Source organism: Gordionus sp. m RMFG-2023, chromosome 1 (genome assembly GCF_954871325.1).
Source record: "Gordionus sp. m RMFG-2023 chromosome 1, tfGorSpeb1-WG-v2, whole genome shotgun sequence".
In the NCBI taxonomy this organism is placed as follows: Eukaryota; Metazoa; Nematomorpha; class Gordioida; order Chordodea; family Parachordodidae; genus Gordionus; species Gordionus sp. m RMFG-2023.
This window is the reverse complement of record NC_088775.1, coordinates 72,204,847-72,325,077: the sequence shown is the minus strand read 5'-3', so window position 1 is coordinate 72,325,077 and position 120,231 is coordinate 72,204,847. Positions and strand designations below refer to the sequence as shown.

The following is a 120,231-nucleotide window of genomic DNA, read 5'->3' as shown; positions in this document are numbered from 1 at the left end:
AATACAGAAAAAAAAAATTATGAGAGGTTTAGGTAGTTCGATTTAATTTTTAGTAATTTTTTTATAGATTTTTTGTTTTTATTTAGCCTTAGGAATTGCTTCAAATTTAAGTTTAGATCCATTATGTCCTTCAAGGCTCTGTAGAACCATAATGTCTTATATTTGCAATATGTTTTCCCATTAAAGGAGTATAACCAATTAATGGCATCAATAACAAGGCTATTGTTGCTATGATTTCTTAAAATATGGGCAAAGAAAGTAAGACGTTTCTTTTTTAAAGACACGTGAACCTGGGTATGGTTAGACTTCTTCCAAAGATTTTCATTTGAGATAATATTAGGGTAGAAGATTCCATTAATTATTCTAAGGCATTTATTTACAAACGTTTGTAATTTCCTAGTTTCGGTCTTGGTAATCTCCCATGTATCACCGCCATAAAAGAGAATCGGGATGATGGTTGAGTTGAAAATACAGAGTCTTGTGAAAACGGATATCTCTCTAGCTTTCCACAGTTTAAAAAATTTATAAAAAGCCGCCCTAGCATTTTGTAAACGAATTTTTAGTTCTTCTTTACAACTACCTTTATTGTCAATGGTTACACCTAGATATTTAAAAGATTCTACCACCTTAACCAACTTTCCCCCAACCACCAAATTATTCAGAAGAGGCGCCTGAGACGAGGGCATTATCACTGTTTTATCAAAGTTAATATCCAAGCCAACCTTAAGACTAAAGGAGTTTAATATAGCGATCAAATTTTGGGTTTCTTCCAAACTTTTTGTTATCAAAACTATGTCGTCAGCATAAGATATCATCCTATTTTCCAAGAAAAAAGACTGACTGTAACTTAATTCTAAGAGATTCGCAGTAGCCAGCGTATCTACTATGATTTTATTCATAAGTATATTAAACAAAAGCGGGGAAAGAACACATCCTTGTTTTACCCCTTTTTTTGTCCTAAAAGATGGAGAAACTTTATTATTGATTTTTAAGGAGGCAAAAAGACTACTATAATGTGTTTTAAGGATCCTTATAATATTAGAGTCAATGCCACATTCGGTTAAAATCTTCCAAAGCGCATCATGGTTAACATTATCAAAAGCACGTTTAAAGTCGATAAAAATAAAGTAAAAAGGTAATTTATACTTCTGACATTTCTGCATTATAATCTTTAAAGCTAATATTGGTTCGTTTATATTTCTACCTGGACGGTAAGCACAAATGTATTTAGACAAAAGGTTTGGTGTAGAGGAAAGAATGCGATTTAAAAGAACCATAAAAACTTTTGATGCAATAGACGTGAGAGCGATGGCTCTATAATCCTTGAATTTAGATGGATTTGGAATTTTCGGGAAGTTGCAAAAGATAGTCTTATTCCAATCCGCTGGCATCATCCCAGTCAACCATATCTTGTTAAACAAAGGCAGTAAGAACCGAGAGATCGTTAAAGGAGCTGCTTTCAGATGTTCTCCTGTAATGTTATCTGTACCCGGAGATTTATTATTCCTAAGCTTCTTAATAGCGGCCACAATTTCAGCCAATGAAAAGTTTGCGACCAATTGTCCAACACTTTGACTAGTGGATGGGATTAAGGTAGGCCTCTTAGAATCAAAGACTCCCATATAGTGGTCAAGCCATAACGCTATCTGTTCGTCGGGGTCAGTAATTAACTTCCAGTCTTATAGTTGGAAGTGTCTTGAACACTTTGGCTTTACAAAAATAATTTAGTTTCTTGTAGGCGTCGAAAGTTCTATTTTCCCTCATATCCCTGTCTATCTCAAAAGCCATTTTAGCAATAAAGATCCTTCTATCTCTCCTTAGAAGTCTATGAATTGAGGTCCATAAGTGACCATCGCGCTCACCTCGTAACTTGAGTTGAGCTATCATGCGAATGGTGTCATCGGATAGCCATTCCTGTCTTGGTGGAGAAATGTTGATGTTAGTGAGATGATTGCAGGCATCAAACAAGTTGTTTTTGAAAGATGCCCAACATTCTTCGACAGATTGAGACTCCGACGAGGATAAGAAAGTTGCCTCCCTATCATTTAAGAATAGATCGAGCTGTAGTTTGACTGCAGGGCGTTGCAGGTGTGTTGCATTTCTCTTCCAGGACAGGTATCTCGGCTGGGGTTGAAGAGAAGGACGCCGAGAGTTTCCCCATAAATTTTTCACAGTAATACTGGCTCTGATTAATTTATGATCAGAAATATTAATATTTGGTATTACTTTTACATCGATGAACCAGCTATGGATGTTCGAGATGATAAAATCGATAATTATCTTCGTTTGGCAATATTATATCGTCATGCTGACAAATAATGGATATCCAAACTACAAAATGGCGTTACAGCTGATTGCAATGTGAGGAAATTTTTATCATGCATTTAATGAATGAATCGCCAATCTATGTTATATATATCATTGGATTGAGTATATCTTCTGTTAGGCGTTTAATCTCCAGTTCATGTGAAGCGAGGTTGACGTCATATTGAAAGATCCGAGATGCTCGAAGTGTATATAAAATTCTTGGAATTAAAAGGTAGTTCTTTAATAAGAAGAAAGCTTGGTGAGCTGGGAGGCGAGATAGTGTATCTCGCTTAAGGGATATCTCTCGTAGGATATCAGCAAAGAACTTGGTAAAGGACTCGTCTTTACCTACTGGAGATCCGAGATGTATTAAAACGTTCAATGGTGTATGATTGAACATAGTATCGTGGTTAAGGTCAATGATTCCAAGAGGACAATATTCGCTTTTGTTATGATTAACTCGAAGTTCCAAACTTTTCTCGCTGGATTTTATTATTTGGATTGCCTTCGTAACTTCAGTCGGTGGGCCGCCTAGTATGCCATCGTCGATTTACCAGTTATGGAGATTTAGGTTGCATTGGTCATTAATTTCTCGTATTAGATTATTAATGCCCAGACATAACAAAAAGGAACCTAGAGGGTCACCTTGTTGTATACCTTCGTTAGAAGGAATCAATCTATCTCCGAATTGAAGATGTGAGGGATTAGCATAACAATCGAAGATAAATTGTGAGTATTCTGGGTATAGAGAGTTAAAGGAGTTCGAGAAGTCTATTTTGACTAGGATATCGTTGGTGGGATCCGTTTGTAGGTACATCCGGGTCATGTGAAGGGATACCTCACTTCCACCTTTTACGTTGACTCCTAATTGATTCTGGCAAAGGTGATTGGATATTGTGAACAATAATCTGCTAATTACAAGTTTGGCAGTTAATCGGCGCCAAGTGGTTCCAATAGCGATTGGGCGAATATCTTTATTGGATTTATGGAGAGCGATGAGTTTAGCTCCGTATAGCAGTGGAATAATGGCGGGTGGTATGCCTCTAAGCATACGGTTGATTAATTGGGTAATTTTTTCTAGAACGCCACATTGTTGTGTTATGTAAGGTGCGGTTAGGTCTTGTAAGAATATTGGGCGAAACCCATCGAACTCAGATGAGGAATCGCGTTTGAAGGAGAGAATAGCCTTTCTAACGTCGCTTGCGGTATAAGTGGCCGCAATTAGAGGAGTTCAGGGTAAGTCGGTATTTCATTTTTAAAATCGTGTGATTGATGTTTTAGGAAAAGGGCCTGATAAGTTACTAAATCATAGGGAGCCAGTTTATTGTCGGAGGTTGCCAGACGTATGGCGGATTTAACATTCAGGTTATCCAATTTTTTAGATATTAGCCTGGTCTTGGTGAGCAGGTCATTTTTGTGATTTTTATTTTTATCTGTGTCGTCACTCGTAAAAGATGTGGTAATGTGATTGATGGGTAAGGGGTAGATAGTAGCATCCTTAATTTGTTGGGTCAGGGATTTTTTGCTGGTAGGATCAGGAACTTGTAAGGAAGTAAAGGAAAATGACAGGGTGTCTAGCCAGTGTCTTACAGAAGAATAATTATTTAACAAGGAAGTCAAGTTTTTTGACAGGTGTCTCGCAACTTGAAGCCTTGCTCCTTTAGGTATTCGCGAAATTACAAATGGTTTTGGTGTCGTTAGAAATATTTCTACATTTGAGTCGGCTGGGTCAAACGTCGAAACATTTGTGACAGTGAAGGTAGGGATTATTGGGTAAGTGAGCACATCAGTCAATGATGTGGGAATGGTGACTATGGGTTGTTTAGTTGTGATGGCAAGGGCAGAGAAGGCATTAAGGGTTCTAGGAATTGCTGGTGATAAGATGGGTAGCCCAGATTGAGGACACTTTATTTTATGGTTACTATGAGATGGCAATAGCAACAATTTGGATACTTTAATAAGTTGATTACATAATGGGCAGTTGCATTTGTTAGGTGCTGTGCTGAGGTCTGGTAGGCTCATGGATTAGGAATTTTTTTCATATTTAATGTGAAGGTGAATATCATTATGTTAAAAATCACAGTGTTTATGGATAAATCTATGTATTGTTCTGTAAATTAAAATTCATATAAGTAGAGTGTGAAGAGATTTTTGTTGATAGTTGTCATAAATTATATAATCTATTTACTAATAAATTTAAAATTTTCTTTCTGGAATGATTTTATAATTTTCATTGTCCATCTTTAAATCAGTTTATTATATGTGATCATGATATGTAAGCTTTGATTGCAAAGATGGTTTTACAATGGGGTAATTTATCTATATCATTAGTAATGTCATTATTGTGTTGTGGGAATTGAGATGAAGAGGGAGAAATACTAATGGTGAGTGTCAGGGGCTTCGCTAGCCTTTACAATCTCAGGGGACTCAACTAAAAAAATTTTATGGGAGGCTTCGCCCCCATACCCCCTAATTTGCGGGCCTTCGGCCCGCTTTTGCCGGCCTTCGGCCGGGTTATATATTAATATATTTTTAAAAATTACTAAACTCTTGAAGGATTATTCTTATTTTCATATTTTGTTTTTTATTATATTATACGTACAAAATAAACTAGAATATAAATAATTAAGACTAGAATATTGATCATTAGGACTAGAATATAAATATCATTAAGACTAGAATATAAATAATTAAGACTAGAATATAAATAATTAAAACAATACATTTCTACAAATTTTTCAATACAAAATCTATTTACTACAGTATAAAGTATTTTAAATTGCTGATATAAAAAATTTCGCGCCTAAAGAATTACAAGTGATAAAACCGATTAGTTAATTCATACATATGCCTCAATTGTTAATGTTTTTAAAAACCCCATAAGGCAATATAATTATAAGAAACTAACATTAACAAAAGGTCATGAAACCAATATAACTCTCTTACCATTTTAGACAAAGTTTTATAGAATGGACTAATAAGGAAAAATTTATAGGCCTAACCAAATCAACAATTCTTGAAGAAGAGAATATAAACGACCAATCCAAATCATAAAACTATATGGTGGTTAGAGCTTCCTCTTAGATGACATGATGGAAGCTAGATAAGTAATCGAGAAAATTATTGTGAGATATTAAATTTCTAAAAGATTATCTTCCATTTTTAATCCTATATCAACTACTGGACAGTTGATCATTGTTGCTCATCTTAATTATGCACTCATATGCTCTCAGCAGCTGTAGTAATAATCTTAAATTACATAGCCACACAAATAATAGATGCTGGTTAATTTGCAGTCATAGCCATGACATACGCGATGTTAACTCATATCAAAATCTAGTATGTTAGCTATATTGATAAAGCAAAAACACCTAAAATCTTGGGAGAAATTATGTTTGGAAGAAATTATGCAAATATATTGAAGCCTTGAATTATTTACAATTTAAGTGTGCCAATTAGAAATAAATAATTTGGGAGCTAGAAAATAAGTACCATAGTGATATGATGAAAGCAATTAAGATCTTATATATTATTGTATTGTCAATGTATTCAAATATTTTTAATTAAATTTTTCAGAAACTTTGGTCATATCAAAAGAAAGCATTTACTGTTTTTTTCTGATTTTTTCCTATCTCAAAAAGAATTTTTTTTATAAGCACCATGTCTTTTAGCTAATTTTGGATATGAAAAAAAAATTAATAAAATAAATATTAAACGATATATTTACTCGCAGATACTAACGCCTAAAATTGCGTTTCAAAAATTATAAGGTTAAATTATTTATAAAATAAGTTCTCTACGCCGGCTAGTCATCATTGCATATTCATCTATAATGTGATCTATAGGAATGGTATTAATAATATTTTTTTCTATGCTCAATAGAGCCAACGAATTTAATTGTTCCTGACCCATTGTCGATCGAAGATATGTTTTCACCCGTTTTAATGCTGAAAACGATCTTTCACATGAGCAGGAATTAAAAGGTATAATAGTTAACGCAATTTTAAGGCAATTAAATATACGAGGGATATCTATGGGTAAGATTTTTATCAAATCTATTATTGATTTACACGTAGATTCGTGTTTTTTATTATAGGTTAAAATATAAGCCTTTAATATTATGTATTCTTCCATTGGATCAGGAAGATTATAATGTAAGATAAATGGTTTAATGATATCATTATTTAAAAAAAGGGGGGAGGAGGGATGTAAAGCATTTATAGCTATTAAAATATCTGTGTTTTCTTGGCAAAATCTCTTTTTTAATTCATTTATCATAATATCCAAAATTGGATAAAAGACATGACATTTATAAAAAGTTTCTGTTTGATCAGAATGATTAGAAGAAACAATATCATCTATTTGAATATAATTATTCAAAATGGTAGAAGGTATATTTGCTGTTTTATTTGTTATTTTTATATTATATAAATTGCAAAATTTATTTACTTCGGTAAATAATGAAGAAAAATACGAATTTTAAATTTGACAAAGAATTGATAAGAGACTCAATAAGAGCCAATGCTGTTGATATGTCCGAATCTGATTTTTGCAAAAAAATAGAAATATTGGAACACATAGATAATAATTTTTGGAATATAAACATACACATAATTGTATCATATTGTAAAAGAATATATAAAATTCCCTTTGCTTTCACCACATCACCATGGTCTATATTTTCTAGATAAGAAATAATTGCAGGGAAAGTCATTTTTACTGCCTCGATAGTTCTAATATGGGATCCAAAAAAACTTTCTAGATTGAGGTACTGATTTGCAGGCAGAGATCAGTACAAGGTTGAGTTTATGCGCATAGCAGTGCACATATATAGCCATTTTGTTATTTTGGCGATATCTTTCCTGGACTCCTGAAAGATGCCCTTTCATAACACTTGCACCATCATATGCTTGAGCAACGCAAATTGCATTTATGGAATTGTTGTTTAAGGTTGTTATTAATGTGTTCGTTAATGACTCTGCATCTAAGTCTTCAACTTTTTGAAAAGATATAAAAGATTCCTTTGGTGTTTTTGTTTTATTAACATATCTAACACATATACTAAATTGCTCATATGAGCTAACATCACGAGTGTCATCAGCCATGACAGCAAAATAGCCTGCCTCCCTTATTTCTGATGCTATGTACTTTACGATTAAGTTTCCAGCTGCAGATAGCATTTGATTTTGTGATTGAGGTGAGCAATAATGAGCATTGCCTGGTGGTTTATATGCTATTAAAAATGGATCATACTCTTTCAAACAGTTTAATATTTCACAATAATTTCCTTGATTATTGCTTGTCTTACTTTCATAATGACCTCTAAGGGGAAGTTCCAACTCACCACATAGTATTATAATTTTGAATAATCGTTTCAAATATTCTCTTCTTTCAAGTATTGTTGATTTAGTTAGAGCTATAAATTTTTCTTTAATGGTTCCTTCTATCAAAGATTGTTTAAAATGGTTCCAGAGAATTACATTCGTTGCATGACCATTTGTTGCTCCGTGAGTTGTTAAGTATTCTTTTACCTTACGAAATTTTTGATAACCTTGATTAAAAAGGTATCCTTTTTGAGGTTGAGTGGGAAAATTACGACAAGGAAAACAAAAAATAGAGTTTCTGGTTATGCTATATTCAATCCAGGGAAAGGATTTGTACCACTGAGTTTGAAAGTATCGTTTATCTTTACCCATTCCAATATATGGATAGGCACCTAATATAGGTTGCATAGGACCAGTTGTTTTAGTACCCAGATCTAATTCTTCTGAAAAAAGTGATAAAAATTAATAAATGAATTAAAATATTATTGGTTTTAGAAAATTATGACAAATATTATATATTTGAAGAAAAACACTGTTAAAATAAAAATAATACTTGTATAAGCTCTTCTAAAAAAGTGACAAATATTAATATAAAAATTAAAATATTATTGCTTTTATGAAAATTATGACAAATATTATATATTTGAAGAAAAATATTGTTAAAATGAAAAAAATACTTGTATAGTTGTTATTTTAGATTGGGCCAAACGTATAGCTTCTATTATTTTATAAATAAATATAAAATATCTTATAAACAAATTAATTTACTTATTTTCTTTCCTTCTATATCTACATTATTTATAATCATGTCATTCACTCACAATACTTTCTTCATTATTTAATAAATCTAAATAAGGTTAATTTTAAAATGTATTTCATCAAATGTAATTTGTTGTAACAGTGGCGTAGCCAGGATTGATCCATGGGGGAGGGGTGGGTTTAAAAATTTTTTGGGGGCTTCGCCCCCAAACCCCCTATCAAAATTTGCCAATATTTTGTGTATTATACCCAGGCCAGCATAAATATTAAAAAATATTAGAATTAAAATTTTTTCCAAATTTATAATTAATAAGCGACTGAAAGCATTATTTTGAAAATGTTATCAATGTTTAGTAAATTGTATATTAATTCAATCTATTCGATGTAAAAAAATTTTGCCTCCCCCCAAACCTTCCAATTTTATGATCAACTCAATATATCTTATTCTATGTTAAAAATAATTATCTTTATTAAATTTTTGCATATAACAATATTTTGCAGAGATTTTATTTATTATTAACTTTATTTATTTAACTATGTATTTATTTTAATAATATATAAAAAAATAAATTTCAAAATATATAAATTTTATACAGATTATTATATTAAAAATTGAATGTAAATAACTATATTTTAAAAAAATAAAATTGCAATAAAATATGTAATTCTTGCTAAAAAAATACAATTTAACAATTTTATTTGGTATAAACCCTTTATTTAACTATGTGTTTATTTTATATACAAAAAATAAATTTCCAAATTAGAAATTTTATACAGATTACTATTTTAAAAATTGATTGTAAATATCTATATTTTAAAAAAATAAAATTACAATAAAATATAAGTAATTCTTGTATGCAATTTAAAAAAATATAATTTAACAGTTATATTTAATACAAATGAGTATATTATATAAATAATTCTTATTGTAGGTGCAATACTATTATTAAATATAGTATAAAAATATCATGACTAAAAATTCATTATAATTAAGTTTTACATAAAAAAATTTTATGACTAAGAAAATATTACAATTATATGATTTGAATTTATAAAGAGAAATCTACTTTTCTCTGAGATTTGGCTAATTCATCTAGAATCAAATTTTTATCTAGAATAATCTCCTTATAAATATTTAATAGGGATAATCCATTTAAACGGTTTTCACCGGTGCTATTTCTTAAATAGGTTTTTAACCTTTTCAAAGTTGAAAAAGACCTTTCATTAGTGCAGGTACTAATCGGTAAAGTAGCTAAAATAAAAAACAATGTTTTGATATTGGGCAGGGAATCTAAAGTGCAATTACACATGGAAAGGGCCTGCAAAGCATTTTTTCGTCTCAAAGAGTACTCTATTCTACCAAGATTTTTATACCAAAATTCGACATCACAAAGTAACTTATCATACGACCCTAATAAATCATCAGAATAAAACTCTGAGATGTTCTTAATATCCTCTCGCGTTTCAAGTGTAATCAACAATTCAGACTCAACCGGCAAAAGAAAATAAAAGCTTTTTAAAATAAAATTGTGACTTATAAATCTTTCCTTTAATTGAAATAAAAATGTATCAATAAGTGGAATAAAAATGTTAATTTTATAAAAATCCTCAATCGTAGATGCATCAATATTTGAGCGATTGGATTGTCTAGAAACTACTCTAGGTTTAAAAATTTCAATCCCAAACATATTAGCGATCTCCTTTACTTTCTCATATATTTCGTGAAATTTTTCATCCACATTATCTCTGATATTTGTTAATATTTCAACAATATCCTTTGCCCTATTCATAACCTCCCTTAAATCCAAATCAATTTTTTGTAACATTTTGCTAAAATCATATGTATAATTAAATAAAAAATAAACACATTGAATTGAAATTAAAAATTGAGGCTTCGTAATAGCCTGTAAAAGATTTTCCGCATCTGCGGAATCTTTTTCTTTGCGTAATATGTATGATTCCAGTGCCGCAAAAATAACCTCATATAACTCGATGAAAACCTTCACCGATTGTTGTCTTTCAATGAATCTTGTGGGACAAAATCTTTTTAATTTTTTGAATCAATTTCATCGAACGTTTGGGTAAAAATCTCCCTCTTCTTGGGTGGGGTAAAGAAGTCACAAACCGACGATATTGCTTCTAAATTTTGCAAAATATATAAAAATTATATAAAGATATCTATAATACATAATAAAATCTAATAAATTTCAATTAAATCAAAATCTTTTTACGTAAACTGTTCCGGATGTCTCTAATTTCACATGCCTCAGTTATCATCAAATTCAGGCAATGTGAACTGCAGTGAACATAAAGAGCTGTGCTATAAAGCTCTCTAATTCTTGACTGGACCCCTTTAACATGGCCACTCATCGAGGGAGCTCCATCGTACCCTTGGCCTATCAGTAGATTTAAATTTAAATCCAGGTTTTGAAGTGATTTAATAATTTGATTAGCAATCGTTTCTGACTTAGTGTCAGGTAATTCAATAAATTGAACAAATAGATCCTTCATTTTATAATTACCTGATTCTATATCAATAAACCTTATTGCAATGGATAGTTGTTCAATATTACCAATATCGGAAGTTTCATCCGCCAAAACACTAAAAAATGGTGATGCTTTGACTTTTGAAGAAACTTCCTTTAATATAAACTGATTGCATATTGATATTATTTCATTTTGAATAGTGGGACTTAGGTAAGTAGCATTTTTAGAGGAGCTTTCAAAAAGCTTTAGGTAGTTGTCATTATTATTACATAAAAATTTCAATAATTCCTTGAAATTTCCTTCATTGTGAGAAGGGGATGTAAGTGTTAGGGGGCCAGGAGATATCCTATGAGCTCTTAACGCCAAGACTGCCTCCCTAACCAAATGATAGCATCAATAATTATAATTATTCTTGATCGATTTTTTGTAACAATATCAAATTTTTTTTTATTCAATACATTGGATATTGATATCTTTTGATTCATTGAGATTTCTTTTAAAGAATCCATTATCTCACAGGAATTAAGATGATATTTATTTTTTTGATGATAATTAAAATTTTCGAGCGCATCTTTCCATCTTGTGTACACCTGACTTACCAATGTTTTGAGTTTTTGTAACCCAGCATATCTTGGGGAAAATATGACGCAATGCGCCCTTTTCATCGGCTGAGTAAGCAAGCCACTTATATTTGTTAAGCCAGGATGCTTGAAAGGTTAAATTTCTTTTGCCAAGGGTAATGGAAATTTATAACATTTGTCAGGTATCCAAATATTTTCAACAGCTAACAATTTTTTATTATCATTTTTAAAATGAAAATTTAAGTAAAGTGAAACATCTTTTTGAGAACGGTGTGGTGTTTCTATATTTTTTTTTAGATTTTAAATGATATATTTCAATATGAATTTCAATGTTAAGAGCTGAGCAGCACAAGAAAAAAATCTGGATTATAAAAAATGTATCTCAGATAGATATCAAAGTTTCTTAATAAAAATTTAAAGACAGATACAAGTAGAAGGAAATTACTATAGAATATCATTACCAATTTTAATTAATATTTTTATATTTGTAGGATGATTTACACTCATGGAAGTGAAGAAGGTAGTAATATTTAAATTATGAAAATAAGTTCCTAAATATTATAAGCTGCCCAAGATTGTATATACAAAAGATTTTAAGAAAATAATTATGTTCTTCACAAATAAATAATAAAAACTGTATTTTATAAACTATTCTAGTTTAATTGGTAATGATAAATTATCTATATCTAAGATTCATTTTTTCACAACAAATCTGTATCTAGATTATTTTTCTGGAGGGCCTGCCCAACTCTGTTTGTATTGTAGATACAAGTTTTCAATACTGCTCAACTCTGTTTGACTTATAATGTACTACCTTTTGCAAAATAACACAAAAAAATGACTAACTTTAAAATTATAACTAAATATCGTACATTGCAAAATTTTAATAACTCAAAATGAAAATAGTATAATTTACAAATAAAAAAAATGGAATTAAAATAAATACTATACCATCATTTGATGATTTTCCAGCCAAATCAACTGATAGCTCACATGCTTTTGTAACACATAATGTTTCTATTTTTAATTAAAATATTAGAAATTATAAATAATTTAGAATATATACCATCATTTGATGATTTTGTAGCTAACTCATCATTGGTTTTCCCATGGAGATGGAGTGGTAATGGTATGTCTGGTATTTCTAATTGCAAGATTTAAATAAAAGATATTGATAACCATTCAGCGTCTACATGACAGGATTTTCACTCGATGCAAACCCCCCTCAAAAACCTCAGCCTACCCCCCTAAAAAAATTTGCCACCTTCGGCGGCATTATTACGATAGAATAAATTATAATCTTATAAATATAAGTCTGAATATCTTATGAAATAATGATATATAAATTACAGGAAGAATATTTATTGGTATAAAAATTATCGAAATTTAAAAAATTATATATTTTAATTTCCACATAATAATTTTATTTTATTTATAATTTTTTTAATGTTAAAAATATATATAACATAAAGAATATAAATATGTGTGCAGAAAAAGACTAATTATAAATAACTAACTAATACTAGTAATCCAAATTTATTCAAATAAAAAAGGGAATTATAATGCAAAATGTCTAAATTTATTGCTATTTAATATTTAAAAAAATGGATATTATAATTACGTGATACGTGAAATATAGCGCATATGCCCTCTAAACGTTGAGTAAACAACAGAGCTACGCTAGGTATTCCTCACTTCCATCTAATTGGAAAAACGAAATTAATTTGGGTACAAAAGTAAAAAAATGTGAGGAGCTACATAATCATTTTTTTTAATGTTAAAGATATAACACAAGGAATATAAATATATGTGCAGAAAAAGACTAATTAAAAATGACTAACTAATAAGGGATTAGTAATCCAAATTTATTCAAATATTGAAAAAAGGGAATTATAATGCCAAATGTCTAAATTTATTGCTGTTTAATATTAAAAAAAAAGGATTATCCAATTAAAAGATTAGATAGTCTTTTAGAAGTTAACGCGAAATCTGTAATAATATCTTCTGTTTTAACTGTTTTAAATGTATCATATATATCAATTTCACTTGATATTAATAATAAATTTTTTAAAAAAGAATCAGAGATTTTATTTCGAATACGTGTTTTAACAATTTTGACTTTACTCATAGCTCTTTCAGCAGAGCATGAGGTGGTGGGGAGGGTTATAAGATATTTATATAAAATTTTAAGATAAGGAAAAGAACTTGATTTAATTAATAATCTATATGGTAGAATAAATGAATATTTCAGCCTCGGTCATTTTACTATCATTTATAATGTTTTCACCTGTAAACATATTATAAAATTAAGTTGTTAATAAAATTAATAACTTTCATCATATAAGGTATCATTTTTTCTAATATTGATTAAATCTTTACTATAAATGATTGATAAGGAATCTAAGTATAATGGTATAAAATTGGAAAATTCATCTATAATTTTCTGTGCATCAAAATTATATAAACACACAATTTCAGATATCTGGGAAATTATATTCTCATTATCTGCTAATCCCTCAGGAGTAAAAATAGAAATCTGATTTAAAAAGTTTAATGATTCATAATTAAATCTTTCATTTAATTGTTCAATGATCATATTAATCACTGGGTAAAAATTTTCATTTTTATATCTAAAAAAATATATATTATTTTAAAATATACTTTTCATAAACTTTTCTTTTTGTTGTTCAATATAATTATCAAACTCTTTTTGATCCAATTTAAATATTGACTTAATATTATAAATATCGGTTGTAACATTATTCTTATCCATAAATGATTTAACATCGGTATGTAATGATGTTAATGTATTATCACCATTTGCTTAATTAGAAAATGTAATTAAAATACATGAATAATAATTTACCCCTTAATCTTTGGAATTTATTTTTTGTATGTTGGATCAATTTAATCATCATTGCTAAATCATTTCCAATTGCCTGCATTTCAATGCAAGTTTCATGTGTACATTTTAAGATTATTCTTAAAATAAATAATCCTAAAATAAAATCATATCGTTTTATTCTAGATAGCAATCCCTCAGAAATTGAAAATGTGATTGCGTCATCAGAATTGCTTAACTCTGTCAAGGAGGCTATTATATATTCATAAACATCTAAAAAAATTTGTAATGCTTTGAAAGATGATGCCCAATTTCTGAAAATAAATAAAATTCTTAAAAAAATTATATTTATTTACCTTGTTGTGTTTTTTATTCTTTTGAGAGATTTTTTGGTTTTTTGCATTTGAAATTTGGTAAAAACACCCTGGCGTTTAACTCCATTCATAAAATTATATAATTCATCTAAAATTCCCATAGTTTTTTTAATTTCATTCCCATATCCACATATACGAATAACAATTAAATTAAGCCTATGAGCATGGCACCAGACATAAATAGCTTTAGGAGCTTCTTTAAATATTAAAGCCCGTACTCCCTTATTAACACCTCTCATATTACTAGCACCATCCATACTTTGCCCAATCAGGTATTCTAGTGGAAGATGTAATGCCTTTAATTTAGTTAGAACATTATTTTTAATATTTTCTCTTGTTGTGTCAGAAGTTGTAAAAATATTAATGATTCTTTCTACTGGGTGTGGGTGTGGATATTCTTGTATATACCTTATAATTAAGGCAACACATTCCTTTTTTGAAATATCATATGTACCATCTAATATTAAGCTAAAGGCACAATTTGACATAATTTGTTTAATTATTTCATTCAATATTTTTATTTTTATTATCTAAGCCAATTTTTTAACATGGCCATAGGATATGAAGTTTATTTGTGGCCTTAATATTTTATTACCACTTTTTCCTCGTGAACTACTATTTTTCTCTAGATATGCTCTTAATACTGGAACATTCTTTGAGATCAAAGTTATAAGTCTTGAAAAATTACCATCATGAGAATTGCTTCCCAAAAAAGCAATATTGCCCCGTATTAAATACACAATAGCATCAATTATATTTTGGATAATATAACGATTTTGGGTTATAATTTCCTCTCGGTTGAATAAAATGTGGTAATCAATACGCCCCCGAGAAATCCATGCCATATGTGCATATTCACAATCTGCATGAACAGGGGATGTTTCATGTCTCTCCATATCCCGGACTAAATTATTCCAGCTATCTGCACCTTTATGAGTCCATTGCATGCTTGCTTGATGACTTCCAAACACAATACAGAAGATACAGAATACTTTATCCAAAATAGAGCTATATGATAGCCATTTTCTTTAAGAAAATGATTTGTCATAATTTATTTTTTTATAATAGGCATCTTTCATGCTCCTACATTAAAAGCAATATATGAATATATACATAATTCTTGAATAATTAATAATATATAAGTAATATTGCAGCAATAATTTATTAAACCAACCTGTTATGAGTTTTTGGATAAATAAATTCATTGGAACTTGGTTGTAGTGGACCAAATTGAATTATAAAATCAATCATATTTTTTGTCATTCTAAATCTAAAAAAATGAAAGGGATCATTAGGATTCTTTTCCTTATATAAAGAAATAATATTTTCTTCATTATCTTCATATGATAAAGGAGTTATTTTAGCTTTGTTTGGTAACTGTATAATTTAAAATGTATAGATAGCTTAAGGTTATTACTTTATCTATATAAATTGATTCTAATGTTTGCATATCAATATCATCATTTTTACCCTTTAAAGACATTATTAAATAATATTTAAATTATAAACTTCTTTAATTGTTGATAAATTTAAGATATTTTTTCTGGGTTGTCTAAATTAGAACTTCTAGGCATATTTTCAATTTTCTATATTTTGAAAAGAGAATATTAATTTATTAAATTGTAAATGCTGTCAGATTCTTTAAAAATTTTTTTTTTTAAAAAATTATAATACCCATGTTTCATCATCTAAGAATGGAATAATTTCTGGATAGGGGGCATCTAAATGAGATTGCTATTAATTTTAAATATAAAAAATGGTCATTTATAATATTTTGAAATAATTACTACTTTGTCCTTAAAAATGAATGCAGTCTCCATATTATAAGTTTTCTTTAGATCAAATGAATAAATTATAGTATAAATACTTAAAAAAACTTCTTCATCTTGATTTAGTGTGATAATATTATGTAATGGTTGTGGTAGATTTATCTTAAGAGTATCTAATGGAGAGTCAATTTCCTTAAAAGTGTTTAAAATTATATATTGATCACTTAAATATGATATAAAAAGCATGTATAAAAATAAAAAAATAGTTCCTTTTGAAAATATGTTGCAATTGATTTATTTTTTTTAAATTGAGTATTGATTCCATTAGTTATTTTAAGATTATTTGCATTTGGACCAAGTTTGTTCCAAACCTTATCTTTTTTAATTGCTATTACCTCAAACTTTACATCACTATTAGGATGTCTTGTTTTGTAATGTAAATTAATTTTGTCTTTTCTAATCTTATTGGAGTTGCAGCCTGTATGCAAGCATTTTACCTTGTAATTTATCTTATTGCTTGGCATTTAAAAAATTTATATCCATTTTAAAAAGATGATTTAATAAAAATATCTATAATTTAATGATGTAATAATATATTAATAATAAAATAGATGTTTTAAAAATGGTGTAATATGATTAAAATCGACCTATGAAAAGATTTTTATTATTATTTATAGATTCCATAAAAGAAGAAAAGGCAATTATAATTCATAAATTATTAATATACTTTTTAGGAAAATATGGATAGCAAATATCTTCAAATATTGAAAAATCTTTTTAAAATAACATATTTTCAAATAACATCAATTTGGATCATAAAATTGTATTATATATTTTTGTTGTTTTAATTTCAAGAAATTTGTAAATATGAAAATAATTATCCTAAATGTTGACAAAATGGCGAGTCCAGCTGATCTACTATTTTAATGAATGAACAAATATATTATGATTGTAACGTTGATGTTTAGTAATCTATCTCTATTATAATAGGTCTATTATTATATTATAAATAATTAAAGCAAACTTTATTCACATATAATTCAAAAATGCAGTAGATAACATTCTAAATATTTTTACTCTACCCCCCAACTGATGCCTACCCCCTACCCCCTTTTAGGATATTTGGATGCAAATTATTTCTACCCCCCCCCCCCCCGCTCATGTAGAGGCTGATACCATTACCTTCGAACTCAACTGATGGCTGATTTTCACTAGCAACATCTATATATATTTCTAATTCAAATTACATAACTTAAATTTTATAAATAAATTAATATATACCTTTTTCTTTTTGTTGTTGACAAAAAAATTTACGGATATCCATATTTAAAAATTATAAAAACTTAAAATTTACAAACAAAACAAACTATCTAAATAGTTTAAATTTAAAAATATACATTTAATAATTAAATTTATAAATATCTAATTTAACTATGCCAAGCCAGAAAATATTTACAAAATATCTTTATTGTTATTTAATATTCTAATTTAACTATGCCAGAAATTATTTACAAATACAATATATCTTTATTCTTATTGTTGTTTTCAATACTTCTCAACTCTGCTTGGCTTATAATGTACTACCTTTTGAATAACACAAAAAAATGACTAACTTTTAAATATCGTACATTGCAAAATTTTAATAACTCAAAATGAAAATAGTATAATTTACAAATAAAAAAATGGAATTAAAATAAATACTATACCATCATTTGATGATTTTCCAGCTAAATCAACTGATAGCTCACATGCTTTTGTAACACATAATGTTTCTATTTTTAATTAAAAAATATTAGAAATTATAAATAATTTACCATCATTTGATGATTTTGTAGCTAACTCATCATTGGTTTTCCCATGGAATGGTAATGGTATGTCTGGTCTTTCTAATTGCAAGATTTAATTAAAAGATATTATAAATAATACCATTACCTTCGTCATCTGAGGATACAACGAAAACCAACTCAACTGATGGCTGATTTTTACTAGCAAGAGCAACATCTATCTATATATATTTCTAATTCAAATTACACAACTTAAATTTTTATATACCTTTTTCTTTTTGTTGTTGACGAAAAAACTTACGGATATCCATATTTAAAAATTATAAAAAATTAAAATTTACAAACTATCTATATAGTTTAAAAATATATATTTAATAATTAAATTTATAAATATCTAATTTAACTATGCCAAGCCAGAAAATATTTACAAAATATCTTTATTGTTATTTAATAAATTTAACTATGCCAGAAATTATTTACATACAATATATCTTTATTCTTTTATTGTTATTTAATATTTTAGTTCATATAATTTATATATATTTTTAAACGATGTGATCATTTAAAATTAAAACTCCTTTTTTTATAAATATATTTCATTGTGATATTCATATTCATATTGTATTATATATAATATATTATCTTATTTCTCTAAATTGAAACCGTTTTTTAAATATAATTATTCGCAATAAAAAAAAAATAATTTTTTATTTTATAAAAAAAAAAAAAAAATTTTTTTTCCATGGGGGGGGGGAAGGTTTCGACACCCCCTTGTCTACGCCACTGTGTTGTAATAAAACTTTTTTATCCAATATACCTTTATATTTACTGCTATCAAGAATCTGGCTTGTTGTAGTATCCTCTTCAGAATCCATGCCTAAAATTTTATATTTAATTATATTTAAAAAATTAATACCTTCAGAGATATCTATACATTGGATCTCACATAAATCTTCAGATTGAGCCACACATATTGCTTCAATTATTTTATAAATAAAATATCCTATATATAAATTAATTTACCCATTTTCTTTCCTTCTGTACCTACATTATTTACAATCATGTCATTCACAATACTTTCTTCACTTATATTTAAAAAATTAATACATTCAGAGATATCTGTACATTGGATCACACATATATCTTCAGATTGAGCCACACATAGTGCTTCTATTATTTTATAAATAAAATATCTTATATATAAATTAATTTTTTACCTATTTTATTTCCTTCTGTACTTACATTATTTACAATCATGTCATTCACAATACTTTCTTCATTATTCAATGAATCTAAATAAGATTAATTTTAAAATGTATTTCTTTTCAGTGTATTTATTTTTGTAAATATAATATATAAAAAGTAATATTCCATATTATAATGTCCATTTTTCAAAAATATATATAAATAAGCAAATTATTCTAAATTTGTTTAGCATTTTATTAAAATATAGTTTATTATTAAGTTAGGATAAACAAATAAATATATAATTATCAAATTATGAAAGAATGATTGAGTAAACAATTTAGCCAATATTATCTTTATTAATGTAAAAAGAATAATAGTGTATGATTTTTTAAGATATTGACAATTTATATAGAAAATATTTGTTTTATTTAGCTAATATTTTGACATCACCTTATGTGATTATAATAGAAAAATTTAAAAAAAATTTTCCATTTCTAGTGTCCTGCTCCTGAAATGTGAAAATATATTTGTAAAGCAATTTTTGCTTAACTTGAAAACTAAAGAAATCAATATTGTTTAATACTCTGGTGAAAAATGACTTAAATAGAAATTCTATAGAAATTAGGCAAATTTGGGAGGAAATAGGAAAAACATATAACTTCAATTATGATCAAGTGAAAAAGAAACCTTCCATTAAAATAGATAATTAACTAATAAATTTTTATTTTTTAAAACTTAAATGTCCAAAGTGTTTTATTATTAATTTGTGAAAATTTTAAGGATTTTTTCAAAACATTTTGGACACAGACCTATATATAAATTTATTTACCTATTTTCTTTCTTTTAACATTTTTGTTTTCAATATTTATATCTTTTAAAACTACAATTAATCGTCTTTCAACTAAATCAAAGTTTGAATTTTAAAAACTGTATAAAATATACTTTGTTCATCACAAGCTTTATTATTGAATCCTCTTCTTTGGTCCTCAAGATTATTACTACTTTTATCTTTAGTTTTTTTCATAAAGTCTTTAATGCTTAAATTTTTAAATCGCAAAGTCATTTTATTTAAATAGTGATTTTAAACTCGGCTTACAATATTAAATTTGTTAATTTTCAATTAATAAATCTTTATATTTATTTAATTAGGGTTATATAATAATTTAATTAATAAAAATCAATTAAACTTCAACTGTTAATGCTAAATTGATATTTAAACATTAAGCATGGTATTGATATTTTATTTTTCAAAGAATTTGATTGCAAGCTGACATAGTGAAAATATAATTTATATGTATTAATCTAATCTAATAAAAATTTAGATAGTCTTATTAATTTTTAAATAATAAAATTAAATCTATATATTACTTAATAGAATTATAATAAACAGGGGACAATCAAAAAAAGTTCTTTTTAATTTAAGGGAATATTATTAAGGAACCATTAAAAAAAAATTTTTTTTGCTTCAGGGGGCTTGAGCCCCTGCGCGCCCCTCCCTCCCCCACCCCTAGTGACGCCACTGGTGAGTGGAACCAGAGTGTGTATACTTGAACACCAAGATGCAATAGAGTGGTATAATATGCCTCAAGGAGGGAAAACCTTTAAGGTTAAAATTCACGGATATGTTTATGGCAAAATTTATATATTGTTCTGTAAATTAAAGTTCAAAATTCATAAAAGTAGGATATGATGTAATTTTTGCTGACAAATGCCATTAATTATATAATACATTTACTGATAAATTTAAATTTTTCTATCTGGAATATTTCTATAATTTTTATTTTCTATCTTCAAATCAGTTTTTTATATGTGATCATGATATAAAAGATTTGATTGCAAAAAAAAAGGTTTCATAAAGGGGTAATTGATCTATATCATTAGTGATAGTATTATTGTATTGTGGGAATTATGATGAAGTAGGAGAAATGCTGATGGTGAGTGGAACTAGAGTGTGTATACTAAATATATAATAATGAGATTTTGCATCTCATCTTCAGATTTGCATAGTTAAACTAGTTGTTCTTATTGTATTCTCAATTTATACAGCTGATATTAGTATAGGCCATAATCCAATATTATAATGAAAACGTTCACATTATTTGAAAATTTTCGCAAATTATTTAAAAAATGCATGCATGCTTAAAATTCGAAAAATATTTAATTGCCTTTTGAAGTTTCAACTACTAACATTTGAAGACGATATGTTCTTCCTACATAAAGAGCATGACTCAGTTATCATGGCGTAGTTACTTTCATAAGTTTCATATAATGCAAAATACTTATGTGGCTTATGAAAGGTTAAAAATTTCATTTATACATTACTAGTAGGTGTATAATCTTCTAAATCTATATTAAAACCTAGAATTAATTTATATTAAATATAATTAAATAAATAAAACTTGTACGCTGTCTCGATAAAATTTATGAATATAAAATATGACGGAGTATGATGATATTGATATTCTTTAATATTTTAATTTAATTAAAAAAATATTTATTTTTATTGCTTTTTAAGTAAAAAATAAATTTTTAAAAGGATCGAGAAAACTAAATAGACTCTATCACGATCCTCAATTTTATACAGGATCATAAATCCGAGGAAATTGCCAAATTTATGATCGAACCAGGATCGAGATCAATTTTGACAGTATTTGAAATATTAAACATAGATAATTATTCTTTTTAAAAAATCTTAAATCTCGTTTAAAATTTATCGAGATTTTCAATGATATAAATTATATTTGGATTTTAAAATTTTTGAAAATCTGTTAGCCTTTTGGCTAACTGACATATCCAATATGGGGGGGATGCCTTTGATCGTAAGACACTTCATCGTATTTTTCGTCCAACTCGTCCAATTCGTTCAAAATGGAGATTAAAATGTTTGAAGTGATAAAAATGATATTAATTCATTTGGAATAGTAAAAATTTAATTTTTAATGTATTATTATTATATTTAACAGGTTTGGAATGGTAAAAATGTTATTGATTCATTTGGAAAGGTAAAAATGTTATTAATTCATTTGGAATGGTAAAAATTTAATTTTTAATGTATTATTTATTATATTTAACAGGTATGGAATGGTAAAAATGTTATTGATTCATTTGGAAAGGTAATAATGTTATTAATTCATTTGGAATGGTAAAAATTTAATTTTTAATGTATTATTTATTATATTTAACAGGTTTGGAATGGTAAAAATGTTATTGATTCATTTGGAAAGGTACAAATGTTATTAATTCATTTGGAATGGTAAAAATGTAATTTTAAATGTATTTATTTATGTTATTATAGGATTCAATTTTTACAGAAAATTAAGAAGCATTTTATTATTCAAATATAGATTATTTATAATGTATAAGACAAATATTTATAATGTATAAGACAAATATTTATTATTTAAAATGTATAAAACAAAGAAACATGATTAAAATAAATATAAAGCTGATGATTTATCAGCAAACTCCAATTTATTAATAATATGATTATTATATTGTGTAGTCAGCTTTTCCAAATTTCTTTCTTTTAGGATATATTTAGAATTTGTTTTTTTAGAGTCATTCCTATGAGGTAATATAATGCCTAATAATTAAATGATTATAAAATTTGATAACTTGTTAAACTTGATATGGCATTAAGAGGTTGCATGTTAGGTGTTACTAGGGGTTGAGATTGAGCAAATATATTACCTAAAAGTAATGAATATAAAAAGATAATAATTGATGGTACTAGTTAAAGTTGGTTGAGAGTTTGTGACAAAGAACTGAGACTGAGTAAACATATTGCCTAAAAAAAATTGATTATAGAAATTTTATTTTGTGAAACTTGATATGGTATTAGCAGACTGCATGTTGGGCATTGCTAGAATTTGAGATTGAGTAAGCTGATAGTCTAAAACTATATTGATTTTAAAAATCTAATATTTTATGAAACTTGATAATGAAGGTTGTATAATTTGTTGAGATAATTGGAATTGAGTTATTGGTTGACTATCAGACATAAGTAGAAGGTTATTGACTAAATAATAGGTGTTATAGTGAATTATCTATAAAAAAAACTTACCAATAGGGGATTTACATTGTTCTAAGGTATGATCCTGAGTTTCTGTGAACTTAATGATTGAAAAATACCCCGTCAAGAACAACTTTTTCTTCTACATCGGTAATATGATTTGGAATTAATTACTCTATGCAATGTATATTCCAAATAATTAAAACAAAGAATATCATGTCATCATTTGGATTTTTTATTAGTAATTTTGTTTTCTAAAATTACAAAATTGATTATTATCTAGATTGTTAACATTGAATTATATCGGGATTAATTCTTTTCTCAAGAAGAATTGTGATATTGTTTGATACCGTTTTAATTTCCATTACAATGATTATAAATAAAAATATTTTTAAACTATTACTTTTCCCTCACTTTAATGAACCAATCACAGAATTGGACGAAACTTTACGATGAAGTGTCGATACGATCATAGGCAGGAAATCTCCAATATGATATTTAAATTATTACTTATTTTCAAATTGTCTATGTAGATATGAAATATAATTTTGTAATGGTAAATATTTATGTGTATTATATATTTATTATTTAAATTAATATCAACTGATATTGGTAAATTAAATAAAATGCAGCATGAACATGTTGCACAAATTTGATAATGAATATAATACAATCCTCATGTAGATTGCTAAATGAAATAAAAATTTACTCATAATTATTATCTTGTGTTTTTCTTAAGATGAAATCTGATTCCTCATATACAAAAAAGTCACCTAAATTTAAAATTAGTCCACCCTCTTTCTCTTTTAGCTTCGGTAAATCTGGCAAAGATCAAGTTCTAGCATCTTCAACAAAAGCATTGAATGATGATTCAATAATGGATGACCCTTTGATGGAAGAACATTCTAAATATTTGAGAAAAAAATCATTTACTCCATTAGTAAATATCCCAGATCTTCTATCCTCTATAAAAGGGGACACTTATTTTATATATGATAATGATGACTATCATTCAAATTTGCAATATACTACTGCACCCTCATTAGAGGCTCTAAACTCTGCAATTAATGCTAATAAATATAGCCTTGGGTCTATGTCATTTAAAACTTCTCCTAGTTCCATAGTATCATCCACTAGTTCTTTAGCCTCTGCCACTAAAAAAATGGTAGCTTCCCTTTCTATATCACTCCCAACTTACACCAAACCATTTTCATCTCCTGCCTCCCCTAAATTACCAAAATCACCACAATTAACTTCATCACCTAACAATGTTAGAGATAATAGTTATAAAGATTCTGACGAGAAGATAAGGTCTAGTTCTGTTTCTAAATCCAAGCCGTCACAATTACCATCCTCCATTATTCAGCTTGATTCTCAATTTGAATCCCCATCTCAACGTATTTTACATGATTTTGATGCCATCTTATCCTCTGGTGACCCTCAGATGATTAAAGCTTACATGAGAAACAATAACTGGCCTATAGATCAACCCATTAGATCAGAAATTTGGCAAAAATTATGTCTCAAAGTAGGCGGTAAGAATGTAGCTACTGCTAATAAGTTTGAAGACATTTTGGTCCAATACTTTCCTCAATTGATTGGTAAAGCCAATGATCAACTAACGGATCAAGATTTTCCTGTTCCAGCCTTCATAGATACAAGATTTATGTCGCATTATCACCTAAACAATGAAGGAAAAGTTTGCTTTTTTAAATAAATATTTATATACGATAAAACAATTTTGCCTTTTATATAAAAAGGAGGGGAGAATTATTAAGTGGCTACTTTTTTGTGAGTAATTATAAAATAACTGAAGATTTTTATAGACAAAAAAGAAAGAAAGCAAGGGTTTATTCTTTAATAATTTAAGCTTGCTAGTCAAATATTTTTTAATGCTTGCTTAAATTTAAACTATTTTGGATACCCTCAAATTGAATTTAAGCATTCTATGCTTGTTTTTGTTTTTAATGAAGCCATTGGGTATAAATAAGTACAAAATTCACAAAAAGAGAATATATTTTTTTAATCTTAAAAAAATTTATTTGACTTTTGTACCAATTATCAATTCTATATTTATCAAGAAATAAACACCATTAAGAAGCAAATATAAAGCAGAATCATTAAAATGCATTATGGTTAAATGGTAAAATCAAAATGACCTTTTTTTTATAGGAAGCAAAGACCTTAATTCTAGAATTTGGTTTAGAGAAGATGGTATAATTTTAAAAATTTAGGCCATAATGAACTGATTAAAAAATAAATTTCAATTATATTGATTAATCATTTAAAAAATCATAAAATGGAAATGCCTCTGCTGTAGGGAAGAAGCTGTTCCCAAAGGCATATAATACTACCTAGACAATTTTTATTAATTAATACAAATCAGATAGTGACGTGCCATTTTGGCTTCCCATATAAATTATTTATATTAAAATTTTTTAAGAAACTTTAATATAAAAAATGAGTGTATGGGAAATCAAAATGGCCTATCAGGAGCTTATTTATATTTAACGATGCTTCAAAATGCATTTTAATAAATGCATCACTGATCTAGGTAGGTATTATGTCATTCCTTATCAGTAAAACTAATTGGATTATATGAGAGTTCATTTCAGTGAGACTTCTGCATATTAAGCCAATATGATTTTTTTGTATAGTAAGAACTAGAGTTCTGCAAATTACAAAGTTTTCAAGCCCATCCTAGTTGGAATTTTGTTTTTATCGAATATGTACCTGGCCTAATTCTAATTTTTAATTAAAGTTTCTCAAAGACCCCTTTTAAATCCATATCCTACTAATTATTATGATAATTTAGGTTTCATGATTTTCTTATTAAAGCCAGCGGCAGACTGGTCAGTAAGCCTCACGAGGAAAAGTTCTAAGAGGTCCCAAGATTATATAAAAACTGGGGTCTTTCAAGTGTTTTTTTTATAAAATAAATTTTCGATTATTGAATATGATTGCTAATAAAGCACATGAATAGAGGGTTGTTTGACTGAGCAGCAAAGCGATTGTTATCAGATAGTATTTATATGGTGTTATATAGCCATATTTTCAATTTATGCGTTTGATACATGTAATACTCTTGAGGCAGAGAATCTCAATCTTATTTTCAGACTTGTCACTTTTTTTAAATATAAAAGGATGGACGAAAAATTATGCATACCAGGTTAAAGGTTCAAAAAACTTAAAAAATTGGTAAAACGAAATGGCGCACGTATGTGCTACTGCCGACTAATATAAGTGTCTTAATAATATATACATATATATAGCTTTATTAAATACATTATGGAAACTTAAAACTTATTAATGGCTCAATTCTATTTGATTTTTGAAGTAATTGAGCCCTATGAAAATACGTAAACAAGAAATTTAGTAATCCTAACCATTTGGAAAATAGTTGAAGATGGTAAATTTTTTGTGAGTTTTATAAACTTCACTTTGATGCATATAAAAGCAACCACCAATATGGCAAATATTATCGATAAAATTGGTTAAGATATATCTATAAAATGGAAATAATATTCTGTAGTTAGTCGTAAAAAAGTCATGAGGGATTTCCAGATATATGTCCAAATGATGCACTTCAAATCTACCGAATTATGGTATTCAGCGTTATTATTGATGAGATATAGTAACCAGTTTTACAGAAAGATTTTTAAAATATCAATACCATATAATGGATGCCAAATATTTTTATCCTAGACAGTTTGTGAAATTAGCAAAGAAGTTATAACTGAAAAGGCTTTGCTTTGTTCCTGAAATACGAAAATAACTAATTTGATTTTCGTGAATTTATGGCAATTGACATGATTATTCATAGTATTTATGGAATAACAGAACAGGGAGTGATAATAAAAATAATTCAAGGTTATGAAAGAAAATTGTAGTGAAGAATCGCTAACCAAATGCAAAAAAAGTGCAAGCAAGCTATATATGCATAAATCAACTTATTATTTTATACGAATATTTTCTTACATTATCTTTTTCACAAATGAGTTGTTAACGAACTTCGGTAAACTAAAAATAATTTAAAAATAGACTACTTGCCAATATTGGCCACAATTAACTAGGTATGCGCCTTTTTAATGATGGCAGTTGAACGTGAATTAGTAGAGATGAATTAAGTGAAATTTATAAATTCTCATATTAAGGTGAAAATTATTATGCTAAGAAAAGAAATATTATATATATATTAAATTAGCATTTTATGTGATGTTATATTTAACTTTATATACAGTATACTCAATAAATAATATAAAAGCAGAGACCTGCAGAGGCACCATTTGAACGTTCCGGCCATGATTGTTTTTTTTAAAAAATTTTTTGGCCTGGTCCAGATTATTTTTTCCGGCGAGTTTTATATTTTCAAGCCTGGCCAGTCCCTGATATTTTAAAACATTTATTTTTATATTTAATAATGACTTAAAAATATTAGATTTTAAAATACTCGCCTCGGCCTGGGTATTTAAAAAATTTTTTTAGGCCCAGCCCTGGTATATTTGAAAAAATTAACTACCTGTGTACCCGGGCCAGGCCTGGAGGTCTCATATAAAGATGTGTAAGTAAAAATAACTCAAAAAAAAATTTGGACCCTTTGAACTTTCGTCCTAGAGGGCCTTTTCTCTCCGAGTTCGCCCCTAATTATAGCAATAAACACAAAATGTAGGAAAGGGAAATCGTTCTTAGATGAATGATCATAGTTACAGGACATTTGATCATTAAAATTATAAGCAAAAAAAATATATTATTTTAAGGGTAATGATATATGACGTTAGTCCACTTGCTAAAACAATGACTACAATTTATTTAAATGCAATAAGACTCATTTATTTTTAATATATATCAACGGAATCACGTGGTCGAGTCTGATCTAGTATATATCATCCTCCCAAGGACGTAACCACCTAGTTAGTTTTAAAAAAACCTAACCCATACTGGATTTGAACCGAGCGCTAACGGATTGTGATACACGCCCTCAACCAACTAGGCAGACGCTACTCAAAATCATCAAAATTTTTTATATATAAGGATAAAATTACAGCACTATATTTTAATAAAACACATAAAACACGCTATACATCATTACCCTTATTTTAAGGTCGGGCCTTGCAAATTTCTAATATAATAGGAACCAATTTGATGACATTTTTTTATTCATATTTTTTTTATATAGTATATAAATAAATGTTCTCATTTAAAATCACATTTATTCTTCTGTACACTGTTATATTACCCATACATCTTGATCTTGGATTTCCCCTAAGAAATCGAATGTTTTTACTCTTTTAAAAAATTGTTAATTTTTTAAAGAAAATATTAAACTTAAACTTAATATTCACTCTATCTTTTTTCTTTTAAAATAAAGAAGATATTGAAACAAAAAATATATAAAAATGCCTTTGAGGTTTATTAATCAATTTGAAACAAAAAAATATTTTTTAAAAAAATTGGCGTATTTTCTTATATCACAAAATCAAATTTTTGTTATTTAAGATAATCGTAATTTAATGATTACCACGATAAGTATAAAATAATAAATTATCCTGAATAAGAATATCTTCTTAATAAATACACATTATACCCAGAGCATAATGGGGATGGTTGGTGCGCAAGAACACGCTGTTTCTTTGCTCATTATGCTCTTGCCAACAATCTTGTCCAAAATACCGGGAGCGCGGTATTCAAATTTTTCCTAAAAAAAATTATTTTTAAATTTAAAACCGATTTTTTTGTATAATTTTTTTTCTTGTCCTGTTTAAGAATAATTCAAAAAAAATTAAATATTTTTGGTCTGATAACTGGCTTAATTTATACTTTAAAAATATGAAACTGGACTATATCTAATAAAGAAAAATAGATATTGTAGTTTGAGCTACATTTGTATCCCGCTTTTATCCGTTCCTTTCTTGCTAGAAAAAGAATATAAAGAATGCCTCTAATAATAATCAGGGACTACAGAGGTACCATTTGCACGGCCGGGCGCGGGTATTTTTTAAAAATTTTTTTAGGCCCGACCGTGATTAAAAAAAAATTTAGACCCGGCCTGCCCGGGTATATTTAAAAATTACGGGCCATGCCTACAGGTCTCTGATAATAATAATTTAAAAAAAATTTATATAAATCTCTACCAAAAAAAATATTAACTTGGAATATTGATTTTTTTTTTAAAACCTAAGATATTTTTTATAATTGCGTTGAAATGGTCATCTGGTTTGATCTCACTATATATAGCAAAAATGATTTTATCTGTAAACGCTTTTTTATAAGAAAAATTTTGATATAGATCTTGTGACTTGCGAGGGAAGGTATGGGTTTTAAAACATAAATAATTTATAACTTGCTCCTAAACATATATAATATGATCAAGCTTTTCAAATTTAAAAAATTAAATTAATTGTAGGAGTTTTTATTCGTTTTGCAATAGTTTTTTTAGCACATAATTAATATGTTTTATTGGCTTTTTTTAGAAAAAAAAATTTAAACAAAAAGTACCTTGATTTGGCGTCTGCCAATGCAACGAGTAATCAAGTTGCTGCCTATATAATACTGAAACAAAGACGAACAAACGAATTAATTAAAAATTAAAAAATAATTATTTATATGTATACTAATTTTTTTTTTAATATTGAATCTAGTAAAAAAAATTTAAAAAAAAAGAAAAAGTAATTCATTTTAAATTTTTTCCGATTTATCAGGTTGTTTATTTCGTTTTGACTTTTTAATACCAATAAAAAAAACTATAATTTAAATAGACTTCGCTTTGTCTTTCTAAACTACAACTTAAGATTTTGGCTAATTTAAATCAAATATTTTTTTAAAAAAAAAGAATAATTTGGCCAACTTTGTATTAAAAATTTTCTGCGTTAGTGAAGGTCAAACGGGATGGTTTAAATCATAATCCTAAAATTCAAAAAAATGTTCGGCTGCATTCAGATTGAGTCTAGAAACCATGTGAAATCTAGTTATTATGTCTGGCAAATTCGGTCTGTACACTGCTGAACATTTATTTTTGTCCCATTCCATAAATTAAATTTTTTAAAAATGGTAAAAGTGTGCCATTATATAAAATTTCACCTTATGATTCTTTTTAAACTTTATTTCAAACAAATTTTTATTTGAATGAAATTTTACAAAAGTTAGGCGTAAAGAGGATAGTGAGCATACTAGAATTTACTCATCCGGACATATCTTACGCTCCTCAAATCTATTATTTGACGGCCATTTTTCTTCATTTTTTAAACGAGTCGGTTACTTATAACTGTCTTTGTCACTTGCTAAATTGTAAATCGGATGCTTTATTCGTGTTTCAGACCCGCATCGGATACATAGCTTCTGGAATGGTACTGGCGGAATTGGCTAGAAGGTGGTTTTTTAAAGATTTTTATTCATAATTCTTATATTTTTTTAATCAATCTGAATATACGGCAATTGTTAAATATACTATAAATTAGTGTCCTACACGGATCTGTTCTATTCGAAACTAGGATCAGTCCGACTCAGGTCTTCGGACTTGGTCGCGTTTTCTGGTCAAACTCGGATAAAGATTCTCTGGTCGAACTACGACAAAAAAATTTAAAAAATGTTCCATTTTTAGAAGAAAACTTGAATTTCTTCCCGGGTCCTTACAATTTTCATGTTTTCCTTGAAATCTTTCGGAACAGATCGGGCTTGAGACTTGAAAAAAATGTCGGTTCGATTAAAAATTAAAAAAAATTTAAAAATAAATCATTTATGTTAATTTTATTTCATATTATTTAACAAAGTAAAAAAATTTTAAAAACACTACAGAATAAAAATTAGGAGAATCACTGACATAAATGTCCTAGTCAAAAAAACATTGGACAAAAATATCTACCGATGAAAATAAATTAGAAAAAATACCCCAATTTTTCGATAATTTTTTTAATGCTTCTTAAAAAGTTGAAAATTTTGCCTCATATTTATAAATTTTAAAAAGTTTGATATCCAATAATCATAAAATCAAATCAATTATAACTCAAATTCAATAATTTAACTGAAATTATTAATTATAATTTTTAATTTTAATGCGGAAAGAATTAATATTTAATTTTAATAAATACAACGTTAACGTTTCACTTTTAAAACATGTTTTTCTAATTGTCTCTTCTTTAATTCAAATTATTTAATTTCTTATTTGCATGCAATATTTTCCTTGTAAAGGAAAATATTTATAAAGATGATCAAATACGAATATAGTAAATTCAGTAGCAAGAAAAACTATTTTACTATAATCAATGCAGAAAAATATAATATTTGATTGACAATGACCTTCCATATCTTAATAATTCGATTTCGATTGATACGAATAAGAATTAATAATATTATTCGCCTATTATTTTCTATTATTTATATTCGATTTATAAATTTTGAAATGAATATCAATGTAATTTTTGAATATTAGGTATGATTAAATTATTATTTTATTAATAAAAAATTTAATTTATTTATCTCTATAAATTCGTTAGACACGCCTCGTCATCTTACGACCACATAGCGGATAAAGTTAGGAAATGCTTAGAAAATGACGGCATAGGCTTAATTGCACCTCCCCTTGATTTTCTTAATGTTACCTCTGGTTCTAGTTTTTCGCTCGATGATTCGAAAAGAAATTCTACGTACAGCACTACATCATCCGGGATCGAAAAAGAATTCGTCAAAGCTGTTATGGAGGTTTTTATAGGGTTAAAGAAAGAAAAGGGGGTGGAGCAGAAAGAAATATCGAAATAAATAACTAAAGAAATAAAATACTTGTTTCTTTATATTATTATTACCATAAATATTTCCACGTATTTATGTACATGCTACAACCTATTCATATAAGAAAATGGGGGTTGGGCAGGGAATCTCCCACGGCAAATTTTTCTGTTTTTCTAAATATCATTTTAAGATAATAAAAGTTCTCCCTATACTGAGGCTCAGGCGCGTACGCAGGAATTTGGTTAGGGGGGGGGATAATAAAATTTTTTAAGAAATATTATTGTTAATTAAAAATACTAAGCATATTATGACTAATAGCTTTTCTAATACACAATTTTAAATTAATGTGAATTACAAAAAAATTATATATAAATCGGCATTGAAAAACTATAAAATAAATGTGAATTATAAAATAATTGAATATAACCACGATATGAATCACATAAATGACCCGAAATTGAAATTTGAATTTTTTGAGCCTTTAAAATGTATAAAGTATAAAAAATTTAAATGTTGCAAATATAAATTAATACAAGTTTCTTAGGAATAATTGTATTTTGTATGTTTTGAGCTAATTTTTCAATCTATCCTTGCTTGGCGTTAAATGCCTATGAATATTCAAAAGACCCAAATCATTCAATCTACCAGAATTTGTATTTCATAGATATGTTTTCAGAGACTTGCCGCTCCAGCTTAATTTTTTCAAACATACCCGGGCTGGGCCTGAAAATTTTTTCAAAAAAAATATCCGGGCCTAGCTGTATATTTTAAATCGCCATTATTAGCTATAAAAATCAAAAATAAATGTAATTTATTTTAAAAAAATTCGGGCCGGACCCGAAATTTTTTTTGCAAATGGTACCTCTGCAGGGCTCTGTTATTCTTTTTAAAAAAGAGAATGTTCTCTCATTAGTTTACTAATGGGAAGAGTTATTAATATATATATAACCGTTTTAATACATTGGGAATATAATCTAAAATGTGTTTGAGATAACGCAAAGCATCCATAGCATTTTTTGGGACTGTATCAACCATAGTTAATCTTTTAATCATAGTTCAGCTAATAAGGCCTCATAAGATATTTTAACATCTTCATGATAAAAATCTAACAAATATATATTTTTTTTCTATCACTATCTGAAAAGGTTGGAAAGGCTTTTGTGTTTGTAAGTGCTGCATTGGGTTATAAATGTATCTAAGAGAGGGGACATTTGTTTTATAATACTCTTCTACTGATCCTATATTAATGTTTTAACGATGAGCTTTCTTGCTGCAAGTCGAGGGGGACAAATATTAAACACGCATAGCTCTGCTTATTATCAAATTAGCTCTAATTTCCTTGAGTTTTAATAAAATGCTCTCCGCTACATCTTCTTAATCAAGATGTCATGTTTTTGAAAAGTATTACATAAAATAGTTGTATAATTAAATAATACATTTTAATGAGAAAAAAAATTTGAAATAAGTATTGAATCCTATAATTTTCTTGCTTCTGAGGAAATATTTCTTTCAAGCCTTTGTGATATTTCAGTAATAGCATTAATAATCGGCTCTTCTAACTCCATAAAAGCTGTTACTGCTTGATGGCGGAGACTCGATCTCGTTGGACAAGCTTGCAATTTCTTTCTCCGTTGGACAAGGAGTTTCAGAGATAATTATTATTTGACTAGAAATTTAGATAAATAATACGCCACTAAAATTTGAAAATAGGTAAATTACGCCAAGAAAAACTTAAAATCGAAATTAATTGATAAAATAACTTAGTAGATCAATGTGATAAATAAATGTAATTAATATATATATGAGATAGGAATAAATATTAACAAATATAAATTAATTTTAACAATAATATTAAAAATATAATCCGGCATCTGCCTTTTTTGGCTTTGGGGGGGGGGGGGTTGTCCCCACCCGCTGCGTACGCGCCTGCGAGGCTTCATAGTTTTGTTTAAGTATTGCTTTATTCTATTGAGAACCGAGACCGAACGTTCACATGAGTGAAAAAAAGAGGAAATGTAGACTCGCCATAATAGGAAATATAAGCTTGCTGAAACAGAAAATTTAGGCTTATGAGTTAAAAAAAAATTAAAGCATTTGGCGCTCCTCCGGCTACGCTACTGGGTTAATTTAATTAAATTGTTGGATATGATTATATATTGAGGTATGAAGTTTATGGGACCGAAAAAAATAGTGGTGTCACGTCTTTGGGGGGAGGGACTAAAGATTTTCAAGTGATACCGAATATCTGAAAATATTATAACATTAAACTGACCATCGTAATTTTCATATAAAATTTGCGAGGTTGAATGAGATATGAAGTTTACGGGCTAGAAAAAAATCGTGGCGTTACGTTTTTGGGGGGCATAAGGGACTAAAGATTTTCAAGTGATTCCGATTATCTGAAAGTATTATAACATTAAACTGACCATCGTATATATAAAATGCTACGGGACTAATGGGAATCAGCTAATTGCCAAATTGAGGTTGAATCATACATTTTGATCGTTCCTCATGATTATTGCATTACCAAACCTACAATAAGTTGGCGATCATCTGGCTTTAATTGGTCCCATTTATTATGTAGCGTTTATCAGTCAAGTGTTGATTATATTATGTCTCGGTGACATTTAAAACTCACATAGACTGTTAGTGTTGTTAAGCGGCTCGATTTTTAATAACGGCTAACCCAATATATTAGCCAAAAAATATTAGGCAAGACTGGAAAATTTGCTCATAGATGGCAGAAAGGTTTGGACCTCTATTAACAAAATTTTGAGGTTTGCATTATATTTTTTGGCTAATATATTTGGTTAGCCTTTTTTTTAAATCTAGCCGTTTAACAATACTACAGACTAATTATTCATTTATTAAAATACATTTTTGAAGTGTCGTTGAATACAAATCAGCTGGTGATACGCCATTTTAATTTCCTTTTTTTTTATTAGGCTGCGTCCAAAATGTTTTTAAAAAATCGTTAAAATTTGAAAATTTTCGCAAATTAATAACAAAACAATTTGGACACATTTAAGTTTTAACAAAATTAAAATAAAAAATTAAATATTTGAAATGCTTGATATGATTCAATTATTAGTTATTTATTATATAATATTTGGAGATACGACTACAGATATTTCAAATTTAGGTGTATATTATAATTAGAATATTAATAAATATATTATTCATTATGTAGATCAAGGACTTTTTAAAATATTTGACATTATACTTTAAAATCCTGATAAATTCCGTGAGACATTTCACATGCATGTGGAAACTTTTAATTATATTCTAACGTGAATGAAATAAAGACCCCTAAAGTCATACATAAAAACAATATTAGTATGAAGAATAGGCTTTATATAACTCTTGTGTATGATTTTTATTTTTTTAATAAATTAGCTTAATATTTTTAGATATTTGACAACAGGAATGAGTTATAGAAAAATAGCCTTATTTGCAAAAATTAGCAAATCATCAGTAGCTACTATTGTTACATTTATATGTAGATTATTATATTATTGATAATGGTGATAATTAAATATTATTTGTATAATTAATAAATACATATATGTTGTAAATAATTGTATCAATATTAAATAAACAGTTGGAAAACCTGATATAATAATTGTTTTTAATGACTTATTAGGAATATAATTTTTCCATATTAAATATAAATTATTATATATGAGTTAATATAATACAAAATTTAAATATTTTACATAAATAATTTTTTAAATTTAAATATATCTTCTATTGACAGTGCATTTGTGTGATTTAAATAAGATTGATAAAACCCCATCATATGGTGTTTATCATTGATCTTCTTCAGTTTGTTTGAATCTAAAATATCTATTTTTTATAATAATATTATTTATTATAAAATTATTTTACCTTTTAACATTACTGTTCTTTCAGATTCAATAATTTTTAATTTTTTTCTTTTAATAGATGGAATAGGAATATTTTTATTAATATTTATGGGGTTTTCATTTTCTTTATTAGAAATATCTTGATCTAGCTTTTGTTCAATAATAAATATAATAGAATATAAAATAAAATAAAATAAAATAAAATACAGAAATTATAGTATCCTCAAATGAAGCAATTTCAATATTTTGATTTCATTAAGGTATTGTGCAGCCTATTAAAATATATAATTTTATAAATAAAAAACTATTTTATATTTATGTCTTTAAATATTTTACATTTGTCTATGTCAATTTAAAACTTGACTCAGTTTTTCAACATTCTCTTTTAGATAAATTGAATTCTGAATTTTAGTCATTTTTGCACCAGAGGTTCATGTACACTCTTATGCTTTCCATAAAATTATATTCTGACACTAAAAAATATATTAATATAAAAGGCTAAAATCGTTTGGGTTAGTAAATTTATAAAAATTAACAGCAGATAGAGGAATTATTAATTGCCTTCCAAAAATTAAAAATACGTATTTTTAATTTATCTTATTTCAAATCTAGTGGGGAGTGGTCATTATAGGAGAAACAGAGCTATGTATATCCTAAACGATATAAGTCATAAACTCAGAAGAGATAAGAGGAAATTCCTTGAGGATCGTGCCACTGAGATAAGTAATTCGTTCAGTGCAAATGATTCATATAAAGCTTTTAAATTATTGAAATCCTTCACTTCTTTCAAAAAAGAGCAATTTTTTAAACTTAGTCACAACTCAAAAGAAATTACAGATCCAGAGATACAAATGAAAATATGGGTTTCACATTACTCTAAAATATTTAATAGTAATGAACCCTCCTCTACATCAAATAACCAAATAGTAATATCTCCCATTGATCAAAATCCATCTACCTCAAGTTTCTGGCCTCCAAATCTGTTAAACCTTGGACTTCCCCAATACCTTCCCGCTCAAAATTCTTATATCTCAAATCTTTTATCTAACTCTACGAACAACTTAAATTTAGAATCTCCCATTGACCAAAATTCATCTACCCCAAACTCCTGGCCTCCTCAGGTGCAATTACACTAGAACCCTCCTAAATGGCCTTCTGATCTATGCCCTCAAAACTCTTCTTCCTATAATCTCTTGCCATCAAAATTATTACATTTACCAAACCAAAGTGAGTCTTCCATTCATCATTCCATCCATTTCACCTCTGGCCCCCACAATTATTTCTCCCACAAGATAATATTACTCATAATACTACATCTTTATCTACACATTCTTCCCTCTCTACCTTATTCCAAAATACAAATAGAATCATAGACCCTATCAAGAGTGAAATAATAAATATAATAAAGAAACTAAAAAATCACAAGGCGTGTGGTCAAGATAATATTCGTAGTGAATATTTAAAAACGGACCCCATATTATCCGACGAAATACTATTCCCTATCATATCGAGAGTATGGAAGGAAGGGATCTGCTCTAGTGATTGGCTACCGGCTAACCTAATTAATTTTCCAAAAACTAAGTACCCTAAAACTCTAGAGGATTGGAGAGGAATTTCACTAAATTCTATAATATATAAGATTTTCACTAACATTATCCTAAATCGACTCAAACCTTTTATAGAACGAGATTATGTGGATTCAATAGTTTCATTTAGAAAGGGACATAATGCTCTTGAAGCTATTCTCAACTTAAAGATACAAATAGAGAAATCTATAATACGGAAAAGGCAATTAATAATTATAGCTCTTGATTTTAGGAAAGCTTTTGATACGATTATTCATGGTAGTTTATGGAAAGCATTAGAAGAAGTTAATACTCCAACTTCTTTGGTAAAAATATTAAAAAATATCTATAATGATTACTCGATACAAATTATCCATGCGGGTCATAAATCAACAAAAATACCAGTTAAGATAGGTCTGAAACAGGGATGTGTCCTTTCTCCTCTTCTTTTTAATTTTATTACAAACTATATCATAAAAAGAGTGACTAAACAATATTTAGCTCAGATTCCCATCGCGAAATTTAATATTCTTGCTTTTGCCGATGATATTTGCATTATAGGAGATTCTATATCACACCTCCAATTGCTAGTGGACATGATGACCCAAGTTGCTGATTTTTTTGGTTTAAAAATAAATATTGATAAAACAAAGTTGATGACATCAATATTCTCCCCTCCAAGCATGAATCTAACGATACAAGGGAGAAAAATAGAAGAAGTTCAACAATTAAAATATCTAGGAGTGATACTGGATAGAAAAGGAAATACTAAACTAGACCTAATAGCTAAATTAAATAAAGGCAGACTGAAATATAGATCTTTTATGAAAATATGGAGTTCGAATCAAATATCAATTCCTTTAAAGATTCGATTATTTAAAACTTTAATATTCCCCTCCTTAATCTATGGTATAGAAACTTGGAAAGATACCAAACAAGAAAGTAAAAAGATGCAAACTTTCATTAACAAATGTCTTAGATATATTACCAAAACTTTCTACCTGTATAATACTTCTAATCATAATCATTGGTCCAGATGTGACATCTATATATAGACCATGTGAATATAGGAAAATCGAAATATTAGGGCACATTCTCAGACAAGCCCCAATCAACCTAGTATATCAAGCCCTTTTTATTACCCCTTTGGAAGAATCATCTCTCAAACCTTTCCTATCCTACAAAAATAGTTGGTTTGGTAGAATAAATCGATCATTATCGGACATAGATCTATCTTGGGAATTCATAAAACGTGCTTCGTTGGATAGTAAACTTACAAAATCGCATTAAGACTTATATACGAACATTTGACGAATAATTGCTGAGAATGTAACAAGTAAAGAAGAGTAAATTAAATTTTATTTTAGTATATTATTTAAAAATACAATTTCATATATTACTTTGATATATAACAAGTAAAGATGAGTAAGTTAAGTTATTTTATTTTATTATTTAAAAATACAATTTCATATATTGCTTTGATATATATCTAAGAGTTGAAGTTATTTGAATAGGGCTATAGTAAATGAAGGCAGATTAAATTAGTGCACATTTTAAGAAAATTTCCAAATAGATTACATTACATTATGAGATTTAAGGTCTAATAGTTTAAATAGATACATATTTTTTAACTAAATAATTATAAAAATTAAATATAATTATATCTTCTAACTAAATAATTGGGAACAAATCGTAAATAAACTAAATGAAATTTAATAATCATAATAATAATAATAATTCAAGACTAACAATAAAAAAATAATTTTTTAGAAAAATAACTAATAATTTGTATTGGATGATACAGTACTACTATTTTTTTCTTTTAAAATATGCTCATAATCTTATTCCCTACGCTATTATTATTATTGGATTGGGTGAGTTCCACTCCTCTTAATAATTATACCTGGGTTACAAGGTTTGTTGGTATCCTTGAGGAAAAAATCGGCATAATTATTATGGAGGATAGGGCCTCTATAGTAATTCACGTTCGCTCATTTTGGGCAGGTCCATGACCAACGTGCTAGATAAGATAAGTATTAAAAATTGTACTTACTATTTTTTTATGAAATAAAAAAAAAAATTTTTATTCGAATTTATTTTTTTAAATTATTTTTTTTAAAAAAATTAATTTTTATTAATACCGAAAAATGAAATTGGACACCATTTTATTTTTACATTAAAATTAGTCTGTTATTTTTTTCTTCAAAATTTTTTTTTTTATTTATCTATATTTTTATGATTTTGGACGCAGCCTTATATAAATGAAACTTTGATTTAAAAAAGAAAAAAAAATTGCGTATTTGTAAAATAATGATGGTGTTCCACCTGCTGATTAATATTGATAGATATTTAAATAAATGAATCGCCAATCTAAGTATTATTATATCATTATACGAGTCGCTTTAATTTTCAAAAACTATTCTCATTCTCCAAACTGTGGAAAATATTTGTATTTTCTTTTAATAAAAATAAAATGAGCAAATGAGTTCTTTAATTTGAAAAGGCTAGCTGGCGGTCACCTAGGAGTCGAATAAAGACCCCATCGAGCCAGTCCATAGTTTAAAAACCTAGCCCATATAGTTATCCCGATTCACTTTTATTATCTAAAATTTATCCATGAAATCATTCAACTTGTAATTTTTAAGTTTTTAACCATGTGTGTATATTATATTTATTATTATATTTTATTTTAAAATATATTAAATAATTTTTTTTAAACTATCAATGAATTTTTTAGGCTAAGGCTATACCAGAACGTGCTAGCGTAACGAGCTCATTATAAGAAAAGATAGGAAGACAAAAATCGAGCGTTGCAAATATCGTTTTCATAAAGTATCTCGATCGTTTGCCAATTAAATTTTTATGGCCTGCTTAATAATTGAGAATTGATACATAATAATTTCCATGTCATAAAGGAATAGTTGTTTAGTAAGTTTTAATTTATTTTATAATGACATAAAGGGCTCATTTTTTTAAACGCTAGAACGCTCTGGTAGTTAGTAGATTACGCTGCATCTATAGTAAACGCTTTCGCTCTAGCGATGCCAAATTAATCGCTAACGAAATCATTCCTTAAAATGATAGTACCTTTTGAAATCTACGTAAACAGCTGTCGCAATTTCATTATTTCTCTCAGTATTTATAAATTATGCCTATTATTAGCTTGATTATGTAAATAACATAGCGAATCGCACTTACTATAAATGCAGTCTTATAGTGCGCACAACTTGAACGTTTCAAGGCAGCATTTCAAAACTCAATGCATTCGTTTAAATTAGGCACATTTCCGTTTTGCGTTTAAAATTATTTATTAAAAAGTAAAATATTTTACGTTTTTTTATTTTTATTTTGATGTGATAGAATATGGATACTAAATTAAAAATCAAAAATATTTATATTAAATAATACAATAATATTTTTAGCCCATGGAGTGAAGATATTACTAAGAATTTGCAGAAATGAAAGAACCTGAGGAGATTATATGGAATCAATAATATCCTCATAAAAAACATTTGTTATGGAACATTTATCGGTTATTTGTTCCAGATATAAATATATAAGATTATTAAGTATATTAATTTAATTAGCTTAGCTTTGTAATTCCTTTGTTTTGATGCCAGTAATTTATATCTTAAGAAAAAATTACAAAGACCAACTTTATAAGGAGGAAGTAGACAGGCCTTCGGTTCACAAGGCATGCATCAATATAAATATCGAGAATGAGGGATATACCGATATTTTATATAGGATCGGATCGGGCCGATATGTCATTTTTTAGAATATCGGTTATCAGCTAATATTGTAAAAATTTTCTATTCGATAAAATGGGATCTTAATTTTTAAAAAATTTATTTCAAATTTTATAATATATTTGTATGTTGCTTATAATGTAAATAGATTAATGTTATTATATAAATAAGGGATTTATCAATAAAAATATTTTATATACTTTTAGATTATGAATATAAACTATAACTGATCATTATAATATATTTAAATGATTTATGTTTTGTTATAGTTAAATTATATAGTTATATTATAAGAAGAGTAGATGTATGTAGTAATGCAAAATTGCTCTATATGAACTGATTTTTAAAAATGGCTAACTTAGTATTTTAGCCAAATAAATATTTCTTATGCCTTGAGATTTCGCTAAGAGATGTCCAAACCTTTGTGCCAGCTATGAGTAAATCTTCAGGTTTGCGTAATATTTTTCTCGATAGAATAGTGAGTTAGCCGTTTCTAAAAATCAACTCAAATGGAACGATTCTGTAACACTATATGCATTAAAAATTAAATTAGATGTTTACGAATACAAAATTAGATATGATTTCGGATCAGTTATCGGCCGATGTCAATTTAATATCGGATCGGCCTCCAAAAAGTGGTATCGATAGTGGTTAAATTTTATGCAACTAACTATTGCTGATAAACCACTAGCAATATAGATGTTATGTCAAATTCAAATGGTATTAATAGATTAATAAATATATTAGAAGAAAAGCCAAGACTTATTTTTATCTATTATTTATTAATTTTTTATTTAGATATTTTATGGGTCAGAAACTTTAAGTTTGTATAAATAATTATTGTTATCAAATTCATTTTTTCTTCATCTACTAAAGGGGAATGTTACTTCATTAATACCTACCAACAAATCAGCATTACAGTGTTGTGATGATTTAATGAAACATATTGACAATTAAATTAAAAATCATCCATATAAAATTATAATCTTTGCAAAAATAATTAAAATATAGACAAAGCATTATTGAAATTTCTTTTATTATTCCTTTTGTTATTTTAATTATTTTTGCAAAGATTATAATTTTATATGGATGGGTTTTAATTTAATCGTCAATATGTTTCATTAAATCATCACAATACTGTAGATGTATTTAGCAGTGTTGTTAAAATAGCGCGCTACGCGCTACTTTTTTCAGTAGCGGTAGCTTTAGCTGGCTACTTTTTTTAGAAAATAGCGATAGCTCGTTACTTTCAATTTTACATAATAAATACATCTAAAAATTATTAAAATATATTTTTTATTAAATCTAAATTTTAATCTTTTTATTTAATTTAATTTTGAAATTTATATATTATAAATCTAGTTATTAAAAATGTATAAGATTGTTGAAGATAGCGAAATTTCTTGGAAAATGAGAAAAATATAGATTATCCTTTCCCAAAATTCAAAAAATACTTTAATCTTGTAGAAAAAATTACTACTGGATATCGGTTTCGATGCAAGAAAATTTTGCCAACTACTGGTAGAGTCTATGCTAAAAGACATTGAGAAAAGATCAAAACTTTATTTTTTATTTTCTATTATACAATTATATAAAATGAATGATTTATTGCTTGATTAGCCATAATTTAAATTGGCTTAATTTACAACACAATCTATAATATTAATATAGTATTAATATAAAATTCAAAATTAATATATTATTAATTACCTTGTGTATAATAATTATATTTTTAAAATCTTTATTTACCATAATTTAATGCTATTTTAATATTTTTTTATAAATGAATCTAAATCTCAGATAAATTTAAATTTTGAAAATTAAAAAGGTATTCTTCTAATTTTATAATTAATACAATCGCTTTATATAAATTAGATTTCCAGATCTGTATGTTCATCCTAGTTTTGACTGAATCTAAAGGGCAACTTGATAGGATGATGGTAACTTAAAAAAATGTCATGCTTAACCACGATACTAATACTATAGCAAGATCGAAACCGCGGCTTTCCATACACGATTTTTTTGAAATAAATAATAATAATAATAAGTTGAACCTCTAGATGCTTTTATTAAATCTAAAAATACTCATTTAAATATCTTTGATGAATTTTTTCATATAAAAAGTGTGCTTATTAAATTTAATACTGCGTTGCCCTCAAGTGCTAGTGCTGAACGATTATTTAGTATGGCAAAGCTTATACTTTCTGATCGTCGCTCTAGACTTGGGGATGACAGTACCAAAATGTTATTATTAATAAAGTGCAATATTAAATTATGTACATATATGTAACAAATTATAGTCATGTTTTTATACCAATATTTTATTTGTGGAAATAAAGTTATGTAAAAAATATTTTTAAAAAAATCAAAATAGCGTAAAAAGTAGCTAATAGCTCGCTACTCATTTGATAACGATAGCGGTAGCGATAGCGCGCTACTTTTAAAAGTAGCGGCTCGTTTTGAGCCGATTTTTAAAAACGGCTAACTGAATATTTTAGCCAGAAAAATATTGCTTAAGTCTCGAGATTTTATTAATATATGTCTAAACCTTTGTTCCTTCTATGAGCAAAATCTTCAGTTTTGCGTAATATTTTTCTGGTTAAAATATTGAGTTAGCCGTTTTTAAAAATCGGCTCAAAACGAGCCGTTTAACAACACTAAACACTGGTATTTAGTAGCATTATATTCGAAGTTTCTCTTTATTAAGTTAGTCTTTGAAATTTTTTAATCTTTTCTTAAGATATAAAATACTGGATCAAAACTAGGGAATTCTAAAGCTAAGCAAATTACATTATTATACTTAACATTATATATTTATACCTGGAATAATAACCTCCAAATGTTACATTACAATAAATGTAAAAAAAACTAATCCAAAAATTATTTTTTTTCCCCAACTTTTATATCACATTTGCATATTCAATAATATTAGTTATCATGGCATAAATAATTTTATAATAATCGTTTTTTCAAATAAATTCCTCAAAATTATATATTCAAATTTTTTTTCTTTCTCCTTTTCCAATACCCCTTCCCTTAGATGCCTCCATCTAGGGAACTATCTCCACTGGATTCAACAATTTTGGAACTTCATTCTATATCGTCATGATCGGTCTCATTATTGATGGTCTTAATTTGATGCGGACAGTACGTCATCAGATGATCGCCCCCACAAGCCCAGCATTGTCTTGGTCTAGGCTGACCATAAGGAACCATTCTTGCTGTTCGAGCATACCTTCGTGGAGTATCCATTCTCATATCATTTATCCTACAAAATCTTTTATCTTGCCCAAGGCTACTTTTGTTGATAAACCGCTGACAATCTATCCATTTTAAACCTGCATCTATCATGATAAAGTATTTTTTCTATTCTAAAAAATCTATATATATCCTTTCGCAAGTTCGTTTCTGGGCATTTATCTTCCTTGTTTCTTGCTGGTACATTAGTCTTGCTGGTACATTTGATCACATTTTACATGTGTCACAACTCGTAGCTATTTCTTTTAGATGGATCAATGACCTCAACGAACTGGTTAAGGCTAGCAAGGGAATAAGCTACTAGACTATATGGAGAATTGCTAAATAATATGAGAATGGAGACTCCACGAAGGTACGATCGAACGGCAAGAATGGTTCCTTATGGTCAACCTAGACCAAAACAATGCTGGGCTTGTGAGGGCGATCACCATGAGATACTATCTGAATCAAATCATGACCGTATGAGACCATGACGATACAGAGGTTTCAAAATTGTTGAATCAAGTGGAGATGAATCAAGTTCCCTAGATTGAGGTATCTAAGGGAAGGGGTGTTTAGGAGAAAGAAAAAATTTGAATATATAATTTTGAGGAATTTATTTGAATAAACGATTATTATAAAATTATTTATGCAATGATAACTAATATTATTGAGTATGTAAATGTGATGTTATAACTTTCAACATTTTTATAGTCAGGTTGTTCTCGATTCCATATGATCTCATCAGATTCTATCATAAGGGTTTTTTTTATTTCGAATCTATCACTTCAAAATTTAAAAAAAACTATCAAAAATGCAAAGTATTTTGCTTTTTAAATTTTAAACGCAAAGCGGAAATGTGCCAAATTTAAACGAATTGATTTAAAATGCATTGCGTTTTGAAACGTTCAATTTGTGCGCACTATTAGCCTGTACATGGGCTAGATAAAAAATTGAATAATATCAGCTTTATAAATGGACATTAACAATTTATTATCCAAAAAGAAAAAGATATTAAAAAAATTATTTAAGTAATAAAAAATAATATACCCCAATAAATAAATTGGCCAAACTCTGCCATGCCACTTCTTATTTTTAAGATATCACGATTCGATATAGATAGTACAATTTTTATAATTGATCCGAATTTTGAATAATCAACAAAGAACAATCTCACAATTATATCAAAATATCTGAATTTGACTATATCCATTTAAAATTAAATAATAATTCGAAGGGAGTGTTCGCCCATTGGCTTCAATGGATATACAGAGATCTGCCTTTCGAATACCTGGTCAAAATAATGGATAGTTACTTAGTTCAAGGAAGCAAAGTTCTATATCGCATAGCTCTTGCCATACTGATTCTCTTCAAGAAAGAAGGCAAAAAGTTAGTATATTCGTCCAAGCCCGTCGCCACTTTGACAAAATCGCACCATTTTTCGGGTTAAATTTATTTTTTGTTAAAAGTTCATTTTATGTTCCGATAAATATATTGGTCAAACTGGCTAATAAATAATTCAATATTATTGGGGGAGGTGGGGAAAGAGTGACGAAAGTTAAATATTCCTTAGAACTTATTGTATAGCTGAGCAAAAATTATAATTCAAATATATGATGATTAAAAATTTTTTTCATAAGGTTTTTATATAGTATTTTATTCTTATATTTTTTATCGAATATTTGATATAACATTTTATATGGGTGTAATAAAGTGTGAAACGTTGACGAATCAACTGTTACTTTTAAATGCAAGCTCAAGCTGAGGTAAATTCAAAATTCTAGTAAATGATTCCTTTTATATTGGGATTGGAATAAGAAACCCTTTTGACGTTTTCGCTGGGTTTTCGCTGGCAAGATACAACCTATGATGAAGCCAGTTAAAACACGATCTTAAAGTTGGTGACCTTTATTCCACTAAATTCAAATTTAAAATGTTTATATGATAATTAATTAGCAAATCCAAATCTATTAATAGTATAGCAGAGAGGAATCCCGCAGGTTGTTTGCAGATTCATAAACGACAAAGAAATGGTAAGGGGTATTTTTATGAAATTGGAATTACAATAACCGTCCAGTTTACTTGCTCAACACTATTGGAACATGCCCCATTCAAGAAACGGAGAGATCAGAAAAAATTCCGGGATAAATGTTAAAAGCCCCGATATCGTTATACAACAAATCGATAGGAGTGGTGTTTATCTTATAGATGAAAATGGTATCACCTATTGATATTGCTTATTTTTGACATGATATTGATTTATTCATGGCTCGTGCATCGTAAAGATTATATATCTATGAACTTACTTGCATGGGGAATTAAATCTCATAGATTTAAAATATCAGTGCTGAAACAGATCCTATATTAAAAAAACAAATATCAGTGGAGAGCGAGTTGTGGGTAAAATGTAGACAGGGAAATAAAAACTAGACATTACAAAAGGAAATAAGGCAGGATCACGCCACTAGCTTCTAATGGAACGAAAATTGCAGTACAGGAAACCAGATTATAAATTTTTAACAAAAGTTATCTACTTGAAATGTGATATGTGGCTCTTTGTTTCACACCAAAAATAATAGTTTTACAAATTTTTATATGAGTTAATTAATTTATATTATAAGGGTATATATCATCAGATACCTGAATCCCTGAAACTAGCCAAAAAAATTAGAATCCAGATCAGGTTTTTAAATAAAAAAATAAAGCAGGCCTGAATGAGGTCGTTCTATACTTTTTCTTTAAAGTACCATTAAAAACGTTCAAAAATCTGTAATGTGAGAAAATAGGCCACTTTTAAACGCTACGTTCCTAAGAAAATTTATTTTCATAAACCAATGTTCAAAATACTATGTTATTCTAGAATTTTGACATTTTTAGATAGTCATAAAATTATATCAAAATAACTCACCTATGTTAGTTTTAATTTAAGGTTTAAATTTATTAATAAGTATAATTTTTTTTTTTTTTTTTTTTTTTTACATTTTATTATTTATTAAATTCGTGATGTATAAAACATGATAAAATATAAAATAAAAATATTATATAAAAACCGTGGTGGGACTACAAGTTCCCAAAAAACAAAAATAATTATATTTTAAAATTATGATTTGTAGGTTTTGTTTTAAGAAATAAAATTCTTTAGTTTCTGATGTAAGGGCTCTTATCTTATCCCCTATATTTTTTAAAAACTTTAAAGTTCCACTTGGCATATGTCCAAGGGAAGTGATAACAATCGGTGTAAAAATATAATTTGTGAATTTGGAATATTTCATTGTTTTTTTTTTCTCGGCTATATCAACCGGATTAGAATTTAAATTTTTTGGGAAAGAAGATACGCATGTGAAGTCCCAAATTAAGGATTTCCCTAAAGACCAAGGCACGGAAGTTAAGCCATCAGGTCTTAGGCCATCATCTAACGATAAATTTGTAGGCTCCAGGATGTTTGGTATTCGGGCCCTGGTAAGAGAACGGCTAATAGCTAAATTAATTGCTGCATGCCTTGCATGCCTGCCTTGACTATATATACAATTTAGACCATGTCTCCCTTTGGAGTCAACTAATGTTTTACATTTGATGCATGTATGTGGTTGAACAATGTTACATCCAAGTCGATGGCCTATGGCAACTCTTAATTGTTCATCTGATAAGAGGTTACCTAGGTTACGACTTGGTAATGCTTCCAACCATTCATAACCACTAGTACAGTCAGCATTCTGTAATAGTTGAATATACTCCAAAGGGGGGTTTGATGAGATTATTTTAAAAAAATTTTTAATTAAAGGTTCGAAAATAGATTGGTGTGTTAAGATCGTGGGTAAGACAGCTTCAGGTGGAGCTAAAGATACCCAGGTTGTCAAGGCTGAGTTTAAAAGGTTATCTTTAGGAGAGATAAAAGAAGATATCATGGCGTTATTCATCAAACGCGATGCCAAAAATGAGGAAAGAGATAGAAGGTTTAAAGGATATAAATCTAAACCACCCATTTTCGAGGGTAATTGTGAGAAACCCCAATTAAAATCTTCCAATTTAATATTTAAAATATTTTCTAATAAGCTTCTAAAAAATTCATGAACACGATTAATAATTTCATTATTTAAAAAAAAGGAAGAAGATCTAAAAATATGTACAATCTTTGGTAAAAATAAATATTTTTTTAAAAGAAAAAAGCTCTGGTGTGAAGGAATTTCGTTTAAAATAGTTTCAAGACCTGATAAGCCTTCGAAAAATTTTTCCACGAACACCTCACAGTTGGAAAAACTGCTTAAAGGTGAACCTAGAAGATTAATTTCACTTTTTTTGATGATTTTAAACCCTTGGACTTTGAGAGTATTTGAATTTAAAAAGCATATTTCCGATTTAGCTTTATTTAGAGTAAGGCCTATGTTTAGAGAATTCTTCTCTATATAATCTATCGCTGCAAGAATATTTTTAGAAGGTCCGCAAATGGTACCATCATCTAGATACCATATGTTTAAATCTAAATTAAAAGAGGATTTTAGACAATGAACTAGGTTATGTATACCTAAACTAAAGATCAGAGGGCCCAAAGGGTCTCCTTGTTGAATACCTTCGTCAGAAGGAATTGTATATTCCCCGAATTTGAGAGGGGTTCTACAGCCATAAGACTGTTCAATAAATCTTGCATAAACTGGGAATTTTTCATAAAAAATGTTCAAAAATGTTTTTCTGGATAAAGAATTAAAAGCATTTTTAAAATCAAGCTTACAGACTACGGCGTCTGGAGGAGGATCTTCGATATATATGCGAAGAGAGTGAGCGGCTATTTCGCATCCCCCTTTGGTACCAAAGCCTAGTTGATATGTTTGGAACATTTTTGAAGCATCAGGTTTGATGCGCTCAACGATTATCTTAGCTAAAAGTCTCCTAAAAAAAGACCCTATTGCAATTGGCCGAACTCCACCATCAGGCTTAGAAAAAGCAATTAATCTTGCGCCAAAAATAATTTGGTGAATTTGACTAGGTAAATCATTGTTCAATATATTTTCACTAAGTATTATCATTGAATTTACAAATGAATCTTGATAAGGATTTTTAGGGTTAATTAAAAATTGGAAATAAGAGGGGCGAAAACCGTCAATTCCCCCTGCAGAGAATTATCATTTCAAAATATCTTTTTAGATTATAAATTTATGTATTGATTAACCTTAGTGCTCCGATTGTAGAATTCGTTATATCAACATTAATTTGAATGAATAATATTCGTATAATTTAAAAAAAACATTATCATTCATCCATCAACTATAAAAAAATATATGATTGCTATAGTGCTAAAATTTTTGAACTACTACTAGAATAAACATAATATACTCTAAAATATTTATTATGGATTCCAAATATATTAAAAAACTTATACATTTTACATCACCCAAGTTATAATATAAATATTGCACATGCGCAAATCATGTTATATGAATAATTAATTTAGATAATTAAGCTAGGTAATCATTTTAATATAAAATAAATATAAGCAAAACGAAAGTTATTTTAGGTAATTTCCTCAAAAATATATAGCTGAGATTTTAAAAATAGCAAATTAACTCATTACAAAATTTTTTATGGAATTTTTTTTTACTATTCAGATAATATTCGTGACTAATAAAATGAAGCTATTCGAATGCGGATAATGATGTTCGGATAGTAAAAATACGAATATATTAAATCTGAAACATTCAATATCCCATTGAATAAAATTTCATTCTATTCGTAAATAATATAATATAGAAAAATATTAAATGAACTAAGTGTTTCCAATATTAAACTCTTGCTACTTTGTGGAAACTCTCTAAACATTCTAATTTTGTTTAAAATATAAATCCACGATTTATAATACAAGAATATATTGTCCTTTGCCATGGACATTACTCATGAAGTGTTTCACTGTCATAATTGAATCAACATATTATCACGGAACTCAGGCTTAGAGCTTCAATTGTCTTTATAATTAGCTATATTTTTAGTCCAAATAACACATGGAGAGTTGTATATCTCCTAATTTCGCTAAGAGTTATGGATCAATATTTTTTTGGTTCGGCGTTACAAATTAGTATCGAATGAAAGAATATCGATAAAAGATTCATTTATAAATGTAATATATATATCGGTGGATAAAATAAATCCATTTTTAATAATGATATTGGGCCAAATGTTTTATTAAATGTGATAAATTAGGTGAAGAATAATTTTTTTACCAAATTGGATCATTATTATCATTTACAATGACTCTTCATATAACTTTCTTCAGAACTTCATTCATTAGCATTGCTTACAATTTCATTTTGTCTGATTAATATTTAGCACTGAATAGATATCAAGCGAAAATCCTTCAGATAAAATAGTGAAATAAAAAAATCTAGAAGATTTGGTTGAAAAAAGGTAATTAAACAATTTTATAAAAGATAAAAATTATAAATTGCAAATATTGAAAAGTATACAAAACAAATTATATAAAAATTATAAATTTGAATGAAAATACATAACTAGAATGATAAATATAATATTTAAGAGAATATAATGTATTAGAAAATTAAAAAAAATACTTATTTTCATTTAAATTTAAAAAAAAGGGCGCGTGAAACGTAATTTTTTACAAATGCGCCAAACTATAGACTTATAAAATATATTATATGTTTACAATAAGAAATGGTATATCCATATATACTTTTACAAAATCATTTATCTATTTAATCTATTACAATAAATTGTAGCTTTTAACCAAATTAACAAAATATAATTTATATTAATACATTACACTCCACAAACATTTTAAAAAAAGAATTATTTTAATATAAATTTCAGATTGTTTTATTTTATATGATTTACTCTATAGGTTCGAGAGTGATATTCTTTAGGAGCCCTAATTAATATTATTTTAGTACATTTATAAAATATCTAATTTTTATGTTTATTTACAAACGACATAAATAAAATCAACACCTAAAAAAACGATGGAAAAAAAATAAAAATATTTTTGATGAGTTTACTAAACCAAATCTTTAAAAAAAATATATGGTATTTTAAGCGAAATTTTAAATAAAACAATTTATCTCGTGCGTGACTCAGATATAGTTATTTTTTAAGTGTATTCTTGATATCCATAGTTGATATTGAATTGTATAAAACGATAGAATAAGTATAAAAAGATAATATTTAAATTATTCAAAATTTCTTTATTTTTTATAAAAGTTTTCCGAAAAATACATTATGATTCAAAATCCTAACAAAAAAAGTATGAATCAAAATCCATAAAAATTGTATTTAAAAAAAAATATATTATTATAATAATTATTATTTTTTTTACATTAAATAATAATAATTTTTTTTCTCCAATCAGATTACAATCCATCTGATTGACATGTGAGGCTTATATATATATATATTTTATACATATTAGAACAGTTATCAATATAAATCTTAAAAATATTGTCGCATTTTTTTATAGTTTGTATTATATTTTGCTACCAGGTCTTTATCTTTGGCATACTTTTTGTTCTACTCGTAAATTCGAAGATGATAGGGCATCAATTGCTTTTAATATATTTATATTTTCCTCGCAGAATTTTCTTTGCAATTCTGGCTATCATTAAGCGTAAAATTGCTGATTATATTTGGGTTCTATTTTCTTTTACACATGTCGATACAGAAGATGTAGTTTTGTCAAAATAGGAAATATGGCTTGCCGAAACAAAATATTTAGGCATGCTAATGGAAAAAATAAGCCATGCTAAAAAAAATTATGACGTGCAGAGCACGTTTTGTCACTACACCAGCTACGCTTTTAAGAATATATCTAGAAGAAAAAATTCTTAAAAATCGATTATTTAACTATACATTTATTATTTTTTAGCTTTAGATTCTCAACAAAATAATCAAACAACCCCTCGCAATATATCGCTTTTTCATCCCCCAATTCAAAAACGCATTCCGGAAGCGGAAACGAGTACTCTGAAAACGTCTTCATCCACAGCTACCATTACACATGGTGGTTCTACTGGTAATTATACCATTAATTTGTAAAAAAAATTTAAAAAATAGGGTTTGAAAAAAAAAATCAGAAAGAGACTTTAAAAAATGAATAAAATTTTAAAGGTAAGATAGTTTCTAATGATTAGAAGAATATAATAATTAAGTGTTTATAGTAATATTTAATTATTTCTTGAAATTAAGAATTCGGTATTTGATAATAAAAAAAACATGATTTCGTTAAAAAATTTGATCCAGCTGAATTCCCTGTTAAAAAGACTCAGATCATATTTTACCGGACCAGTTTGATGAAACCCAACTATGGTCATTTCCAATCGCAAAATTTTTACTTCCAAACAGGGATGTGAACCCGGACCCTGAACCCTCGTATTTTGGCTGAACCTGAACCTGGACCCGGACCCTTTTTAAAAGTGAAGGGTTCCAGGGTTCTAGGTGTCATAAAAAATTTTAAAATAAAAATATTTTTTAAAAAAATAATATAAATTTTATGTGGAATCATTTATTATATCTTCGCGTTTTTCTTTCAATTTTCTTCCTGGACTTCCATTTTATTTAGAGATTGATATCATAAATTATTTTCCAGTGTAATAATATTTTATTATGTAAATTTATTAATGTTATAGAAATACGTTGATTATTTTGAAAGTGAATTATTTTGTAGTACAAGCAGGGTTGGGCAGTATCGCGGATATTTGTATCTTTTTTAAAATTTTGAAAAGTATCTTGTATCCAGTATCTAAAATACATATTATTTAAAAGTATTTGTATCTTAACCAACTTTGTATTCAAAAAGATACAGATACTTTAAAAAAAATTTATATTGGTTAATTTAATTTAAATAGTATTAAAATTTAAAATGATATTTTTTAAGATTTAAAAAATTTAATCAAAATTTAGATATTTTAAGATAATTTTTGATATATGACGTTGGTCGCTGTCTATTTTAAAATTATGGAAGAAGAAAATAGAATAATATGTTTATCTTCGTCTTCAGATGATTCTTCAACCGAAAATTATAACAATAACTAAGCATACTTAATGGCAAATTTTTTGAAGTACTTCAAGATTATCATAATAAAGAAATTCATTGTGACTTTGGTATTGACGAAAAAGTTATAGCAACTGTTACAGATAACGGCTCTAACTTTAAGAAAGCTTTCAAGGAGTTTGGATATTCTATGGAAGCTGTAGAGAATGACTTTGACATCAATGATGATGAATGTATAGAATTCTAAATCATTGAAAGTATTATTTAATACTTCTTTAAAATTTATTATGATATTGTAAATTTAGTAAAAAATTTTACTCAAATAAAATTATTTATTTGTTTATTTAAGGGTTTAAAGAAGCCTCAATAACATTACCTCAACACATTCGCTGTTTGTGCCATACGATAAGTCTAATTGCTACAACAGATGTCGAGAGAGCTATTAAGGATTCTCCTAACATTTCTAAAATTCATCATCCTGCAATAGCTAAATATACTAAGCTATGGAATGCAAATAATAGGCCTAAAACTGCAGAACTTATCAAAGCAGTTTTAGGAAAACAATTAGTTACACCTTGTTGCACTAGATGGAATAGTTTGTATGATAGTCTTCATAGTTTATTAAAATTTAAAGGCGAACTTCCTAAATTATGTCAAAAATTAGAATTTCCTAAATTAAGAGATATTGAAATTCAATATTTAGAAGAATATTGCAATATAATATGGCCCCATTGGCTATAGCGATTGACAAAATACAGAGTGAAATCAACTGCTATTATGGAGAATCAGCTCCAATTTTAAATGTCGTTAAAAAAAATTACAAATTTAATTCAAACCAATCTACAATTTTGCAAACCATTAGCTATTGCCATAGAAAATTATTTAAATAAAAGATTTAAAAATATATATGATTTTGATAACAATTTTAAAAGTGCATTTTTGGCAACTATTTCTCATCCCTATTTTAAAAATCGTTGGATTGATGGTGAAAAAGAAAAAAAATACCTTCAGGATTTGTTATTACATGAAGTTTTAATTGTTTTTAAAAATAATATTGAAATTAATACTTCAACAAAATCTTCAATTGATGAAGATGATGATTACTTTTGCCTTAAAAGTACCACATCCAATTCTAATAATTCAATGAATGATATTGAAATAGAGGTCCTAAATTATATGAAAAGGCGGAGTATAAATATGTTAAATAGTTATAAATATATAAAAGAAATATTTATTAAATATAACACAATATTACCCTCCTTAGCCCCCGTTGAAAGATTATTTAGCTTTGCTATATGGTTAATAGACCAAATCGTCAAAGATTGAACGATAAATCATTTGAAAATTAATAATAAAAATAATGCTGATATATGATGCTGATTTATTATTATTTACTAATTATATAATTATTAAATGGAATATCGCATTATCTTTTATAATAAATTTGTTTTTATTTTAAATATTTTTTTATAAATTTATACTACATATAAGAAAATAAAGCTTTATACATTTTGATTTTGACTTTAATGTTTTTTAAAAAAGTATCTAGTATCTTAGATACTTTTTTTTAAAAAAATACAAGTATCTTGTATCTTATATCTTATTGAAATTTTTCTAAAGTATCTTGTATCTTAAATACAAAATTTTATAAAGTATCTGTATCTGTATCCGAATACAATTTTCTGAAAATTTGCCCAACCCTGAGTACTAGTAATAATATTTTAATTTAAATGATAATGCACAACACGTTGGTCCTCAATTTATATGATGCTAGAACGATTATTAATTGAAAGATTTCTGTAATGATTTTATTATAAGAGCATGTGAAGTCATTTTGTCGGAAGATGATTGGTGCCAAATAAAGGATCTTACTAGTGTATTAAGTGCATAGTTGCTTTAAAAATAACAATATTAATCAGAATAATTATTTTATTTGATTTTAAGGCATATAGATTAGATGCCGATTAGATTTAGAAAAATTTACAGTCCTTTTATACGAAATATTAGAAAACATGAAAATTCGAGAGCAATTATATTTGCAAAATAGTGTTGTATACGCTTCTATATATTTAGACCCTTGATATCAAGTTTTATTGAGTATTGAGAAAAAACAAATGGCTAAAGACCATCTTAAGGATTTATGGCATAAGCAAAACTCCATTATTTACAATATGGAGGCTACGACAATACCTATTGGTTGTAGTGATAATAATAATGATAGCAACATTGATGATCTTGAAATTTTACTTTTAGATATAGAAGAAAAAAATATTATCATCAGATAGAAAGGAGGATCAAAAAATGCCTATTGCATCTTTAATAGTAAAGTTCTCAGAAGTTAAGAGAATAAATAAGGATATAAATATTTTAAAATTCTGGGAAAATCCTTCAATATATCCAGAATTATATATCTTATCTAGGATCTTCATGGCTGTACCGGCGACACAAGTACAATAATTTTATAAAGATAACTATCTATTTTAGGTAAGGGTAGAACGTGAATTTTCATCTTTGAAATATATATTGTCTACTTTACGTGGAAATCTCAGATGATATTTTAGAAGATATTATGATTGTGCGAGAATAAAACATTTAAAATATAAATTATTTCATTTTAAAATTTTCATTTGTAAATTATGAATATATATATATATTGAAATATAATAATAAATGAATAAAAAAATCTTATTTTGAGTCATTATTTTTATGTCCCTGAACCCGAACCCTGGTCCTTTCAAATTTTATTCCTGTACCCAAACCCCGACCCTTTTTTTTTGTCGAAGGTTCACATCCCTGCTTCCAATCAACAAACAATTTTTTATTATACAGCTGATTTTTATATTATAAAATATTTTAATAAATAATTTGGGCATAAAAGTACTATATCCCCAGAAAAGGGATCAATGTTACTTTAAAGCTAATATTATTTACTTATTAAAATAATAAAAAAAGCATGCTAAGTACTTACAGGACCAAATTATTTTCAAATGGCCTATACAAGCAGAATAAGCAAAATGAATATTTAGAGGGATAAGTTATCTAAGAGAAAGATAAGACTAAATTTTTAAATAGTTTTATTAAAATATTATTCACCAGATAAGTTTATAAATTTTTATTAAAATTTACATTAATAAATGTAATAACATAAAAAAAATATAGGCAATGAATTACTTAATACAATATATGTTTTACAATAGTTATTTCTTAAATGCATTTAAGAAAAATAAGGGCTAAAGATAGATAATCTATTGATGCTGCTATAACTTATAAAGAATTAAAATTACATATGGTATTCCACAAACTATGTAATAAAGTTGCAAGATTTTTATTTGTAAATATATAATTTTTTATTATAATTAAATGAATATATTTAAATTATCTAAAAAATTTATACAAATTGTAAAAAATATTTCATTAACAACATATCTGTCATATTAGGTTTGTAATTGTTCTAAGATATTCTGGGATAAATGTAATATCTGATCTGCAAAATATCATTTTTATAATAATTATGGTATGGATAGTTATATAAATTCTATTATCATAATTTCCTTAAATTCAATGAATACCTATTTTAATTTGTTACTATAATCTGATTTAACATTAATACAATATATGATTTTCGTTAAATTAATTAACATTTTAATATATTTTGTCTTTTACTATAAATTATATATTTTATTTATTTATTTGCACATTTTATTTATCAATCAACTTATATTTGTATTTATAAGATTATCATAATTTAACTTAACATTTATTAATTTGATTTCAATCGATTTAACTAACCCATTTATGTTATGACCTCTGGTAAAATTGTGATACAATATTTTTACTAGAAACCTGCAGAAGGTACCATTAGAACTGCCCTATCCAGATTTTTTTTAAACAAACGCCCCCGGCCCTGATTTTTTTAAAATATATTACATTAATTTTTATAGCTAATAATAGCAATTTAAAATATTCGGTTTTAAAATATACAGCTCGACCAGGGTATTTTTTTAAAAAATTAGGCTTGGCCCAGTATTTAAAAAAATTTAAATAAGGCCAGGCTTAGGGCTGGCCTTGGAGGTCTCTGATTTTCATATAAATAGAACAAATTTTTATATTAAAAAGAATGCAGTTTATGATAAAATGGTAATTTATAATCTTATAACAAGTTATGTTCATTTGCTAATAAAGAGGTTATATATAATGAATATGAATGAATTAAATAAAAATACTTTTAAATCATCCAATTATATATTAACTTAACAGAAATATAAATTAATATATTTAGATCTGTTATAGAGATGTTGAAAAATAAATAATATTTTACATAAATTTAAATAATCGTTAGAATAAATTATATTATTAATTAAAGCAAATTAATAATAACTATAATGGCAATTATTTAACATTAGAATATCAAATGACCTTTTTATAAAATATATAGGAATTAATTAATTTTTTACTTTATATTTTGTTACATTTTATCATTTTGTATTCAAATTTAATACTTAAAAATTTTGTATATATATAAGAACAAATTTTAATTGATTTTATTTATTTGATCAATTTGTTTATAATGGTAAATGCTAATTTCAAATATATATATATATATTTTATGTAAGAAAAAAAAGGAAAACAACGCGCACAAAAAATATTAATGTTAAAACTAATCATTTTGTGGGATGAGGCCAATGAAGCTAATGTAATTAGCCCTGTGAATCGCTATGGCGAGTCTTTGTCTTAAGAAAAAGCCTTTGCGAGGTTCATACGTAAGTTTATGAATGTGCGAGCCAAGTTTTTTGAAAAGGGATAATGCATGATTCCCAAACGTTTTTAAGGTTGTGGAAATAATGAGAATGAATATATATGTATTATGATATTTCAGAATATTTTGCTATTTTAAGTAACTCCTTTTTCTCCAGAAGGTTAAGAATTTGATTGGATGGAGCCAAAGGATCAATACACGAGTCCCAGACCAGAATTTGAGAGATCCCATCAGGACGTTTAACATCGGATCTGAAAATACCAGAAGGTTCAAGAATAGAGGGAATTTGAGGTCTCAAAGCCCTAAGGATAATTGAATTTCATAAATTATAACGATTCGACCTTCACAAGAGCGACAATGGAGGCTATATCTTCCATTACCAACAACGGCAGAACTGCAACCTGAACAAGTTTGGGGTTGGGTTTTTAGGCAGTTTAAACAAATACCAATGTCGTGAGTGAACTCATTTTGGTTAAGTTGTAATTGCAAATTAACTGAGGGAATGGCTTCAAGGAACTTATGGTCAGATCCATTAAGCAGCGAGGAGAATAAAGGACGATCAGTAGGCCTATCCCATCCTAATAATTATTCGTATCTGGAAGTGGGTAGCGATAATTCGTGATATCCACTCGATAATAGCACCATTATAGGAAGGGTTAGGTTTTATCAAATGGGAATTTAAAATATTTTTTGTTAAAAGACAACTGGATATGAAAGTAGTTATGGCAAGGTCGGAAGGAGATCTGATACCAAGTCCACCCATCTTGGTAGCTTGAGTTCACGCGATTTCATTGAATTTAAGGTTTAAGATATTTTCGATTAGGACTTTAATCCGATTTTCATAAACACCGAGAGGTATGGGATATTTAAAAATGGGAGTTGATCGAAGCGCAAATAGGATACGAGGAATATTGGAAAAATTGTTCAAGAAAAAGGCTTTGTGGGAGGGGAGAAGGGAAGATAAATAAGCCAACTCAAAAACGTTTCAAGTGTGGAATGTAGAAAGGAATATATTGCTGTGCATTCTTCAACAGAAGCGCCTAAATGATTTAGTTCCTCAAGGGTAGTGAGTTTGAAGTTGTGTGAATTGAGTTTAATTGATTTGATAGAAATGAATTCGGATTTCTCTGGATTGATAGAAAGTCCATAACCATCTCAGTCTCCTTGATTAAATTCAATTATCATCAATATACCAGGCATGCAAGGATAATGAACACGTCGAGTTAATGGATTTAACGATGTCGTTGATACTTAAACAGAAGAATAAAGAACCAAGAGGATCTCCCTGTTGAATGCCCTCAATTGAGGGAATTTTATAAATATCAAATTGCAGGGTGGAAGGCAGATGATAACAAGAATAAAAAATTTTTGTGTAACCGGGGAAAAGAGTACAAGAGGAACTCAGGAAAGAATTCTGAGAAAGTGTATTATAGGCATTGGAGAAGTCAATTTTGATTAAAGACTCATTGGTAGGCTGATTTTCTATATGTATTTATGTTAAATGTACAACAGCTTCACAGCCACCAGGGATTCCAACACCAAGTTGGAAAGGGTTTAGGAGACATGAAACTTCATGCTTTATTCGAGAAGATATCATCTTGGCAACTAAGCGGCTAATAGTAGAACCTATTGAAATTAATCGAATATCATCATTGGGCGTTTGAAGTGTAATTAGCCTAGCACTGAAGAGGACTGGAGAAACAAATCTAGGTTTCACCTTTTAAAATTTTATTGCAAAGGTTTATTATTTTAGTAAGGAGTTTGTGAGCATAGAGGGGGAAGTGATGTCCTGGAGAAATATAGGGCAGATGATTGTGGGCAGAATCTCAATGAAAGGAGAGGATAGCTTTCCTCACTTCTTCAGAAGTAAATAGAGAAGCACATGTTGCGGCAAGAGAGTCATGTATGTAAATCAATTTAAGTGCACCTTTTATGTTGAGATTGTCAATTATCTTGCAGATCAAACTGGTCTTCTTCTCAATCAGTGAGGGTTTTCTTTCGTTTTTGACAAGCAATGACATCCTATATTCATGGAGATGAGGGGCAACAATGGATGCGCCTCCTTAATTTGCTGGGTAAGGGATTTATATGTCAAGCACCCTGAAGATATTATATACATAGAAAAGGAAGTTTAGCAATATGGAGGATAGACAATCAGCGAAAGATTCAGCAACCTTGCACATTTGGGGATTTTTGAAATGATTTGGTTTAGAATGGTCTAGAAAAGAAATCTGAGATGCAAGAATTTGAATTGCGAAGAGGTGGAACAACATTTTCTAGAGGAATAATCGATTGACTGATAAGAGACAGTGGAGCAAAGCCAGAATGTGGACTTCTGACTGAAGGTGGTGCATGAATTGTAAGTATACATCTTTTCTAATGTGTACTGTTTTCAGACATAATGGACAGATTTGTGAAGAAAACATAAAGGGGGGGAAAAATGGGTAAGAAATTTTTTTTGAACAATGAAGCAGAATAGTAGAGAGATATAACTTCAGGTTATGGATAAGCGCGTGTAATAACCTGAACGGTGGTGACTACCACAATAAAGGGCACAAGTCAGCAAAAAAAACCTGCATACAAATGAATAACTCCAAATTTAACCATAAAGAAAAATATCATTGGTATATTATAATGTATACAATAAGTCGCTTATGGATTATGTATGATATTGAAACGCGATAAATAAAACTGAATAACTAATGCAAAAAATAAATGATATGCTCGGAATATGAGGTTTTAATTAAATAATAGTTTTTTTGAATAAGTTCGGAGTTCATCGTTAATGGATTAGGAAAAATAAAATAGCGCGATAAATAAAACCGAATTTCAATCACGAAAAATCGATTATTGAAACTGAGGGGACAACGTATGCATAATATCACAAATAAAGATCCAGTGAATTGATGTGCTCGGTATAAGAGGTTTTTAAAAATAATTTTAAAATGCCGTTGAAAAATTCAAAGTTCATCGCGAATGGATTAAGAATAAAAAATAGCGCGATAAATAAAGCAGAATAAAATGCAAAAATAAAGGATCGATGATTGAATAAGAAGAGGAAAACGAATTCACGATACCAACAAAAGAGCTTTTTAAAAAATATTTTAAATTATAAAGTTTAACTTAATAATATATATTTTTAAAAAAATTATATTTTATATATAATTAATCAGTATGTAATTATTTAATTGTAAATTGATATATAGAAATAAGGTATTTAAAAATAGATTCAGTGTAAAAAATATACTTATAAATAATATACTAATAATCTCTCGGCCACGCTTACCACCAAAATTAAATAATTATGCTTATTTAATTAAAAAATCATTTGATTAAAAATTATAGATAAAAAGGTGTTTAGTAAACTAAACAAGATATTTTGCAAATCAAACTATTTTACCTTTTAGCATATAAAATTCACAATTCATCTAATATTTTATTTAAGTAATTATGTTTCATCTGGTTTAAAACTATTGTACAAGATCTTCTTTTTCTTCTCCGTTTTATGGCGATTTCCAGGTTTACCCAGGTAGGCCAGTTTTCCCTCTGATTTTTCTTTCCATTTTTGACGGTCCTGCCAATATTTGTAAGATTCATGCTTCTCATATCCGCCGCTATCACATTTGTCCACGTCATCTTGTCTAGGTCTTGATCCTCCTACTTCCATCTGCATCTCTTTACCCAGTCATCATTTGTCATACGTTCCAAATGCCCAAACTATCTTAGTCTATTTCGTCGCATTACCACTCCAATCATTTCCATACCAATCTTGCTCGCAATTACTTGCTAATTTTTTATCTCTCTCAGAGATATCCCACACATCCATCTAATCATCCTCATCTCTCTTCTTTCTAATTTGGCTTCGTGAGTCGCATTCACATGTTTCGCCATCATAAACAAAACAATTCCTCACACAGCTTACGTAAACTTTCACCTCTAATTTCAGAGAAACTTTTTTATTTGTTAGAAAAGACGGCATCTCTCTGAACTTCTACAACGGCAGAATCTACACCACCATCTGCGTTTAGCATATCACCCAAATAACAAAACTTATCCACTTACCCTAGGGTTAACCCTTTCTACGTTATCATTATTATGTACCCCTTTTATGCGCGTTCTACAAATAAAGATAATTCTTGCTAACATCAAATTTTCTTTTTTTCCCGCTACATCTATTATGTACCCATTTATGGCATCTGGTGCACTGGATTGAATTTCTAACTCCTTTCCCACATACACCATAAGGCCACTTACCAGATTCCTTCATCTTTAGATTTTCTCCAACAATCATCACCTTTGTCTTTGTTGCAGTCATTTTCAGGCCCTTTTGAAAAAACAATAACTTATTAACTTCAATCATATCCGACGCCATTTAATCGTTAAAAAAATATCAAACTAGTTTGATATTAAAAGAACGCAAAATCGCATGCCATAAAAATAAGTTTTCTTTCTCGCTTTGAAAAAAACGTTGTGTCTGGAAATGACCTAAGGATCAAAAAAAAATACAAAATCTTTTTTTAAAATATTTTAATCTTAAAGTTTCTCTCAAGCCTTAAGCTTGACTGTCGAGATAATTTTTAAGTTTTTTACTTCTTGTTATTGATTGAATTAATGGGAAAAATTAGTCAAAATCTGAAGGTTTCGATTGAAAGACAATTTTTTTGCTGATTTGCGTGTAATTATTCAGTATTCATAATAAATTTATATGCACCTATATAATGCTTCAGAAGTGGAAGATGATGATATGATTGACAAAGAAATCCAAGGAACGGATGAAGCGAATGACACAACCGTGATGGTAGATCCTAGAAATAGAGAATCAGCAGATATGGGGTACAATAAAGTGTCCAAAAAGTTTGCATACATATTTTATATATATTATATATAGCTATTAAATAATGATGTAAAGTAACGTCGTTACTAACTTTGACATGTTAAGAGATAAACTTGTAAATGGGCATAGGATTAATAATGTCAGGAATGGTGTTTATTAAAATGTGCCACTGTCTATAGAATTATCATCTAAATACTAGGTGTTTAATAAAGGTTGAAACTTGGACATCTAGGCAAAATAGCGGTGGACCCTACCTTGTTTTATACCATTATAAAATAAAGTTATTTTTATAATAATTTTTTTTTTCAAAATAAGATCGGATAAACAAGAGCACTTAATGCTCACACAGTTTCCGTTATGCTAAACACACATTCAACTCGAGTTGGAAGTGTTTTATTATATTAATAAATAAAAATTTTAATTCGGGGAATTATTAAAAATATTTTAAAATGGTCTTATTTTTTAAAAGATCATCTTCACGAAAAATTTCATTCAGATTCTCATCAAAGTTTTTTTTAAATCTTTATCAGAATTTAATCTGGCATATGTTTTGTTATTTAAAGAAACCAAATTTGATTTTTCATTGTATTTATGTTTCCTCCTACTTGGCCCCTTAAATTTTTTATAATGTTTTTCCAGTCCGACACTTAAAAATATTTTGTAAAGGAAAAAAAAATATTAATTCAAATATCTTTAAGTTTGAAACCCATATTTACGAAATTCTGCAAAATACTTTTCAGGAGTTATCTGCTCGCGGGATCTTTGTATACATCTCTAATTATTCAAATATCTTATTTTAATTACCTTATAAAATCGCACAACCTGAACTAAGTCTAACTCATGGCCTAAGCGTTTAAAATATTGATAAGAACATGTAGGTCATTATTTATTATTGGGAAAAAAAAAATTTCTTATAGAAATATTATTACATATAAAAACGAATTAAATAAAATCCGCTATTTTAGGCTTTAAAAATATTGTGAATTTTTATTTTTATCAACTTTGCCTATAAAGTCGTAAAGGCCCTCTTATAATTTTTTTTATATCTATATTATAATATTAATTAGTGATCTGCATCGGGCCTAATTTTTCAAGCCCGGCCCGGCCCGAAATTTTTTTAAAAAATTTTGCCGGCCAGGCCCGAACCCGAATTTTTTTTAAAAAAGATTTGCCGGCCCGGCCCGAACCTGAAATATTTTTTAAAAAAATTTACCGACCTGGCCCGGCCCGAATTTATTTAAATATAGAAATTAATTTTTATAATTACTTAAAATAAAAGACATATGTTATATGTCGTTTAGTTTCAATAAATAAAATCAAATATTTTTATTTTACATAAGAAATTCTATAAAATTGATAAATTTAGATATATTTAAAATAATTGGGTTCGGCCCGGGCCGGGCCTAACTTTGCAGATCTCTAATAGTAATGTAATTTATTTAATATTTTTTAAAAATAAAAATAACTGATTTTTTTTATGAGGAAAGGATTATAAATTTTCTTATGGACAAAAGATGCCAAAAATAATTTAAAAATTTTTTTTTATATTTATTTTCTAAAATTAAACAGATTTATATCTATTCGCGTAGTTTTTAATCATTCTTTAATTTAAATGCGACCGATTTTTTATGCTTTTTACCTTTGATTCCAAAGTGTAAATTCTAAGGGATTAAAATTTTGCCCAAGTATAAGGATACACGAACCTTAATTTATATATAAATTTCTTAAAGATCGAAAATCGGGTCGGCTGAATCGTGATCGTTTGATATAGAATTATTTACTTAATGAATTTTTATCATATATAATTTTCTTAATTTTAACTAGAGCACTGTATCGGTTTAGGGCCCATGCCTATCCGAGGCAAAAAAAATCCGTTCTATCCTATTTTTTTTATTTTGGACTTAAAGGTACAATATTTTGAGGAAACCGGGAAAATTATAAGTGCTGAGGAAAATAAAAAAAGTTATATTATTCTTGGATCCGAATATTTGTTAATCCTGGTAGAGAATCCCCCCTCTATTCTTTTTAAATTCTTACTTAACTTAATCATTACAACATTTTTTACCTCAAATATCTTAGGATACATTCCCATCGACATGCGAGGCATCACAAGTATTCCAACCTCAAAAAACAACATTCCTCCAAGAGCGAAGAAAACGAAGAAGAATCGCTTGAGAATCCTAGGGAAGATAAGGGCAATAAAGAAACGGAACTTTGGAAAGAAAATGACGAAAATCCTTTTCCTTTAAAAATTTTTTTTAATATTTTTCCTTCTAAGGGAAGCGGTTCGGTTATAAGCCACGTGACCAATAATACGGATAATTGGACGGCAAATTTAAACGATAATTCCAACAATATTTGCGATATAATGAGCGCGACATCCATATCTCACCTCAGGTCCGGGAAAAGAGGTAAGGAGAATGCTAAATGATTTTAATATAAAAAAAGAATGGAAGGGGAAGAGGTCTAATTAATTTATATATATAAAGGACTAAAAAAGGTTAGGTAGAAAAGATCTAATAACATAATTAAGATAGGAAATAGGGTTGACAAAATATCTGATTTTTTTGAAAAAATCTTTTTTGATAAATCGCAATTTGAACCAAATACTATTTAAATTAGAGAAGTTACAGATTTAGATTGAAAAATATCATACGTCATAATTTTTTTTAACCTTAGTATAATATTTCTTTGTAAAGTAATAAGTTAATGCTTCCGGATATCCGGATAGGAAATTATTGAAAAAATATATATTGATAAGTCATGAGCTAATATATTTTGTCAAATGAAAATGACTTACAATCGAAAATTTAATAATATGTGAAAACTGTTTTAAAAAATTTTAACTAGTCGATATCAGTGAGTCGGAAAAAACATCATTCATTTTCTAATACGAATACTATGAATATCCTCAAATAAAACTGTTAAGATCAAATTAAAATTTCATTTTTCGACTGATAAAATAATGGTGGTTTTATTATTTTTAATTTTAGCTACTGTTATTTCCCAATTAGGTGTCCTGAGGCATTAGTAAAATTTAAGATATTCGTTTACCCTTCATTTAAAATAATCTTGATTATTAATTTTATAGTAATTGTTTAGTATGTCCCAAAAATTTAAAACTCTCCCTCCTGTTTTTTTCTAACTGACTAGTTCTTCAATTATATTATAATAAATATGGTTTAATTAATTTTCTGAGGATAAATTAATTGTTTATTAATAAATATTACACAAATCAATTAAGCAATCTAATCATTTATAAATGTTTGGTTATTTGATAAAATTAAAAAAAGTTAATCATGTCTAAATTAGATTAGCTTATTATTTAATTATTATATGGTTGTTTTTATAAAACTCACTATCCTGAAAATCAACATTATAATACCTTCACCGACACATTTCTTATCTTATCTTCTAAATCCCAAATATGTTTCAAATTTTACAAACAATAAAACCGAAATGGCAATGGAAGTGGCTAATTTTATATCTTCAGCCAATCTCTTATCTATCAATTATGGTAAAATTCCAAACTACATTTAACTCTTTTAATAAAATTATGTTTTCCAATGAAATAAAAAAAAAATGAATGATGGTTAGCAGGACCAATTAATTCATAATAAAACAATCAACAGCTTCAGTGGAGTATTTTCATCATATGGAGTGTATTCCAAACTTAGGAATCGTTTAGGAAAACTAGTTTTCATTTAAACAATTATAGCAATGTCGAGTACATGAATTGTAATGTACCTCAAAGTTAAGCATAAAATATCGATCTTTTAATTTTAATGATAAATGCTATAAAAAAAATGATGTTTCTGTTATTTTTAATTTTAGCCTTTTTTTCAGGACTACAACCTGAACCCAAACCGATTTCAGAGATTATACACTGAACCAGAACCCTTTTTTAAAAATTCATATAAAAATTATTTAATTCTAAAATAATCTAAGTCTTTCCTTATATTAAGTATTAAGATCAAATTTGCTAAATAAAATTTTATTAAAAATATTGATTAAATCACTGATTTTTTAAAAAAATATCGGGGTGATTTAAATCGTGGTTTAAATCTAATTGATTTTTACTTTCCAACCCTAATAGGAAAACATGATTTTCAAATCTTATAATAAAATAAAAATATTCTTGCAACCAGGAGGGAAATACTTCGAAAGAGGGGGTGTTTATTTATAATCGCACATGCATTCGTTTTATTATTAAACGTCCGTTTTCTTTTGCAATGAACTTTTGTTAAAATAGAAATATTAAATCGACTAAAAATCATATTTTCAATATATATAATCAGAGAGAGGAGAGGCCGATATTTTCAATTTTAGTCTTTAACCAGTAAAGTAATTAATATTAAATAACATATTTATATGGTTTAATTTAATTGATAATCAAAAAATATTTTTTATGGAAATGGAGACTAGGAAAAAAATCTTATATACAAATAAATTATGGATTATATTATAAAAAATTGGTATCGCGGCGGTATTGACACATTTCGTCTACAAAACCCACCCATGGGTAGTTAATTTTTATACGGGCTATGTTGTTGGGTTGGTTAAGGAAAATTTTTTCAGGTTAAAAAGTAAAAAGTTCCACAAGGAATATATTGAATACTTAGGCATAATGAAGTCTCTACTACGAAAATTTTTTTACATTATTCATATTCGATTTTTAATCGAATAAGGAATAAATTCTAATTTTTAATGACTCGAGATAAAGATAATTATACTAAAAACATTGGGAACTATTTCTTAGTATTGATTTTAAATAAATTTATCATTAACTTATGGATTCATCCAGATCCAATATTAGAAATCAACAATACCATTTTTTTATGTCGACAATAGCCGATACAACAAAATGTAGTATATTTATTTATTGTAAAAAGCAAAAATACAATTCATTACATTTTTTATTTATAAAAAGAATATAATTAAATTGGTAGGAAGTTAACAGCTCTTTCTTTTTCTTTCTTACTTCTATACTTTTTTTTTATCGATTTCGAAATTTGCATATAATTTTTTTATTATAAATTCATAGTCTAATACAGGGATGCGAACCCGCCGGCAAAATTTTTGCCCGGGTTCTGCTTAAGGCTTAAAAAAATGGGTGGGTTCGGTTTAGGTTCGGTTCAGGGAAATATTTTTGAACCCAGGTTTAGTTCCGTTCAGCTCGGGTTTAAGAATTTTTGAATTGATATTCTATATTTAAATCATAATTTAAAAAACTAGACATACATTTGGTATAAAAAATTAATTTTTTATTTAATTTATAGGCAATATATAGTTAAAAATATAAAGCATAGTCATGTATAGATTTAAAAAATTTTATTTAGACGTATTTCTTTATATTAACAATATCCAATATAATAATTTTTACTTTGACTTGTTCACTTTCATTTTCCTCTAATTAATAATCTTTGAGAATAAGTTAAAAATTAAAAATAAATAGCGTAAATGAATTTAATTGTTTAAAATTTATTAACAATCCAATAGGAATCTTTGAGAATGAATTTAAATTTAAAAATGGAATAAATGAATTAAGTTGTTTAAAATTCATTAACACTTCACTTAATTATAAATTTGAAAATATTATAAAATGTCATAAAATATTAATATTTGTATTTACAATTATTCTTATATTAATTTAAACAATACACTTAACCCGGGTTCAAATAAAATTCCCGGATTGTGTTCGGGGTTTTGAAAATTTTATAAACGGGGTTCAGGTTCGGTTCGAGTTCAAATTTTTTCCCAAAAACCCGGGTTTTCTTCTCCAGGTTCGGTTCGAACCCCTGGTCTAATAGGTAATTATTTTTTATGAAGTTTAATTATTGGATATCGACCACTGGTATCGAATAAAATTGAAAGTATCCCGTGATATTACGAGATTCGGTGTATCCCTGCAATTTATTAACCCACAAAAATGATCTCGATTTTTTTTAGCCACATACTATTATAAAATTTTAAATGGTTTAAATTCCTTGTTACAAATATTTCCTGAAAAAATATATATCGAATTCATAATATATATCTTATATATAAATATTAACAGAATATTAGCTATTATTTATTTTTCTTTAAATGAATATTATATATATTAGTGGCAATGTGTTTTTTCGACAATATGTTATTTTTACAACTTTGAATCATTTTTTGAGCGCGTTTTTTTTTAATTTAAAAATCTGATTTTACCGGAAATGTATTTCATAATTTTTGGAATGCCTACCCTATGATTTTTTGAATTCAATATAATTTATATTAGTTTTTTCCATAGATTTTTTATACACTACATTAAAATGACTCAAAGATTAATGGTAAAATTGTATACAACTCATAAGATAGATATTCTAAACATGCTGGAATACATCCGGTAAAATCCGATTTTTAAATTTAAAAAAACGCGCTCAAAAAATGATTTAAAATTGATAAAATAACACATTGCCGCTAACACATATAATAATAATCTAATGATTAAAATAGATAAAAGTCAAGCTGACGCCACTGATTTTACTTCTCAATCTCTTCGCACCGATTTGCATAGGCGGTCTACTATTTCACCCTTAGACGGGTATTACGAATATCCTAATATAGGAGCTTTTATAAGCCGATTTTGTCAAGACCCCGATTTCTCGCCTAACAAACTTTTGAGAGTAAAATAAATAAAAAACATTTCTAACTTTTTTCCTTACATTTTTTTTAAAGTATTTGTTTTTTAGCTAAACATTTTTATTAGGATAGTATAAAAGACTAAGGCTGTGTCCTGATTCGTCTTATTTTTAAAACTTATTGGGCTAAACACCTATTTTCATTAAATAAATATTTTAGTTTAGAAAAAGTTACACACTTTACCTACGTAAATCTAAATAGCCTCTTTCCTTAGCCTGTTTAGAGGAAAAGGCAGAGTATTGTAATAAGTCGAACTGGGACACGGTCTAGTATTTAAATCCTTCCTAGTTGGGAATAGCTAAATATTTGGAGAAGGAATCAATCTTATATTTTTAAGACAGAAATGCGTCCACATGTCTGACCCGACTTAATAATTAGATGGTGAAAAGAATAAAAATTTTCTATGATTTTTTTATAAATAATCTATATTCATTATAAATACTTCCATAATACGGCCATTGATAATTTTTTATTTTTATACATTTTAAAATTTCAAAAAAAATATTATGTCAATTATTTATTTATTTTATTAAATGAGAATGGCTCTTGGTAAAACCTTAGAAACATGTGCACTTTATTAATTTTATCTAAATGAAAATCTGCATTTTTTTCTTGAGATTAACGTTATTCATTTCAGGGTAAAATTAATAGATTATAGAAATCAATCTTTGTCAATTAACAAATATAGAGGAAGCCTTGTAAGATAGATTCTAGGGAAGCTCGTGCATATTAAAAAGGTACTTCAAAGAATGGCGTTCCGGCTGTCAGGATCTGATTTTGAGTGGAAGTCGAGTATAAAAAAGTTTCCTACAACATTTCTGTAGGATATTCATAAAACGGAATATTCGTTTTATTATTGGTCTCTCCCCCTATCCTTTTTAACTAAGGCTAAAAAAACGCTATTAAATATCATCCAGGAAATAAAATCAACCCCAAAACTAGTGTTGTTAAACGGCTCGTTTTGAGCCGATTTTTTAAAACGGCTAACTCAATATTTAATCCAAAAAAATATTGCATAAGCCTCGAGATTTCGATAATATATGTCTAGACCTTTCTTCCTTCTATGAGTAAAATCTTCAGGCTTGCGTAATATTTTTCTGGAAGAAATATTGAGTTAGCCGTTTTAAAAATCGGCTCAAAACGAGCCGTTTAACAACACTACCCAAAACAATGGAATGGAGTTATCTTTTCTGATTAACTCAGTTATTAAATAGAGTAGTATTGTGTAATCAGAATCAAAAATTAATCTATGTTGTTTAAAACAAACTATAATATCCAAAAATCATAATATGGAATGGGGATTTATTATTGGTTTAAAGTCTCGCTTTTGTAAATTGCTTAATAAACAATAGTAAAAGATACTTGATCTGAATATTATCTCCTATCATTAATCCAGATTGAACGACTTACAAATATGTAAAATTAATCTTCTTCGTTTGTGGCCCCTTTCCTTCCAAGTATGCCAGTTGTCCATCTAATTTCTTTTCTCCATTTTCCGCTATCTTTGGCTTAGCTATTTGGCAAGACTCACATTATTAAATTATCAATTATTAAACTCGATTTTTAATTTTTTTTTCATATTACATATCGATGACAGTATAATGAGCCCTCTATTCTTACTAAACATCTCTTTCCCCTTCTCTATTCATAGCAAACGAACTGCAAAAACAAAATAATTTTTTAAATTATTCTAATTTCTAACATTTTCTTTAAATCGTTTAATTTATATTTCGCCAGATAGCGTTCGGTATAAGAGGCCTACGGTCTCACACAATAGACGAACTTACGATGAAATACGAATCATTTGCCAAAGATAGGGTTTCCAATTTATTTTTAGCGGCAGCGGCCGCTGAAAAGGGCTACAGTCGAAATGACGATTCTGCTCGATCGATAGGATCAATATCATATTTACCTCCTCCGGTAAGTTTTACAATTATAAAATATATAAAATGTTTTCTATCATCTTTTATAAATAAAATAATTAGTACCTTTTATTTTTTTTAACTAAAGCCTTATTGTGGATCAGAAATACTTGACAGGGACCAGTTTAGATACATATGGAATTGGATTCCTATTCGGTATACCATGTACGTTCCTCAAAAACTATTTTCTACCAAACAGGATGGAATCAGCCTCAAAACTTTCTTCAATAAAGTGGATGGTGAAGAACCTACGCTCATATTGATCAAAACATTTGATAACGAAGTTTGGTATTTTAGCCATTCTGTCGTCTTAATTATATAAGATTTATAACATTATATAAAATCATTGTACAAATTTATGTGATGAATATATTAAACAAGGTATTCGGTGCTTACTGTTCTTACGATTGGAAAGGTAGAAACAAAACAAATTTCTTCGGTTCCGGTGAAACCTTCGTTTTTACGATTAGCCCTCAAATCTATAAATATGGTTGGATAGGATTAGCTAAAAATTTCGAGAATAGCATTAATAAAGACGCCGCTGGAACGTACATGTTTCAATGCGCTACTCACGATAGGATTATGATCGGTGGAGGGGGGTAATGTTATTCTTCTTAATCAACTTCTCATATTCTAAATTTCTAATATTAGATTCTAGCACATATTTTTTTTAAATAGATGAATATCATTCAAATTTGTTTATTATTTTGAAATAGCTATGACCTCTAAATTATATATTTCGCCCCTAACTATGGTTAAACATAATTACCAATTGGCATGCTTATGCTTTTATTAAAACTATTTTTGTTTGTACACACAATTCTTCATATAGAAAAGGGCATGCTCTACAGTTCAACAATTCCCTCGATAAGGGTACAACTCAAGCTTGCCAAACGTTTGAGAGTCCTCAACTTGCTCGTACCGACATTTTCGATATTAAAATCTTAGAAGCTTTGGCTTTTAAATGAAAGCTCCTTTAAAACCCATAACTTTAAATGATCTTTTGATTATTCATATTTAATATAAATAATCTCAAAACTCAGAGTGCTTAAAATGGTTTATAGTTTCACATTATTTTTTTATTATATTAAAGTTAAGTTTATATAATATAACCATTGGATTTTTAAGTCTAACTTAATTTTAAATAAGGGAAATTATTTTTCCTTTCCCGTTATTATATATGTTAACGGCAATGTTTCATTTTTTACCACGTTTTTTAAAATTTAAATATATGATTTTACCGAAAATGTATTCCATCATGTTTGAATACCTATATTAGGAATTGTAGATAATTTTACCTTTAACTTTTGAGTCATTTAAAAAATCTATGGAAAAACGAATATAAATTATATTGAGTTCAAAAGTTCATGGCAAAATTGTCTAAATTCATAGGGTAAGTATTTCAAATATAATATGATACATTTCCGGTAAAATCAGATTTTATAAAAAAATCGCTCTCAAAAAATAATTGTAAGTTGAAAAAATAACACAATGCCGGGAAAAACACATTGCCGCTAACATATATAATTGATTTAATATATAATAGCTATTTATATATTAATTCTTAGACAATTTATTATTCATTTATTATGGCTATGATTAACCCTTATTTATTGTAAAAATTTTTTAAATATTTTTCGATCAAGAGAATTATAATAAAAATAAATATGTATAATATATCTATTACTTTTCATACTAATAAAAAAATTATTTATGTTTTATCGGATTTTAACTTTATTCCGTAAACTCATGTAAATATAAAAATTTTTTTTTAATTATAATATAAATAATTGGAATTTAATACATCATAATTATATAAACGCAACTTTTGAATTTTTGGTAGTAATATATAAGTGGGAAAAGTTTATATTATCATTATAATTCTTAAAATATAAATTAATAAACTAAAATGTTTTACAATGAGATTATAAAAAAAAATCGAAAGCACCTATATAGATTTTTTTGTAGGAATATGTACTATGTGATTTCACTTATGATCATATATTTTTTTCGGTTGATTGATATATTGTAAATTTGTCTTTTTTAAGTGTTGAAGTCCTCTGATTATATATATTTTGTTCAAGAAAATATATTTAAATTATATATATTAATCGGTATTTCTATAAACCTTCATTCTTTTGGCAATACTCTAATCATTTAAACTATACCTAATATATAAAAAATATTTGTTCATAAAGCGACTTATCCATATAAACGAGGAAGTAATATTTAAGAAGCTGTTATAGAAAACGGTCTCCCTTAACTAATTTTTTCTATTGTTCCACCTCTATCTAGATTTATTTTGATTTTTATCAAGTTTATATTGATCTAGCATAAATTTTTAAAGCTTTATCGATAAAATTTTGATATTCATATTTGGTCATAATAATTAATGTGATAACCAAATTCAACCCCCCCCCCCCTTCTCCATACTGAAAATGGGGAAAAGATAATTCTGCAGGCAGCTGATTTTAAAAAATAATTAATATTAAAGAACAGTATATTTAATTTGTAATAAAATACTTTTAGCATATCCTTTCCCCCACACGTCCTAATTTGAATCAGAAGCTTATCCCTATCTTGTGGATTTAAATCCAGATCTTGAATTCCTTTTTGATGAGTTCCAACTATGGGTAAATTTCCGAATCCTTTTAATACTTTAATACTTTTAAAGTCATTATTAACCCCATTAAAAAAATTTTGTTTGTTATTATCATATTCGCTGGAATTAAGTTCCGCGTTATCAGAAGAGGAGGATGTGCTCGAAGATCCCGAATCAGTCAGGGATAATTGAATAGAATTGAATTTGGAATATAGGGAAGATTTGAAGGAAGGGGATTTGAAAAACGACGTGTATCTGTTAATCGTCTCGCAGTTTACGGGGTGGTCATTGTTATCAAATATCGTGATTGATTGCGCTTTATACAATTGATTATTTTCGGTCGGTTTTGTATCGCGCATGTCGGGGGATTCAGATGTATCAATCTTACTGGGTGAAAAGATTTTTGTTTCTTTATATTTTTCATTGACACCTAAAAAATTTACCTCCTTATTTTGAGCATAAGTAGAAAATATAATCTGGCCATTTGTCTTATAATCGACAATATTTTCTATACATTTCTCTTCGGCACGTTGTTTTAAATCAGCTGTAGTATCTTCCATTTTATTAGTAGATTTTGTGACATTATCGTTAAAACTTGAATTATCTCTATGTACCTTGTAAGACTCACTGTTCAAAACACATTTTGGTTTATTTATGTTAATGGAGCTTGAGTTAATATCATATTTATTATTGGTCGAATTGGATGATTTAAAAAGCGTTGTCAGTGTCCACGGTCTTTCCTTTTTCTTGTTCAATATTATAGAAGCATTTATAGATCTATCTAACGCCATTTGCGAGCTATCACCATTAATTTTAAATCCTTTGTTTGCAAAAGCTTCATTTGGACAAGGGTTTTGAAACGATGTAACATGTTGTTCATCTCTTATTAGATTTGATAAATATTTAGAAATGTCGTATATATTTTTAAATATTGAATGGCCTTGTTTTAACATATCAAAAATGGTCTAGTAAATACCTTGATTTCCGAACTACTTCGCTAGCATCCGAGGTTCTAAACCGAAAAAAGGTATGTCTTTTTTTAAGTTCGGTTTCTTTATATTTTGCTTGAGAATCGTCCTGTATTGTATTTAAAGGTTTCGAGTTTTTTGGCCTCATTTGCACCTCCGTATCCACGCCATTTATGTTTTTTTTAACTTCTTTTTGCTTTAGAGAATCATCTATAAATGTCAATTTTTTAATTTATTATATTTTTTACAAAAGATTTCCAAAATTTAACCGACCAAATTTAATTTGCCATGGAATAAAATAAAAATGTTAAATTAAACTCAATATAATTAATTAAGAAGGTCTGGTTACTACCAGTGTATTGTTTTTGATAGATGTTATTTGTATTGCCCTTGGAGCTTTCTAAGTTGTTGATGGGAATTTCGTGGTGATTAATTCCTAGAGATAATATTTCATTTGCTCCATCTTCATATTTGTTGAAAACGATATCTCGCTCGCTAAACACTTCATCATCATGGGCCGTTATAAATTCTTCATAGTTATTTTCGTAATCTACCAAATACATTCAGGGATTTATTAAGCATAAGTTTTATTATAATTTTTTTTTATAAATATAAAAGTTTAATAGATTAAATATTTATAAAAATAAGGTTACAACCTTGATGATCAGATTGATTATTGGAGGATTTATTGACTCTACATATTTCCGAGTATATAGCTTGAGATACAAATGAATTCATATTTATTAGACTAGAATTGGAATTATCCATGCTATTTGCATATAAGTTGCTACCCTCCAACATTATTGAGCTATTTTCTTCGCCTATTATATATAGTTTTGAATTTATGGTGCATAATCAATTGTAAATATATATGTAACTTATTTGTTATATAATAGGATTTATTAGAGGGCTGTGCTGATTAATAAATTTTTAACTGATCCGATATTTTTCAATATTCATACAAAACTGGTCTGATATTTGAATTGGATTTCTATATACCACCTATCCTTGAACCAATGTCATAAAAAATCAATATTTTTTGCTTAAAAAATGTAAAGGGCTAAACAAGAAACCCTTTGAAATTATGTTTCTCATGCCCAAGGGTATATTTGGTGCATTATCACGAATGTGAGTGTATTCTTTTTATTTCCCCCAAAGGGGCAATGTTTATGATTGAATATGACTCATTAAATATTTTATATCGGATCGGGTTTTTTTAAATAGTAGATATCCGCACAGTCTAATTCATTTAATTGCATTATCAACAGAATGAGGAGAGGCAAAAGGGTTCTTAGCACCCCCCTTTCCATGGCGATACAAAGTCTTTTGCAGGCCTGGGGCAAAAATTAATTTGGCTGCCCTTAAAAAACCCCCAACATTTAACCTAACCCGACCTAATTATATCAAGAATTTTTAAAAATTATTTTACCTCTCATAATATCGTAAGAGTTTAATGTATCCTCCAAATTTTCATAGATATTTTCGGTATGATCTATATATATAATGATTAGAAACTAAGAAGCTATAAAAATATTTATTTGTAAGTAGTGTTGTTAAACGGCTAAGCCGTGTCAAATTAGCCTAAATTCTATTCAAGTTTTGTAAAACTCACTTCAAATTGAGCGACTCAATGAGCCGTATGAATTAGTTCTAGAGACGTTTTCACAATCAGTTTAATATTTTTCTCATGTAATAACAGACCATTTCAAGAGCTAACTCATGGGCTCATTGAGCCGTTCAATTCAAAGTAGTATTTTACGACTCCAGCTAGAGTTCACAATCGTAAAAACTAAACTTTTTAACACTACTGTAACATTTTTGCAGTATTAGTAGAAGAAAGACATTTTTTCAGTACTTGTTTCATAAATAATTTTATAGTCATTAATACGTCCTCCAGGTTAATAAGTTATAGATAATAATGAATTTATTAAAATATAATTTTTAAAATAAACTTGATGGTGTTTCTAAATAAGTGCTTTCACGGTAATTTATCAGATTGTTATCACAGTGATTATTAACTCCTTCCTGGTCACAAAAGCTAATTTCCTTTTTTATAAATTCGGGTTGAACGCATTGGAAATCTTCGAAATGACAACGGCCAGCTTTTATTCAGTAATAAAATCAATTTCAAAAATGAATGTCCTTACTTAATTCATGAATAAAGTTAGTTCTTTTGTGAAAAAAACACGATAAACTGCATCCCTTTTATTTTAAGCAAATTTTAAACGTTAATGTATTCTTTTTCTTTTTTTACGTTGGTTCAATTAAAAAAGTTTAAATTGTTAAAAATATGCAATTAAAATAATCTAAATTTTTTTAGAATTTAAAATATTCTAAATTTTTTGCATATCTTTGCCATGGCTAATTACAATAAGTATTTCAATTTTAAAACTAAAAACGAATTATATAAAAAATATTATAATGCCGCGTTTTCCATTATAAAAAGTAAAGATAACATGATGGGTTATTTGACGCCAACAATAACGATATTATTATTCAAATTAAAAAAATGCTTAACTTATTGAAAACCACTATTAGATACGTTAATATAAGGGATTGATAAAAGTTATATTTATAATTATCAATTCTATACTTATAACAAAAAAATAACATTTAAAGAAACCAAGATAAGTAGAAGCTTCAGGATAGACAGTCAATTCTAGAACTTTTTTTTAGGGTTAGTGGTTCGGACGATGATTGTTTATCGAAATATTTAGAAACAAATGATAAAACTGCAAATATTTTCAACAAATTTCTATATTCTTTACACTTTATATTCTATTAAAAAAAAAAGAGATTAAATTCAATTATATGCATTTATTTATATTAAAAAATCTATTTTTTAAACATTTTTAAATTTGAATGAAAACGAACGGGTTCACGAATTTGAAAAATGTATACATCACACTAGGCCTATTCAAAAAAAATTCGAATATTCGATTTGAATAAATTACGAATACGAATAATAAATTATTTGTTTTATCCGAGTACGAATAATTATTTATTCAGTTAGAATAAAACGAATTATTCGAATAAAACGAAATATTTGGAATATTTAATAAATTGCTTTTAATAAAACTAACATTTGTCATTTCTATTTGATGACCTTCCAATCTGACAGAAAATGTGTTTATAAAAAGACTACCACAAATTTAAAAAAATCTCTGAAGTGAAAATTAAAGCAATATTTCAATTTTTATTTGCCGTATTTTTCGAATCTCACGAGAAGTTTATATTTTGAATCTCATAATAAATTATATTAAAAAATTACACGAACCAAAGGTATACAAGAATATAATCATCTCTATAATAAATTATTGTTAATAGCCTAATTATGTTAGAGGAGAATGCTTCTGATGAAATAGTTATGCTTAATGTTGAATTTGACAAAATTTCCTCACAAAAAGAGCGATTATAAGGGATCAATATCAAATCAATTAAGACGGTGAAAAGGGTGCTTGGAATCATTTCAAGAGGATTATTATATGTTAAAGCAAAATAACATTCCTTCTTATTAATCATTATGATAGATTTCATTCACACCTAGGGATTACCTATCTATACAAGGAACATCAACTGCTTGTGAAAGATTTTTCTTAGTTGGAACTAATTTGTTGTCAAAAAATCGAATGTCAACCAAGGAAGAAAGTATAAGAAAAACTCTTTGCCTTAAAAATTGGCTTAGAATTATGAATTAAATAAATAATATACATTTTAATTTAGTTTATAACTTGATTACATATTTTTTATCATCAGATTATTGATTACATATTTTTTATTATCAGATTATGATAATAAATCAAATTTGCAATAAATAAATTTGTCAATATATTTAAGTGATATATTTTATTAAGAAAATTAATTTCAAATATTCGAATAATTCGAATCGAATAAAAATAGTAGATTTTATTATTCGTACGAATACGAATAGTAAATTATTCGATTCGTTTAAAAGAATCGAATATGAATACTGCACTATTCGATTCGAATTCGTTTTTGAATAGGCCTATATCACACTAATTGAAATATTCTCTGGAATTAAGGACAAAGCAATTAATGATTTTTATTTTATCATAGCTTTATACAAATAAATATGTTAAATTTATATTATTCGAGTAAAAATTTCAGACTGAGCAGGACTCGAGAGTTTTTTTCACGTTTTTTGAAAAGTTTCATTTTTATTTTAAAAAAACTATTTTTAACTAGGTAAAAAAATTCACCTTGATCTATGCTATTTTCATCGATTATATCGTATAAGCTATCGACAACCAGATTTTCGTCGTTAATTTCAGTTCCAGAAACACCTATTAGAGAAATATTAGTATTGCTTGGTTCGTATCTATCGGGTATATTCTCATTTTGATGGGTAGACGATTTAATGGAAGATTCGATCAATGGTGGTTTAGGAGCTGATTTTTTCTTGGTTGATTTAGCGGGTCGAGATTCAGTTCCTTCGTAATTTATAGCTTCATTTTTGATGAGGTCGGATGATACTAAGAATTTTAAACAGATAATTATTCTCTGATTATAAAAATCAAGTTTTTTAAAATGCATTTTGGATTGAATTTAGTTTACATTTCTTATATTAAAAATTAATATTTGAAAAAAAATATATAAATAAAACTATAAGGAAAAATTATTTAAAAAAATTATAGCTGGTACAAGGGGAGGGACTGTTAGAGGATCCGTGATATCCAGAAGACGTGCACGATCCATCATCATCTTCTAAGTATTTGCCGGTGGCATGATTTTTGTGTTCATAATTCTGTTTAGATTTCGGATTAAGAATGCAATAATTTCCATCATTGTTAAAATTTCTGTGATCATCGGATAAAACCGTGTCCTGGAGAAAAAAATGGATAAAAATTTTTGTGAATTCTTATCTATTATCATATAGTGAATATTTATTTTAAAATAAATATTGTTTCTATTTATATATAATATGTAATGTTTAGAAGTCTAACCAATTTATTTTCCTCTAAATCGTTAGGTATGGGAGGCAAGGGAGCCTTCCTCCTATAATGCCCGCTATTCTTATTTCTTCCATCGATTTTATCCCCGTCAGTAGAGAAGGTTTTACCAATGTTGTTCGTGTCATTTTTGTCACTTTTATTGTTCACGGAATAGCTTAGTGATGGGGAAGATGGTGTTGAGGCATTAGTTATCGAGGATGAAGAGGAATTCGAAAACGATTTCTAAGATAGACCCAGAAAAAAACAACTGAAAATTTTTTTGGTAAAAATTGAATAATATTTGTATTTATAATTTATATTAACAAATTTAAGCATAGTGGATTCATAAGAATAGTCAATAAAACTGTTAAAGATGGAAAAAAAGTTTTTTTTTATCCTCCTCTTTTATTATGGTTAAGATGAAAAAGTTTTTTAATCCCCCTCTTTTGTTTATGTTAAAGATAAATAAAGTTTTTTTTAATACCCCTCCTTTGTTTACAATAAAATGAAAGTTAAAAAAAAGGTTTCTCTTTTTGGTCCTTCTTTTGTTTTAAATTAAACACAGTGACAATAAAACATATGGCTTTTGTGTTTTCTCTCACTTTACTGGATTTCTTACTTTAGGAGTCCTCAGTAAGGTGATCCAAAAATATGAGTTAGACCGTTGGGTCCGGGAGACCACCCTGCATCCCAAGGTATATTTTGAGTTTCGGGAAGTTTAGGGGGGTAGGTTTTATCCCCAATTATGTACGATAAAACTAACACAACTCGATTCCACAAAAACGTTCTTTTTTTCACTTTGCGCCAATTTAATTTTAATTTATAATTGCGCCTTTTATTTTCCCTATAAAAGGGACGAATTTTTTATAGTTTAGATATACTTTATTTTTTCCTGTAAAATAATTTTAAAAATCTTTATTAATCTTTTTTATGTTTAAAATAATGTTGAATTTTTTATAGTTTAGATATATCTGATTTTTCTTTTTGTAAAATAATTTCTTGATATTAATAAAACGATAAATTAAACAATAATGTCTGCGACTCGTTCACAAAATACTTCAAAAACAAATTTCAAAAATCTCTAACGATTAAAATCATCAATAATTATTATTTAATAAAAATATGCAAAATATAATTTAAAAGTAAAATTAACCATATATTTTCAATATATGGCTAGAATGCGTGTTAAGCATGCCTGTCTTTAATTAGAGCGTGCCCCAAAAAGTGATAAGCTAGCAATGCCGTTATTTTATCTTAAAATTTATATATATAATATTATATAAACTTGGGATGACAAGGTGTCGAATTGATGATTAGATTGCTTAGTATTTTTAGAATGGTTAAGAATCTTGTCATAAATTACGTTAGATTTTTCGCTAGTATTTGGCATAGTTCGAAATTTGGCACTGACAAGTGGCTGGGATATCAAAGATTTATTTAAAGTTTCACCCTTGATAGATGGGCAGTAGGGATTTGAAGATGGTAAGGTAAGAGAATTTTGATGTGACGGGAGAGCTTCAAATATAATAGTTTTATAGTCGCTATGAATTTGATTTTATTATCATGATACAATTTAAAAAACATAATTTATAAAATATCATTTTTGTATTTCTGATGGAAATATAATATGATTAATAAATTTTTCAAAAGATGATTGAATTTAATATTACTCTTTTTTTTAAAAAATCAGGCCCTATTGAATTGTACTAACAAATTAGCTCGGGTCCGCTCTTATTTATATGAATGTATGTACAGGAGATTAAATATATCTCTTACTTTTAGATGCCTGGGCTTGAGGCGAAGGCAGTAGGTACAACTCGGCTGAGAGTCGATATTGGCTCATACTCAATTCCAGGTCCAGGGTTTTGTATATTACATCGTCAACGAGACCCGCATCTATCACTAGATTACCTTGGTTGTTTTCGGGTAATACGAATCGACATTGTGAAGGATTGAATTTAGCCGATTCGGAACAAACCCTATCCATTATAATCCTCAAGGGTTCATCTAGACTAGCTCGAACTACGTATTTTTTTCTAAGAGCCATTGGCAAAATATTAACCAATACTCTTTGTGTCATCTGTAAAATATAACGGTAAAGATATGTGGCGTGAAAAAAGAGCCCTCATGGGGTAATAAAAAACCCTCATTTGAAAAATTAAAACTACATTTTGTGGATTTTTTTAAAATTTTTTATTTTATTAAAAGAGTCTTATCTTGTGGGAAAGAGGAAAGATTTTCAAGCCACTAGTAAGTATATGTGTCCTTACCCAATAATGAGAAAAATAAATTGTGTTTAAAAAATCTTACTATTATAAAAATTTTAAAATTTTCCATGGTATCATATTATATATCTTGAGACTAACAGTTTTAGGCCCGGTCCGAATCTAAAATATTGCCCAGCCTAGATGTATAAAATTTCACACTCCTAATTTCCTTTATCTGGACCAGATTTATATATTTTTTATAAATTTTCACAACAAATGGTTTTAAAAGTGATTTTGAATAATTTTATATTGTAAACAGTCAAAGGGAAAGTAAAATAAAATATTAGAATTAAATATCCATCATATGATTTATCAAGTGGTTAATTTATGTAATTTAAATATATTTTAACAATTATAATTTTTATTTTTAGTAAGACCCAGCCAGGTTTTGCAAAAAAAAATATTTTTAGGTTCAGCCGGCCCGATTTCTAAAATGATACTATTTTAACTCCCTAATAGAGGTCTGTAATCGAGTTAGGTCGGGTCGTTAAGATGTTTTCTTAGCAAAGGTCGGATCAAAAAAGTCACTTTCAGATCTCTATTCTCTGATTTACACAAAACAAAGAATAATAAGTCTATTCAAGACTAATTATATACTATAGTCAGATTACCAAAATATTTTTAAATTTGAAACCGATTTTATGTATTCAATTAATTTAACATAAAATCAAATTTAAATAACATTAAAATAAAATATTTATTTAAAAACAATACGTATATAACATTATAATAAAAGTTTAATCAGGCTTAAAAAGTACAAATATTACATGCATACAAGCTTACAAATCTATAAAGGAACACCCTTTTGACTGCAGTATAAAAATAAGTATAATATAAAAAACTTATCAAATCTATTCATTAAATTGCATAAGAAACAAAGTTATACTTATTTATATGAAAATAGACAAATAAAAGTTTTATAAGCTTCTAAATCTATCAAAGAACATCTTTCTGTTTGCCATTAAAAATAAACTTAATCTTCACCTAGCAATTTCATTTTCATTTATATAAAAGGAAAAAAGATTCTTTTTAAAATATCTCGATCAAACTAAAACATTTCACATTTCCATATATCCCAATACTACATGTGCATATAAGTTTGTTTCAGGTGCGTGCGCAGGAATTTTTTATAGGGGCTGAGGGGATTTTAAAAAAAATTCTAGGAGTTATTCAAAAATATCTTGAGTTTTAGATATTTATTAGGACTAGCAATAGTGACTATCTAAAAAATAAGAGTCTCGAAAAGGTACTATAAAAAAAATATTAATTTTTTAAGCATTTAAAATTTGTATAAATTTAAATTATATTTAAAAAAATTTAAATATTGGAAATATAGAGTAATGCATAAAAATATTCTTAAGTATTATTGCATGTATATAAACTTACAAAGTATAAATTTATTATGTGAAATTCAATTTTCTTTGGGATTGAGCTAATTTTTCAATGATTTCATGATTTCTTTAGCGCTTGGTATAAACAAGAGATCTGTAAAAGTAGGCCCGGCCCGTACCCGGACCTATTTTTTAAAAAAATCGGGCTCGGGCTGGGTCGGGCCTAATATTTTTTTAAATATATGTAAATTTATCAATTTTATGTTGAATTTTTTATGTAAAATAAAAATATTTGATTTTATTTATAAAAACTAGACGCCATATAACATATATCGTTTTATAAAAATTAATTTCTATATTTATAATAAATTCGGGCCGAGCCGGTAAATTTTTTCAAAAATAATTTCGGGTTCGGGCCGGGCCGGCATAATTCTTTTAAAAATTTTCGGGTTCGAGCCGGGCCGGGCAAAACTTTTTTAAAAAAATTTCGGGCCGGGCTTGAAAAATTAGGCCCGATACAGATCACTAGTGTAAACCCTATGCATAAAGGGCTTACCCATTCAATCTATTTTCTGAGATAGTACCTCTCATTTATTTTGTTATTTTTTTAATAAAGAAGAAAATGTACATTCAATGGTGGAAAGGGTTTTATAATAATTTTAATATATTATAGGAAAATAGTTGTTTGAAATAATGCAAAACATTTATAACATTTTTTGGGAATTTATCAAGTGTAGTTAACCTTTTATACTATAGTTTTTATTTAGTCAGTAATGCATCATGGGATACTTTAATATCCTTATAATAAAAATCTGTTAAATGTTTAATTATTTTCTCTATTAAAATTTGAAATAGATTCAGAAGGATTCTGCGATAATATTTTCAGATTCGTAAGTGATAACTAATGAATCAAGAACCTTTTCATTTGAATAATAAAAGTATCCAAGAGGGGAATAAAGAAGTTTATTTTATAGTATTCTTCCACTGACTCTATATTAATATTGGAACGATGGGCTTGAATTTTCAGTCGATTTTCCCTAACTTCCTTAAGTTCCAGTGTTCAGCTATTCTCATAGTTTCAATCAAATCGATGTCATTATATTCAAAAATTTTACATAAAATACAGGTGTAATTAAATAATTTGTTTATGCATTCGAAAGTAAAAAATTATTTGGGTTTAAAGTATTGTGGCCAATAATCTGTCTGCTTCTGAAGAAATGTCTTTTTCGTTTTGAAAATTTTCTTGGCTTGAGGGGAGGGGGGGGGGGGATTTTGCCCCTTCCTCCTCCGCTGCGTATGAGCCTGGTTTGTTTGTAATACTAATTGGTAAATCATAAATATCAAAATTTACATTATATTGCTTTTTTAGAGTTTATTATATTTATAATATAATAAATACATAGTATATATTATATATTATATTCTAATCAATTATTATTTTGTTATTTAATAAAGCAATTTAAATTATATAATAAATAAGTATATAGAAAAAAATTTCATGAGCTCAAAAATTTATTAATGAATACCTTTCATGTTACATTTCAAAATTAAAAACATAGGAATAATATCCACTTAAATTGTATAGTTTAAACATGACTATCAATCGACATTATATATCCATAAGTTTCATGCTCGTAGCAAATAGGCCTTTATGATTTCGGTTTGGGGAAAACGGAGGGACGTGGGTCAAAAAAATTCACATAATATTTTTAATAATAAAGTTCCATTTATGAGTTTTAAAAAAAATTGGGATAATTATATATATATATATATGCCAATATGTCGTAAGGTTAGTTCAAATCAATGACTTCACTAGAACATATACAATATACCTAGTGAGGATTCGAAGAAAATCATTAAAATAAAATATATCTAAATCTAGGTTTTAAGAATATTAATTCTTATTTGTAATATAAAAAAAAATCTCAATATCATCATCTTTTATAAATTTATTTGTACAATAATATAATACATGATATTTATAAAGGGCTAGGAATAGGAAGAGTATTATCGCTAACCCCGTTATAATCATGACTAAAAATTAAATTAAAATAAACGACTAAACCTACCTGCAAGTGATAAAATAAAATTTCGACCAAACCGGATATGAAGCCTTTTAATCGGACCCAACCGGAACATAAAATTAATGTCATATCGAAAATCATAATATAAAAAATATATATAACCTAAAATGTTTTTTTAAGTATATGTTATAATAAATAATCATAAAATGAACAAAATTGTAAAATAATGTGTAAAATAAACCATGTTATTGATAACACGGATCAAATTCAAAATTATAACAAAAATATTTGTAAACCAATCCCAACCTAACCCATGGGTCTAGGTTTTCGGATTGGGTCGGGTTTTGCAAACATCATGCTAAATCCAATCACTTAAAATAAAAAATATATGATTATAAATAAGTTTTAAATAATGAAATAGACCTTTTACTTATTTTTTTATAAAGCTGTCCACGTTACTCAAAAAAGAGTAACGTTATTACATTTCATGTTCTACTCCGCAAAAAGGTTAAGTAACGCCGCACCGTTACCTTGATATTTAAAGTAGCCCGTTACTTTATTTTTTGTTAATGCAAATAAATTGTTTACCTTTTATTTAATCAATCGATATATAGTGTTTTTATTACACAAATCCCAAAATCCAAATAAATATAAAATTTGCCAGAATCTTTTTATATATTATGTTATAAATATAAAAATTTTAACGATTTTGAGGGTGATTGTTTTTCAAATTAATAAAATCTTTTATCTATCAGTAACGCTTTGCTTCATTGATACCGGTTTAATAGCTGATGAGGATCACAGGGTATAAACAGGGTTTTAATACGTGGAAATTATTAAGATTTTCTTTTCTAAAGATGTATCTTTTGTCTAAAATAATTTTGATAGTTCATCATCCGAGTCATCATGAAAAGAGTTTTTTGTATCTTGGGAATGAATAGACCAATAAAAATTATGAGATATCCGTATAATTTTTTTTAAGTTTTGCAATTAATATTTGATTTTTTTATATTTCTTAATATAAATATTCCACCTAAACTTTATTAAAACAAAAATGATTAAAATATAGACGAGCGACGTAAAAAATAGGTCATTTTTCAAGTAATGCCGTTCTCTAATTTTTTGAAATAGTAACTTGTTCGTAATGACAATAACGCATAAATAAACTATACTGCTATTTTTTATTAGTATTCCAAACCCTAGGGTGCAGATATTTTACTAAATTTTAGATTCGTATAACCTATTTGTCTTAGCTGTAGTAAGTTAGAAATAATGATTGATTGCCCTGAATTATTAACTATTCATCCTCACGTGTAAAATTTTGATTAATTTTTGAAATCCCCTAATACTTTATTAATTACATATATAACTAGAACCTAATTTCGTCAATTATTAAATATAATATAATATCAACTTAATTATCAAAGATATTAGCATTTAACATGATGGAATAGTTCGGACCTTTTTTTAAAAATAAAAAGATAATTGATAAAGTATTATAATAATTAAAATAAAAATAAGTTCAATATCCTATATTTATTATAATATTAAATTGTTTGAACTAATATAATTTTTGTTTAATCATTAAATAATGGATTTTATTTTAATTACATTGTCAAATAAATATATCACAAGAAAAGCATAAAATTTCACATTCTCAAAAAGAAATAGCATATAAATGTTTAATTTGAGCATCGAGGAATCCTTATCACAATATAGACAAGGGCGCATTTTTAAAATGAAGCATAAGCATGCAGGAAATTATTTGATGGTTATTAGATTGATCTATAAATGATGAAATAATACATCTTAAATATATCTCCTCAACTCCATATTTATTAAGATTGCAGATCAAAATCGAAAAAGCATATTGCCTAATTTTAATGGATATTTTGTTTAACCAGATTTTGTTAGTTCGTAAAGAATCAGCAAAAAAATATTGTTTCAATAAAATTATACATTTTTCAGATTATTAAATATAATAGAATATTAACAAAAAATAGATGATCATTCATCGTCCTAAGGAGAACGCACGTTGCGAGGCCCCTCCTCGCATAAGCGCGAGGTTTTTTTTACAAGAAAGCCGAAAAAACCTTGTATAAGAATAATAAAGGGGAAGGCACTAAAAATTCTTTCCTAATGTATTAAAAATCAAACATTTCGAACCATATCAATAGTTAAACAGTCATATATACATTTTTGAAAAGCAGACGATATCTTGATCCTTGAAACCTGCTCAAATATATCAGATTTGAGTCTAGATTAAAAGGTTTAATAAATGATTTTGCAATTTTAGCACAAAATCACTTTGATATATTAAAATACCTTTTGGAAATATAGATATCTTTAAATCTTATATTCCTTATTCGTATTCATATTCACAAGCTAGTGCCATAGTCTCTTTTTTAAGCAGATATGCATGTTAAGCCCGAAACGGTAAAATAATATAAAATCCAAGTCTGTTTTATAAATAATAAATTATTATTATAAAGCCAGGCCCAGCCTAAAAATTACTATATTAATTTACCAGCTGGAAAATCATATAATGGATTATCTAACATGTTAAAATTTCAGCATTATTTAAAACGACCAATTTTCAAAATCCCGTGCCGAGCCATAAAAGGTGTGCCGGATTGAGCCTAAGAAATTTAAAAAAATGATTTAAACTGGACACTTACCCGAGCTTGAACATAGAAAATTTATAAAATCTAAGTCTCTGTTTAAGAAGAAGAAAAAATATCCACAAAAATTTAAATTGGACACTTAGCCAGGCTTGAAAATGGAAAATCTATAAAATCTGAGCCAAAAAAATGACCTTTGTAGGTCTCTGTTTTATAAGAAAAAAATTATCCAAATCTTTATATTAATTTAAAACGAGCTTTAAAAAAACTGTAAAAATCTAAATAAATTCTATTGATAGAATCGTAAAACTGTCGCGGACTAGTTTTTAGGGTGGGCGAACCAAACTATTTTGAACGAGTGTGATTGGCAATGTAGACTTATATTTATTAAAAAATTCTTCATTCAAAAATAATACAAAATATTTTTTAAACATTGCAGGTGGTAATAAAATTTTCAATAGTGGATGGATTAAAAAAAATAAAGTATATGGGTACTGAAAAAATACGGCAATAGGTGGGTGGTTTTATAATCTAAAATTCTCCCAATGCAAACCTATAGATTTAGAATATATATTTTTCTTATAATAACATTTAACACCACAAAATTATTAAAATATACAATAAATGTTTTTTTAAAGGACTATGCACCTAATGACTAATAATACTATTATATATCTAAATTACATAGGTCTATCCTTTTTGCATAGTAAGTAAAATAATCATTAAATAAAGGTAATAAAATATATGGATAAATAAATTTTATAATCTTTTTTAATATTGTAATCATATTTTATCGAAATTTAATAGGTTTAACATACCACTGCTGAATTAAATTTAAGAGAAAATTGTCTTTAAAAGAGCATCAATAATTCATGTATATCATTTTTTACCTGAAACGGTAAGATTTCCTTCTTTGTCAAATAGGTGGGGGAATTATCTTTATTTCCCACTCCGTTACCCATACAGAATTTTTGACTAGATTGACAATTGCCGTTTAGATTGTAACGGTTGTTTTTCGAACCCTTGGCCAGGGTTAGATTTCTTGCGTTGTCGCATACATCGTAACTATTGCCTACAACGGAATACCGATATCTATTTGTATTATTCGTGTAAATCGTGCCATTACTGTCCATTTTGTTGGGGGTTTTGCGATGAATTATTTTGAGAAAGTCAACTGGCTTATTGTTGTAAGCATCCATGGACAAGGAGGAAATTTTAGCGCTAGCTTTGCAGGCCTCGAGAGCACCATTGACCCCAGTTGGGGCCCATACGTGGAAGTCTGAAGGTGGGAACAAATGGTAGAGAGAGCATATTTTGATGAGAAAATCCATGATTTGAGTGCTTGAATACGTAGTAATATTTAATTAATTAAACGTTTGAATCATTTAAAAGTAAAATAGAATCTCCTAATAATCTTGAGGAAGTAGTTAAATATGATCAGTGGCCATATGTAAAATAAAGTAAAATATATTAATTAATTAAAAAAATGAACAGTGACATCGCTAGCTTTTATTATTTAGGCCTATTTACGAAAAAAAAAATATATTTTGATGCTCATAGACGTAGTCCGTATTTTGCCAAAGGGAGGATAAAAACTATTAGATTTGTCTTTCCCCCATAAATTTTATTGGAGGTCTTTAAGTTCACGTATCGCAAGTTGGCTGTTACATTTTTTGAAGGAATAATTATGGCTTTTCATTTTTTTTATTATAAAAATGCCTTTTATCTATTATAATCATTATTTTAACAAATTAACTTTTTAGTGATTTTGGGGGAGAGGGATGTGTGCAGGAGAGAAATTTTTTATTAGCTTAAATGATACTTGCGAGAAAAGCAAATTTTCGATGAGATTCCATTTCATCATTCTTTTTTAACGCACTATAAAACATATGGAAATTATTTAGCCTAAAACATCTTTATAATATTGACTGACACTCATTTATGTTAAGAAATAAATATTTATTGAGTCTCAAAAATATTTTGAATTTGTAGAAGTAGACCAACACAAGCCTCTAAATTTCTATTAAAAACATCCATACGTATTATAAAATGAAGAAATGTATTACATTTAAAATGTAAAGCATTCAAATTTTTACACATCTTTGGAATTTTTATCATGTTCAGTTCATGGCAGTACTGTCAGCAGGAGAGGAAGCATAGGGGCTCGGACCTCCCCGAAAATTTTGGAGGGCCCTCTGAAATATATTGAGTTTTAAATATGCTCTTTTTTGCAAATTTAGGAAGTTATTTTTGGTGAGAATTTTTATTTTTTGCTCACTTTAGAAATTTCCTATTTTTTTATATTTTTGTAGGGTTTTAAAAAGAGCCCCCTCAAGTTAAAAAAAAAGAAAGAAGAAAAGCTAGCGATGTCACTGATTATTTGTCTTGCCATGTTAATGTATGTTAAATATTAATGGCGTGTTAGGAGTTGGCGCAAAAGGGCTCAAATCTCTTGAAAACTTTTTATGTTTAACTTATCACAGTAGCTTAAATAGGCAAGGGTAAAAATGCCCTTTTTTAGCATACTATAAAAATGTTTTTTAAGCACACCCTAAATCAATTTTTTTTTAAAAATATATTCTTTAAATGCCTGAGATTAGCGCGATATCGCTCTCCATATATGATGTGAAAATACAAAATCAAGTGAGTATATGGTAAATAAATGTAAGCTCGAAATGGACATATATGATAAAGGCTAGCGGCACCAATACATTATTCAATTTAAATAAATTTCATATTATGAATATGTATATTTATTTTATATTTCAGACAGTCATTTAATAAAGAGAACTGGAGTATGCAAATAGAGATAAGCACAACCGGGCAATAATATAATTTTAAAAAGATTTTTAGGTTCAGTCCCGTAAAAGTTTTAATATTTGCACAAGTTTCCCGGGTATCTATTTTTTATATGGATTTCTTCGGGGAGCCGTGCAGACTATGCTGATGATATATGTTTGTATTTGTATTATATTGCTTATTATTACTTGGGTTCAATTTCCATATCGATAACTGTCTCTCTTCCATCTATACCGTTCTGGAAATCTGGAATGTAGACCATTTTGAAGTGTTCTTTCCTGAAAGAATCGTTGGAATAATTATGGGGGTAAAAGGGTGATTCTCTTATTAAAGTACGTGACTCCATTATAGCGGATAACAGCAGAATTAGAATATTTGGATTATATATATTTTTTAAATTCTTTTTTGTTAAGATAAAAAGAAAATAGCATATTTTTTTTAATACTAAAATAATGGATTTCTAGAATAACTACTAAATAATGCGCATAATTTCGTGGATTTTAATCTTTGTATCAGATGAATAGTATATTTTTTGGCTTGAATGTTGAAATGGGGGTATTATATGTGGAGATAAAATAAAATTCCTTTTCTATTTAGAATATTAAATATCCATCACTTCCTTGAGGAATTTTAAAACTAAAAAAACTTAGATTTTATATAAGCATTTGATAAAATACAAATTTTTATTAATTTAATTTAATTAATGAGGAAATTAAGAAAAAAAAATATGTTCATTCATTTTATTATATAAATTTTCAAAAGATAAGGAAATTATGCAAATGGGATAATGTGATTGTGATTATAATCCTTCCTTCTTTTTGGCTGCTTAAAAAAAATTTTTTTTAATTAAAATGAATTTGTAAGAAATAATTTATTTTTCTACAAATAAAAAAAACACAATACTTGAAAAAAAAATAAAAAATAATAAGAGTAAATAATTTAAAAGATAATAAATAAATAACATAAGGTAAAAATTGTTATTATAAAGGTAAAAAAAATATTTAATAAAAAAAAAATATAGTAAATAAATATATTCTAAAGATAGGAAACAAGAAATAATAATTTAAAATGTATTTTTTTTTAGCCAACGGTTAAAATTAAAAAAAAACATTATTCAAAAATATATTTTTGTTTAAAACAAGAAAATGGAAGTCGTTTACATTTGCAATTTGTGACTTGTGATAAAAGCAACGGCGTAATTCATAATCCCCCTTTATGCAGGACCACTAAATTTTATAGATACAAGGGCATCAAAAAGTCTAATTTTTGCTATACACCACAGAGAAATAGTTCAAGTAATTTAATTGATGCAAAGTTGATAGAATTTAAAAATTACTTCTTGAACGAAATCTCATTGATATCATTTTCATTTAAAACTCTTATTGACTTATTTTCTTTAAAAAATAATCCAGTATATTGAAAGCAGGGAGGAATGGAAATTTGAGTAAATTTATGGAAGGTTCCAGGCTGAAATTATAAATAAATTTCTTATTTATTTCTATAATAAACAGGTGCATTAAGGTTCTTTTATTTTCTAAATCCTTACAAATGGTACACCCTGATATCTTTTTCTCCGATGAAGATTGGTAAACTAGAAAATTGGTGGCCTCAAAGGAAGCAAGCTTAATATTCCAAAAAGAGCATTTTTCCAGGTGACTTTATAGGTTAAAGAACCAAATGTAAAGTAAGGTTCAAAAATTAATTCCTTGTTATCACAAGAATTAATTTCAGCTCTCAGCAAAGGGGAATAAATGCTAATGAATTAATTACTTTGTTCTGTCATATATCTATATCTTAGGTTTAAATCTCATTTGAACGAAGAGGAAAATAATAAAGTTATAAATTATTTATTGGCAACATGGTAACATATTAAAAATTTTAAGGATGAAGATTTAAATATAATAAATAATTCGGATAAACTTTCTGAAAATAGCAAGAATATGATGAATTAGAAATGTTTCTAAGGCCTAAGGATAAAAAAGAAAAACCCATGTTTTTCTAAAGGATGATATTCTATAAACTATAAAAAAATTTCGAGCGGATCATCCAGATAAATCAAAAAGTTTGAATAAAATAAAAAATTCTATCCTGTATGAATTGGCCTAAATAGTATTAACAACTCCATGTAGCCAGGTAAGTGTTGAACTGTTTTTCGACACTCAAATTTAAACTAACACCACAAAGAACCATTATAATTGATAATCTTTTAGAAAATATATTATTGCTTCGATGTAATGATTGATTCATTTAATGATTAAATAAAGACTAATTTAAATATGTAGATTTAAATATATTTAGATATTTTTCTTGGAACGTTCCGAAAGATGGAATGGAGCAATTCTAGACCGGAACGGAAACGCAAAAATGCAGTTGTTCGGGGTTTCTAATTGAAAGGGATTTAAAATAAACATTAATAATCTATAAGAAAGATTATAAAACTTCCAATATTAGTGATCATAGATTAATTTTAATCATTATAAATTAAATATTGCAAGGCGATGGCATTGAGAAGATAATATTAGTTATTTATTTGGTTTTTGATAATACCTTTTTAATATTATTTTCCATCATTTATATATATTATATAATACAAAAAATTTTATATAAAATATTTTGTATTATTAAGTAGCTCTTCTTTGATTTTTAATAGATTGCAACTCAATCACTGGATCTCTATATACCTTAGCCCACGGCAGGTTTTGAGGTCAAATTTATTTATTAACCTTCTTCATGTTTTTAAGCCACACCCTTATTACAAAAATTAATACCCAAAATGAAAACTCTTATATAATTTGATATTGACCCCTGAAAGAACTGGCATTTTGAGGCAGAAATTAAATTGTACGATAAATAATATTTTTGATAAATTTATTCTAGATTAGATCGAAAAAAAGATGAAATTGTAATTATAGAGTATACTTAACTAATATAAGTCAATTTATGAAATCTCATTTAACCTATTATAATGTAATATAAATGGGAAAAATAAGAGCTGTAAAAAAATTAAAATTATATTGGCATTTTATTGGTAGATATAATAATAAAATAGCAAACTACATATTATTTTTTTTCATAATTGTTTTCAGAAGAATTATATACTAAATGTTCGATTATTACGAAAAACAATTATGTTATTTTTGAAGCCTTTTTAACCTCACAAAGGTGGCAATTAGTAAAAAAATATATATGTTTTATACTTTAGAACAGTTATATTATTTTTATGGAAGAATTGTTACCAATTTAAATATATTTTTGCCTTAATTGATAAGTTCAAATCAAATATATGAAAATTTGGGATATTATAATATTGCTTCATAAAGGACACTTTGTATAGTTTTAATTTTTTTAAATGATCCTTTTATGTATATAATACAATTAGTCATAATATTTTAAAACGTGCCCCATCAAAATTACTAAGAGCACCTTCAGAAAATTATAAAATACAAATTTTGAAGTAAGAAATATTAAAAAAAAATATTGATTTTTGACTTAATTTTTTAGATTTTGTCTAGAAATGAATACAATTAATGTCTAAGAAAATAAATATGACAAAAAGGAAGATTTATTTAGTGCAAGGTAACATAACGTTCTCATTTATTTTTTAATCATACATAAATTGCCTTTAAAATTTTTAACGTATAATTATATACTTAATTATTGTAAATTCTATTACCTATGTTTAGTTTTCCATTTTAATTTAAATTTCTTTTAAATTTAAAAACAATTTTTTTTTTCTCTTTTCCAAGACAAATTATTTAAATTTTTGCATAAAATTAATTTAAATTGATTTATTTTAGAATCCAACATCGGTATTTAACATAAACGATTTTTTTTTGTCGTTTACTCAACTGTAAACAAAATTCTTGTAAGGTAATAAAAATATTCCTTTCTAAAATACATTTCTCACATTAAATCGGCTAATTATTGATTAGTATATATTTTTTTTAATCGTAAAAAGGTAATAATATAAAAATAATGAAATAAGTTATTATTTAAATTTATTATTTATTCAAATAAAAATGAGAATAAAATAATATTAAAATATAGATGTTATTTCTAAATTAGCACGCGTTGTATTCCTTATTTATTTTTCGTACTTTAAAAAATAAACATTATAATAAAGGGGGAGGGGGCGTACCGTTTTCGATTGATCGCAACTTGGTTATTAATTTCGATCTAAAATAAAGTTCTATGCAATTTGGTCCCGAAGAGATAATCAAGAAATAATATTTATAAAATTCGGAAAACAAAATAATAAATTTATTTGGCCCGAATAAAAATTTTCAAGGCAAGGTCTGGCCAGGCTGGGTCAATGAGAATGTTTGTACGAGTCTACCCATTTGAGTTTGATTGTATAAGATTTGGACTAGGGCAGTTCCATGTGTGGATCTAAGTTATACCCGATTTATCTACGCTCTATTTTAGTATTTATTAATTTAATATTATATTATTCTAAACCCTTTAAAATATTGAAAACGACACTTTATAACTTTGTTGGGTCCTTTATCTCTGATATGAGTAAAGGTGGGGAGGGGGGGGGGTGCAATTATGTTATTAAAATCTTGGGAGGGAGGGGATACCATCCTAGTCAAGTTAGAGGGAATATACATTTTCTTATTGAATTATTAGATTATTTAGTTATCAGGTAGGCATCCGTCATTGGTTTAGGAGGTCTAGAGGGCTATGAAAATTCAAATAATAATCCGTAGCCTACATTGCAAAGTAAGAAAAAGGTTTAATTGGTATTTTTAAGTAAGGTTCGGTAATAAAATAAATTTAGCCCCTTCATTTTATTTTTTAACTTTTTGATTTAACTTAGGATTTATTAAACTTTAAATGAATAAACGTTAGTTTATGATATTGACTGGAAAGAACATTTTGTTGGGTTTATTTATTTCTTTTGCTTTTATTCAAGCAGGAATAATTTTTTCCTTTTGGAATTATAAAATTACCCGACCATGGCTTAAAAATAATTTTTTGGCATGGGCTATGTATGTAAGGGAGAAACCCCGAAAACCTAACCTATACGAGTCGGGCTCAGATTATTGTAATTAATTTTTATTTAATTGTTTTATTTCAGGAATATGGGGCTGAATTTCGTTTGGAAATATGATTTTTGTTATTGTTTATGTTTTGAATTAAATCCTTTGTAAAAAAAATCTTCAAAATATTTTTGAGCAAAATTCTTTGAAGATTTTTTTAAAAAAAATAAAAATTTTTGATCAAATTTTACCTAAAAACTCTAAATATTTTTGTAAATATTTTGTAATTTTCATGCATAGAATAAACTCTGATTAAATTAGTGATATCAATTAATTATGGTTTGATCTATATATTATTTTATAATTTTATTCATTTTTAGAGAATTTCTTATAGAATACTATAAAAATTAATTAATATTAGGGTAATCCAGCTTACTTCATTTTAAAAACATCTCTAAGTTTTTACCTCCTCATCAAGCTTTTTTTCTCCTCAAAAACTTTTACTACATTCCTAAAATTCTTTATGCCCTTCGATCCACCTCAATTTTCAAATTCCCCGACTCATTAAAATCATTCGAAATCTCAGTTAAATCTCTCGCTGAAGAGATCCTTAATCTCCGCTTTAACCATAATTCATAGTTACAAGCATCACTTCCATGCAAGTTCGTGGGTATCGGCTTACGCTCATCTCTAACTCTTTCCATTAGTGGTTTCATCGCCTCCCGTCTTTCATCTGACTACACATTAGCCATCTTTCTAACTTCCCTGACCCCTTATTAGCTGAAGCCCAGACCATTTGAGACAATTCGTTGTCCCAGATACTCCACGACACTCCTCATGTTTACAGAGAGACTGGGATATTCCACTCAACAAAGGCTCTTTCGCTTACCTAAAATCGAGCTTTCACGACGACGATCATATAGTTTTACCAATTGAACCAAGGATCTGGTTACCAGTTTCTGGAAACCATACCATCTAATAACCTTGATTTGTTGCTCTCCGTTGACAAGCTAAGATTTGCTATTGGATTACGGCTCAATTGCGAAATATTGCTAAACCACTGTCAATAGCAAGGGTAGACATTGTCTCCATTGTTGCTTTTGTCGAGGCCGTTTTTCACGGCACGCAAAATGCAACGATATCATACTACGCGCCCTCAAATCAGCGGGATTCCATCTACACTTGAACCAACCAGAATTTAGAACCGATGGTAAACTTCTTCCATACCCCCAATGGCCTTCGGCCGGGTTTTATATGTCCTTGATTCCTTGGTCAAGAGGTCAGCTCCTGGTTTGGGATTTTACCTGCATTGACCCAAATGCACCATCTAATCACAATGTCGATGCCCTCGCCCTCGCAGAATCTTTAAAAATCATAAAGTACAGTTCCTTAGACCCTTCTTTCTTATTCATACCCATCGCCTGCTCCATTCTAACCCCTTCGGTAGCAAAACTCAACGTTTTATTTAAAGAATTAGGCAAACGGATTGGCGAAAACACCGATTAGCCTAAGGGAATCCCTCTTCTTACGTCAAAGACTTGCTACCGCCATTATTTGCTCTAACTATCTAAGTTTTATCTCTTTCATTGAATAACCTTCCATATTCCTAGCTTTCTTTTTTTATCCCCTATCCTTTCCCGTAAACTCTATTTCTACATTTTTCACCTTTATTAATTTCATCTTTTAAAAAAATTATTTATATGATATTACATTTTGATAACATATTATATCAATAAATATTCAAATAAAGTAACCTATGACCGGAAAAAAAAATCTATTTTTTATATTTTGATTTCCGGTTTGGGTTAGGAATATGAATCATTTATATGTTAAAGTTTGGTTTGGAAGGTTTTTTCCCTAAAGGTAAGGTCAGGCTGGGTTTAAATAAATTTTAACTTGCAGATCTCTAATAGGTACCTCTCCAGGTATTTTTATTAATAAAAAAAGGATCTATAACGCCATAATGGAGTACATTTTATAAAATTATTTAACGGTAGTTTTAAAAATAATTATGCGTGGTTTGATTATAAAATTTATCTACTATTTTTTCTTATATTTTATATTTGATTGATCTAATTCCAAGTAATTATATTTTAAAAAATTAAATTTTTTAATTTTTAGATAACAAAACAGAGTTTATTATTAAAAAAAATTTTTTTTTAATGATAAATTTGTTTGAAGTTATTCAAAAGTGAAAATTGAGATAAAAATGCATTAAAAAGTACAAAAATCTAGATTCTTTTTTACATAATAACATCAACCAAAAAATTACAAAATTTATAAATTATAATAATAAAAAAAGTATAAAATATATTAAATAAATGAATGATTAATATTTTTTAATGAAAATTTAGTAGGGATAAACAAAAAAAAATGAATACCTTTGAGCATATTAGTGTAATAAAAATGTTTTACATACCAAGGAAATTAATTATAAATACAAGGCAAAAAATTAATTCGATAGGACAATAGAGTAAAGTGGATGAGGGGAAGGATTAAACGAACTGGAAATAATATACAATTAGTAACCTACAGTAGATTTGACCCATGTCTGATCTTTTTATCAGTCAAATCCTGCGGGAAGAGTTAAAGTTTCCCATCTTCCTCTTTTATAGTGGTAAAAAGTTTTGTTCTAAAAAAATATAATACTTCTTTCCACATGATATCGGGATGCACCAACACATTGAAAGATATTGTTAAAATAAACCTTATATAACATTTTGATAAAAATTTTAATAAGGTTATGTCCAGAACTTGAAGAAAAAATTTTTACAAAACTTTAATGATAAATAAGCTTTTATTTATCGAATTATATAAACATTATATACAATCAAAAATAAATTGTCTTATAAGGGGATATGTTCAAAATCTTTTTTAAAAAAAATTGCAAAAGTTTTAAAACTATCAGAAGCTTTAAAATTTTAATGAAATCGTATGTAAAATTTTTAAAATTTTATAGAATTATATTTTGAACAAGTTTTTATTTTATATTAAAAGCTTATTTCTTCTTTTTTCTATTAAGTTTCAAAAGTTTGCGAATCGATTTTTCTGGTATTTTGGACACAGAATAATAATTTTTTTCTGTTTTATTATTAGATAAACAATAATTAAAATTATAATATTTAAAAAAAAAAGAATTATTAGAATAATTCGAATCAAATACAAATAGTAAATTTTATTAATCGAAGGAATCGTAAATTATTCGATTCACTTACGAATGATGCACTATTCTGTTTGTATTAGAACAAGCCTAACACAAATCATATTTTTATAGAGAAAATAAACCAGAGACCTGCAGGCCCGGCCAGTGTATTTTTGTAATTATACCCGGGCCGGGTCTAAAAAATTTTTTTTTAAATACCCGACCCGTGCAAATGATACAACTGCAGATCTCTGAAATAAACATTATAGTTTTAAATCTAGCTTCAAATAATAATTAGTTTAAAACTTTTATATTCATAAATTTTCGCATATTTTTCAGAGACCTGTAAGTCCAGTAAACCGACCCATTGAGCCGAAAGATTATGACTTTTAAAAACTTAGCTGGGCTCAAAAATTATAAATCAGGCTGGGCCGATTTTGAAAAATATAAATTATATCAATTGTAAAATAATGGAGCAATATTTACTTACCTCATATTTTTAATTTCTTTTTGAAACAATTTGCAAAATTATTCAAAATAACTAAATTTAAAAAATTCCAGGTCGGATCCTAACTTAAAATAAAATAGGGATCGGATCAAAAAGACGGGCTTGAGAATGAATATATTTTATCAAGGCTAGTCCAGGCAAAATAAAATTGGTTTTCAAATCATGGCCGGGACTAAAATTTTGGCCTCTGCAGGTCACTGACATTTATAAAATGAATTATTTGTATTGTCCAGTTTAGTTTAATTATATGCGATATTATTCAATTTTAGTTTAATTCTCTTTTCAGGGTCTAATGTGCATGTTATACAATATGTTAATCTTCCCGTTTATAACATCCCCACCCCCTTTTAGTGTTTTGATTTTCGGGTAAATGTTTTTTAGAAATCTAAATGGGTTATATATTGTTGGTCGGAGTTAAGAAATAAGAATCGTACAGATTTTTGATCGTTAATTAATTAAAATCTTGTAATTTTCATAAATTTTTAGTTATAATTTTAAGAGTTAAACATGCAATTTCACTTTTAATTTTTTTTAATAACATTATTATGTTGTATTTGTATATGTAAGTAAACTATATAATATATAAATACAATTTAACCATTTTCAAAATTTATAAAAAAAACATTTATTAAATCGTTATTAAATTCATGAGAATTTGTTTTTATTATTATAAAAAAATACTACTTATTTTACGTTTTAGAAATGATAAATATCCGTCGATGACCTTCGTTTTGTATAATATATAAATAGGGAAGATATATTTTTTTTAAAGGTATATCAAAATAATGTTACCTTTTTCCTCTCTTCTCCTTAAAATAAAAAAAAATAAGATTAATTGGAGACCGGGGATATGATTAGTCCGAGGTTATAGCTAGCCTTTAAAATATAAACTTCAACACCAAAAAATGTTTAATTAAATTATATATTGCATTAAATAAGATTTTAATGATAACTAAGATTATGGCAACTTTAGTATTTTTTTTAAATATCATAAATTGTACCCAGGTAATCTAATTACTGCCCTCTTTATTTTTTTTTACACTTTACATATACCCTATAATAATTAATGAAATTTATATTACAAAGCACTTATGCACCAAAACCACTTTTTTGGCAGATACCAATCTGATAATGTGTTGTTAAACGACTCGATTTAGCCGATTTAAAATTTTAAAGTGTTCAAACTTTTCTTCCATCTATGAACAAAATCGGTAGGTTTGTTTTGTTAAAATATTGGGTTAGCCGTTTTTAAAAATCGATCCTTTCAATAACACTATATCCGATAGAGATGTCAAAGGAATTAATTTATTATTATATTTATTTTAAAAAAAATAATGAAGATATATAATTCATCGAAGTAAAAATACGAATCGAATATTTGCATTATTCATATTCAATTCATTCTATCTATCGGTTTAGAAATTTGTAATGATTTTTTTTAAAATATAAATCATAGTAATTTTAAAAAAGCAATTTAATTTATGAGTAAATTCTCATTTTTGGGATCAGTCAGAGGTTTGAAATTGGTTGTATATCAACCAAAATCGTGTGCTTCGGTGCATCTTTGCTTTAAAAAATAAACTCGATCCAAAAATATCAAGTTATTAGCTACGAAGATCATAACTCCAAGTTTGAATCTAAATATAATTTTAATTATTCAAATCATTAAGGGTTACCCTACAATGAAATTTTTAAAATAGAGGAAGAAGAAAAAACTTCAATAATATTAATTTTTTAAAAAAGGAAAGTTTAGGTGGTGTTTAAGAATATAAGAAAAGAAAATTGCGATAAATGCTCAACCTTTTAATGCAATATGATCATATTGTTAGACTTTATTCCAAATGTTAGGAGGAAAATCATAATATTAATGAATCGATTTTGTATTATAATTTTTTTTATATAGTCATATTATATAATAAAAATTGTTTTATAAGAACCTTTAAAATATAAAGTTTATTATAGTAAATATGGATTTGTTTAAAATAAAGTTGGGTTCTTGAAAAAATACTATCAATTTTTTTCGATTTAAAAAATATTAAAATTAGTATATTTTAGTATTATAAATATTGATATAATATGTGTTCACATTTTAACTCTGCTCTACTCTCCCATTTCTATCTGTTTAAAAATTGGAGTTCTATGCTACCTAGACAAATAGATTTTCTTCCATCTAATTTTAATATGCAAAAATAATCAAATTTTTTTTCCTGCAACCACGCCTTGCGTAGATTCAGCCTTCATCGAATAACTCACCCGTCTCCAAATAATGCACATTATCATTATCTAAATGTTTTTATATGAATATTGGCAACTATGTGTGAAAAAAAATTAATAATTTTTTAAAAACTTCCCCATTTTCCTAACCATTTAAAAAAAATTGCCCGAGGGTATTTTTACCCAATGTTTTTTGTCTCGGATAATTTTGTCCTGGTCTTAATGTCCAGAATACTTTTTGTGAAGGTTTAATTCTAAACCAACCCTTAACATGGGGTAAATCCGAATTTATTTCTTGATGGAATTAGAATTAATATATATGTGCTTTCATTATATTTTTGGAATTCAGAATTTATTTATAACCATTGGAATAACCAAGAGGGGGAAGGGGCGAGAAATCTCCTCTTTGCCAATATCCAATAAAACACCTAAAACCCCACCCGCCTCCCTTTACAAAAATCATGGATATGCCTAAGTTTATAAATGTGTTTTATTTTATATCCTCTTTATAAAAAAAATCTGTCTGATTTGACAACTGGAGGGCATAATTTAAATAATAAAAGGTAGGATAGGGGAGGAGTAAAAAATATTCATAGTTCATTTCTGATTCCTGACTTACAAAAAAAAATAAAGATTTTTTGGATCCAAAATAAAAACTTTTGTAAGAAGAAGCGTCATAAATGGGTTTGTAATTAATTTGTATATTTTTGTTGTAATTAGTTATGTAATACTAGAGTTGGCATTATATTTTATTTAATATGTAACATCACAAAAGGAAGATGATTTATTATAATAATAGTTAATAATTTATCCAATCTGTGGTAAATGTTTAATTTAAATAATAATTATATTATATATGTACGTATTATGATTATAAATGATGATAATTTTTGGCATTACAAAAAAAAAAAATTTTTATGTATATATTTTTTTTTGAATTTAAATTATGTAAACTTTTTACACGAACTATTTGACACCCCTTCAAACAGGGACTTCTTCTATAGGGAGTAGAGAGGGGTATATTGATAAGGGGGGGGGGGGGTAATTGTTTTTTATGCTAATTTTGATTTTGGAGAAGAGTGGGAGAAGTTCATATTTCCATTTGAATTATTAAAGAGTCCTTTACCCCATACATTATCAGGCCGGTATCCAGGATGCTTCTAAGGTTTATTTTGGGGCCTATATTTTTTTGGTATTTTTTTAAATAACCCATTAAAAGCAAATTTGAAGGATAAATTCAATGGCCGAAAAATATCTTTTGTGGGGGGTTACAAGAGTTAACATGAACATGATTTTGGATGGCTTGTGGAATCAATAAAAATGGCCATTATATCAAGGTGTTCATTATGCATTTATAATCTATTTGGCTTGGGTTACTTGTGAATCGTGATAAAATATTAATGAAAGTATTAAAACTTTATCAATAATTAAAAAGCAATGTTCCTTTAGGTAACTAAGTTTTCAAAACTGTATGCCATTAACCTATTCTTACTATTAACAATTTTTTATGGTTTGTAATAATTTTTAAAAAATTTTAATTTTTTTAATTAAAAAACCTACATTTAAAGAAACCAGGTGAGATAATTGTGATAAATTAGATTTTATTTTTTACAAGACACTTTTTTATACATCTGACCATTGTATTAAAATTTTCTTTAGCCCAGGAGACATATAATGTAATTCATCGAATATGATATATATGTAAATTAGGCCTATTCAAAAACAAATCAAATAGCAAATAGTATATAATTATATTGTCCGAATACAAATAAATATTATTGGAATATTTTTTTATATGACAAATTATTGAAATATTTTGTTTATTTGACATATTAATAAAGGTAAAAAAATATAAAAATATAATTTGCGAAAGGGTAAGGGATAAAAGAATGGAAACTAGGAAAGAGAAGGGAGAGAGAGAGCATAGACATAGGAGATTATTCAATGGAAGAGATGAAACTTAGGTAGTTAGAGGGAATGATGGCGGTAGCAAGTCTTTGTCGTAAAAAAAGGGACTCTTTAGGCTGATCGGTTTTTTCCCGAATCCGTTTTCCTAATTCTTTAAAAAAACTTAGAGCTTTGCTACCGAAGGTGGTAAGAGTAGAGCAGGCGATAGGTATGAATAAGAAAGAGGGGTCTATGGAACTATATTTGATGTTTTACGAGTTTCTGCTAGAGCGAGGGCATCGACGTTGTGGTTGGATGGTGCATTTGGGTCAATGCAGGTGAAGTCCCAGACTAGTAGTTGGCCCCTTGACCAAGGAATCAAGGACATTCCATCAGGACGTTTTCCGTCGGATCTAAAAATGCTGGTCGGTTCAAGTCTTGATGGAATGCCTGCGGATTTGAGAGCGCGCAATATGATGTCATTGCAATTGGTGTGCCGTGGAAAACGGCCTCGGCAAAAGCGGCAATGGAGGCAATGTCTGCCCTTGCGATCGACGCTGGTTTCGCAATGTTTGCATTGGTACGGTAGAACAATTTCGCAATTGAGCCGTAATCCAATGGCAAATCTTAGCTCGTCAGCGGTCAGCAATAAGTCGAGGTTGTTGGAGGGTATAGTTTCCAGAAACTCGTAACCCTATCCTTGGTTTAATTGGTGAAAGAATTTTTTACCCGGATTTCGAATATTTAATATGTTTAATAAAATTTAATCATTTGTCATTTCTATTGATAACCTATCAATAGGAAAGGTGATGTGTGGACAATATATACATTATAATTGCTCGCATAGGTGCCGACGTAATGAGGGTAGTGACTCAAGCTAGGTAAAACATTTAATAAATGGGAGGAATAATATTTTACGATTAACTCATTCTAGACACCTAAAAATTATGCCTAAAGAAAATAATAAAAGAGAGAATGCAAAGATAAAAGCAGTGATCTACACCAGGAACCCGCTTCATCTCTGAAACGGACTGAAAAACGAGATTTTTAAAATTCGAATAGGCCGGAAAAATTAAATTGTACAAACCCGGATTGGGCATTAATATTTTGTGCAAAATCCGAGCCGAGCTTAAAACTAAAAATGATAATGGATCATTTAACCTTAATTTACTGCAAATATTAATTTCAATTTTCCTTTAAAACAATTCAGATTTAAAAAATATAGCCAAAATTATTTAAAATGACAAAAATGTTAAAATTACGTGCCGAACCAAAGGGTTCAAAAATTTTAAAATATTTCGGCTAGGCTGGAAAATAAAAAAACTTGCGTTTGACTAAAAAAATAAGTTTTTAAAAATCTGGACCAAGCCTAAATATTTAAATGGCAGAATGATGATTCGGGATATTAAATCTTGATATTCACCTGAAATTCCACAATTTTAGTTTGATTTATATAATTATATTTTATAATTTTTTTTCAGAACCTAGATATTTTGCAAAAGAAAAATTTAATTTAAGGGGATCTATTATTGAAATATTGACGTTGATGTCATTATCAATCTAGCATAATTATGCCTTTGTAAAATATGCAAAATTTATATTATTTATATTTTCCACCATCTTCGTGTTTTTTTTATTTATTTTTTTTTCAATACCCATTCATATAAAATAGACTGGACCGATAAAAACTTACATTCCCAATAAAACATAGCATTCAACTTATTAAAAATAATTGATTTTTTAAATCGTTATTATTTTTTTTGAAAAAGGCTCATATAAAGGAACATAATTTGTTATGCCATCGCGTTCATTTTTAAGCGACCTCAGATAAAATTATGTCGACTCGTCTATTAATGAAATAAATTTTTTTTATCTAACCACAGTCAGAAAATAAATTTATTAAATGATCGATAAATAATTGGAATGCAAGGGGAAGAGGGGGGGGGGATAATATTCTTTTTATATGATGCGATAATAAAAAAGAGGTTCAGATCTAAGCAGGCCTTAAAATCGCTTTAAAACCTTGAAAGCGGAGTTGTTAAAGTAATTCGATTATTTAGATACATTTTAAAGTATCAATATATAGTTATATTTTTAGCGATATTGGTTTCTATTATTAGATTTAGATTTGTTTGAACAATTTTTTTTTTAAATGCTTGTCAGAGTTTTACTATATTTGTAGATTATTTGAATAGAAGTGTTCATAAAGTAACAGCAAAGCAATACCTTTCAGCTTGCCAGTTAGAAAATTTATTTACCTCACCTCTCAAAAAAACAATATTCAGAATCATAAGGTAAGGAAGTTAACACTAAAAATAAAAGAAATTAAATTATATAACTATTGATGGTTTTTTTATAACAATTCGCTTTCTAAATTTATAGGCGATCTTATAAACAATCCGGTTTATGCATTTTTTTATTATAATAACACATACCCTCCAAAATGAAAAATTAGACTTAAATTTATGTAACATTTCGGTTTACTTTATTATCATTTAATGGCATGCATTATTTATTTTTTAAAATTATAATATAATGACTTTTTTATAAGTTTTAAAAATTTAATCAACCCGGAATATATCTTTACAAAAATTATTATATTCTATCAGGCGCGTACGCAGGAATTGGGCCTGGGGGGAGATAATAAAATTTTTTAAGAAATACTATTGTTTTTTAAAAATATCAAGCATAAATTTATTAGGACTAATAACTATTTCTAATACACAATTTTAAATTAATGTGAATTATAAAAAAATTATATGTAAAGAATCACCTAAATGACCCAAAATAGAAATTTGAATTTTTTGAGCCTTTACACAAAATGTTTCTTAGGAATAATTGCATTTTGTATGTTATATAATTACAATGTAAAATCCAATCTTCGTTGTGATTGAGCTAATTTTTCAATTATCTCATCTTTGCTTGTCGTCAAATGCCTATGAATATTCAAAAGATCCAAACCTTTCAATCTACTTTCAGATGTTGTACTTCTTGCTATGTTTTTCAGAGACCTGCAGGCCCGGCCTCCGGACCGAACAGTATTTTTTTTAAATATACCCTGGCCGGGCCCGAATTTTTTTTAAAAAAAACACCCAAGCCGAGCCTGAATTATTTTTAAAAAACACCCAATCCGGGCTGTATTTTTTAAAACAGCCTATATTTGAAATCGTTATTATTAGCTATAAAAATCAAAAATAATTATAATTTATTTTTTAAAAATCCAGGCCGGGCCTGAAAATTTTAAAAAAAAAACCCAGGCCGGGCCGTAAAAAATTTTTAAAAAAAATCCGGGCCGTGCTCTGCAAATGGTACTTCTGCAGGCCTCTGTTATTCTTCTTAAAAAAGAGAATGTTCTCTCATTAGTTTACTAATAAGAATAGTTTATAAACCCTTTTAATACATTGGGAATTTAATCTAAAATGTGTTTGAAATAATGCAGAGCATCCATAGCATTTTTTGGGACTATATCAACCCTAACAAATATTTTTTTTCTATCACCATCTGAAAAGATTGGGAAGGATGTTGTGGAAGTAATATTGCAGATTAGTAAGTGCTGCATGATGAATTAAAAATTCATTTATTTGGGTTATAAATGTATCTGTATTTAAGTATACTCTTCTACTGATCCTATATTAATGTTTTAACTATGAGCTTGCCTTACAAGTCGAGAGAGGCAAATATTAAACACGTATAGCTCTGCTTTTGACTCAATAATAAAATATGAAATTCTTCATCAACATTAGCCCTAATTTCCTTGAGTTTTGATAAAATGCTCACCGCTATTCTCATCTTCTTAAAGTCAATGTCATGTTTTTGAAAAGTAATACTTAAAATAGTTCTATAATTAAATAATGCATTCTAATGAGAAATAAAATTTGGAATACGAATAAGCATTGAATCCAATAATTTTCTTGCTTCTGAGGAAATATTTTTTTCAGGCCATTGTTATATTTCAGTAATAGCAAATAATTGGCTCTTTTAACTCCTTAAAAGCTGTTACTGCTTGATGGCAGAGACTCTATCTTGTTGGACAAGGTTGCAATTTTTTTTCCCTGTTGGACAAGAAGTTTCAGAAATAATTATTATTTGACTAGAAATTTGAAAATGGTAGATAAATATTACGCCACTAAAAATTTGAAAATAATAAGTAAATATTACGCCGGAAAACTTGAAATCGAAATTAATTGATAAAATAATTTAGTAGATAAATGTGATAATAATGTAATTAAATATATATTTAATATGAGATACGAATAAATATTAACAAATATAAATTAATATAAACAATAATATTTGAAAAATATATCCGGCATCTGCATTTTTTGGCTAGGGGGGGGGGATTTGCCCCCATGCCCCCCCTCCGCTGCGTACACTAATGTATTATATCTTTTTATTGTATAATTAAACAATGAAAATTTATTTTATATAAAGCTAGGCATAATATTTGAAATTCAATAATAAGGCCAAATTAGCCACTTTAACTCTTATGGGGTTTAGGAATCGAGGAGATTAGAAATCTCTCATTTTAAATTATTTGCGGAGCGCCATTTTTTATTTAAAAAAAATCTTATTTTGTCGGAGATGCATTCCAGAATCTACTGTGAATTCTAAATTATCATAAGCCTTTAACTATTCTGAATTATTTATACAATACAAAAGTTAATAACAAAATTGTCTCAAATTCGTGGGACAGGTACTCTAAACATGCCAAAATATAAATCGAGAGAACTTCAAATCCCTATCTATTCCGAAACCTTACACTGCATTATATAATTCTAATTTAATCCCTCCAAAAAACATTAATTAAAATATTTTTTTTAAATACATTTTTTTATTGTCAATATTCAAATAAACATAAAAACGCTTCCTGGCATACCAACCAATATTAGATTAGTTTATTTAACCCATTTACCCCAGTTTATTCATGCTAATAAATTTTATAAAATTATTATTTTCACTTAAATTGGATTTGATATTTTTATAACGTATATATTATTACATCAAACAAAAATGTAAATATAAATGAACCTATAAATGAATACAGTATTAATATAAAAGTTACAACTAATTTTTTTTAAAACAAATATCGCATTACTAGCGCTATTTCGGTATGGTTATATTTATATAAAATAAATATTTGTTCCATTTAAAATTTTAAAAATAATTTCGCCAAAAGAACAAATGAGGAAAGTTTCAATTTATGATAGAAACAAGATTTCATATTTAGATGTTTGGCTTAGAGATCATCAGTATGGTTTCGCGAACCGGTTCGTTAAGACAGTTAAAAAAAAAATTTCGCCAAAAAAAATTTGCACAAGTTGCCCTGCCCAAAGTAATATTTTGTAAAAATCATAAATTTGCATTATTCTATGTTGTAAACAAAAAAATTGGCCCATTTTTTGAGCAAGGTTGTTGGACTTTGTGTTAGTTAAATCTTTAGTGTGAATGTGGATTACGTTAATTTATCAAATATTCTTGAGTCTCATCTCTGTCATAGTTCCGAAATAATAAAAATAGTGGTAAAACGATTTTGAGAGCATAGACCTAACAGGAACTGATTTATGTATAACTCATGAAATCCGGTGTATTTTCAGATCGGTATGGGGGTGGGTCGGACTTTTTAAAGAAAAGGTTCCGATTACGTTTGTGATATCAATATTTCCGCGAAATAGAGTTTAAAATCCATGAATACAAGTTTTCTATAATTACGGATGCCCAGAATAACTCCTCCCAACCCTCATTCATATTAATGTACTGAATTTAATTAAGCCTTAAATAATTTAGTTATTAATATTTAATGAGTATCATTTATTATTTTTGTCATGTTAACTTTTATAAAAATCACTTGACATCAAAGACATGCAATTTATATGTGTTAAAATAAATGTATTATAAAATTTATATTTATATAATATAATAAGATTATTGTATAATTATTATCATTCATTACAATTATTAAAAATAAATTCAAAAAATTAGGTGTGCATTTTCTCTTTGCAATCTTCGATTTTTTATTTCTAAGTAAATTTTTTATATTTTTTTCGTTATATTTAAAATTTTTTTTAAAGGTATATAAAATAATATTAATATGACATATATTTCATCTTTCGGTTTTATATTTTATTAAAAAGAAATATTATTATTATAAAGAAATATTATTATTATTTATAACTAAAAATTGTTTTCTTTTTTAAAAAATAAATTTATAAAAATAAAATTTCAGAAAAATAGGATTAGATTATTATCATAAGATTTACAATTAAATTTTAATAATTAAAATTTAACCTAAATTCTACTTTACGAGTATAGTTAGTTTAGCTTTAGTTACAGAATGTATACATACTATTTTATGATGAATATAAAATAAATATATAATTATGATAATAGATTAATCTAATAGTATAAAAAGGTATCAGTAACAGTCAAAAAAATATATTATGTTTGTATAGTAATAATAATAATAAAATACAATATGATATGGATTAAATTTTATGATCTGGAGAAAATAAATTAAGTATTTCTAAAAGAATAATAAATAAAAGTGCTAATTTATTTTTTAAAAAGGAATTTTTTTTCTCCTTCTTATCTATTTTTATATTTTGATTTTTTTATATTGGCACTTTTCTTTCCTTTTCTATTAATGGTTGGGGAGAATACTTTTATTCTTTGACATTAAATTCGTATACATAAAATAATGTAATAATGCTTGTTATATTACGTTTAAGAGGAAATTCTATGTATCAGTCAGTATGTATAATAATTATATTATCTATATAAGTTTTTTTTTGAAGACTCTCTTTTGAAAAATAGATGCAAGAAAATTACAAAAATTATTTTTATAAATAGACAAAAATATCATATTGTCTCTTATTAATCATTGATGTGTATTATTATTTTTATGTCGGAGTTCATTCAAAGGTCATTTTATTGATATTATATACTATACATATAATATACATATTATGTAAAAATAAAATGTGCTTGTAATTATATTTTAATATAAATACAAAACCAACGCTATATTTTTGATGAAATGTCAAATTTAGAATTATCTATTTATAAAAGTAAATTAAATATATATAATAACATTTAAAAATATATTAAAATAAAGGATCAACAAATAAATATATATACATAATTATTTATCCCAGAGGGCAAGAATGCTGATTAATTTGATCGGCAGACCTTAAGATATATGTTGACTAATATAAACTTTCGTTTGGATCACATATGTTTCTATATATCCCCCCCCCCTAAAGCTTTTTTAATAGTAGTTTAATTGCCAAAACTCCCTAGCGTGGAGTAAAATGAGTAAAATATTCTGTAAATCCCAATTTTTTTCTCTTTAGTTTGTCAAGCTTTTGAAAGCACTAATATAATTCAAAAGTTTGGGATATATGTAATGCTTAAATTATATACTTTAGTTTAATCTTCAATCCGTTTGGCAAATATTATATATACAGAGTTGGGCATATCCACCGGAAAAAGAATCTAGATACAGATTCTTTATTAAAAATCATAGATACAGATATCTCTTTCAAAATATCAAAAAGATACAAGATAAAAGATACTTATGTCTTTTGCTAAATTAGAGTACCTTAAATATGAGAGATTTTAAATTATCTTTATCAATTAAATAAGAATAGTTTATTAAATACGGTTTTTATCATTTATTTATGAAGAACGTAACATACGCATATAATAAGAATAAATATTTACAAAGGCATTTTAATATTAGTATTAGTCCATTCTTAGCATAGATAAGGAAGGGAGATTAGTATTTTTAATGGGAGTTGATTAATTTGCAAAAGAGTATTTAAAATAGATTCATTATTTTATAAGATAATCAAATTTTTCAAATAATTTATCATTAGACCTTTACCATTTCGGTAAACTCAACATTGTGCCCAAACTAAATAACCCTTTAATTGAAGCTGATAAAGGTATTGCAGTATTATATTTTAAAAAAAAATTTCTTAATGAAAGGATAATAATTAAGCGTTTATAATGTATTTACACTTTCTTTAATATAATTTAAAACCTCTAGTTCAATGTTATTTGAATTATTGAACTCAGCAATATTTGTTTCACCAAAAGAAAAATAATCATCATTTCTTTATTAGATGTTAAATCTATTGGTGTTATAGTTTGAGCTTGATTATATACTCTGGTACTACATTGGCTTCTTTTAAAAATATATAAGTTTTTTTTTCATCCGACTCAATCCACAAGTTCTTAAAATATGTATGTGATATTGATGCCAAAAATATGTCAATCTTTTCATATCATAGGAAAATATTTTCCTACATCTTTTGCCCATACCATCTTGGGCAGCTTTTAATAAAGGCTAACAATATTGTAAATTAAAATTTTTAAGATAACCTATGTTCCTTTTAACCACATATAAATAATATACTTTAATAAGTTTAAAATTTGTGTAAAATCCTTTATCATTTTTTTGTTTATACAGGTTTTACATTCAGTCTGTTGTCTTTTCTTTTATTTTAAAATAATTTTAATCTAAAATTTTAAGATTAAGATTAGATTCAGGGAATCTTATTTCCATAATTTAAATTCACTACCTTCTTCTTCACTACCATGAGTGTTAATCATCCTATATTTTAAAAAATATTACATAAAATTGTTAATGATATTCTATTGAGTCACATTTATATATAAAATATAATCTTTACATATTTCGTTTTGGTGTTATTTTTTTATCCATCTATCTTAATATGAGTTGTAAATTTTCCAGTTAATTTTGGTTGTCAATATATTTAAAATATGGCTGAATATATAAGGAAATTAATACAAGATTCCCAAAGAGAATAAGATATATACTATGATATGTAAAATTTTGAACATGAATATTAAATAAAATCTGTATCTGTGTCTTTTGTCAAGATAATGAAAAAGATACAAATTATTTTCAGAATAAAGGATTAAAATGTCAAGAAGATACTGAGTACAAGATACAATAGGATCTTGTATTTTAGATACAAGTAAGTAAATTACTGAAATTCATATCAAGATTCAAGATAGAACGTCTAATCTAGAAAAACCAGCGTCTACATGAGTGCGGGGGGGGAGGGGGTTGCATCCATTTTTTCTTGAGGGGGTTAGGGAGTAGGATAAATTATTTGGGTGTCTATCTATTAAATTTTGAGATGAAGTAGGACAAAATATATTGCTGTAAAAATTAATACTTTTATTATAGACCTATTATATTAAAATGATATTGCTGATCATAGACCAAATCTATATATTGCAAACAATCATAGAAATTATTTTCCAAATAAAACTTTCTGCTATGCTTTTAAATGTAATTTAAAAGGTTTCGACATTCCCAACAAGCTCATAATGCTATAATAATGCATTCATTGTAAATAATGAGGGGATTTTCAATTGAATTCATTATCTAAAATATAATTCCTTTATATTCACAAAATTTTGATAATTGGTAGTAGAGATAAAATAATTTAATTTATTCTTTTTAGAATTTCTGAAAGAAGTATCATTATTATTAAAATGGTATAATTAATAATTGGAATTGCCACCGAAGATTGCTAAAAAATTTTAGGGGGTAGGCATAGGTTTTTGAAGGGGATTTGCTTTCAGTGAAAATCCTGTCAAGTAGACGCTGAGAAGCACTAAAGCAATTATAATTAAAAAAAATTAAATGCCTAAAAAAATTTACTATCATCATTATGAAAAATCAGCTATTTATAATATTTCAAAATATGAGACTCTCTTTGGCTGTTAAGTTTTCCTTTTATAATTTAGTATCGGTAGCATAAAATACTAATGAATTAAAAAATGTGATAATAAAATAAGATGAATTGATTAAGGTGAAATTATATAACCCTCTAACACTAAAGTTGAGCGACTGTTTAAAAAGTAATAAAGTCATTGAAAATGTAAAATGACATCACAAATTATAGCGTCTCTAGAAAGCGTTTAATTTATTTTTTATTTTTTAATAATGACAGATTATTTTGCTAAAATTTGATTATAAAATGAAATGTGTCTATATATAGTATTATTTAATATTAGAATTTTAATATTTTTTCACGATTCATAAATAAGAAATTAATAAAATTATTATCTAAAATTAAGGAGGGGGTTTTATCAATTTAAAATAAATGGAAGCTAATTTTTGTCTAGCAATCAATATAAAAGTATTATAATAATAAAAATTTTACGTGATCATATTTTCCTTGAGGGGTCCCTTCATCTCCGTTTACACCTGAATACAAGCAAAAAGTGAAACGTTTTAAAATCAAGTTATAAATTTTATATATTTCTAAACGTTTGCACATTCAAAAATTTATCGTTTGCTTGTTAATTGAAATATTTCTAAAAAATTTCAATACTTCAAAGTCATAGAAAAATATTTTCCTATGTTTAATTTTTTAAACGTTCAAACTCTGAACTAATATTCTTAATTTAAATAGAATAAATCTTGCTCTGAAATTTAAAAATAAGGGTAACTATCTCAGCCCAGCTAATAAACTCAGTCTCAGTCCATGTTAAAAAAACTCATATACAATGTTCCTCAATTTTAGGGTTTCCCGTTTTTGACGTTTAAAAACTTTGATCAGTCGAGAAACGTTATCTTAATCGCGGGTTATATATTTGCAACTTATAACGTAAGAGAAATATAAGAGAATATCCAGGTTTAGAATGTTTTATAGAATTGACGAATAAGGAAGAATTTTGTAGGCCTAACCAAATCAATTATTCTTGAAGAGGACATAGGATTATATGGGTTAATGATAGATAAGTCAACGTATAGCAATTTTATAAATACCAACCTAATTTTCTAAATACCGATCAAAATTTATTAAAATGTAGTAAGACCTTTATTATTTAACATATTTTATAAAGGAATCACGTGGCCGAGTCTGGCCTCCTATATATCATCCCCTAAGGACGGAATCACCAAGTTAGAATGAGAAAAAAATGATCTTTGTTGGGATTCGAACCCAGAACCATCAGATTGATAAACAATGCTCTTGACGACTAGGCCACAGACGCTTTATAATAGTCATGATTTTTCAAATATATATTATAAATAAATTTAGTAGTACTTTGAGGCAGTATCTATCATTAATCTATTAGTGGTTAAACTTAGATGGCATTATGAAGCTAGATAAGTAATCGAGAGAATTATTGTGAGATATTAAATTTCTAAAAGATTATCTTCCATTTTTAATGATAAACGATAGACAATTTATGCAATCAAATGTTCTCAACAGCAGAAGTAATCAGGGGCGTCGCTAGCCTTTACAATCTCAGGGGGCTCAACTAAAAAAAATTTATGGGGGGCCTCCATACCCCCCATTTACGGGCCTTCGGCCCGCTTTTGCCCGGCGTTCGGTCGGGTTTTATATTAATATATTATACTTTTTAAAAATTTGCTAACTCTAAATAATTATTATGAATTCTATATTTTAAATTATGCATACAAAATAAACTAGCATATAAATAATTAAAACAATAAAACATTTCTAAAAATATTATTGTTTAATGCAAAATCTATTTATTACAGTATAAAATATTTTCGATTGCTGATATAAAAAATTTGCGTCTAAAGAATTACAAGTGATAAAAAAGGTTAATTAATTCATATATATGCCTCAATTGATAATGGTTTTTATAAACTACATATTATAAAATTAGCAACTTACATTGACAAAAGGTCAAGAAACTAATATAACACTCTGATACCATTTTTAGACAATGTTTTATAGAATGGACTAATAAGGAAAAATTTATAGGCCTAACCAAATCAACAATTCTTGAAGAAGAGGATATAAACGACTAATCCAAATCATAAAACTATATGGTGGTTAGAGCTTCCTCTTAAATGACATGATGGAAGCTAGATAAGTAATTGAGAAAAAAATTGTGAGATATTAAATTTCTAAAAGATTATATTCCATTTTTAATGATATATAAACAACTACACAGTTGACCAGCAATCATATGCTCTCAGCAGCTGTAATAATAATCTTAAATTACATAGCCACACAAATAATAGATGTAGGTTAATTTGCAGTCATAGCCATGACATTCACTATATTATCTTATATCAGAATTTATTATGCTATATAAATTGATAAAACAAAAACACTAAAAATCTTTAGAAGAAATTATGTAAATATAATGAAGTCTTGAGTTATTTTCACGGCAAGGATGCCATATTAGAAATGAAACATTTTGTAACTATAAAATAAGAACCTGAGTGATATGGTAATTAAGATTTTATATATTATTATCGCACCACCTCTAGTTGGTATATTATATCTTAAAATAGTAGTAGTTTGTATTAATATCAAAAATATACTAGTATTAAAAATTTAATTCAAAACTGTTTTTCAAATAAGAAAAAAATAGCTTTCCCACACATAAAAAGAGAAGAAAAGTTATCCAATTTATTACATACATTCTGATAGATGGCGTTAAATATTTTAAAGCAATTTATTACTTATATTTATTATCAAAAGCATTTATTAGTAAGATTTATTAAAATATTAACTGTAATATATTATATAACTGTCAAATACGTCTGTAAAAGTGGTATTTAACCTAATCTTTTGTAATCAATTATATCTAACAGAGGATTATAAACTATAGGTTTACTTACTTTTTATAAATAAATTTCTTATACTTATTTGGATTTGGATTGAAAATAATTTTAAGAAGAGGCGGTAAATAAAATATAAATAATATAGTTGATTAGTGATTTTGAACTCGGCTAATTAGAATATTAAATTTGTTAATTTTCAATTAATATTTATTTAATAGGGTTATATAATAATTTAAATAATAAATGTCAATAAAGCTTCAACTGTTAATGCTAAATTAATATTTAGTGAGTGATATTAATTCTATTTTTAACACAGAATTTGATTGCAAGCTGACATAGTGAAAATATAATTTATAAGTATTAATCTAATCTAATAATTAAAATAGTATTCATTTAAGAATAATTTAGATAGACTAATTAATTTTTAAAATCTATATATTACTCAATAAAATTATAAAATAAATCATTCAGTGGGCAATCAAAAAATTTTATATTTAGTTCAGATATTAAGGAGCCATCAAAAAAAAATTTTTTTGTTTCAGGGGGCTATTCAAATTTTTCAGGGGGCTCGACCCCCCCCCCCCCCATAGCGACGCCACTGGAAGTAATAATCTTAAATTATATAGCCACACAAATAATAGATGCTGGTTACTCTGCAGTCAAAGCCATGACATTCACTATGCAAACTCTTATCAGAATTTATTATATTATATAAATTGGTAAAACAAAAACATTGAAAATCTTTAGAATAAATAATTACGATAATATATCGAAGCCTTGAGTTATTTAGAAGGATGCCATACTAGAAATAAAACATTTTGTAACTATAAAATAAGGACCAGAGTGATATGATGAAAGCAATTAAGATTTTATATATTATTGTTCTACCATCTAGTGGTATATTATATCTTAAAATAATAATAGTTTGTAATAATATCAAAAATATACTCATATTAAAAATTCAACTCAAAAGTTTTCAAAGAAGAAAATAAATAGCTTTGCTAAAAACACCTAAAAAAGAAAATATATCTAATAAGATTACATCCATTGTCATTGTGGGACATATTAAGATGTTTAATTTTTAATAATATTTTTAAATAATGGCGTTAAAGAATTAAATGCAAATTGTTACTTATATTTATTATCAAAAGTATTTATTAGTAAAATTTCTTAAAATATTAACTGTTATATATTATATAACTGTAAAATACGTTTGTTTGTAGAAGTGGCATTTTACCTAATATTTTATAACCAAAACCATTTATATATAATAGAGGATTATAAACTATATGTCTTCTTACTTTTTATAGAGAAATCTCTTATACTTATTTAAACCTTGAAAATATTTTTAGGTAGAGGCATGGTAATAATAATAATTTAAAAATAAATAATATAGTTGATAAGTGATTTTGAATTCGGCTAATTACAATATTAAATTTGTTAATTTTCAATTAATAAATGATTATATTTATTTAATAGGGTTATAAAATAATTTAATTAATAAAAATCTAAGCTTTAACTGATAATGCTAAATTAATATTTAGAAATTATGAGTGATATTGATATTCCATTGTTTGCAAGCTGATATAGTGAATATAATTATTTAATAATCTAATATAATAAAGAAAATTGCACTCATTTAATAAAAATTCAGATAGTCTTATTCATTTTTAAAGAATAAAATATAATTTATATGTATTAATCTAATCTAAAAAATAAAATAACACTTATCTAATAAAAATTTTGATAGTCTAATTAATTTTTAAATAATTAAATCAAATCTATATATAATACTTAATAGAATTATAAAAGAAATCGGTCAGGGGCTATCAAAAAATTTATTTTTAGTTTAGGAGGATATTAGGGAGGAGCCATTATGAAAAAGTTTTTTTCGCTTCAGGATGCTATTCAAATTTTTTTCAGGGGGCTACATCTCCTGCGCCCCCTCCCCCCCCATAGTGACGCTACTTAGAATATCTATCCATATTTTTTTGTTTAATTTCCTTTAGAGTCCTGCAAGTCGGGCTCGATGATTTTGCCTGATCCACATATTGAGCCGGCGAACCCCATCAATAAAATATGGGCCCCATCAGTGACCCGAATAATATAAATGCTATATTTCCTTCCTATTCTTCCTTTTTTGTCTGATTGAATAATATAATCCTAAAAATGTATTAAAAAAATATGAAAATATTAGAAAAAATCAGCAGATGGGAAATATTTACGATTGATTAATTTCTTATAATATTTTGTAATAAATAGAAAAACATATAAAAATATAATACATAAATTAAAATAGAGAATAAAAAAAATATTTTGAGTTTGGATTTTCTTCCTATAGCTCTTTTAGAAATTTACGCCCGAATAACTTAGCTAGCCACAGGCTGGGCCTAGATCTAAAAAAATTTTGCCATTCACCAACGGGCGGTATTCTGGAAATTTCTGATTTTGCATGTCTCTATTCCCAGTTAAATGTTTTACATCATTTTTCAAAGGAAATTTTTTTAACTAAAATGGTTATAGCCAGAGATGTATATGGTACGATTATAGTTTTTAAGTGTTCCAAATAATTTATTATTTAATAAATATCGGTGTACAAACTGGGTCAATTTAAAAAGTTTTAAAAAAATTAACAATTAATTAGATGAAAAAAAAAAAAAATTATATTATCTCAATAAATATTATGTTAAAATAGATACACGAAGATTTGACCTTAAATAATAATTCACCACAAATAAGAGAAATGGTAAATTGGTTATTTATAAGCATAAAAACTCTCCTAACATTTTAAACTATAATGGTCAAACTTTAAGGTCTCAAGAATTAGCATCTCTGTTTTTTGAGTCTGGGGCTTGGCTTGTTAAAAATTATTCTTAAAAACAATGCTAATGTTGGTTTAATGAATTGTAAACCAAAGAAGGGACGGAAAATAGAATTTATTTTTAGCATAAATTTTTTTTATCTGAACGTCCTGATTTTTCTGAAGGGGAATATGGAATTTTACCATATAAGTTTTGGTATCCCATATTAAGAAAGTTTAATTGTTACATGTCAAAATATAACAAACAATGGGTCTTTTAATTTTATATTGTAATCACATCTAATTTAAAAGTATTGAACAAGGGGAAAAAATTAATTCGCCGGTTAAGTCAGAGATTGATTGGAATTAGTATTAATTTGTCTTTATTTGACGTATTTATCAAGAATGAAATAAAATGAATAAATTTTATTTATATTTCGAAATATTGAACAAGAATAAATACTATAGAATAAATTGTGTGTGTATTGCATAATTATGGAGGAATATTGAACAAGAATAAATACTATAGAAAATTGTTTGCGATTGTATTGCATAATTAAGGAGGAATATTGAACAAGATGTGGTCTTTTTATTTGATAATATGGTTATACAAAAGAAAACAAGTGGTCTTTTTATTTAATAATATAGTTATACAAAAGAAAACAAGTGGTATTCTAAATGGAAATATATAACAATATATATATGTTTTATCGCCTTGAGATGATTTATATACATGTTAATTTCATTGAATAAAAAGATAACATAAGAAGTATACAATGAATTACAACAATTTAAGCGAACGTG

At 27.1% G+C, this 120,231-nt stretch overlaps 3 protein-coding genes and 1 long non-coding RNA gene across 5 annotated transcripts; 1 reads left to right on the top strand and 3 right to left on the bottom strand.

Moving 5' to 3' along the window:
• Positions 1-11,606: 11,606 nt before the first annotated feature.
• On the bottom strand, positions 11,607-12,606 carry LOC135929011 (uncharacterized). Its single transcript, XR_010572459.1, has 3 exons — positions 12,525-12,606; positions 12,410-12,475; positions 11,607-11,739 (listed from the first exon to the last, which is right to left on the bottom strand). It is a non-coding gene; the product is annotated as an uncharacterized LOC135929011 (long non-coding RNA).
• A 1,074-nt stretch (positions 12,607-13,680) lies between these two features.
• On the bottom strand, positions 13,681-15,000 carry LOC135929512 (uncharacterized). Its single transcript, XM_065466128.1, has 5 exons — positions 14,657-15,000; positions 14,325-14,614; positions 14,131-14,281; positions 13,790-14,088; positions 13,681-13,745 (listed from the first exon to the last, which is right to left on the bottom strand). The coding sequence occupies exons 1-5, from the start codon at positions 14,929-14,931 to the stop codon at positions 13,681-13,683; spliced, it is 1,080 nt and encodes a 359-aa protein (XP_065322200.1). The 5' UTR covers positions 14,932-15,000.
• An 8,975-nt stretch (positions 15,001-23,975) lies between these two features.
• Positions 23,976-73,541, top strand: LOC135922347 (uncharacterized). 2 transcript variants are annotated; one of them, XM_065456760.1, is made up of 12 exons: positions 23,980-25,126; positions 30,567-30,793; positions 31,917-32,121; positions 45,803-46,010; positions 52,430-52,576; positions 63,038-63,164; positions 65,224-65,555; positions 69,631-69,800; positions 71,554-71,736; positions 71,827-72,021; positions 72,120-72,337; positions 72,571-73,522. In XM_065456760.1, exons 1-12 carry the CDS (start codon positions 24,167-24,169, stop codon positions 72,704-72,706), a joined length of 3,108 nt encoding a protein of 1,035 aa, XP_065312832.1. In that variant the 5' UTR covers positions 23,980-24,166; the 3' UTR covers positions 72,707-73,522. The 2 variants fall into 2 exon arrangements, with proteins under 2 accessions (XP_065312884.1, XP_065312832.1); XM_065456812.1 differs by lacking the exons at positions 30,567-30,793; positions 31,917-32,121 and having other exon boundaries at positions 23,976-25,126; positions 72,571-73,541.
• On the bottom strand, positions 73,529-92,052 carry LOC135929504 (probable serine/threonine-protein kinase DDB_G0282963). Its single transcript, XM_065466116.1, has 14 exons — positions 91,491-92,052; positions 89,394-89,844; positions 82,037-82,340; positions 81,546-81,775; positions 80,273-80,503; positions 79,971-80,151; positions 79,529-79,801; positions 77,261-77,410; positions 76,738-76,800; positions 75,965-76,129; positions 75,661-75,858; positions 75,317-75,518; positions 74,262-75,222; positions 73,529-73,798 (listed from the first exon to the last, which is right to left on the bottom strand). The coding sequence occupies exons 1-14, from the start codon at positions 91,646-91,648 to the stop codon at positions 73,736-73,738; spliced, it is 3,630 nt and encodes a 1,209-aa protein (XP_065322188.1). The 5' UTR covers positions 91,649-92,052; the 3' UTR covers positions 73,529-73,735.
• Positions 92,053-120,231: the final 28,179 nt, after the last annotated feature.

What these genes read in the sequence shown, in the direction of transcription:
- LOC135929512 (XM_065466128.1), bottom strand. Translation starts at nt 14,931, where the DNA reads ATGGATGGTGCTAGTAATATGAGAGGTGTTAATAAGGGAGTACGGGCT. An exon ending in ATTGAACAACAAAAAGAAAA is followed by an intron (nt 14,089 to 14,130) that starts GTTTATGAAAAG and finishes ATATTTTTTTAG; the next exon opens with ATATAAAAATGAAAATTTTT. An exon ending in TGATACCTTATATGATGAAA is followed by an intron (nt 13,746 to 13,789) that starts GTTATTAATTTT and finishes ATATGTTTACAG; the next exon opens with GTGAAAACATTATAAATGAT.
- LOC135929504 (XM_065466116.1), bottom strand. Translation starts at nt 91,648, where the DNA reads ATGGAGTCACGTACTTTAATAAGAGAATCACCCTTTTACCCCCATAAT. An exon ending in TCAAGCCCAGGCATCTAAAA is followed by an intron (nt 81,776 to 82,036) that starts GTAAGAGATATA and finishes TTATATTTGAAG; the next exon opens with CTCTCCCGTCACATCAAAAT. An exon ending in TAATCAATCTGATCATCAAG is followed by an intron (nt 75,859 to 75,964) that starts GTTGTAACCTTA and finishes TGTATTTGGTAG; the next exon opens with ATTACGAAAATAACTATGAA.
- LOC135922347 (XM_065456760.1), top strand. Translation starts at nt 24,167, where the DNA reads ATGAAATCTGATTCCTCATATACAAAAAAGTCACCTAAATTTAAAATT. An exon ending in TCGTCAAAGCTGTTATGGAG is followed by an intron (nt 32,122 to 45,802) that starts GTTTTTATAGGG and finishes AATAATTCGAAG; the next exon opens with GGAGTGTTCGCCCATTGGCT. An exon ending in TCAAAACATTTGATAACGAA is followed by an intron (nt 72,022 to 72,119) that starts GTTTGGTATTTT and finishes ATATTAAACAAG; the next exon opens with GTATTCGGTGCTTACTGTTC.